Source organism: Aythya marila (assembly GCF_965140915.1).
Source record: "Aythya marila genome assembly, chromosome: 13".
In the NCBI taxonomy this organism is placed as follows: domain Eukaryota; kingdom Metazoa; phylum Chordata; class Aves; order Anseriformes; family Anatidae; genus Aythya; species Aythya marila.
Genome location: NC_139054.1, coordinates 525,157 through 630,910, shown reverse-complemented (window position 1 = coordinate 630,910; position 105,754 = coordinate 525,157). Strand labels below are relative to the sequence as shown.

The window sequence follows — 105,754 nt, the reverse complement described above, 5'->3', positions numbered from 1 at the left end:
CCAGGGCTGGGCACGACGACCCCGCCGGGCCCCTCAGCCCCTGCTCCTGTCCTTAGCCCCTGTGCCAGCGCTGCTGCACGGCAATTAGCGAGCAGGGCTGGCTCAGATCCCCCGGCAGCTTGCTGCAGGGCAGGCCTCCTTCAACCACAAAATTCCTGCTGAGCCCACAGGGGTTTTTTGGTATTTTGTTGGTTTTGTTTTCAAATAAATGCCAAAAGCATTTTTGAATCGTTCAGCTCTTTCGAGTCCAGGTTGCTCACTGGACCATTTCCCCTAAATAGCTGTATCCTGAAACCGTGGATTTTTTGCTGTGAGAGGCGTCGCAGCTCAGGGCAGGGCACGACGGGTGTGCAGGGAGGGATGGGAGCGCTTCCCTCACGGAGCAGAGCCACAACCTCGCCGTGGGATTTCCTACTTCAGCAGCCATTTACTGCCAGGCATCGAGGCAGCGATGCCCAGAGAGGCGCTGGGGAGCCGAGGGCCCTCCACACACCTCACCTGCAGGGGTTGGTCCCCAGGGGCAAGCTCGTGGCCGAGGGGCTCAGCCGCTCGGCAGCAGAATCCCTGCAGCACGGCGGGCGCCTGGTGTGCCCCCCTGCCCTGTGCCACCCCCTGCTCTGCTCTGCCCCTGGCACTGAGCGTGGGGGGGCTCTGCCTCAGCCCCAGGCCCTGCCTGGGCTCAGCACCCCCGGTGGCTTTTCCTCCTGTAAGCCCTGCCTCTGGCTTTCCTCAGCGATTCCTGCTCTGGCCATTTAGGATGAGTAAATTCAGCTCTTGTGTCCGTGATGGGCTTCAGCTGAATAGCAGCGAGCATGCTGACCTGCATTTCAACCTGTGGCCCTAATTAAATGCCGTAAACCAACAGCAACGCTTCTTCAGCAACAACCCTTGACACTTTTTCAGGCTCCTTATTGTTTTGTTATTCTCGGTATCTTTCCTGCAATTATTTTGTGCCATTCCAGCCCACGTTTGAGGCTGCTGGACTCTACAGCCATGCCCCATAGCTTCACAGCTCACCTCTGTCCCCATCGTCTTTGTGTCCCAGTGTGCCAGGAGGTCACTCCGAGAGACCCCTTGTCCCCAGACCGAGCGCCCAGTTTGCACCCCGTGACACCCGGCCGGGCACCGGCTCCGGGGAGCCCGGTCCTGCCTGCCCCATCCGCGCTCAGCACCACAGCGCGGGGCGCAGGAGGGCAGCCCCAGCACATCCTCCTCCCAGCAGGATTTAGTAGAGCTCTGGGTGTTTTGACAGTCAGCCTTTTTCCTATTAATGAAGAAGAAAATCGTTCCCCTAACAGGGAACACCGAGTGCATGCTGATTTGTTCGCTGCTGAGCGCCGCAGCGTGCCGGTGGTGGGTGAGCTCTGCCTGCAGCACACGTTTTCCTCCCCGAGTTGGTGCGTGAGGTTCATGGCATGCAACATGAAGTGCTTCCTTCGCTCCCTCTTAGTTTTCCCCCTCCTCTTTGGCTGGGAAGACTAATCCTAAGAACATAAGCTGGCAGGAGCCCACAGTCCTGACCAAATTAATACAGCACGCAGCGCTGGGAGCACTGCAGAGAACGATTCCTCAGCTCTCCCAGCCTCGCCTGCACCTCAGTGCGGTGCCAGTGTCTGGGGTGCTCGGGGCGCCACCGCCCTTTGGGAAGGCGCTGCTCAAACCCAGATTTAGGAGCGCTCAGCACCCGGCGGGCACACCGGGGATGGGGGCTCCTGACACCCGGGGGCATGAGGGCCAGTGGCAGCTCGGGGGTTGCTGTCCTTCCTAGTGCCTTGTTTCTCTTTGCAGTCTGAAAAATCAGCGTCTGGGGCCGTCATTTTTCCAGGGACGGGTGCCACAAAGCCATGCTGTTTCAGGGAGAGCAGCTGTTGCCTTTTTGTGTTAGCTCTGGGATTAAATGATTACAGATTAGGCTGAGCACTGAAGCACTATCACAACAGTTTTGGTGTCCCAGCCCACAGATGCAGTGTTTTGCTTCCTTAAGGAAAATGTTTTGACCTAATCTGAGCAAGAAAAATATTTTCCAGCATTAAGTAAAAGCCCATAGGCTTTTATATGGAGAAAGCATGTAACAGGACAAAGGTTCCAAGTCTGGGGCCGGGCCTCCGCTAGGACTTCCCAGAGGAAGAATTCGGAGAGGTTAAGGGCACTTCAGTAGACACATCTATATGATAAATTTAGAACTGAAATGTACTGAAATGTACTTAGTGGAGCACTGACAGCTGAAATGTATGCGCCGCGCAGAGACCCATGCAGGCGCAGGAGCCCGCCCACGCACGGCTTCCTGCAAGACCAGAGTCTTAGCTTAGAGCCACATAACTGGCTCTGGTCAAACTTGCTGCACAATTAACCAGCTGAATGCTGTGATTTAGGAGCAGCTTTCTACACAGACGTTTTCTTGGCAACCACCAACAACTTGACATAAATCAAGAGTAAGTCCACCAAAAAATATCCTGCGATTGGACTGAAAAATCAGGAGATGCTTTGAAGCGGTAAAAGCTGTGGCATTCTTTATTTTCCCTGTATTTTCAGAAATGTGTGCAAGAAGTTTTTTCATGGCCTCTGCCCGCCCAGCGTCCCACCGAAGAGGCTGCCACCCACGGGGCTCGGGGGGAGCTGGTGCCTTGGCCCCGCAGCCTTCCCGAGGGGCCGTCACCGCCCAGCGGGTTTGGGTAAGGAGGAGCCCAGCGCTGGTGGCGTTCCTCATGCCCGGACCGCGCGGTCAGCCTGACCCCACCGCAGCCTGCGGGCTGCTTTCCTGCTCGTAAGGAGGATTTCTGTGGGAAGCTCATATGTAAGCACATATTAAAAAAGAAGGAACCAGTCTTTAACTAGACCAGCCGAGTACTTGGCACAGCCACACGTTGCCGCAGCCCTGCTCTCCTGTGGGATCCACCCTGGGTGCCCTCAGCCGTGCGCCCGCAGGGCTGGGGCTGGGTGCTGCGGGGGCATCACCTCCGTGCCCTGGGTGTCCCGAGGGGCTGGAGGAGGGCAGAGCACCAAGATGCTGCTGGCAGCCACTGGGAACAGTGGGCACAAAGCGCTTCCCTGGGCTCCAGGTGAAGACTGGACTTATAATTAGCCTGGCCTGGAGGGAGATGTGAAATCTTAATGAAAGGTGGAGAAACTTAGCCACAGATAAAGAACACTTATAATAATCTAGCTTGTGGCCAGCCCCTGCTGTGCCGGGCACAAGACCCCACTCAGCTTTCACAGCTGGGAGTCCTTTGCTATGAGCATTTGTACAAACAGCCTCAGTCTCTGGGCCGTCCTGGGGCTGTGGTCTGCAGTTGGCTGGTTCAGCAGCCAGCAGGCACTTGTAGCACGGGGTCCTTCTGCTGGTCTCCACCTGGGAGCAGTAACCGTGGTGAGCTCCAGGCATGGAGGTGGACGCTGCTGCTAACGGAGGTGCACCCACGCCTGCTGAAAGGACCGGCCCTGCGCTGCGAGGCAGCTTTAAGAGGGTGAGTGTAGTCCAAAATCCGGATAGAGCTGGAAGGCACGCAGGGAAATCATTGCCAATGCAGCTGTGTCTGTGTGCGCAGGGCTCCGCAGCCCCTGGGGAGGCAAACCACTGTAGAAGTCAGTGTTTAAAACAAGTCATTATCACGTTATGAAATGGAACAATTTTTCTGATTTACAAATTCCCCGCTGCCTGTTCTGATACAAATGCAAGCAAAGTGCTCTAACGCATGGAGCCACTTCAGGGCTGGCTGACATGAGGTGTTTCCAGCTAAGCCTGGTTCCTGCCTCGGCTCCTCCTGCCCCGACCCACCCCGCAGCAGCAGGGCCCTGCTGGCACGCAGCCTGCCGAGCCCACACGTGCTAGGATGTGCCTGTGTGTCTGCAGGGAACCACAGGGACTGTCCAAAGGACAGAATAAAAATGAGGCTAGCAGCTTTATTTGGAGCCCCTGTGCTCTGGATTCAGAGCCAGGGCAGAGTGCTCACCAATTCTACGAGTATCAAAATCAGAAGTTGTCCTTGCCAAACATATTCACTAACTGTATCTTACTTGGGCTTGCTTTCTTTTTAGCGAAGAGTAAGGAGATAAAAAGGAAGATGTTGGCTGAACTCATTCTGGATCTGTACACCATAATTGCTTTTGTCTTCCTCCTGGTAACAGCGCTGTGTTTGGGGGTCTCTGTGTGCCCCAGAGTAAAGGACACGGGCTGCTCCGCTCCGGAGTCCTCCAGGCACACGTCCCAGCACGGGCACTGCCGCCGTGCCAGCAAGGCAGGGTTCTCCTGCTCTGCGGCCACCAGGGAAACTGCATTCCTCACACGGGGTTAGGAACTACCTTGAGGCAACAGCAATTCAGGTGTGATTTGTAGGTCATGATGGAAGTCATGATGGACAGATGTGCAAGGGAAATAAATGTGCAGTGGAAATGGCTGGAACAAAACCAAGCAAAACTGGTTCAGATAATGTAAATCTGCCCTTTTGACAAGATCCAATCCTTTGCAGCCACTCAGAGTAATTCCCTACTGTCCTAGGAGACAAATGCTGTGACAGCCCCAGGAGGCTGGAGCCTATTAGGAGCCAGAGCCCAGGAGATGTGCGGCACGGGCAGGACGGGGTCAGCCACCGCACGTGGTGCCTGAATGTCCCAGGGGACGCTGGTGGCCACGTAAGAACTTGGTGGGGTACACTGGGACTCAAAGATGTTGTCGCGTATCTGCAAGGGCAACACAGCCTGAGAACTGTGTTGGTTTTTTCAGTGTCAATTAAGGATGAACTTGGAAAGTAACACGGTCATTTTCAGCTGTGACTCAGATAAAGGGACGGGACTGGATTCTCAGCAGATGACTACACATGGTACTACTGCACATGGACAAGGTTTTTTCTATGGTAAGTACATTTTGCTTTCAGTTCGTGAGGTATTGGTACATGTACCACTGCTGTGCAATTATACACTAGACATTTCCAGCTATTTGTGAACTGATGAGGTATTATTTTTTTTCTAAGCTCCTCAGTTTGTCTCACAGTGAACAAATCTTGACCTTGTGCAATACTCACATCTGTGCTTTGAATTAAAAAGTGGGCTGATAAGCAGTCTATTTTATTACTTGGAGAGCACAGGTCAATTTTATAATGAAGTTACAGCAGAATGGATTTACAATTGCTCATAAAGATACCGAAAACAACAACGAAAGGAGGAGGACACTGGCCTTTATTAGCTCCTTGCTTCAAGAAACACAATAATCAAATGATATCCAATTTTAAAAGACCCAAAGAGGCATATATGAAAGAATTAGTCAGTAGATGGGTAAATGAATTAACAGTTCAGACATGTAATTAATAGCGAAAATCCGACTGTGAAAAATAGCCTACGAATAACCCAACATACAGCCTCATCCATTTAAAAATGACCCAATTATTCCTGGCTTCTTCAATATCTATTATTTGTCACACTGAATAACATTTTTTTCATGCACATAACTGAAATAAAAGCCAAATACACGCATACAGCAGTTTTCCAACAAACAAGATTCTGCTTTTTATTGTACTTAGAACAACAGATTTTAGGATTACAAAAGAGCCAAACACCAAGCATGAAGGTCTGCCCCATGGCACAGCACGGGCCGAGCGCTCGCACGGGACCCAAGCATGGACTAATAGTCAAAAACTAAATAGTTTGATTTCCCCTTGTGTAGTATAACTGGCTTTGTCTTTATCCTGGGTGCTGGCCGGGCTCCCGTTTTTGGTTCGTTACAAGCAGGGATGTCGGTCAGGCCAGCGCTCTGCTTTCCGAACTGCCTCCCGGCAGCGGGCTGTCACCTGCTTCCAGCCTCGACGGCACCGTGAAACGGCAGGTCTCCATCTTCCTTGTTCTGTGTATTTAAGGCCAGATCGTAGCTCCGATAAAGAACAGCAACAACAAAAAAAGGAACAGTGGCAACAAGCCAACCGATGTCTTTCTCTAGAAGCAGAATTTCACCTCAGATGCTATTAATTTAGGCAAAATACGGCCATTTTTGAACAGTGACTGGAAAAGACCGCAATGTTGCAACCACGGTAAAGTTGCAACCCTTGTAAAATGATGTGTGTATGCTTCAACAAAATTGCAAATCGTGCAGAGGACAAAGGTTGACAATGCAGCAAAAAGGTCCCACAGAGACAGGGCAAAGGCTTTTCGATACCGAGTGTGGCAAGCCAAAAGGTCGGCCCTCACCTTGGAATCACTCGCTTGGAAACAGGCAGGAGAAAAAACCGCATTATTGTACCTGAAATTCTTTCTGCCCAATCTGTAGGCTGCTTGTTCCTTTTCTTTTGGTAATCCTGTGGTGTTTGCTTCATGACTTTACTTAGCTATGGTGAAACAAGCAATTGCAAATACATTACATTATGCTTTGTTACTTTCATTAATATAGCTGTGGGTTGGGAGTCCTCCCCAGGCAAAAAGGCACCAGCAATGAGCTTTTTGGCTTATTACAAAGAAAATAAAATATATCAATATAGAGAACTCTTTTTATTACAGAGACGTTAACAAATAAAAACAGCATTAAATTGCCACAGAACACAAAATACCAGGCACAGAGAGCAGCTTATTATAAATTTGCTGTGGTTTTATGTGTGGTGCAGATATTTGCTTTTTGAATCACAAAGGCAGGTTCCCCTGCCATTTTAAATGGGAATGAACAAAAGTCCCTCCTTGCTTCCTCAAAGCAGTGACTACAGCCCCGGTGAGCGAGAATACAGAGGTGTGGGAAGGTTGCAGTCTGAGCCTTTTCTTCTGGAAACCCATGGCTTGATGGCCAGCTCGTGCCCGAGGCGCTGGCGGCCGCCTCCCAGCTGTGCTGCCCCTGGTGCCAGGCACTCGCCGGGGGCACCGGCCGTGGCCGCGCCGTGCCTCCTGCATCACCAGCTCCTGCACGGCTGGCCAGCAGGCACCAGCACGCGAAGGTGCAGAGAGAAAATTTGCCGGTCCTTGTGGTACAATAAAGTATTTCTGTGCCTCTAAAAAATCTACTTTGAAACATCAGTTAGGAAGCAGCTACCACTTTGTAATTCCAGGATTCTGCCCTAAAGTGCAAGGACACTTTGTGCAGTTGGAGAGGGCAGAAATAAAGGATGCTCTGTTGTCCCTCAAGTGCAAACACTACCCCTGTCTAACCAGGCAGTTAAAGAAAAGCTGCAGATGCAGACACTGACACCAGACCATGCCAGCGCACGCTCCTTTCACGTCATGCAAGGACAGACCCTTGACAACTGGGCAGTACGTAACCAAAAAAAAAGTTGAAATCAAAACCTCCCATTAGTACTGGCACATAGACTCACCTCCTGATGAGTACTTAGTTACCCTCAGTGTGCAATCAGGAAAGAAACCTTCTCACAGAAGAACATTAAATATATATTTTTAGCAATATAAATTGGGGCATGCCTCTCTCTATATATATATAAACATATATATATACATTTAACTTTTGTTGTTTTATTGAAACATCTTGGCAGAGGGATCAGTACCTGGAGCAACAGCTGCCCGTACCTGGGGGCTGCAGAAAGAGCCCTGGGTTAGATGGCTGCAGGGAGCCCAGCTCTTCCCAGCCTCCCTGGCACCACCCCGGGCACCCTGCGGGACGTGGCAGTGACCTGGCTAGCTCTGCACACACTGCAACGAAGTGGGACTCCATTACACCGTGGTAGAGGTGATAAGCGCCCTCACCTGCCTCCCCAGGGCCAATCCACTTGGTGTTTACCTGCTTGTGCACAGTGCAGGATGCTCGTTGCTCTGGCTTAACTTCATTTTTTCTGAAGCCAAGCAGAGGGCTCCTCTTGGCTTCTCTGGGAGCAAGTTAAGGTGGTGCCAAGCTCTTCAGAAGATGTCACACAGCCCCTCCACCCCAGCTCCATTTGCACCCGTTGTCTCATTGAGCTTCCCATACCATAATGCTCCTGCCAGGCCAACAGCAGCATGTTCCTTGTCCCCCACCTGCTGCCTTCGAGGGGAGCCGATGGTCTGAGCAGCGACCAAGCTTACACCAGCACAAGAGCCCCCGGAGTGCCGGGACAACACGGGCTGTGCCCCCCACGGGGCTGCGGGCCCTGGAGGGGGTCTGCTCCCCGGCTGCTCCCCGGGGACCTCAGGGACACCGTGACAGGATTGTGATGATGGTGAGATTCTCTTCGCTTTATTAAAGCAAAAGTAGACAAGAAAACACAAAAGAAAACACAAAGTACAAAGATATATGTCAGGATCTGGACTTTGGTATTTCTTAAGCCTCTTTTTTTTTTTCCAGTTCCTGCAGCAGCTGATAGAAATAAACAAAGAAACAGTGTTAGCCTCCCCCCAGCAAATACACACTTGGGTGCTACTGATCCTGGCTCCCAAACCCTCCAGTGATTCCTCCGAGAGTATCATAAAAAGCTGACTTTTGAAAACAAAAACAAAAAAAAAAAAGTTGCAGAAATTGACTTTGAAATCAAAGAGCTACAGAACATCAGCCTAATGCACAGGAGCTGTGGGGTGTTTGTGGACAAGGCAACCCAACTGCGCACCTACACCATCGGACAGGTGGGACTGCAAGGGAGCACATGCTTCCTTCTTAAAGCACACCTGGCTGGAGAGGCATCATACGCACAGGCTGCAGGCATCTGCCAGATGCAGGCAGATATACACAGGTAGTATCCTCCTTCTAGATCATTTTTCATTCACACTGTGCGTCCACCGGGAAATCAGTGTATGCAAATCCCTATTATATCCAATTTCTTCCCAGCCTCCCAGCAGAAAAGTAACCAGCAGGCTACCTTCACACTCATTAACTACTGAAAACCTCACTGACATGAGCTCCTGCAACGTATCAAGCTCTCCAGAGAAGCCATTTAAACTGACCATAAGCATCCTCCTGTTGATGACAGAGATCAGGGCATTTTCAAGCCAGTTACTCATTGTACTCCTCTGCTAATAGCCAGAAAATGTTCAAGAATGGAGGAATACACCAGCAGGGCATTTAATTGATTCATTTGCAAATATTAATAGACCATACCAACACTTAAGATGCTTGCAGCCACAACCCTCTAAACAGAAGAAGCTATTGGGAATCTGTGCCTGTTGGCTGATGCTCAAGAAAGTCATCTGTGGCTTCTGATGCCACCTGCAAGAAGGGCTCTCGGGAGGAACAGCTCAATCAGAGCCATAGATACCAGGAGAGGAAATCTCAGTACAAATAACTGTAAAGAGAGACCCTCCGTTCAGTATTTTTGTTTTTCCGCACCCCTTCCCTTAAGGAAAACCCCATATAGCACGACTGAGGAATATCAGTAAAATTAAAGGCTTGTTCTTACTGAGAGTCTGCAGAGAACCCAGACGCACCACAAAGGTGTTTGCCGGCAGAGCTGATGGTTATGCTCAGCTCGTGAAAGGTCCAGGAGCAGAATTAGCACTGTCTGCTGCACGGCAGCGTCAGGAGATGTACATGGCATCAACCATCCCAAACCTAACTTTCTTCTCTGTAAAGACGTCTGACAAACACGACTCATTGGCATTGCGCAGGGGGAATAATGTGATTTGTAAGGAGGCTCACCTCTCCAAACTCCCAAACTTAACGTGCCCTTTCTGCATGTTTGTGCTGGGAGACCACAACAGCACGCTGCTCGGGGGCACCAAGTCTCCCAGAGGTGAAATCGCTGCCTGTTAGCAAAACCACAGGCAAAGGCCTCATTTGCTGCTGATCTGTGTCCCTGTGAGGACGCCTGCAGGCAGTCCAGGCCAGCCCTGCCAGAGCCCGCCCCGATTCACCGGCCAGGGCTGGTAACACAGCTTTGGTGGGCTCACCAACGCGGGGAAGGGGAGAACCAAAACACCAAGGGGAGGGAAGGTTTGACTGCTTTGTGAGAAGTGGGGCCTGCCAAAAATGCAAATCTGGATGTGGGCTGGTGGGCCTGCACTTTCTTGCGAATGTGAGGTATAAAATGGAGTCAAGCCAGCATCTATGTCTGAGAAACCAAGCCTCCTTTCCTCAAATATTCCTGACCACTGGGAGCCATCGGCAACTGCAGATCTATTAACCTTTGAATTTGTCTGGTTTTGCACTGAATGCCCAGGTTCTCTAGGGTGTGTTTATCCACCTGCACAGGCCGTGCTGCGTCCCACATTGCATCGGCCCAGGCACGACGCGGAGGCGTGATGGTGCACACAGGAGGTGCCTGCAGTCAGCTACCACAGCAGCAGGAGCCACGCACACCTCTAAGAAGAGAGAAGCTCTCTTAAGCATTTTCTTTATGCTTCCCTGAAGCGCCATGGAAATACCATGCCTGTTGCCGTGACCATCTCCCACGGAATAGGGTTAATTACAGGCCACAGATCCTGCAGAGACAGTCCTGGCTGCTCCCCTCCTGGGACGTGGGTCTGCTGGCGTCAGAAAGAAGAGTTTGGACAAATGGAAAATAAGTAGTGTAGCTGAAACACTTGGGCCTCGAACACCCGGCGTGAACAGAGCTGGTGCAGGGCAGAGGCAGGTGGGACTGGCAGTACCCGGCGGCAGGAGGGCAGAGGCTGAGGTCCAAGAGGCGTCAGGCACTTGTGAAGGAGGGGTAGAGCTGTGCCTGTGGGGCAGCAGCTGTCCGCGACCCGAACGTGACTGCTGAGCGCCCAGGGGTCCACTGGGCACACGGACATCCAGTTTGCCTCAGGAAAAATATCCCAGGTGGAAAGCAGTAGCCACCAGCAGCCCCTGCAGTGGTGTGCCATCGGCAGCCCCTGTATGAGGGCAGGGCACCCTCCGACTCCGAGGCAGGGTCTGTAAATTCAACAGGTTGCTAATTCATCTCTTTCCTCTAACTCCATTTCTCTACTGCAACACTTTAACTCATCTGCTTCCCAGCACCATAACACAAAAAGAATGTCCCAAGGGAGGCCAGTAAAATATCCCGTGCCCAAACATATAGGTTCGACCTGCTTCTCACTTTGTTTTGTTTTACAGGGGGGAAAAAAAGAAAAACAACACAACAAAAAAAAAATAATACATGAAACAAAAACAACCTACTGGTGGCATTTCTCCCAATCTCCCGTGGCCATGGGCCACTAGAAGTCACTGCGGAAAAGCTGAAGGAGAGAGTGCAGACACCGTGCCAGGGACACCAGGCCACACGCCACGTGTCCCAGCAGACCAAGCCAGCCAAACCTAGGCAGAAGCCGTGGCAGGTAGTTCAGTTCAGAGGTACCACAGGAAAAATAGAAATCTAAGGAATCCCAGCAGATAGTTGCTACTGTCTGTCTTCTCAGCACACCGTCTTTAGAGGGGATTCCCCAAGGCACTGCAGTACAGTAGTGCAGAAACAATAGGCAGGAGATGGCTGAAATGGGGGTGGCAGAAGTGGGAGGTCCCCGCTGGAAGATCACTCCGCGTGGAAGTAGATAGGTTTGACTTTTCCAGACAGGATCTTTGGAACCTGCACAGAGATGATCTCGGCCATCATTTCGGGGTAGTCCACGCTCACCATATGTGCCTTAATTAAAAGGTCAAATGTAAACTGATGCAGATCCTTGGCAATCTAGGAAAGAAATAAAATCTGTTAAGCAAAAAGCCCCTGTTCAGTGATTTCTCTGGGAAGGTGCTGAGCACACGGCAGCAGACACAACATACCTGGGCAGGACCTGGTTTGCTCTCTGGATGTCACTGCCCTGCTGGCAGTTACCAGGCAGCAAGTATTAGACATCTAACTACATGGGCAGAGGGCTGGCAAGGACAGAGGACCTAAGTTCTCAGTCACAAATAGTGATTTTTTGATTTTTTATTATAATTAACTCTGAAAGTAGAGTAGATTCATGGAGGGGCACTGTGATTTAGGACTGTTTTGCTAGACTATCATTGGAAAATAATTGTCTACAAAGAGCTCTTCATTGCTAAAAAAAGAAAGGTCAAGGACCCATGCACAAGGGTGACTATTGCAGGGAGTGACAGACACAGCTAACTGTCACCTTTCACTCCCTGAGCACTTAGGTGCCCTCTTTCCTCTGTCGCCTAATCTAGGAGTATATTGTAATACTGTCCTGCAAATGTGTTAACAGTTGCAAAGCAAACCACATCACAAGTGCTTTGACAACCTACGTGCACCTAATCTGCTTCTAGTTTGAAAACTTGCAAGGTGCACCTGTAATAAGTAAGCTTGTCTTAGCATAGATTATTTCACTCCTCTCTTTCTTCACTGAAATATCGCCTGGGTCCCACATGCTGATGCTCTCATTTCCTGTTCAGCAGCTCCAGGGACATGACAGTGGGCAGAATCTGCACTGTCTCCTGCCCACTTGTCTCCTTTTTAACAACAGAAGCACATGGACACAGCCAGGGCTGTGTGTGAAAACACTGAGGGAGAGGAGCAGAACAAAAATAACAACAAAAGAAACTAAAGAAACAATGACAGGTAAGACATCGCGAGCACAGTGTTCATGTCTACGAGAGCTGTACCACCATTTCCCAATGTTCCTGCATCAGCAAGATTCCCTCTTCGCTATGATCCCAAATTCCTATGTCCCAAATAAATCTAGTAACTTTGGACTGTGTACAGGCAGACATCTCACTGTTCTCTCTTACAGGATGCACGGAGTCCAGGACCTTGGTGAGCTGGTAAAATCGCCGAGAGCAGGAGGTAGGGTTCTTCCTCTTGCAAGCGATGATCCGGTCAAGCTCCTTAATGTAATTCATTCGAAGTTCATCAAAGAGCTTCTGGTTCTTCAGGCCATCCACTGGAACTGGATGGAACAAGGAGAGGAAACAGTAAGAGTTGCCCAGAAAGCACAGAGAAAAAGATAAGCAACAGGAAAGCTGAAGAAATGGTTAACACAGGCCTACTGGGAAAGATCTGCCCTCCCTCTGATCAGCCATGGGACCGCTGCTAACCAAGGACCCTTGCTCAGCACTTGTGACAGAAGGGAGGCACAGGACCGAGGTGCAGCACCATTTTCCTACTCAGCAGCCAATGCTGAGCAGTGCCCAGAGGGGCAGCAGATGGGCTGAGGAGCCACCTCGTGCAGGAGCTGCACGGGAGAAATGCTGCAATGTGCAGGGGCAGGATGGGCCGGCAGCAGCGGGTTAGGGCACGGCGTCCTTACACTTGGCAGCTCGCTGCCTCTGCGCAGCTTGAAGCTGCGAGGAAAGATCCAATGACCATCCCTTGGGGAGCACAAGCACATGCGTATGTACACGGAAAAACACCAAACACTTTCAGGGCAATACTGCGTACAGCCGCTGGTGATCTGCTGCAGGACGGATGCGAGTACTTACTAATACTGAAGAAGAGTAGAGCCTTCATACAGAGAAACTCCTGGGGTGTGATCTGAAGCCAGCCAAACTCCTGAGAGAGGTGCCGCATCCTGACACATTGGCTGTACATTCTGGATTTGTGCATCCGGTATCTGGCACAACAAGATGCACAATGCATTGGCAGGAAGATTAAAGAATTGCTTGTGTGATGTGTGGGTGTTGACAAGCTCTGCCTGGCCCAGAAACCCAGCCTCGCCTGGAACATCCCCACTGCAGAGGGGGAATGTTGACAGCAATGAACAAATGTTGAACACGGGAGAGGAAAGTTTTTCAAAATACCTCCATGTGACCTCCTGTGCCTGGAAATGGATGACTATCTTGGATTTGCAAGGTTCGTTTGACCCTCTGCCTTCTTGAAGAATGACTGCATCGATTCACCATATTCGGCTATCCAAAAGGGACACGAAGCCGAGCCCTTAGCTCTCAGGGAGGAGGAGTGCTTTTGCTTACTGCTGTGCTTAGTTATTGTTTTAAAGCTTCTCTGCCTTAGTCTCAGTAAAACCTCCCCAACTCCATGCTGATGGTTCATCAGAGAGAAATCATCAGGAGCTCGCAGTATACATTTCTCTCTGTTTCTGCTCTCTCTAGCTGACCAAGCAAATTGAAAACCGGAACTCAAATCCCTCAGGTCTGTGTGGCCCAGCTCTTCACACCCTGTACCAGCACCTGTGGCTGCCCTGGTGGAAGTCCAGCTGAGGGCAAACTTGAGGGAAAGGGAAGCAGGAATAGGAGAGACTGCAACTCTCATTATTTCTGCAAATTACTGCAGAGCAATTACAGGAAAAAAGCAGGCCCCTCCTATGCTTTTTTGGTCAGCTCTCAAAGCCTGATTACTCAGCTGTACATTTCATAAGCAGACAGTAAAGCAACTTCCTTGCCTTGTTCTCGTTTCTCACCTAGTCTGACTCAGACAAAGCAGAACTTTAGACTGTTGTTATTTTGCACTTACTCATTGAAGACCAAATCTGGAGCAAAATAAAGCATCCTGGAGTTGACATTAGTGAAAGATCTCCAACCCATAGCAAATACCATAAGACCCATCCAAGAATACTGGATTATTGACATCTGGTCATCCACATGCAGATTACGAAATCCTATTAAAAAAAAAAAAAAAGCCAGAGGCATGTTACAAATTAGTATTGTGTTCCTGCAGTTACCAGGACTGTTTTCATGCAGACTCCAACTCTCCCACAGCGACCCTGTAATGACATGGTGGTCCACAGGCTGATCTCAGCTCATCCCAGGACACACAAATGAAGCAGGGTGATACAAGTGAGGTGCATCGAGGCACTCAGACACTGGTGGGAAATCAGGAACATCCAAACCACAAAACTACACCTGAAAAGGGAGAAAGGGAATCCCCCAAACACAAGGAGGAGATAAAGACCACGTTAAAGACACAAACAGAAAAGCATTTTAAAGGAAGCCCATAGCAAGTTGTAATAAATGACACCTTTTCCCCAGAAGTCTCAAAGAACTTCAGAAATTGTAATTGAAGGCTTTGTAAGTCCCAGTGAGATGAGCAAATCTCATTCTCCAACAGGCTAGGCAAAAACAACACAGGAGGGTGGGATTGTGACTTCCTAAAGTCCCACAGAACCTATGCTCAAATAAGAGCCCTAAGCACGTCCCCCTACCAACAGAAACAGCTTAGTGCTGCAATCATGTTCATTTCTAGGTGCTAATTAGAAATCCAGAGCCAACTGGCATCTCATTGTGCCACACACTCTGCAGCTACAGTGGAAATCCCAAAGTTCCTGCTCCAAACCATTTGCAATTTTCATGTGAGACAGAACATCAAAAGTAAATGAAACAAACATCCGACGACAATTTGCTTTGTTCTGCTACCTGAAATAGATCGTCTGATCACGAGCTGGAGCCCCAGACAGCAATACAGCCAACTGTACCAAAGTCTCCAGGCACAGAGGCAGAAGCAAGCCTTCATTAACCAATTACATCCTTTGGGTGAAATTCTGGCACTCAAGGAAATCAACATTTTCTCATTTTGAGAAAATCGCATGTTATTCCAATCAAATATTAAAACAATTCTAACACCGTCAGTGTGTAATTATAACCCACAGTGTATAATTACAATCCACTGAGGCAAGCATCTGTCTCTTGCTTGGGAAGCTGTCAACTGCAAATGAGCACAAGTCGTCTTTCATTGCTGACAGAAATCACTTAGGTTTGTACATTTTCCCTTCAGCTTCCATGTCACCACGAAAAGCTAGCAGCAAGTGGGCAAGGAGTGTCCTACTGACCCTGAGCAGGTGATTGCCATTCTGAGGGCTCGTCGCTGCCTACCGACAATGACAGCTTACAGGCAGCCAGAGCAGAGCCTGTTTGCAGAACACAAGCACAGATGAGGCATGTGGACAACTCAAAGACTTCGCAGAATTAGTCATGGTCATCTCTAGGACATGTCCTGGTTGGAATTTCATTTTTACTTACGGTACTGCATGCTATTAAAAACAAACAACAACCCAACAACCAAAAATAACAAAACAACTTCTTACTTATCTAGTAAATCTGTTCAGAGATGAATTCACTGCCTACTAAATGTAAGAAAACAACTGTTTTCCCCTACTCCATACTTGCTTCTGATATTTTTTCCTGCCTAGACTTTCTGAGAAGACTGGAAAACTTGAGTTACTTGGAAAGGAGCCATCCTGCTGGTCCCCAGAGCTGTAACTCTGCGGTGAGTAAGAAGTGTGATGGTGCAGGGAACACTCCTGCACTGTCACTCCAGTGATGAAAGTAAACATCTCGTTGGTCTGCTATGCACTCAGCTTCTTTCAAAGTCAGTACTTTTTTTTCTCCCTTCTTAACTTGCTCTTTGACGGAAAAGCATCTCGTCTCTCAGAGGAATTAATAGACAAAGGAAGGAGCTTTGCTGGCAGGTGTTTCCGATGCAGTGTGGCGAACATGAGGAGCAGATGCTGAGCTCCTCCGGCCAATGCGGGCTTGCTGTGATGGGCAGCTCATGCTCTTGGTCCTTTTGAACAGACAAGACCATGGCAACACACTTCCCACGAGAAGGGGGCTGCTGCGTGCCGAACCTTCCCGAGCCCCCTGCTCCAGGAGCCATCCGCTGGGAGCAGGGCAGCCCACGGCCATCACCAGGGACTTGTGTTCGCAGGAGCCGGGCTCTGTGACGCTTCAGGGGCCTGAGCCCACGGGACCCCCACTTCTGCTGAGTGCAGCATCAGCAGGACGAAGCATTTGCAACACCAATATCCATGGCAGAACTCGTCACTCAGCTTAACCCACTCGCGATGTTGTAAGCTCGGCGTGCATTTAGCAAGTTGTACAGTACAGGTGCAAACCAATGATCAAAAAAGGCTCTGCAGGTTTCAGTTCTTATTTATAGACTCAGCTTGGGTTTCTCCTAAACATTGAGTACTGGCTTTTCGAAATATTTGTTGAAAGTATTTGTTGCATCTACTCCTTTTGCGATGAGAAGGATTTTGGTGCACTTATTCACTACCTTGTAATTATAATGTTCACTAAAAAAAATATTTGCACCAACTCTATCAGTGTCTAAAGAAAGGTATTTGAACACAACAGTTCTGTTGTTATAGGACTTAGAATTTGCTTCTGCGTGTACAAGAAAACAGGTTGTACAAGCAGCGCAGTAGACTTTTCTAAAAGGAATCACCACTTTCAGTTTCCAGTCTGGAACACCTTGAAATAAAACTTGTTTTCAGAAGCCAGATACCTATGACCTCTTGGAAGCCTACTGCTTTCAGGCGTCTTAGATGACGTGTGGTCAAAATCACTGCAAAAGAAAATAAATACAAATCTACTGCCATAATATATTGCTAAGTTTCCAGTACTGCCATAGTAAAGGACACCTGACTGATGGTAACTTCTGTGGAGAGCAATCATAGCAAAAATAAAATTAAATTTACTGATGTCTTGAGTGAGATGAAAGCGTAACCTTTTTCTTGTGAACAATCTTTAAGCAGCAAAGTTTAGAAATAAAGTCTTTATCTTCTCTGTTGATATAGTGCTGTGTCATAATGATATCTCACTAAGAGATAAGCAGCTGAACACCTCATATGTTACCATAAAGTAACATTTCAATAAAAAATGAATACTTATTTATTATCCTGGAAAATTTGTTGTCCAGAGAATGGAAGAAGACACAATTAATTGCATCTTTATAATTACAGGGTGAATTACATGTAACATAAGGCAGTAGATCTGAAATAGAAAGGCAAGCAAGCAATGGGCCTGGAATACCCAAAAAGCCCTAACTTAAACAGCAATTACTCAGAAATTTGTAAAAGATGCAATAAACAGGAGTATCTACAATGATACCGCCTGTCAGGTGGCATATTTCACCTGATAACATGTGCATCGAGGTGCTAGAGACATGAAGTGCATTCATCTGTCTCATTTGCAGCAGAGTAGCAGCTTGCCCTTTTGCTGGTCTGCTGTGAAGCAGACATTCCCCATACACTTGCAGACCAATTATTTTTTATAGACTGATTTCCTAGCAGCTTCAGGAATGAACTGAAATTTTTTCATTTTCTAACAGTTAAAACGATTTTTAAACTAATGTGTTTGAGTGCTGACCTAAATTAACCATAACATCTTGACTTAATTTTTATATATATAGGGAAAAGAGAAAATAAGAGAAAATACAGATTTTACGAATTTAATCAGACTTTTGAGTTCTGTATTTCAGTAGCTTTCTTGGCAAGCTATGGTTATTTAATCTTTCCTTTCCAGGGGAAGCACAGTCTGAGTCTACCTTGTTCTGCTGCAGACATTCAATTACATTGCGTCCAAAGGGCCATGCATTAAATTTTCTCCACTAGCAGAGGCTGATACGGCTACTGACATTGCAAGCATGATTCAGAAATGCTCCTGCTCAATGCAGTCTTGTCGCTGACACTCAAGGAAATTATTAAAACTTTGTGAAGTAAGTGCAGCAATGCCTTGCCGCTTATTAATCACCCTTGGTACACAGGTGAGGTTCAATGGAAGATGCGAGATTAATACACATCTATCAGCCAGGATCAATCTGTAGACTGCAGTATCAGGCTGACGCTGCCTCTGTTAACAGGTGCAAATTCTCATTCCTCCCGCCAGCAGCAGTCACTGTAAAGCAAAACCTCTGCACCTTTACAGGGATAAGTCCCTCACCTGGCAAGCAGAGCTGCTCAGGCTTAGTTAGGGCCATGCTGGTGCCAGCTGGGCTGCGTTCGGCGGCTCCAGCGGGCAGATGCCGTGTGCCCAGGGCTGCCCACAGGCACAGAGGCAGAGCCAGGAGTGCCCACGGAGCACCAGGGCTGCCTGTGGGGAGGAGCTGCCCTTGGCCTCGGGCTCTGCTCCTCCTGCACCAGCCGCACTGGGCAGCGCGGCTCCAGAAAGCTCTGCAGCCACCCGTGGCACCTCTCCGCCAACAGCACTCATTAGAAGCCTCTGGCCTCCCAGCAGGCCAAGTGCACATCTTTTTGTTTTGGTAAACACAGCAACACCCCGCTGTTTTAAATTGCTTGGGCTCTGTTTCCATTACTTCTCCCCCTGCATTGTTTCCAGCACATCGCTGTCCCCTCGATCTGCCCTGCGTCCAGCTGCCTAGCTGACCGGCAGCCCCAAGAGCTGGAAACACTTCTGCACTGTTAGTCAAAGTGTAACTTAAAGCAATTCTAGCCAGCAAACTGCCCGTGGCTATCCAGCAGGACACTGCAGGTCTGGCAGGCATCAGGGCTGCCCCGAGCAGCAGCACGTGGCAGAAGGCAGCACTGCCAGCAGCGGGTGTGCAGCCACCAGCAGCGGGTGTGCAGCCACCAGCAGCAGGTGTGCAACCTCGCCGCAGCAACAGCTGGGTCACGGCTTGAGCAAAGGGGCTGCATAACCACAGCCCGAAGCACAGAGCAGCAACAATGCTGCAGTTGTTTACTCCTTCCCTTGAAAATATCAAGAGAATGACTAAGTGGTAAATTTGTCGTTGTTACTGCTAAACTCCATGTTGGCATATGTCACACAACTACAGGGAGAAAGCTGGGGAAAACAAACTGGCGTTGCCTCTTGCTCCGGGCACAGTGCAGCTGATGGTGACGCTGTGTTCCCATCAGCAGCAAGCTCTGCAGGCTCCATCCACGCTGGCATCTCTTCACACTTGTCAACAGCTTTTATGGATGGCAGACACAGCTGGGGGGTGCGGTGGACAAGAGAGCAACCCAAACCACAGCACTCCCATTTTGAGCTCTGACAGACCGGCCAAGGAAGCCTGGGCTCCGTAAGCAATGCTGGTGCCCACGGAGGTGGCTGTGGCCACCCTTTGACTTCCCAGAGAGCAGATGAGCACTCACATGAGATGAGTGAACTTTCCCAGATGCTTCAGCCGGGCAGTTTGTGTGGCTGCAGGCAGCTGCTGGGGCCCTCTGTAGCCTTTTTCTTTCCTTCCACAAAATTCAGAGGCCTTTGAGTCACTGACGCCTGCCAAGAGGTCTTGGGAGGACAGGCTGGCGAGCTGGGAGCTGTCTGTGCTGAAGACCCCGATTCTGGTGAGGAACATCAGAATAAAGGAACCGGGGCTGTTCTCAGAGGACACGGCAGGTGATCCTGTCTCAGTACAGAGCTCTCGGTGTGGAGGGAAGATGAGCCTCTAGAAAACATGTAGGGTTGCTGTGTTCCAGAGGCAAGAGACCTTCGAAAGGCAAGTGTGGTTTCCAGAGGAATAAGCCAGTCTAGTGAGACTGTGAAGACAAAAATGGTATCCCAGGCTGTGGCTACACCTGCACCAAAATAAGCAGAATTAAAGGCCAAAAATGTTGCCCAGGAACCAAGAGATGGGCTGGAAACCCACCAGCATGTGAAGGATGGCTGATCCATGTTGAGAGCTCTTGTATTTTATTGCCTTACTCGTGTTGGCTTTGCTCTCAGAAGACTGATAATTGTGCTAAAGGCTTCTCAAACAAAGGGAGATTCCCTTTGGGTTTCCACGTCTTAAAACAGATTGGTTGGGCTGATAAGGCCAGTTTATAACAGGAGCTCTAAAATGGGAGCTTTCTTTTGGAATAAACGTGATCCTAGATTCCCCAACGGTCTCCACAGGTGCCCAAGTGAGGTCCTGACCTCCAGGGTCCCAAGAGGAACCAGACAGTTTCCTCAGAGGAGATATCCAGTTAAATGTAAACTTTTGCTGAGTTGCCTGCATACTGAGACCAAGCTCTGCAGGAACTCAGACCTGATCCTCAGCTACTTTCAGCAGCTTCCCCAGTTCCACTGCTACTTCATGAAGCAGCGCACTTCTGGATCACCTGGAGAAGGTACGCTTTCCTCTAGCTCATGGAAGCTACGGGACGGTGCTAATCTCTTGTTTAGAGAAGCGTTCTCCAGGCTTGGCTGTAACAGCTCTGGAAGTGGAACAAAACTGCTTCAGGAGAACGGAAAGAAAAAAAACCTTGAATTTCTACCAGGATCCCTCACACACAGTGGGAAGAAACCAGCCACCAAAAGGAGACAGACCTCGTGTTGTTTCAATCTGATTTACAGAGAAGTTACAGACAGACACCTTGTGAAAGCGCTCCCCCAGGAAATTTTGTGATTGTGAGATGCAGGCTGCAGACCACCTCCTTTGAAACCCACCTTCAGGCAATGCAAATGGGGGGGCTTTGGGGAACGTGACAGGACAGGACTGGGGTTTGTTCATTTTCATCCTCACCTGGCAATGCCTTTGCCCACTTTACAACGTAGACCAGCTGCCTCTCCCCCAGCTCGTTCAGGCTGGTCAGCAGGTTGGAGAATGAATCAGGCTGGCTGTTGTCATGGCCAGCACACACCACAGCTGGCTCGATGGCTTCCAGGACGTTGAGGAAGATGGGCTGGCACTCAAACCCATCAATGTGTGTCATCACCATCTTGGGAGCTTGCTCCTCCGTGGGGCTGGAGGAACTGGCTGCCTCGGCATCATCTTGTGTCTTCAGGTTACCCAGCTTCTTGAGCTTGCGGGCTGTGGAAATGACACATTTTAGTATGACACGTAAACAAAAAAGCCTTGATGCTTCTTGGCTTACAACAAAATTGAGAATGGTGACCAGCAGCAGTGACACAGGTGGTGCATGCAGCCTAGTGAGTGCCCTAGCATCACAGGCATCATTAAAGGACAAAAGGGAGTATACAATGCTCAAGGAAATACATTTGTTCATTAATATTATATGGAAAAAAACAAGCATCATTTACACCCTCAACCGTCACTGGTCTCACATTAAGTCCCAGTTAGAAATGGAGAGGAAGAACTGGGGAAAAGAGAAGAGGCAAATTGCTTCAAACAACTACTCACATGCAGTTAAAAAGGGAAGGAAACCAAGCAAATAAACTCAGTATGTGGTCACATTCTGGGGAAAAAAGCCAATGTACTTAAGTACTCTAAGTTGGATCGTTCCACCCCACGACCAAGTTCAGGCAGCTGGGACGTGTACACCCCAGCCCCAAGGGCCAGGGCACTCTCCACATAGCGATGGCTTTCACCCTACAAAACCACTTTTACAGACTCACTGCAGGAGTGAGAAGGTCTCTTCTGGGCAGCAAGTTCTCCCTGCAGGGGATTCCTGCAGCACGTACTGCCCTGAGCCAAGCATTCCCAGCTGGACTACTACTCCATGAACACATTAGGGAAAGAGCAACCTAAAGGCAAGCCCGTGTCTCCACAGCTGCTTCCCTGGAGTTTTCCCAGCTAGCCCTCTGCAGAGGAGAAGTCTCAAGTGAGGGCAGCCTTGGTCCGCTGGCCAGCATCAAAAGGAACTTCAGTACAGTGAGCCTGTGGGGCCGGGACTGCCCAACATGGACATGTGCCCTTGTCACCATAACGAAGTCTCTCTGTTGACGCGCAGCTGACTCTTAATTATAAAAGCCAATCTCCCTGCAAGGTATACCAGGAGCTTCAGATGCATGACTTCAAAATTCTTGGAGAGTTAGTGGTTATCTAATTTGGTATCTACATGACTGTGTTCAGCACAACACAGGTTGGCAGGCTGCTGCAGAAAGGAACTGCTTTCATACCTCACTGACTACAAAAAACTCTAATTAATTAGAGCAAAAAAAGCTGATCGCTTAATTCAAGCAGAGAATATAACATCAAACCAATTGTCCTTGGGGTTTTGGCTCCTACATTACATGATACTTATCTCAGATTTCCTTTCAGCCGTAATTAGAAAAATAAGCAGTGAAACATAAAAATGTCAAGTTAAAGAGCAGCTTTGTAAATCAATTCAAAATCCTGATCTTTAGGTAATGCACTTTGGATGATCTACTGTAATTAAGACAGGCTGCTCTGAAAAAAAAAAAAAAAAAAAAAAAAAAGGAGAAGAAAGAAGTAATAAAAATAAAAGAGAGCAACAGGAAAACAAGGCTACAATGCAGTGTGATGTAGTTCTGCATTTACTTGCATGGATCGCAGGCCAGACGGAAAATCAGAGCCTCTCCTCTCTCACTTCTCTAAGCATCTCTGATAGTGCAAAGAACTGACTCCTGATGCTCTCCTTTCGAACTCTGCTCTGACAGCAGATCGCCTGGGAAAGGTATGGCACAGCTGTCCTGAGGGCTGCGTTTGGCTTTTGTTTTGGACAAGCAACATGGAAATGCACCAGCACAATACATTGGCCCCCTGTTCCTAAACCACCTCCTGTTAGCAAAGGATAGAGGAATCAGGACAAACTCCACGTGAGGCAAAACCACATCTTATAGATGTACTTGGCACTGGACTTTTAATGACAGGAGTGCTGGTGGGAAATACAAGCTACCTGGCTTGGAAAAATACATAAATAAATAAAAACAACCTAACCGTATCTTCCAAAGATGAATAATCATGCCAATAAGGACCTGAACAGAAATAAAGCTAAAACTGCAAACCTGTACTGTAGAAAACACATATATCCTGGTTTAAATGTTACAATCTTTTTCTTTTTCTTTTTTTTTTTTTTTTTTTGTGTTGAATTGAATTGAATTAATTCTCTAAAATCAAAAGATATTGAGCGAAATAAGAAAAGAACAAATAACCATGCTGGCTCTGAGACTGCAGTCGTAAACAAAACCACTTTCCATCAGATAGCACTGAAGTTGGATAATAACTATTCTTATCAGAGGAAATTTATGTTTGTGTATTTCAGGAGCAATTTTTCCATGGATCGTTGAAATACTTCTAGATAGAGTGTTACAAGGGGAGAAGCTTCAGGGGTAAAGAGTAACTTCATATAGATTTGAAAATCTATGGCTTATGGTAGGATTTCTCTAGGTTGTTTAACTGCTGTACTCATTGTACCCTGAAATTCAGCTCCTGAAATGGTCTTACTGGAATCCTCACTTACTTTTAATCTAAAAATCTTGGGATCCAGGCAGGTATCTGAACCTCCTAACACACACAGCTTTTATATATATATACACACACTTTTGTCTTAATTTTGTTTCACCTGTTCAACAGCCTGTTTTGCTGGTAGCTACTACACAGTAGCTACTAGAAATAAAAATGGAAAATACAGGAAATAGAGGAATAGAGGGAAAAGCTGTCTCTTTCAATATGTTTCTGAAATATTCTGAAAGCATTACAAACATGTAATATGGGATTCACCTCTCTTAATTTTAGAAATCTACAGTGCTCATTAGCTAGACTCCCTGGATAACGCTGGGCAGAAACAGATACTTAAAATTAATTTCCTCATTAAAAACATCTGTTACACTTTTATTCGAGGATGAGCCAAGCTAGGCAGAAGTCTCTACGCTAAGGTGGGTTGAACCCCAGCACAGGACTGAAAGCACAAAGTTTACCTGCTTTGCTCTTACCAGGGCATATAACAGTCAGGAAGCCTCATCATGCAGGTTATTCACACAATAAGTCACACATGCATTGCATCTGAAATTCTGCTTAATTTTTCACTTTGAATGAATTTTATATATTTGGAAAAAAAAAAAAAAGCCTAGATGATGTAATTATATCACGATAAAATATTCATAATTGCAAAAATGACCAGGGAGTCCATTATACAGCAATTATAGAAGGTAAATACATTTTAAGCAACATAACTTGGCCGACTTTCATCCAGGAGTTTCAAAGAATTGGCCAAGGATCTCTGAGTTGCCAGTACTGATCCTTCACAAGGGACTCTGGGAAGTTCTGAGGAACTGGAAGGAAACACTTTTTCATAAGACAAGACAAAGAAATCTTATCAATTCGGGGCTGAGTATTTCAGCCTGATGTCAGCTTTGGGCAAAATGGCATCAGTCAATATATATATCTTGCCAAAACCAGATCCTGTCAAGATACCAGTATTTCCTTCTTCGGGGGAAAAAGTCTGAGCTGGCTGCATGGGTTCAGTGGCTACAGAATAATGGGATCCCCCATCAGTAAAGGAGGAAAATGTTGACACGAAGGGCATCTTGCCACTGCTTTTAAGCACTGATGCTGCTGAAACTGGGAAACTGTGATCAGATGTTCACCATACAGGGGAAGTGTTGCTAAACTGCAGAAGTCATAGAAATAACAAAAACTAGATAATACTCTCAGGAGTGAGGAAGTAAAAAAAAATTTATCTAGGTGGCTATGAAGAAGACTAAAGGGTTATTAAATCACAGCCAACAAATACTCAATGCAGGGAGCAGAAATTCAATAAAAGTAGTTTCTTTATTCATGCAAGCATACTTGCAATAAAGATACAGCTCCTGGAAATCAAGGACAGACAAGATGAAAAATAAGGAACATCTATCACAGCAGCAAACGTAATTAACCATTGTGACAGCTTGGCAAAAAATGTGTCAGCATCTCCATTGCAGGGAATTAATACATCTGTATCTAATGTTTTTAAAAGATATGAACTGCACTTTAAGTGCAGTAACTTGACCTGAATTAGAACTAAATACAGGCATGACTCGTGTTTTACAGGGTATTGAGAGGTATTAATTACAAGAGTCTTCTAGCCCTGCAATCAGTGAACTGAATTTTACGTGTGTGGGAGTTTTTGCCCAAGACAGGAACAACGCCAAGTGCAGTCCTGAGGCCAAAGGCAGAGGTGTTGGCTGCGCTGCCCAACAGCCTTGCTGAGCCTTGCTGTGAGCTCGGCTGAGGGCAGACGCGCTCCCTTCTCAGAACAGAAACAGCCCGCGGGACCTTGCACACCAAGGCTGAAATGCACTGGCAGCAAACGAACAGGAGGTGCCTTAAAAACAGAGCTCTGCAGCTCTGTGCACGTGGTCCTGGCTGGGTGAGCAGGGGCTGGGGTGGAACAGGATAGAGGTGTGCAGATGCCTGAGTGTGCAGCAGCACGGGCACTGGGTGTTTGGGCTGCAACAAAGCCGCGAAACCACGCAGGTGTCTGGGACTGCAGCACGGAGAGGTAACGGGGGAGACGGAGAGCAGTGCACCAGTCGAAACGAGCAAATGAAACTGGCATTATCACTTTTTTATTTTTTTTTACTTTTAACTTTTTCCCTCTCTTTGGCTTCACAGAGTTGATTGGGAGAGAAGATTCTGTTTAATGGATTTCAGTTTTCAGGTCAGAGTGATCTCAATCAATAATGAAGTGCTTCAAAATATTGCCATTCTGTGCCTAAGCAGACAGTCCTAAATAAGGCATTGAGCGTAACCTCCTCCTACCATTAAAACAGGCAGAGCCGCAGGGATGCTGGTAATGGTCAGCTCCATTATACCCTACGAGTGACTGGTAATTAACAGGCGGTTAAAACCAACCCTTTGGAGCTTGGAAGTGTTTTCAAATGCTGTGGCTTTCTACTGTGGGAGAAATAACTGTGGACAAACTCATAGCATGCATGTTTTTAACAATCGCCTTTAAACCAACATTCAAAACAAATGTAAAACAGACCAGGCAGAACAGGTCAAAGCGACCCGAAAAGCTTAAGGAAAAAAAAAAAAAAAACGAAGGGGGGGGGTGCTCTCAGTCCTAGCATTCGTCTTGTCAGTGTGCCCCACAGAGGAAGGCTGCACTGATGTACATCCCCTCTGACTTCAAGGGGGATTTCTCTGCTCTGAAATCCAGCTGTGCCGCTGCAGCAGCCTGCGAGGGTGCAGGGGAAGCAGCAGCAGTGAAAAGCCACCCCACCAGATGTTGGCATTCACTTTTAGTGCCTGTGAGCAGGAGGGAATGAGAGTGCTGCACGTCTGCACCTGCCCCTCCTGCCAGGAGCTGTGCTGCCATCACTCGATCCGATTTATTGCCCGCTGCTGTAAGAGCAGGCAAGTTCCTGCTCTGCTGGCTGTAAGTACTTGTCGGTACCTGGAGCTGTAAGAGCCCTCTTGGGGAAGAAATAAAACTGGAATCAGTGCTCCTTGCTGAGCAATAAACCACAGCCTGTTCAGCAGCACGTTCTTCAAGATTACATTAGAGCAGCCTAGCAGCTCCGCACGGTACTGCACACCCCAGCAGCTGTGGAAGCATTTAACCCAAAAAGCTGACTTATCCAGCCAGGCGCTCCCCAGCTCTCCGTGCCGTGAATGATGCTGCCAGGGGCTCTCACATGTTCCTAATCCCATGGCACAAGCCGTGCCCATGGCAGGCGGGTGGAACTGGCTGATCTTCAAGGTCCCTCCCAACCCAAGCCCTGCGGTGACTGACTCCCCCAAGCTCTGCTGTCAGAGGCCTTTTATTGGTAGGTCAGCTCCACCAGCCCCATTTTTCAGGGGATTTTCTTTCTCACTCACATCAAATGAACTCAAAGATGAGCCATCCAGTGGTACTCATAAATAATGGTATGCTAAAATTCTGTCTGCTTGTGAGGTAGAAAGGAAGAAAGGCAGGTCCAGCACATTTCAGGCAGCAAAATAGCCCTGCTTGTATGAACGCAAGAATAGTTTGGCTCAACCTAGATTGCAGCTTCTAGGTTTCGAGCAGAAAGCCTCAGATTTTGGATGTAGGCTTTGTGTCAAAAACATGTAGCTTTTGGTAAAGCTACATGTTTTGGAACAAACTATAATAATGATTTTTACTGGTGACAAAGAAGCAACACCTATGTAGAGAAGAAGAATGCTGGGGCTGTATTTTTATAAAGAAAAAAAACGTGCCTTTGTCTAATTCTGCCTTTGAAAAATCATCTTAAAATGGGAGTGAGCTGTTCAAAGAGGCTTCGATACAACTGAGAATCCAGTTTACACAGCTGTCAATGCATTTTTTCACATTAACAAGGTTTTAAATCAAGGAAAAGGATGCTTCCTGAAATGGAAAGACAAGTTCAATGAAATTCACAATTTTGGTATTAGAAGCTTGCATACGTTTCCAGAATCTCATTACGCTCCATCAGCCTCATTTCTTCACACATTTACTGACTATTAATGTGCCAAGTACATCAGTGATCTGCATGATTAGCCTGGATGCCCCACACACGTGGTGAGAAACCAGAAGCTGTTATCCATACAGTACCTCCGAGAGTCATCCCTGCTTCGTAGCATTTTCGCAGGCGGCAAGATGGGCAGTTTTTCCTTCTGAATTTGTCAATGGTGCAGTCATTCCGGCTGGCACACAGGTATTTCTGCTTACCTAGAAACATCAGAGGAAATAGTGATGCGTGGGGGGTACCAATCAGAGCAGATTCACAAGCAGAAATGGGTTCTTGTTTTCTCAGCATCACTCAACATCCACCAGGTTCCCACTGCAGCCAACAGCACTGCTGCAGTTCATGTTTCCACCTTAATTTGGGGATATTTTTCCAAAAATCACCTTTCTTGTTTCACAGTTCAGCAGCCCCCAGTGTGGAGGCTGAAGGCCAGCACACGTAACTCAGAGGTGGCTCCTCCTGGGCTGCTGGGGTTGCTCAGGGCCAGCAGACAGTGAGCGCACCCTGCGCCCCCTGCCCCGCTCACTGCATGCAGAAAGGCTTGCTGCCCTGAAGGCATGAAGTACTGCCTGCAGCAAGCTTCTGGACAGCTGGAACTGCCTTTTGGCCAAGGAAGACAAAAAAAAAAAAAAAAAAAAAAAAAAAAAAGAGAGAGAGAGAAAGAAAAAAATAAAAGAAAAAAAAATAAAAGAAACAAACCACATCAGTGCTGACTTCCCAGGTCAGCCCCCAGCAGAAAAAAATTATGGTGGAAGTTGATATCCTTTGGAAAAAAAAACAACACAGTTGTTCATCTGCTGCTGCAAAAGGAGTTCATTGCCAGATATACAAGCTTTGTATGAGAGATGTCACCATACCTCTTTCTGTGCACATTTCAGAGGCTGTTTTTTAGAGGAGAAAAATTGCTCTGTACTGTGCAGCACAGTAGAGGTAGTCAATAAATAATAATTAAAAAGTAATGAAGCATAACCAAGAAACCTAGGCATGGATAGCTTCATTCTTATATTTTTTGAATGTTGTTCACCTATTGCTTGGCTCTTTGCTGTAACAAAAGCTGTTTTTCCCCCAGAAAGCTTTCAAAACACTGCAGCTCACCCCGCTGAGCTGCTTGGATACTCCTGCGTTGCACATCTTTGTAATCTGCAGAATCTAGTTCCCAGACAGTGGCTTACCCTCTACAGCCACGATTCCCTTCACAGTGCTTTTCGGGGCTGAATTATTTCTTTGGTGCCACTCAGTAATACTAACCAGGCTTGTTGCCTGCTGGTTAGTGAGATCTCATACAGCAGCACAGTTAGGGGTGCTCACAGAGACTTCAGAGGAAATTACTTACTGTGAGCCTAACTGTATCTTAGATTCACCTTTCCATTTGCTTAGAGAGCAGCTTTTAGAGATCCAGATTTCATCTCACTTTCTTTACTGCCTCGTTTGCTACACATGCCAAGAAAGAACTTTCCTTCTTGACTCATAATTTGTTTTCTTATCAAGTCTAAACACGTTCACTGGATCAAGATTTGTCTGATGTTCTTCATACCATGCCAAACTCAAACAGTCTCAGTACATAATAGAGCTGTACACCTTTCTTCAAAACTATACTAAATGAGAAAGCAGTCCACATCGAGTTTCACCATTATTATTCTAACACAACAGTCATAACACTTGTTGGCATCACTTGTTGCTTCACCATTGCTCTCCGAATTCCAAAGAACCCTTTGTTTTCTGCACTCATGGTGATGGAGGAGCCCACAGACAGTCCCCCCCGCTCCTTCCCTGCCCACTGACTTGTGACATTGCCTGTCTGTGTCTTCTGGCTAGCACTACTGACCTCCATCTGCAAGGTTGTACCTGCGGCCTGTAATCACAGCCTTACATAAAAGTCATTATAAGGCTCAGTGTCACAACAAACTCCTTTCACTGGAGTGCACTTAGGGCTATGCCAAAGGTCTGAAACAATACCGCATGTGAACGTCTGAGAACTGTCCCCATTAAAACCTGATTACACCATCCCCGGTGCCTTAGCTGTTAAGACTGCAGACATAATGGGGTGAGTGTGCTTTACCTACAGCATGTGACACCTCGCTAAACACTTTCAATACCATTCTCATCAGCGCCTCTCCTTATTCCCCCCACTTGCTCATTATCAGTGGTAAGGACACTTAGAAAGGCCTCAGAAGCAGAGATTACACAGAATCCCACAAAACACAAGCACCATCCTCCCTTTCAGCAGTTCATTGAGGAGGATGAGTAATACGCAACTTCAGCTGAAAGTGGGTTACTTGGAGTTATTTTTGAGCTATGGGAAACAGGTGCTGAGGCCATCCTCTTCCCACTTGACCTCTTTATGCGCATAGATCAAACAAGAATGGATGCTCTACTTTCTGAGGCGTTGGCATGGAGAGTCTTAAGCTGATTTTTATCTTCTTCCCCCCCAGTTTCACTGAAGGATTCTTGTCTCATGACAACGTCTAACACTAGGATGCCCCAGCGCCTGTCAAAACTCCCACATGTGTGACATGTCCAGGGCTGGGACTTGCAGGGAGCCCCCAGCCCAGCTCACAGCCCCAGCTCGGCCTCTGGCCAGGGGCACCAGGCTGCCCCTGGGAGCATCCGCACAGCCGTCCTGCCCTGCCCATGCATCGGCTCCTGCTCCCTCCCTATCTTGCCTCCCTAGTCTAAACTACAGCATTTTTGGAATGATAATAGCTCAAAATCTTTAAAAAGGTCAAGCCTCTCCTGCTAAGGGCTGCGGCGAGGAAGCACAGCACAGAAACAGCCTGCGCCCCACAAGGACGCCCCAGGGTCAGGCACTGCTCTATCGCAGCCGCCGTGCCCCAGCCCTCCTGCACCCACCCGCAGGGTGTCGTGGCCAGGGCGTCGTGGCCAGGGCCCTGCCTGCTGGCCCCAGGCACTGGAGCAGGACCCGGGATCGGGCTCCAGCCCTCCCAGACTTCAGCTGCTTCCCAGGCGCCCTGCAGCAGCGGCACCGCTCCTCACGCAGACAGATCTGCTGTCCTTGGCGCCTGCCGCTGCTCCCAGATCACAGGAAACCAACACGCACCCACTAAAAGAATCTCTACTACGGTTTTACTACCTGCCGACAGGCTCAGATGCATGCGAGCTTTTAAGTGCGTCAGTAACTTGCCCAATGGTCACGGTACAGTGATTTTGCTGAAATAGCGAGGGCTTACTTCCTGGTTCACAAGATACACGCTTTGGGACAGGGACCAATTTTCTGTTAATTGTACCTACATAGCCTGGCACTGTTTATTTTAAGATGTTAGTCATTAACAAAAAGGGAAACAAATGGCAATGCAAAGACTATTCATGAATCGCTTCTGCTCAGTATGAGAATAAGCTGCTCACTCATCTTGTTCAAATTCCTAGGGACATAAAGATTTCCTTTACATTACTGCAAAATCCTGGTAACTTTTACACCAAGAGAGGATACAGTTTGTGAAGTGAATCCGAGACCCGGGAGCCTCCAGGCTGTATCGCTGCCCCAGCGAAGCCCAGTGTCCCGAGCCAACCCCGGGCAGGCTCTGCCTGTCCTCCCGGACCGCAGGGATAAGCCCCGGCACGCAGGCTCCTCGCCCTCAGCCTGCACGGAGACACGGCCACACCACAGGCTCCTCTGCTGTCTGCACTTGTGTACATGTCGCTCTCCCTTCTCCTCCAGCTGAGACTGTGCAATATTTGACACGGAGATGAGCCGCTGTATAACCTGAGCACAGCACAGATGTATGAAGAAGGTACCATAAAAGCCCCATGAACAACAGAGTGGATTGAACACCATGATTTCGGCTACCTTAAGTAGCTTTGCATATACAAAGACTTTTTTTTCTTAATTTTAGGATCTTTTACATTCTTCATTTAAGAACAAGCTGAAATGTTTGCAATCAACTGTTCTTTATTTAAGATAAATGCACTATCTTTTTGTTTTATTGAGTTTAACACTAGAACAATTTTTTTCTCCTTCTCCTTCCAGAATACACCAGAGATGCTACATTGTATGACTGCAAAGCACAGGCCCTCTCACCTTGCAAACCTGTATATACAGTTCTAAACTTTAACCATACTCTCGTATTACACCCAGTAGCCCTGTTCTTTGCAAAGTCAATCAGGCAGCTTTTCCGTACAAGGGGGATGCTGGCAGCCTGTCAGGCTCAGATATACTTACTGATCTGACGGTGCCTCAGGTGTATGCCTAAAGAAGAGTGCTCCCCTTCCCTGCTGATCCAGATATGCTTGCATACATGTAGGTGAGAAATTAAGTTATAAAGGTGCTCAGTACTCTCCTGCTACATCAAGCAGCCACAAGAATCCATGAGATCAGCCCAGGTACCCAAGGCCAGCTGGTCCCACGAGGTCAGCCCTCTCCAGCTGTAGTTCCCTGCCTTGCACCACAATGCCCTGCTGTACCACTGCCTCCCTTGCAGATCTGGCTCGCTCCTTTTCCAAGTTCATGCCAGGCAGAAAGATGCTCCTGCCATCACCAAGTTCTTCTGTGCTCATCCCTTAAGACTGCAATTAAGTCACAAGCAGAGGAAGTACAAGGACAGCAATTCTCCAGTCTCAACTAAAAATTAAGATTTATGGATAAAGATGTGTTGCTCAGTCCAAGTTAGCTAAAAGCCTGTTGTCACATGAATTTTTGTGCCTAGCGTAGCTTTTTCTTCCAGAAAGCAAAGCAATCTGTACAAACATAAGGACTGAGATTTACAATTGTGAATGTGGCAATCCATTAAATACCTCTTGGATGAGAGGTCCTCATATTTCGTTGCATAAACCAAATTCTAATAGTTGGGGAAAAGGCCAAACTTTCTGAGAATACAAATCCTGCAGGGGATCATGTAATTACAGGGCTTCTGGTGCTTTCCTGTGAAAGCTCTGCTACCAGCTGCTGTCACAAACAGGAACACGGCACAAGCTGAGCCGGCGGATTTGGTACGGGAACCACTCTGGAGTCCCTAGTTGATGCTGCCATTAGAAATAATCAAACATGGCACAGCTGTTAAGTTCTCAGGAACTAATAATAAGTCACTATTAATAAGTGATCTTTGCAAAGTAGTGTTCTTAATAATCACCTATATTTACCAAAAGAAAGAAGAAAACAAAAACAGTCTGTCTCCATTGTGACAGTGCAATCTTCAGCACGGACTCTCCAGCTCTTCTCCCTCAGGGCAGCAGTTCTAGCAGCCTGGGGTAGCCAGGAAGGTATGCTGGCTCTCCGTGGGAGGCTGGCTGCTGGCAGAGCAAGAGGGAAGCTCTCCAGGGAACCAAAAACAGTGGTCTGGAAGAGAAAACATTAGCTAGCCAGAGACAACCATGGAAGTTTCAGGTGTTGGCAAACTAATATGTGCAGGCTGCAGCTGAGGAGACGATCTAGCAAGAAGGTTGGAGCCAGCCAAGGCTAAATGACTATCTTTAAAATCAAACAACTGTTGGACTGTGCAAGGTTAAGAGGTTATATTTAAAGATGCTTAAGTCCAGCAAGAAATGTTGGATTCTTGTTGGATTAAATGATGTTTAATTGTTTGACTCTCTGGCAACAAAACCAAATGGTGACACGCAGCAGTGCTGCTGCTGGTGGCCCTGGGCACCCAAAGAAGCACCACGGCACGGGGCCGAAGGGAACTTGTCTGCAGAAGGCAAGGGGAGAGAAAAGCAATAGACCTGGCAGACAGAGCGGGAGGCAGCCTGTGCCAGGAGCACCTGTGATTTCAAAGGTCTGCTTATTCCACCTTCTTCTCTTTCCACTGACTTTTAAGGCTTCAGTCTTTTGCCTGTGCCAGGTCTTTTGTATGCTGTCAGATCAGCCAGAAGAAGGAGAAGAAAGAATTTTAAAACATAGTAATGGTCTTTGAAAGCAGTTCACTTCAACTTGCAGTCCTTCCTACTTGTATTGGGAAAATTAAAATCTGTATGGGTGGATGTACTTTTTCTTCGCCAAATCTTTGTTTTGTAGAAGAAGGAGGAAGGAAGAGAAGTCCTCCTTCGTAGGCTGTGAAATGCCCCTAGCAGCAGAGGTGCAGCAGAGCGCTCTGGCGCAGTGAGTCCAGCCCCTGTGGGCTCCTCAGCACCTGGACACCGAGGTGGGGTGGCAGAGAGGGAGAGACGAATGCCAGTTCTGATTAAAAAAATGAGGCTGTCAGCCTTGCAAGTGAACAAGTCCACATCAGAGCTGGAGAACCTGTACGATGGGTTTTAGAGCTTGCCTATGTTTAACCTGGGCAGCTTAGGCAATGAAACAGCTGACTTTAGCAGATCAGGAAAATATTCATGTCTTTTCTATGAACTCTTCCAGAATCATTCTGGAAGAACTGGTTGGACTTGAGCAGGAAAATAAAAAATTAAAAAAATCTATCAAACATTTTATCAAAGAAGGAGTCATCTGCTCTACTGAACACTACATGAATCCTCCGTATGTTTCAAAATGGAAGAGGACTTAATGTTAAAACTTTTCATTTTAATTTTTTATCCCTTTCTGATTATTTTTAAGTCAGTGTACATCTATAAAACCTTTTTAAATATCCCAGAATTATTACCAAATAAGTACAATAGTGTACAAAGCAAATAATATGATAAAACAAAAACCTACGTGTCTAGTTATTCCCCATTCCCTTTGAGGTGATCTGTTTGTGCTGCTCTTCAGCTCACAGTACACGCTTCTCCGACCTTTCCAAAGCCGCTGATACCAGCAACAGGGAGGAAACAAAGGCAGAAGAAGGATGTCTGTTCTCACTGGGTAATCTTTGCAATCTGCTGTTGTAAAATGTCTCCAAAGTGCCCTAAGGTTTTCAAAGATATGTTTTATGTGTTCTTATGTTTTAAATAAGAACACACTGAAATATCAGCTTTCAAAATTACTCCTCAACTTTAGGAAGGAAATGTCTGGCTGGAAAATCACCAGTTACATTCAATATGTATAAACAAGTCTGATTTATTGTTTATTCCACAAAATAAAGATGCTATCCATGTACCTCAGGGTAACGTAAGATGAAATCCCACACTCACTAGATCTAATTATTCAATACACAACATGCATTTACATTACATTTTCTTGCTGAAAACTGCTGCGCACAAAACTGTGAAAAGTTCTGCTTCAGCTTCCACCCCATCACTAGGTTAAATCCAGAGAAACTGCCTCCCATCAATTTCTGCATAACACCCCCCTAAATTATTTCTGAACTTGGAAATTGCATGAAGGACACAGCGAAGGAAGCAGGGAAGACAAGCAAACAGAAACAAACCTGCAGATTTGGTGGAAAGCTGCAGCCCCCCAAGGACTAAATCCTGTTGTCTACAAGAGCTGGAAGCCACAGCCTCCTGGCTTTTCAAGCCGCCAGCTCCTTCCTCTTTCCCAGCCACCTGGTTTCTAATTTCTCTCTTGCCATTTACCGAGGTTGCAGCCGTGCTTCCCCCCGCTGCCTGCAGACCAAGCCTGGAGGTGTGGTGCCAGCACCCACGACCACAGCTTTGCTTCCCTTGCGCTGCCCACGTCCCACCAGTGCCAGCCGCCTGCCCTCCCGTTTGCAAAGGGGGCACCTCTCCTTTGCCATCACCAAGAAAAAAATGCCCAGAACTGCGATTTTATTCCATGCAGAAATATCTCCCAGGCATACAAAAGAAAAACAAGCAAATAAAAATCCTTTGGGAAGGAACCGAAGGAAGTCTGTTTGAAACCAGCAAACCTCTGCTCACAGACACGCAGAGGCAGGGCTGCCTGACGCAGCACCGGACCAGGAGGAAATGTTTCAGCACCTGGACGCTCTGCGGAGGAAGCTTTCTGATGGAAAGCCAGCAAACAGCTCTCAACTATGCAGGCGCTATTGGTCTGTCAAACAAAGCCTGTCCCATGAAATACAACGAAGTGGTATCTGGAACTGCAAAAGATTTCATTTACATTTTTATCTGCTCAAAGGAAAACCAGACAGTGCTGCCGAGAGCATTTTCAGCAGGAGGCAGCTCCCTCCCCACTCCTCACTGTGGGCACATTTGCTGCACAGTCTCATCCAGGGACAGGCAAAGGGCTGCTGCGGGCAGGATCACATCTGGCAGAACTGCTACCAGATCCCAGGCAACCAAACACTTCTAACCCCCTGCAGCACCTCGAAGCTTAGAAAGTAGGAAGAGGTGTAAATACTGTTAAAATTCATAATGCAACACAACCAAGAGAGGGAACGACAACACAACGTACGCCTTAAGAACACTGCAAACAGCACAGGCTGCCAGCTCTTTTTCTCCCTCTTTCTCCATCCTCCTCCCCACACCAGGCAACTCACATCCCTCATCTGCAGGACTCCCACTGCACACGATGGAGTCCACCCCGATGTAAGAGGAATGCTCTGGCACTCGTTAGATGACATACTATTTCACCAACAATTTATCTGACAGACAGCCAAGACTCCACTTACTATAAATCAACAATAACTTGCTGACTTAAACAAGCATCTGTTATTTACTCTGGCTGCACAGCCAATTCATTTGGCCTTACACAGAATTGGTGTATAGCAGAAGCAGGCTTATAAATGATTTACTTGGGAAAAGATGCCAAACATTATTTATTAATATTATTTGAGTGTCCTATTACAGCAACAGGATGTTATTGTCCTCTGTAGCACAGCCCTGATTCTTCTCTGAACTAGTGCTGGCAAGTTGAAAGGAGTCACTCCTGTCATGAGTGACGGAAGAAGGAAAATGAGACTCCAGAAACGTACAGGATAATGCTGGAGTCAATCTCGAAGCAGCGCTCAGATGGACTGGTGAGCATCCACCCGCCTGGGCCCTGCTCTCCTCAGGCTGTGACACAGGATGCGGGAGGGAAGGTTCACACCAGGACGAGGCAGAGACAAGCAGCGATGCGCGGCGCTGGCCGGGAGCTGGAGCCACGCTGCTGCCCTCTGCCAGGAGACCGCAGCCTGCAAGGCAGACCCCGGCGGTGTGCGGCCACTGCGTGGTGGACATTGATGTGAGGGGGAACTGAGACTTGGGTTCACCGCTCCAGAAAGCAAGTCAGGGGCGTTCTGAGCCGGACAGTTCCACAGTAAATAGCCTCACTGTGCTGCCAAGGAATCGTGACTCTTAACTGCAGTCAGAAACCAGACATTGCTGACCCACCAGCCCTGGGAAGCAGATGGATGAGGTCCTTCTATGTGCTAATTACCAAGGAAAGAGTGCAAAGACCCTGATGTCTAGAGCAGACATCTGGGTTCACACTTATCTCTGGAGAACCTGGCCCAACAGAGCTGGCCATGAAGGAAAAGTTCCTTCTACAAGGGCTGGGGAGAAGGATCACAGACACCAAGGTCAGAGCACAGGTCTTGATGGACAGATGGCTCTGCTGTACAAGAAGGACTGCTGTTCTGCAGGTACTGAGGTAAGTGACCCTCTGAAAGGGATGCAAGAGAGGAAAAGCATCCGCTAAACATGGACCTGTGGGGCTGAGGTCGCAGGAGCACTGATGGGACCTTAGAGCAACCCTGAGGGTCAAGAAGAAAGGAGAAGCAGGAACTGACTTCTGTGAGGTCTAACCAGGTCACTGTGATAACCAAGAATTGAAAAGGATTGTGTTTTGGCAAACTGTGAAGTGGGTTTACAAACAAAGAAATCAATTTATCTTTGAATGTTCTCCCTTATGTTTAAGTTCCTCCTAAATTTAAGAGATCTTAGAAATCTACCACACTTTGTCACCACTGTTCATCTCTCTGTCCCCTTGCTTAGCAGATTCCCCAAATGAAGCAAGGCTGCTGCCAATGCTTCCAGCACCCATGTGTTAATGACTTCACTGCTGGTAAGAGAAACTCAGGAGCCTTTGGCTCTTAAAGCACTCTGGTGGAGAAACCCAGAACCTGGAGGTGGGAGTGATTGTCCCTCCTCTCCCTGTGAGTTACCTTCAGCCGCCCGTTTGAAGAACACCTTGCAGCTCCCGCACGTGAGGGCTCCGTAGTGGCACCCTGATGCTTCATCGCCGCAGATCAGGCAAGTCTTCTGAGGTGGAAAGTAATAGTCAATGGGCAAGACATGCTCGCGGCCAGTCTCCAACCTGCAGAGTAAAGAGAAAGAGGACAAGGGAAAGGGTCAGCAAATGAGGTCAGGACAAGCTATTGGTGAGCACAGTAGATAGCACTTGGCAGAATACTGATGGCAAACCCCCAGATTTCTGCGCCATGACAACCAAGGACTGATCAGAAAGAAGGCAGAATATTACTACGTCAGGTCTAGCTCTGAACACACAGGAAGACCACTCTGGGATGTCCCTCCTGCCACCATCCCCAAATACCACGTGACAACGTGTGGCAAAGTACAGGCATGGTGACAGCACAGCCCAGCAAGGGCAGATGACAAGAAATGGCTATTGCAGTGTTCACATAATTTTGACTTCAATAATAAGGCTTATACATCAAAGAAGGACTTTGCATGTTCATTAAGCTACTTGATCCAACACCGTTAGGGTCATTGTTGTCACACCACCACAGATGATTTTATCCTTTGGATTTTTAGTTTAAACAAACTCATTTTTACAGACCTATCAGACTTAAATGCTACTCTTCTCTTCTTGCAAAATTCCTACCCATTCCCTCTTTGAATCCCCAGCAATGGCTGGACTGAACTTTTTTTCCAGGATGCCTTCCTCATCTATGTGAGTACTAAACACATTCAGAAGCCCCTGGTGAAAACATTAAGCATTTGCTCTGAAAGTGTCCCAGCAAACTCCTCTTTATACCCATCCCATGACTAAAGGTACTGTGCCTCTACTTCCCTCAGTCACATGCAGCGCATTGGGAATATCATCACTGGGGTCCTGGCCCCACAATGGCCCCATGGCCAGAGCAGAGCACTGCCCAGCTGGCCAATGGATGCCAAAAAAAAACCCACTCAGATTCAAAAAATAAAACATACAGGATTTGACATGTAATCATTATGATTATATGCTGGAAGTGGGTCAGTGTGGATTATTTAGCGTCACGTTTTCCACTGACCAGCTCTGTAGTCTGAAAGATCCATTTGGGATTGTAATTCTGCTTTGTGGGAAACAAGGATGGGGACAGAAAACAGCTTTTAGCAGTGCACAGGGAGGCCTGGAGTCCTCTTTGCCTGTTGCTACTTCCCCTTACCCCCAGGTTTGACATAAGCTGTTCCAGGTTCTGCAGGGGAAGCCCACAGAGCCTCCCGCAGCCCTTGCCCTTCCCAAGCAGATCCCAACAGAAGGCCAGGACTGAGAGGCCTGAGAAAGGGGACAAAAGGCTGCACTCACAGCAACCTGGGGACACCCCGAGTGACCCCCTCCTACCTGGCCACCCATCTGTCACATCTCCCTTATGCACCTGCACGCCCGAAGCCTCTTGCAGACAGCTGGTCCTGAGCCTGCCACCTCCCTTTGGGCACTGCCAGTGCATTGCCACACAGCTGCTCCATCAGATGTAACGGGGAGCTGCTTTTCAAGAGGCACGGTGACAGGAGAGGTGTTTATCGGAATTACAAGTCACAGCATGTCTAGGCAGTGTGGGAAGCAATAATGTTTTAAGTTATTTACTAAAACTGACTTTGTGCAAAAACACCGGGCTAGGCAATTAACTTCTAATCATCAGTAGGTCACGGCAATTTTCTGGTCAAAAATATCTCTGTTTTTGGTTTCTGGTGTAGTTTGAATGCTTGCAAGACAAGATCCCAGAAACTGTGTTAAGAGTGGATGTGACAGTGCTGGGACTTCTTGTAAAAGACTTTTATACTCAGAAAAGTCCCATTTGGATGAACAAACAACAGATGAAACCAAAATCCAGTGAAAGAGAAAACAGCCCTCTGAGAGATGTCAGCCTGAACTCGTATCATGAACCTTCTGAAAATTCTTGCAACTCTTGGAACGAGGGGCTCAGCACCAGCAGAGATCCCGGGGCAGGGGAACGCTGTCCCAGCCAGCAGCCCCCTGTCCCCGAGCTCTGCAGGCAGCTCTCCCCTTCTGTATGTGACTCAGGCCAGGGGACATCCAACATACAGAAAGAGCAGCTGGCCAGAACAAGGAAAGATCCATGTTATTTGTCTGCCCTAATCACCATTTTTTCCACTTGAATTTGCACCTCCTCAGTCATTTGCAGTTGGCTGCACTACTACCCAGTGCTCACCTTGCCTCCAAGGCAGGCTCTGGGAGGCAAAGCTGTCGCACACCTTCCCCTGGGCCAGCCTCACAGGTCATGGTGTTCCCAAACGCGGAGAGATTTTGCAACCTGCACTTACACGCAGCAGTCCCAGACACGTTAACGAAGATACTTGGAGTGGGAGAGCTGAAGGATCAATAACCCTTGAGGAGAACTGTAACAGGGACAACGACACGCTCGCTAAGAGCAGCTGCCTGGTTATAATCTTTTGTTTAGGTATTTTAATTCTGGCAATAAGAGCAGCTTCACTGGTTCAGAATATCCATTCTCTTTTGTTCAGCCTCCAAAGAGACACAAATTAGACTGAGGAGAGAGAGGCTGCAAATGAGAAAAAAGCGTGTCCTCAGGAGCAGGTGAAGATTTTGATTGGTTTAAATTACACCACAAGCTGAAAAATACTTGAGAGCGCAGACAGATCTCAAGGGACCGGTGCTATTATTACACAAACAAATAATTGGGATCTTTAATTTCAAGCAAAAACCTAGCTCTATTAGTATAGTACCAGTGCGGTTTGCCTTTCACATACATAAGGTCCGTGTTTGTTGAAGTATGTCTGTCTTTAATGAACCCCTCATCTAAAAAAGTAAAGTATGAAATGGTACAATTATTTGGTGAGATCAAAACCAAAGCTCTTCTCTGTCTTCTGATCTTGTTGTCATTTCTATGCTTCAAAAATGCTGCTATCTTATATTCCTCATATGAGAGCTATGCAGATTCTACCTAGATTGTAGGTTAATAATTGAACAGCAATTTTATCCTCTGTTCTTAAGGCAAGAAACATTTTGTGTGATTTTTCATCTTTTTAGTAGCAGCAATCAGAATCAGTGACTCATCTCTAGATGCTACTAAACTATCCTTCCCTGACAATCTCACTTTCCAAGGCTTTTCTTGAATTACTGATTAAATAGAGGAGATCACAGAATCATAGAATCACAGGATCATGGAATATCCCAAGCTGGAAGGGACCTACAAGCACCATCGAGTTCAACTCCTGGCTCCACACAGCACCACCCCAAAACTAGACCCTGTGTCTGACAGCATTGTCCAAACGCTCCTGGAACTCCGGCATCTTGGTGCCGTGCCCACTGCCCTGGGCAGCCCGTTCCAGTGCCCGACCACCTCTGGGTGCAGAACCTTTCCCTAGCCCCCAGCCTGACCCTCCCCTGTCCCAGCTCCATGCTGTTCCCTCGGGTCCTGTCGCTGTCCCCAGAGAGCAGAGCTCAGCGCCTGCCCCTCCGCTCCCCTGTGAGGGAGCTGCAGGCCGCCATGAGGCCTCCTCCCTACATACAGTTGGCTACAACATACCAGCCACGGTTTAGGTAAGTCCCGATGCAGCAACCATCTCCTGTCTTGTCTGTCTGCCTGCCCTCCCAGCACAATCCCACCGCCCTGTGCATAGCAAGGTCCCACAACCTGCTTCGTTCCGCCCCGCAGCTACACAAGGATCCTACCCAACTGAGCCTTGGTGCGCAGTTGTAGGTGCCACCACAGAGCAAACGCTGCTAAGAAATAACCAACAGGATGAAACGAAAGCTTTGCTAAGAATGTCTTATTCATCCCACATCTTTTTAGGTTCCAGCAGTTTTAATCTCATTTAATGATCTGTTTTCCATAAGGCTTTCTCTGTTATTTGTACTGTGTATTTCAGATGGGAAATAAGCAAAAGGGACTCTCACAGGAGCAGCTGTTGTGATGAAAGAAGAAGGAACCTAAAAAGACCTTGGAGTATTTTTGAGGCTTAATTATTTCAAGCCGCAAAGTAGGTTAGCAATTAAGGCTTGAGTACCATGGGACTGACACAACACTTTTTTAAATAGCTGGTTCTCCCTGCTAAAAGTTGTGCAAGTACCAATACACCTTCATGCACGCATGTATCTAGTCCATCTATACACGTCCACCTACCCACGAAAGCCGTTCAGCAGAGCATCCAACAGGCACTCAACTTTCTGTGCAAGCACTTGAGTCCTGAAGTGCTTGGCCAGTCACACCCTTACTTGCCGTCTTAGAGGTGGAAATTAGAGGGGACCGACATACATTAAAGGTTAATCCTGGCTGTGAGACAAGCACATCCCCAGCATAACACTGCTGCCTTCAGCGGATTTACACCAGAGAAGCATCTAGCCTCCAGTGCCCATCATGTCTGAAGATTGATGTTGCAACAGCTGCTCTTCGGAGAAGACAACAGGGCTGAACTACGAGCCTGGAGCCTGAAGGAGCAACACAACCTCTAACACCCTCCTGCGCCTGTGTGGTGAGCAGTCACTGCCCACTGACTTGAAAGGATTTGCCTGGGAATGTTCTGGGTTTTAAAAAGATGCCAATTTGCCTTTTCTTCTTCATCTCTGGGGAGAAAAAAATGTAAGATAAAAGATGGGTAAGAGGGTCGGAGCTGTGACAACGGCACCTTTAACGATCTATTTTCAAATCAGTTTCCAAGAGACCTTTTAAGGGAGTTCTCAAAATACGTCTGTAGTGACACCGTACTGAGCCAGCACGATGGCTGCAGTGGAGGATTTATGGGCAGAGTCCCTGCACCTTGCCTCGAGCAGGGTGCCGAGCTGCCAGCAGAGCCTGCAGCTCGGAGCAGGGAGGAAGGGCTGCGAGGCAGGGTGCTCACCGGGTGGAACTCAGCGTGTGACGCTTCCTGCCAGCACCTGCTGGAGGTCACCCACCCCGCACAGCTACAGAAATACTGAGGTATGATGAAAGTAAGTGCTGAGAGCGTGGTGGAGGGCTCTAAAACACACCAATGTAGTTTGCACGATCTGTGGCAAGTGTCACGCTGCCTCAGAAACCCAAAGAAGGGAGATAGCAGCGCGCATGCAGACACAACTTGCAGCAGTGACGTCGGGCTGAGATTTCAGCCCCGTTCAGCACTTGAAGGCCAAGGTCAGAGCTGCTCACAGAGGAACCCAGCATTTTTCAGAGGAGAATCAAAACAACCTCGCTATCTCTCTTACTGTTACAGGGAGAATTTTACTGTCATTTCAGGAGGGTTCTTTAAGGAAATGAACAGGGTCTGTTGAGCTCAAGCCGCATGCAAATATTTCTGTAGAACAGCAGTTATAACTCCGCAAGGCAAGCATTTGCTGGTCAATAGTTAATTTCACCAAACAGCCTCAATTTCAAAACACACCCAGGAAACCAAGGGCAATTGTGGATAAGACAGAAGCCAACCACTTCTCATAACTCCCCCAAAAAGTCTCCACCTCAGCCATACAAGGCACGTCCAACCCAGCAGGAACCGAGGGACAGCTGCCCTTTCCTCCCAGTGCCCAGAGCTTCGGAGTCTTGGGACAGCCCAGAAGAAGCATAAATCATAGTTAAAGTTCACTGTAATACAAATCATAGAATATCCCGAGTTGGAAGGGACACATAAGGATCATGATTGCTCCTTTATTGGTATGGCTTCTGCAGTCCATTCCTACCTGCTCTGACAAGATTAATTAGTTAAGCAATTCACCATGCTAATGTAACACCACGCATATTGGTTATACTCCCTCCGTTTTCCTTCAGTCTGACATAACTGAATAAACACAATTTCCACCCACTTCACTCTTACATTTGACTAAATTTCCCGTGCTAAAATTGCTCTCACAGTTGCAGCTGAACTACCCACCAGACTGAAATGATGAACTACAGCATTGTTTTTCACATGGCTGTGCTTTGACGGTTGGCAAAATCTCATCATTGCATCAGCTCATTCCTTGAACAGCATAGTTTTAACTCTTTGCAACAGGAGGCTTGGGACTTGTTCTGGGATTTAACTGCACTGCGCAGAAACAAGTCTACTAAAGCACGAGGTGCTGGATTTGCAAGCACTGGGACCCAGCTGAGCTGGCCAGTGGAAAACCCCTAACCAGGTCTCGCCTGCCCAGTCCCGGCTGCTGCTGTGCACCCCAGCCAAGCACCACGACCATCCTTCTGCTGTGAATCTCTCAAGCAGAACGCTCTTCAGGCCATGTGCCGTGCCCTCTGGGGAGAGCAGCTGGTGGCTCTGCACCTTTACAGTGCTATACCTGAAAATCAGTCCGGCAAAAATGCTCGTGAGGACACCAAGCTATGAACTGAAGGTGCATTTGCACACAGATTTGTATGACTCAGAATTTTTCCCAGCCATTTCAACTAATGTCATGTCTGACATATCGTGATGTTATCAGTAGTAAATGCTGCTTTTAAAATGGTATCTTCTGTACATGATATTTTCAAACAAAATATTTAAAATAACTGGCTTCCTGTCAATGGAATTACACAGCTCATGCCTGGACAAAGATCTATGAATCACATCTGTGTGCAAGAACAGTGTTTAGCTAAGAACACAATTGTACATTTCAGGCATGAGCCTTATGTCATTTTGCACATTCCCCTCTCACTGCTGCTGGCTCCAGCCAGAGCTGCACTGAATCTTTAATGCATCGCCACCAAGCTGTGCTGATTCTGATAACAAGGCCTGCCCAGAAAGTTTAAAGCATCCCATCTTTAAAAATGCTGTGAGCAGTTTAATCTAAAAACATGCAGCTTTGTACACTGAATTTATTTCCCTTTTTCTAAATAGCCTTGAATATGTTTCTAAACTGACCATGCCTTGTTTTCATGTATAACTACTGGAGGCGGAGAGGCAAGATAGCATCTTTGAGACAGCAGAGCATAGTGCACAGCATGAACAACAGGACACGTCCGGGTAAACACATATGGGAACTTGATCTTCATTTTGATTTAAATAAGCATTAGCAGATGACAACGGGTTTTCCAAACACCCCTGGCAGGGAGAGGGCATGCAGAACCAGCACACCTCCAAGAGAAGGTCCTGTGAGCAACCGCTCCTCGCAGCACCGCGTGGAGCTGGTGGAGACAGCAGTACGCAGGCAGCTTGGTTGAGGCTGCCTCCCGGCTCGGATGGGAAAAATAACTTTGAAAAGGCCAGCTGCACAAATCTATTCACAAATCTCCTGAACCATTATTATTATTTTTAACTTCACATGCCTTATTTACTGATTTGGACTGTTTATTGTTCACACATTGGGTCCTATCCGCCTCTGAAATCCTACCTCTACTGGAATAAGGCCCAGGCAAGCCCACAGCTCTTTTCCATTGTGTTTTCATTTGCACAGAAAACACCTGCCATTTGCTATGTGGGACTGCCTTTGCGCCGTCACACCAAAAAGCCACCTCGACCAACTGAACCATCCCACACCTACTGATGGGTACCGACAGAGTTCACTCTAAACCCAGACAGCTGAGGAAGCTCCTGACGCTAGCTACAACCATTGGCTTTCATCTTTCAGGCATCCCTCAGAAAGAAGCAGAAAATGGAAAATTACATTAAAAAGGTGAAATGAGGCAGGTAAACTCTACCTGAGCTACAAAGCCTGGGTAAAATCCCTCAGCAGCTTTCGTATCGCACGGGTGGCAGCCACCTGCGTTTTGGGCATAGCACTGAGAGCAACACTTCTGCCCCATCCCTATCCAGTGAGCTCAGGGAGCAGGTTAAATAAATCAGCTCATAAAAGGAGAAGATGAAATACTTGATTTCACCAGGCAGAGGAGGGATCTACTAAAACAGACAGGCATAAACCTATTGCATAGTTAAAGATAAGAGCTCACCTGACTACTAACACGAAGGGGACAAAAAGCGAAAAAGGAGCAATGCAAGCAGGCTTCAGCCCTGACTAGGAGCCCTGAGGTCATCAGAGCCGTAACCATATCATCCCGGTGACTACAGAGTCACCTGGAATCTCCAAGGACAAGACCTTCGTTTCTTTGGTGCACAGAGAGCCCTACTTATTTCCCAAGGAAACTGTCTGTCCTGCATAATATTTTTAAGTTAGTTGAACACACACCGTAATCTTCAGTTATCAAATCCACCTCCTCTGCCAACCAACAAAAAGAAAATGCAGCAATACAGAAAATCACAAATAAGGCGATAGTGCCGATCCATATGTTTCATCCTCAGAGAGATGCTGCCCTCTTGCCACAGGAAGTACTGGCTTAAAAGTCCCCTAGGAAGCATCCTGAGTGTTATTTTGCTTGGCAAGGCACTGTGGGCTCATAGTACCACGGACTAACACTCAGCCTTTCTAGGAGGACATTAAGCCTTTCCTCTGCAACACCGAGGTTCAGTGAATTTATCAAACTCAGCAGCAGGTGATGTTCATTCCTTGGCAGAATTAATGTATTAATCTCACAGATTAATACACGTGCAGGAAAAATGGGAGGGGGGGGGCACACACCTTGGGGGCGAGCTGTGCACACGCAATGTGCAGCAAGAAGCATGGTGCATGTTTTGGTGGCACTGTGCATGGTGGCAGAGGGGCCAGCAGCGCTCCCTGCAGCAGAAGGGATGTGTGTGGCAGAGCACCCCCAGCCCCAGCAGAGCCAAGGAGCGCACCGAGCAGGCGGGCAGGCAGCAGCGTGAGGCGTGCACACTTGCAGCTGCAGGGCAAGAAGTGCCAAGCCCCGGGTGCTCACGCTTCTGTGCACTTTTGCTTTCCCTGTGGGGCCCTGTCCAGAAGAACCCTGCTGTGCTGTGACTGGTAAGGATCTCTCCTCTTTGCTGTAGCTGAGCACAGGCCATGCTGCCGCACCAAAAATCTCTCCTGGATGAGTTCCCACAGCACGAGCTGCTCTGGAGAAGAGCTCGCAGCAGCCTGCCGAGCACCCAGCTCGAGGTGCCAGCACCGGGCGGGCCCAGGACGCCGTCTTGGGAGCAGCAAGGCTGACTGATGCGAACCAGCCGCTTGGTCCCCAAGGTATCTCCACAAATCCCACGGCCAATCCACAAAGGCCTATCATGTCTCAAACTGAAAACACCACCTGCTTGACAGAGGCATGATATGACACTCAGCAGCGCTGGCAAGGCTGGAGGACCGCTGTGAGAGCCACAGTCAGGCACCCTGCTCACCTGTGTGCTCAGGCAAGGTGAATGCCCCTCTCCAGCCTGCCGACAGCTCTCCCTGCGGTGCAGGAGCACGGTGCACCCCACTGCCCAGGCTGGCTTTGGAAAGAAGCACGGCAGCGGCAGCCTGAGACCCCCAAGCAGGGCAGGAGCTCCCCCCTCGCCTCCCGGCTGCACCCAGGGGAGCGCAGCGTGCCCACGGCCGCATCCAGCCCACGCACGGCACAGCCCTGGCTACGCAGTGCCCGAGGGGTGGCCGCCAACCCACCAAGCACGGTCCAAGCAGCCCCCCCACTGGGCTTACATGGGCGGTGGGGCTGCGGGAGCGTGTCTGTGCCCTGGAGGAGGGCAGGTACGGGAGCGGGGCTCGCTCCATGCTCCTGCCAAGGCCTTGGACCAACGGGACAAGCCATTAAGGTACCATGGAAAGAGAACCGAGGTGGACTGGCTTAAATCGGGGTTATACAGACCTTCAAATGCGACAAGGAGCCCTCTACTTAAATACCTGATGTATACCTAATCTTTTGGAATGATTTTCCCTAGGAACGCATTCAGCAATCTTCCCTGCGTTCATATTTTCATTTTGCAATGCACTGAATGTGTTCTCTTTAAACAGAGCCGTACTGATGTCTCCACAGAGGACGTGGCAGCTGTTTTCGTTAAAAAGAGCCACCTCCTGTTTAGCAAATATGTATATATAATTTGAAACAATGACACGACTTTTGTTTTCCCATTCTGTAACTCAGAAAATGGTGTATGGCACATTTCTTATTTACTGAAGCTGGGTAAATGTTTTAATTGTGGTATGTGTCAAGTTGTATTCAAATGTGTCTATAAAATTAAAAGAAATGTGAAGATTTTAAATTGTTCCTCCAGTAAGTCAGAACTAAATTTGTCAGAACAGACTGTATTTCAAATTAACTGACTGCTGAAGCCAAGTAAGACTTATTTGTAAACTGTGAACCGCACTGACTCGTCTTTCCCTAAGGTTCTCCAAGATTTAATAGCCAAAACATAGCACAGTCTCATGCTTCATTCTGTACTCAGGTTGGAAGAAAGCCTCCTGGGTTTTCTGTCTTTTTCAGCTCTGAGTAGGTCTCAGCTTTGAATGACCAGCCTTTGAACTGACTTGGCTGAATAAATTGGATTTTCTGTGACCACACAACTACTGTCAGGAGCTGGTTCAACAATGCAGTGAACACCTGATGCTGACTTCTCCTGGGAATCTGGCCTCGTCCAAGACTTTAGCAACAGCTGTGCACCACCTACCATTATATTTTATTGGCCTTCTGTGAGTTGAATAGATTCTAGCAGACACAGGTTTCCTTCCACATTCTTTTGTAATGAGAAAGTAGGAATAAGGCTCCACACCTTGCCCCACTTGCAGCATGAGCTTAGCAGAATTTCTCTTACCCTGCAGCTTAAGGAAAATAAACCGCTCTATCAGCTCTGCAGCTGGAGACAGTACCTGCCACAATTCCTGTGGGAATTGGTGGAAATTTGTATTGATAATCCCATTCCCTGGTTATCACCCTGCAGAATGGCTCCGTGCATGCAGGGGCTGCAGAACCAAGCCCTCCACAGCACGTTCGGACAAGTACAGTTCCCACTGCAGGAAGGCTGCTGAGGGATGTCAGGATTCACTTCCAGGCTTGGATATTGAAAACACGCAGTATTTTCCCCACTTCACTTGGCAGTGAAATTATTGCTAAGGAAACCAGTGCCACAAATTCTGCATTTTCATTTCTCTGCTGGATGAAGCATGAGTTGAAAATGGGCAGATGGCAGATGATGAAGGAATCCAGCATGGAAAAAACTGATCACAAATAGCATTTAAAGCCGAGGCAGCTGACCCGGCAGGCACACCAGGCGAGCAGGACCTGCTAGCATGGGCAGCAAGGCAGCAGGGTAGCATGACTGCCCCTGCTGCTTGTACCCGTGCTCCCTAGGGTGACAGCACCCTCCTCCTGCCCCAGGAAAGCACGGCAGCCTTGGGACAGGAGGGGGAGAAAAAACAGCACATCCCAGCTCGGGGCACTGCCTCCTCCCACTCCCACAGCATCGCCCCTCCAGGAGGTGAGATGTGGGCAGCGGGAGCCCCACGGGGGTCCCTGGGGGTGGCACTCAGCCCACTGCCTGCAGCCCCCTGCCTTACAGTGGGAACATCAGCAGTGGTGCAGCTCACTGGCACAATTGTCTTATTTTTAGGCATGTTTATGCCAAGACCAAACCTTTGCACAGATACAGCTGCAGGGGCATAGAAAGGGTTTAGCTTATTTTGTCTGGAGTGTGGTATGAACTGTATCTGCAGAATTTCTTTCACTCTACTGGCAAAGCACTTGTTTTCTGGAGAAGACTTCACAACTTATGCAACAATACGATCTCCCCATGTCCTCAAAGCAGACCATGCTCTGAGTCATCGCAGAGAGTACACATGCAAATTATAATGAAGGTTTCACATATCTACGGTCTTCCTGGCACTCTCAGCCCTGATCTCAGCCGCCAGCACAGCTATGCAGAGGCAGATCCCTCAGCACCCCGCAGCCCGTGGCTCACTTCTAGCCACATCTTTGTGCTCTGTGGCCTTGCCTGGGCTGCCCAATGTCTATACCCGTCTGCAGCACACAGCTGTAAGCACCGGCAGGCTCCCTGCAAAGATTTCACACCTCAGAGGGGTCAAGCTCGGGGGATGAACATGCACGGCACTCAAGCTCACCCCGACTGCTCGCTCACTGGCCGGCTGCGCCAGCACCAGCAAGACCTGGGAAGCCTCGGCGTGATGCCAGCACGTTTCAGTTAGAGATGTGAGCCACAGAGAGCTGGCTCACAGAGAGCTGGCTCACAGAGAACTGGACCCGCTGCATCTGGGGGCTGAAGGCATTTCCTGGAAAATGCACAGGGCAGCTACTCGGCAACACTGCCCCAGGAGAGCCCCACGGATCCCGTGGGAGCTGCTCCAAGTGACGCCAGGCTGAGCGGGAGGTAAAGCCACCCCACAGGGCTGCGGCCACGCGCACACGCTGAGGGGCAGTGCTGTAGGGCAGCGAGGCTCCTGTACCACCAGGCACAAGCGAAGCACGCTACCTGCTTTGCCTCTGCTGCACTCTCCCAAACAAGCAGACAACAAAAGCAGCCAGGAGTCATTTTCTTTTAAGCCTGCCTGCAAACCAAAGCACAGATGCCAGGTCTAATTTTAGGCTGCCCAGCCTTGAGAGTGTTCTCTCGATTCTCTGTCAGGCCGGCAGCGAAATCGCCCTCCTCCCCCTGTCCCCATGCCCACCTGCCTGCAGTGCCCGGGGCCGCTCCTGGCCACGAGGGGCACCGAGGCTGCCGGGCTGAGGCTGGGGGCTGCCATGGGCTGCTCCAAAAGGAGAGGAAAAGCTGTGCCTGGCCGTGCTTTTCTTGGTCACTGCTAGATCCTGCTGCGGACTCTGGAGCAGCTGAGGAAGCAGCAGTTCTCTTTGCCAGTGGAAGATGGCATCCTCAGAGAAAGGCTTCCCGACCACAGGGGACACATAAAAGCAGAAGCAAAGCAAGTAACTCGAAAACAGCAAACCAAGCTGAAAGGGCTGAGCTCCCTGGGATTGCCTCACATTTTCTGAAGGGCAGGAGCGCAGATAGACAAAGCACACACCCAGCCCAGCTCGGGGATGCAGCACCTGCAGTACCCGCATCCTTGGGCTCCTGACCGGAGCGGCCCTGAGAGCAGCACATCCAGGCACGAGGAGAAGCGGGTGCAGGGGATCTGGCGGCTCACTTCTTGACTTTGTGTCTGGGCAGGGACAAGCACAGGTTTCGCGCCTCCACAACCCAAATCCCATTGATGGACTTCAAATGCAAAACTCCCAACTCCACAATCCCATGGATGGACTGCTGCAGGCACTGGGGCCGTGGATGTAATGCTGCTAATAGAAGAAGAGTGCACATACAAAAAGCGTAATTTGTGTCCACAGCTATAGTGAGACCCATGCCCACAAGTGCACACATACATGGTCAACCCAAGAAAAAACGTGGATCATCTGAAAAACACTTGCATGTGGAATTTTTCCAGTTAGTGCACCTAGCTGCTGCCCAGCTGAAAGCAATTAACCTGATTGGCAGACAAATTACTTTTCTCCTCTTCCCTTTTTAGAAAGAGAAGAGGAGCTGCAGAAAGTCTGTCCAAACCCTCTCCAGCAGCATGTCAGAAATGTGCAAACCCTGATGCTGCACGTCCCAGATACCCAGGGAGGGGGAGGAGGAAAGAACCTTCGCTGGGAAGTTACTGATACAAAAACTTGTTCCTGTGCTCTGTTCTCAGCACATGAGCCAAGGTCAAAGCATTTTTTCTGCCATTTCTAACTAGCAAAGAAGCTAATGCAGCTAAAATATGTAACTCCAGTCAAACTGCCGAAGAGTCAGTGAGAAAAAAACAGAAGACCAGTAAGTATCACCTTTAGGAAAGATGACAAGGAGAAGCCTCCCTCTGAGGTCTTCCCTGGCATCAGAGAACACCAGGGGGAAGAGAAAGTGAAGCACCATGTTTGCCTTCCTTGTCCCACAAGCTGAATGTGCTCCAGTGCATCTGTAAAATGCATTTTGGGAAAGCTGCAGCCTCCCCACCAGCATTTCGAGGGATTGCTCCTGATGGCGCTTATTCCAGGAAAAGCAGGGGGACTGCGGTCTGGCAGCACAGACTGGGGACTTGTATCTGTTTGTATCTTGTATCTGTGTGCTGCTCTCTGCTTTCTATGGAACAGAAAAGCCTCCGAGACCTGCACAGAGCCACGCAGCTCACCCACGTGGCCACCCGAGCCGCCTGCAGCAAGATAGCCTCCAGTTGCCGTCCCAGTGGGACGAGTGCCTGCTGCCCATGGAAAGGGCATTAGCTATAAATACCTGTAGAGCTGGGCTTTATTTTTAAGCTGATTTCTACTACTGTAAAACCACATAATATGTGGTCTGTGTCCAGTCTACACTGCTTCTTCGGATGTGTCAGCATCTGACTTTGTTCTCAGCATTTAAAAAGCCCTCCCAGATGGAGAGCTCAGCAGTTCCAAGCCACAGAGGAGCACGGGTGACCTTGCTCTTTCTGGCTTCTGCTCAAATTGCATGAAACAGAAAAAAAGGCAGAGGCGGGAGCCGAGCACACCCTGGCCTGGAGCGTGGCCGTGGGGCAGTCCCCAGGCAAGACGCTGCTGCCCGCAGCCCCTCGCCTGGCACAGGCTGTCCAGCCCCAGGAGCTGGATGGGGTCAGATCCTCCCGAGGACTCGGTCTGCTAAAGTAAATGGCACTATTTACAGGGCCTAAAGTCCAGTCCACAAGTACATCTCTGCCGGGCAGTTTCTTCAACAACAGACCTGGAAAAACAAACCCTGATCCCCCCAGCCCCGGGAACCCAAACCTGGCAGTGCCAGGACAGGCAGCCATTCATACACCTTGGGGGATTTTTGCTAAAGCCACTGGCCCACTAAGAATCTCCTTGCCCACCCTGTTGATCGAGGAGGAATAATGCCTATTTTGCATGGTTGCCTGGAAGCTAAACGAGATGCTGCTCACAAGTGCTTTGGAAGAAAAGTGCCTTAGGAGCACAAAGTAGCACAAGAACACTGGTAGTATCTTTATTACTGTTAGAATGTGTACTGAACTTCGCTTATGAATCCTTGTGAAGAGGAACCAGGGTGGCATTCATTATTTTTAAAGCAGAGTGAAACACAAAGAGACATTGCAAGAGCTGCCGGCGCTGCCTGCCGCGCACGCCTCATGCAGGCCGGGGAGGCAGCTCCGAGGAGGAGGCTCGCGGCGCTGGGGGGCTCTCCGTGTGGGATTTTCTCCTCGTCTTTGCCCCACACCCTGAGGCCGGGAGGGGCGAGGCTGCAGCAGGCGAGGAGCAGAGCAGGCGCAGCCGCATCGGTGGCAATGGACGAGCCAGCAGCAGGTGCTGCGAGAGGGATATGTATGAGGAACCTCCGTCAGAAGTCTTTGCCATGACAACTGGGTCAGTTTCTTTTATTTTAATGAGCTTACTCATAGCACTGTTATTGTTAAAAAGTAAAGGCCATTCCGGCCCAGACGGTGTGCTGTGACTATCGATACCAAGGCCAACAGCCCTTTTGAGTTAAAACCCCGAAGTGCCCAAACTGTTTTCTTCCACCGCAGGCAAACCAAGCGAGGCTCCTCGGCGTTCCTCAGCTCTCAGAGAGCAGGGCTGGGCTGGACGGGGCCACCCAAACCAAACAGCAGGACTGCTCATTCCTGCGTATGCGTCCACCGACTCGCATCACCCCACAGGCAGAGCTGCTTGGCTCCGTACGTGGGAGGCATTCCTCACCCGCTGCTCACGAACGAAGGTGTTTCATTATTCCTGGGGGGCAGTGGGCTCCACGTACCCCTCGCAGGCTGGCCCGGGGCGCCCACCGAAGGTTCCCACCCAGCTGCCCCCACCAACCAAACTCCCTCCATCTTCTGAGTGCTGCGGCAGACTTCCTGCTCTTAATGAACCCCGCTCTGCTAGGCTGAGAGTAACTGGCTCTGTGTCTCAGCAGCAGAACAGCCTGCTGGGTCTAGCTGTCTTACACAGACACTTGAGGAAGCCTCTGGCAGTGCTGGCATGCAGCGCAACGCAGTGACACAGACTGACAGGCACTACAACTCCTGCCCCCGCCAGAGGATGACAAAAGGATAAAATCGCAGTTTACAATCATTCTTTTCCCTTTGGGTCCCCACGTACAGCATACTGAAACCTACAGATCAGTGGCAGTGGCCCTTTGCAGGTCCCCAGCACCAGCCCAGAGGTTCCTGGGGACCCAAGGGCCGACCGAAGGCTGCTGCTCTGGAGCCCCAGCACAACGCAGCACCAAGCACGGCCCCCTTGGTCTCCCCAGCCCCCTGCCCACACTGCCACCCCCACAGGGGACAGACGAGCTGAGGTTCATCTCACCTCCTTCTCCAGTGCAGATTTCTCATGGCCCTTTTGCCATAACCTGCATCCTAAAATGCCGAGCCTCACCTGAGTGATAAGCAGTGATTGTCTTCTCTTCACCTTCCCGTACTGCACCAGTACAGCCCCGTACCTGTGCTCTGTAAGCCCCACGCCTGGGAACGGCCCCTCCCTTCCCAGTCCTGCTCTCTGTTCAATTTGCACTGGGCTGCAGGAAATCACAGTGATCCTTTGGTGTCACCACCCAGCAGCAGGAACAGACGAGGCTCCTGCCTCGCTCATCAGCAGGACCCCACTGCTGACAGCAGCGCTATCAGCCATGCGGGGATCTGTCAACTTCTTCCAGGAGCTCTTTTTTCTCCGAGAAAGATGTGCACTTTCTTCTGCACAGCACAAACCTGAAGCTCACAAGACAACTTCTTTCATACACTTCAGCTTTTTTAAGCAAATACATTAACAGTTGGACAGAATTTGCTGCCCCTAGATCCCAAAGCCCTTCATAAAGGAAGCCCAGCTACTCTGAAATTGCAGCCTGTGAAATGGGTCTCTGGACTTCCAAGCTGAGGCTTCTGCCCCACTTCTCACTTAGATGGTACCTCAAAACTGAGCGATGGGGCCACTGAAAGAGCATTGTTGTCACCCCTGAGGGTGTTAAGTTTATGATTTCTTTCTCACTCTGAAAAATAAATCAGCTGATCATCATATTACATTCAGCCGAACATCATCTAACCCAGCACTGCTCTCTCTGCAAAAGATCCGAACTACCAGGGACCTACAAGGACACGAATGTGCTTTTGTACATCAGATAACACTTCCTAATGTTCTCCTACTGTTCACATTCAAAGTCAAGTCCTCAATTACACTTTGTACCAACTAATTTAAGCTGTTAGCCAGAGGAAACAAGCTTCAGTGAGGACCTGTACACGTGTACTGGTGGATGATGCGGGATGTGCTGTGGCACCTCCAGCCCCATGCACACCCCAGCCATGAGCTGGGGGCACCGCAGCCATAGGGCACCTGTGGGGCTGCAGAAGAGCAGCGGTGACAGCACATGTGCACCGTGGGGCTCTGCACAGGTTACTGGTTCCTCTAAGCCTGTGATGCTGTGAAGTGGCCAGGTAGGACCCTCCAGGCATCCCCCATCCCGTGCCAGCTCTGCAGGGAGGAGGATCCGACCCGGCTGAAGCAGGCTTAGGACAGACGGTGCCAGCCATCTGCTACCAGCGCCGTGCCGCCGCATTGCTAGGCTGAGCACACTGCAGCCGGCTGCACGCTGGAGGTGCCTCTTGACCCCTGGTAGCAACAAGAAGTCAAAACACCGCAGTTCGGTTTGCAATCCAGTAAGTGTCAAAGCACGGAAAAACAGAGGCAGAGACAGGACGGAATGCCTGCAGTGGCCAGGTATTGAAAGACAACCTGCCCGTCCCTGCTTCTCAGTTGCTTCCCAGGCACAGCTGCTCCAACTCGAATGGGAGGGAGGACATCAGCCTCTCGTGCACATTGCTTCCTGGTTCTCCTGGGGACAAGAAAGTGCTGGAATGGATCTGATACTCATGCAGAAAACTTCACCTTTGCTGAATGCCTATGGAAATGGTGTGTACAAAGGGGTTCATCCAAGGTGAGAGATCGCTTCTGGCTCATGTTCGCATTTCAGCTAATGATAAAGGGAAGGTGCCCCTGCCTTCTGCGTCACGCCACGTCACCAGCTGGATGGGGCACCCAGCCACCAGAAAAAAGGGGCCTCCTCCCAGCTGACAGCAGCTGGTGCGTCTGTCTGGGATGACTCTGCCATGTTTGCTTTGTGCAGGTTTCTGGTACAAAAGTCCTCTCTGCAGAAAACATTCTTCAGGCCAGCAGCAATGCCAAGGGAAAACTTCAGAAAAGCTGAGGAGCAATGGGCGATGCTGCCTGAAGTTCCTTCTCCGTCCTGTTGTCTCAGAGCGGTGGTGCCCCCCAAAACGGAGCTGATGCCCAAGTGGTGAAGATGCTGCTTCTGCTACACCTATGCCATGGCAGAGAACTGGAATTCTACAGCTGCCTACATGTTTGTTTGTTTTTTTTTCAGAAAAAGAAAGTTCACTTTAAATTGAAAAAAAAAAAAATGAACAAAAGGAGGAAAAGACTATGTTGCATAAGCCTTTCATGCAGCTGGGTACATCTGATGTTTCTTGCTTGGCATTGCTTTCTGGCTTATGACGCTGTGCTGTGTTTTTTTTCCATTCACAAAACACTTTTAGGACTGCAAACATCCCAAAAACATAACAGGGAAACGCAGGGGGGACACATTAAAATAGTATAGTTCTAGGTATAGTTCTCAAGGAACGTAGATCATCACTCAACACCCCAAACACTAAAACCCTCCTTTAAAACACTGAGGTGCCTGGGGAGGCTACAAGGCTTATTAGGCTACCAGCTCGCATGGCAAGATGCCTGTGCGGACAAAGGAGGGTTTGGAGGAACTGTGTGAAGGAGGGGCAGAGGCTGCCACGTGGCACGCCTGCCAGCCTGGCACAATCGCACAGATCCGTGCTCCCAAACCGCCCCCAGTGCGGGGCACCCCCGGCTGCAGGCCTGGGGCAGCCCGGCTGCGTGGTCGGGCTCACAGCCCCGCACGAGTGGGAGCAGCCCCCTCGTGGGTACGAAGCTGAACATCTGGGCAAGATGGAACTCCATTTTTCTGCCTATTTCCTGCATTCAGCCGTCAGCCATACGACCACTGCATGGACCTTGGGGATCTCCCCCAGGAGCTCAGAGGAACAAGTGGCTTTTACTAGAAGTAGTAGAGTTTCCCACAGAACAGTTTTCTTTCGATAAATGCCCATTTGATTAAATTTTAAATGTTATCATCCCCAGGATGATAAAATAATAAGGTTACTGCTATTACATTCAACTTTGCAGCTACAAACCCAAGAGGAAAGTATCCATTTGAAACTGAACAGCCTGCTACGGCAGCGCAGCCGACTGCCACCAGCAAGCACACCAAGTACAAACTGAAAGCAAATCAGAGTAACAATTGCCAGTACAGAAATGGCAAATTAGCACAAACATTTGAAAATCACCAGTTAATAAAATTAGAACAATATTCAGTAATGACAATATGAATGATAGAAAAATACAAACCACAGAATTACCACTCTGTATTACAAATTATTTTTAACTCTGTGAAACAAAGCTGCTCTCATCATACCAAAACAAACTGTTCCCATATGGCCACCAAAAAAAATCAATATTTTAGGATATTTTTTTATTTATTGCTGCAAGAAATGGCAACATTTCCCATTTTCCTTCCAGTTCAAGAGCACAGACTGAGACTCATCCATTCCCACCAAACATCGACTCCGAATTCTCATCATCTCCCATTTCCACTACATTTTTTTTTCTTTAACTATCTGATATTTGCTCTCAAAATACTGCATGTCTGTATTTTTCTTCACCTAACAGCACGTGATTCAAAGGTGCCACCCTGACACGGACATAGGGCAAAGTGTTTTTTCCTGCCTGAAACTAGGCACGGCCTTGGAGGGTCATCAGGAAGGGAGGAGACGGGAGTAGTGCATCATCTGGAGGGGCGGCAGATGGCATTCAGCGCTTTGATACAGTGTTTTTGTTTTACTTCTTGCAAGGACTGTCCCATGCCCCATCAGTCCGGAGCCAGGGCTTGAGGCAGAGACTTCCAGGAATTGCCGGCTCGGTGCCACATCCTGGGGACGTCTCAGCAGCCGTGCCGCTGGTGGCCTGGGCAGCCCGGGTGCGGCAGCTGCTGCGGGGCCGCGCTGCCACCTCCCATTCTGCAACGCCGGCTGCCCCTCCAGCAGCGTGGTGACACATCGCCACGCTCTATCTCAGGCCATGCCGAACACGACCACGCTGCTGACACCCTGTCATTGGCGAGAAAACACAGCTCTGTTTGCACAGCGCTGCCCCCGAACCAGCTCCACTGGGGCTGATCCCCGTCCCTGCTGCATGAGAACAAGATGTATGAGCAGACATGCAGCCACTCTCCAGGGGGGCTGGCTTTCAGATATGGCAGCATGCAAAGCCACAGGCTCCTTTGAGTGCCACCAAACATCTCCCATAACCAGTATTATGAAATATATTGCCCTTCTAGTCTCAGCAGAAAGCACAAAGGCTCTGCCAATGTTTAACTAGCTCTCTTTGGCTGTAATGAAGTTCTTCTAACAGGAAAACCAATGGTTTACACTATAGACTAGCTACACACAGTGATGCAAAGCACAGCTAGCATCTGTTACACAGCATCCATGTAACAAAGAAATACCAGTGAATACTGTAAACAGAAGAAAAATACAAAAGCTGTACAAGTAGGAGAGGAGCTGTCATTGGCAAATCATTTACTGCTTCCTGTGCTAAAATTCTTGGTAAATACAGGATGGAGTACACAACATGCCTCTCTAACTAAAACCCATTAATGCTCTTACAACTTATTATGTATTATTTCTTTGGTCAATTTTTCTAAATTCTTCAGCCTCTGTAGTCTATGCCAACTGCTATGTAGAGCTTGTCCTTTCATTGCATCATGCACTTAAGAGAAACTGGAAAAAAATAATCACAGTACATATCAAGAATGAGACTTTGGAACCAATTTCCAGAGGATGTAAGAGCTCAAAAATGCAAGAGATGGGGAGAAGAGGATGGGAAAGCACAGAGGAGGGAAAGCACAGAGAGAATGGAGGGAAGTCTGCCCTTGAACATTTTTGCAGTGAGTGGATGAAAAAGCCAATAGATGCTTTGTATTCCAGGAACAGACCAGCAGGTCCCACACAAATACACCACATGTGCCTGCAGACCGTGCCTTGTTCCCCAGGTGATCCTGGCGAAGGGATGGGGAAGAGCTGGCGAGTGGGTGCGTGAACAGGAGGGAGATGGAGGGCAGAGATGGATGGAGGTGGGGGGGAGAAAGAGGGAGACTACATTACGAAACTTGGTATAAAGAATGGAAATACTAAGGAAAAAACAGAACCAAAACAAATTGAGTGGGAGAAGCAAACTGGATAACAAAGAACACTGGAAACAGTTTATTTTCTTTCATGCTCTGCCATAGATGTAAGTGGCAATTTAATAGCAAAGAAAAGGGCAGTGTCAGCTCCTAGGACAGAACTGTCATAAGCTCCAGCACTGCACCCAGGCCTCTGCAGTGTCAAATACAAACATCGATGAGGATGGGAACTACCAATGCCTTTTTCTTTCCATGGGCTCAGTCTGTGCATTAACACAAGGACTGTGATCTGTCCAGTCTGAGTGGTTTCTGGGAGGTTCTGGGCATCTTCAGAAGGAAACAGAAAGTCTCTCACTGCAGGTTGAGTCTAGCTAACTAGACGTGAAAAAGAATAATCTCATCTATCAAATGAAATGAAAACTAATTCATGGAAAAGACAAAATAAATCAACACCATCAGAAATGAAAGCAAATAAACCAGCTAGGCATGGAGCAAAACAAATGAGCTTTGGTTACACATTATAATTCTTCAAATAGCAGCTCTTGGAAGTAAGAAAATGGAGGTGTAATAGATTTGTTACCAGTACTGGGTGACCCAGCAGACGCTGCTCAGCTCTGCTGCTCTCCCCCTGATAAATTCATTGCACCTACTGTTGTTCTGCAAGAATGCAGCTTGAGCAGAGTGCCTTACATTGCAGCTACTCCAGTTACCCTGCCTCAATATGTCACTTACTTCACAACCCTAACTCAGACCATGACAGATGAGTGTCTTGTCATAACCTGGTAAAAGGCCAATTCGCATTCAAATGAGTCCCTAGTTCTCTAAACAAGAAACAGCACTTGGCTGTTTGTGAACTATTGGCATTTTATTCTGTGCTTAAAATAGCCATCGCAAGTCTGTCAGTAGGGAACTTATGAAAGCAGCCTCTTAATGTTGTAACCTGTGGGAAGCTCAGCTCCAACTCCTCCTGAGCTTCAGATTGAGCCTACCCATGTTTGTCCCGCTTTCTGTTTACAAAGCTTTGAAATCCAGTGCCAATGGCACATCTGAGGCAGCAGCCCTGCCCCTGCTCCAGAAACTACCAGTGACTCAGCCACGCTTCATGTGGCTCTATTTTGCACGGCAAAGTGGAACACTGGTTTGGCAACTCCAGACAAAACTTGGCTGCACCAGAGCTCAGCACAGTTATAAAACCTGCGGATACACGGGCTCCAAAACAGCGGCCTGATCCCATAGCTGCTGAAGGCAGGGAGCCCCGTCTGAGAGCTGCAGGCCTGGGCAGGCAGTGTCACCACCCTGGCCACGCGCTCAGCGCCCAAGAAGGCCTGGGTTTGGGTGGAATTCCCCCCAGGAGGTCACCAGGAGCAAATGTGAACCCACTCAGAAAATGCCTCCATCTCCCAAACTGTCCTTCTGCAGTGGGATCAAGTTTCTTAAGGGTAGAAAGCAACACGTACATCAAAATCTCTCGAGAATTATCAGTCTCAAAGTAAATTACAGACTTTCTCAGTTATGACACTTCTTGAGATGGGACAAGGAAACTCTTTGTGATCCCTTCCTCCCTTCTGCCGTAGCAATTACTGAAGGCAGCTTGGCAAGAACTTAGAAGAATTTAAGATACTTCTCAGTTGTCTCGTAGGAATTTTTTCTCCTCCTGTAAATTTGTTGTGATCTCTGCTGCAACCTAGGCCACTTAGCACTAATTTAATGCACAGTCAATCCTGATGAGTAAGCTAACAGCGATGCAAACTGTCCTGGTACATGACATGAGAACATGGATGAATGTGCTGAGAATTAAGTATGTACCAGCTGTAACCCACGGCATGCTCAAAATTTGGAAGTGATCAGGAAAAATTATGAAATCTGTTTTTTAAAAGAAAACCTAACAAGACATCAACCTTATTACCTAATCAAAAGAGTTGAGAAAGGGGAATTTCACGTTGAAGATGGAGTGCTCTGAAGACAACACTAGTGTGCTCTGTTTGGAGACGGTGCGTCACACCTAAGCAAAAGAACGTGATGTCCAAATTCTCAGGAAAGAGGCAAAGACCTCAGTGGCACCACAGAAGAAGAACCTGAATCCAGTCAAGAGAATTGGTAACAGAAGTGCCCGATGTGTACATCAAAAGAAGAAAAAGCAAGAATTGGAAGGTGAGTTTTTCTTATGCTTTTTCTTCTCCTTTTATCAGGAACCATCAACAAAGCTGTAGCACATCAGTGATTTTCCCAGCTGCCCGAGGTTCACTGTCCATGGGATCTGTACCGGCAGCTGTGGACTGTCTGTACGTTACAAAGCTGGCCGGAGGGATAGGCTTCAGAAACAGCATTCTTCCACGCACGGCTTGTCTTCAAAAGAAATATTTACATAATACTGCCATTCCCCTGAGCAAAAAGGTCATATTAGCAACAGGAGAAGGGAGGGTGAATCCCACTTCTGCGAAAGCTTTTGCATTCTGCCAGCAAAGAGCTGAGGGTCTGCAGCCGAAGCCTGGCAGGCAGCAGGCGCAGCGCAGGCTACTGGCGGCCCGCCGAGCAGCGCGGCACAGCGCAGGGGCACGGCTCTCGGCCTGGGCTCATCTCCTGGGGTTAAGAAGCTGCCCTTGATCTTGTTATCAGAATCTTATCTCCTTCTTCAACAGGCAGACATTTTTACAGGTATTATCTGTAAGTGGTATCATGATTACATGGCTGGCCACAAGAAAGAACGCCTGGCCATTACGCCAGATGATGCATAAACACGGGGCACTTACCCACGCTGATCACAACTCAACCAGAGAATGGAATCTACAAGTTGGTGTAACTAATAAACACATGGATACAAAACAGATAGTAGCAACAGGAAATGCTGTTTAGAAAGCATTGGAAACTACATGGACAGCTAGATTTTCTGAGCCAATCACCCCCTAAATTCATTTATCACCTTTGTTTCCATTACCACAGTAATAGTTCCCTCTTTGTATTCTTTTTAGATTAATCCAAACAGGACTAAAACACTTCCTTGCTTCTGTGTTTTAATCTTAAAATCACTTTGACCCTGTAAGCTTGAATTTATTATATCAATTCTATGTCTCATTCTCAAAGCAGGTTATTTAGTCACCTTATAGACTGCTGGTAATAATTATGCAATAGAGCACAAAGACAAATGGCTACCAGGCTGCAGTGGAACAAAAGCTTGGATTAATTTGTTAATGATACGTAAGCACCACTGGCACCACCAAGTACATTGTGTAAAAAGCTTTACATTAAATCAAGATGTGTTAATTCCTACTTTGCTTACTATGTAATGTTTTAGTGCCTCTAAAAACAGGCAAATCCCTCCCCTTGCACAAGCCAAGGGGGCAGGCAGCAATTACGCATCTAAGCCCACACCACGCTGAGGACCAGTCCCAGAAGCAGCTGCTCAAGCCCAGTCCCGTATTCCCACCATGCCCTGTGGTCACAGGCAATTGACCATGCCAGAAAATGGTGATGAGGACTCCCAGGGAGAGAGCATCTTAGTTTGGTCACACTGGACCTGTCTGCTTCAGAGAAATGCCGGGGAGCCATCGGTCCCTGCCAGCGCCTGCTTTACAGCCTGCGTGTGCTGCAGCCCAGCCCGACACGACAGCAACACGCTGTTTTCCACTAACAGTCGCTCAGGCAATCCAGCCCTCCTCTCTCAAGCCTTTGGAGGCGAACTTGTCAGCTAAAACTCCCCAAACCATATCCCTAGTATTTTATATAAAGGGCAAATATAAACAACCGCCCCCAAATATGCTAAGAAACAAAGAACGTGTTCATGCTTTAGTGTCATACATGGGGGAAGGTGTCTATTTCAGAACTATCTATACCTGATCCAGACTTTGCAAGTCTTCCGAGGAGACTGGGCTGCAGCTGCCACTGCCAGCATTAGGAAGATGTGGAAATCTAAAGTGTAAAACTCCTTAGGCTGGCAAAGCTGTCATGAGTCCAACAGAAGTGCCCTTCACCTACTCCCAACAAAATGCTAAAAGACTCCATTTCATATAGCTAAGAGGTAAAACTTCCTTGTGCAATGCCAAGTAGGGAAGGATTGTAACCAAACGCAGCTTTGGAAGCTAGCAGGGCTATACATGACACAGTTGACTGTCCTTCCATGAGGGAGCTTTGCTATAAAATGTCTTAGCTCCCACAACCCTCTTTCCTTACAATTGCTGCTCTCTGAGATGCTGGTAAATAAACTGCTGCCATTTGAGCTTCAGCTGCAGCAGAGACTGCTCATTGCACCGCTATTGTTGTAAATCCAAGACAAAATTGAAAGCCACAGTGAACAACGATCGATAGGCAGCACACTCTAAAGTTAGTGGAGATCTTGCTAGGATGCTACGCAAACCTGACAGAGAGTAACCTGTACAGCTTTAGCCAGACCACAAACAAGTGTTCCACTTTCCTTATAACATTTTTAAATTGCAGCCAAACACAAATAGGGATATAAACACTGTCACTCTCTCGCTTGCAGCAGCCATGCAATGCTGTATGAGCAATGGAGTCCAAAGGACAAGGTAATGGTGTTTTAGAAACTCTTATACGAGCTCGTACTCCATTGATTTTTGCTGAAGCCTGCTGAGTTCAGGCAGGCCTGCTGGCCTCATGGGACTGCTCCAGGGGAAACGGGGACACGGACACGGCAAACTGAGCTGCGCTGCCGGGAAGAGGTGGGTACGGTATTTCCCACAGGAATAAGGGAGACAGCACTTATCTCTACAGCAAGACCCAGGCAAAATGTACCTGCTACCCAGATCCAACCCACATGATTGCCCGTTGAGCAGCACATAAGCCCAGTCCTGTTTTCCTTAATACAATATTCCTTACCCATGCATAGTGCTGCTGTATGGGCTTCACAGGCAAATAAAACTTCCCAACTCAGTCTGCTGCTCTCTAAAACCTGCATCATCAATCGATAGTGTTTGGATAGCAAAACTTTTTCAACTCTACTCATTGCTGATAACTTTGTACTGGATTGAGCAGAGATTTATCCAGACCCAACAGCAACACACACAGGGCACACACAGCTCCTGTCGCTGATATGGCATTCACAGCTGGACCCATTTTGACCTTTCCTTGCTTTTATCCATTTTTTTCCCCGAGCCATTTCTACACAAAATACCCATTATTGTGTAGCTGATAAATACTGCACTGTCCAAATAAAAACACGAGCATTTCGGAGCAGCAAAACAAGCCCAGAAGCAAAAGTGTGATGTGTTTGTCCTGTGCTAATTTAAAGGGAAAATCTAATTGTCCGTTTTAATCTTTGATCCCACTACACAGTGAGCAGGCAAGTATGAAACTCCAAAGATACAAATCCAAACTGAGGCCATACCAACCACCTGTGGCTGGGGTACATCTGAGCCGGTAGCTCATTGTTTCTGTTTTTTGTTTTGTTTTCTTTTTAAAAATTCAAGAAGAAATCCTTTCGCAGTCCTTTTCTCACTCCCGGTTTCTGCCAGCTGCAGTGATTCTCTCAAACAGTAAAACGCTCTGCTGCAGTGAAGGGTGGCAACGCACGCCCGCTCTTTCGGGTTGCACGTACCTATTTCCCAGAGACCGCTGATCTGATTGCTGAGGCTAATCCACCACGGAAAACTACTTCTGCACGAGCCCTTCTCCTCACACGCCTAAGCGGCTCCTCCTTTTCCGTGCTGCTCTACCTAAACCGCATCTTCTGCCAGTGCCCGGCGCGGAGCAGCGAGGCGCATGCCGCGTTTCTGCAGCCCGCTCGCCGCCCGCTCGGCTCGGGGAGAAGCCGGAGCCGCTCCGGGGCTCGCCCGGCGCTCGGCGGCGCCGCGCTCCCCGCTCCTCGGCGGCGGCGGCGGGCGCGGCGGGGCCGGGTGGCGGGGAGCGCGCTGCGGGGCGGTGCGGGGCTGCCCGCCGGTACTCACCGCGCGTCGCCGTAGCCGCCGTAGCCCTCGGCCCAGGGCCCCAGCTCGCTCTTGATGCAGGCGGCGGGGGCGGCGTAGGGCGGCCGCCCCAGCGGGTACCAGGCGTCGGCGGGGAAGTCGGCGGGCTCGGCGGGCGGCCCGCGGCCGCAGGCGAAGGGCCCGGCGGGCGGCTCGGAGCACGGCCCGTACAGCTGCCCCTCGTCGGCGAAGAAGGACGGCCAGGGCGGCGCGGGGCCCGGCGGGGCCAGCTCGGCGCCGAAGCGGCACGGCGCGCCCCAGGCGGCGCCAGGAGCGGGCTCCGGGGGGCTCTCCAGCTTGATGCGGGCGGGCGGCGGCGGCAGCGCGAAGCAGTCGCGGCCCGGCAGCGCCGGCGGCTCCTCGGGCGCCGGAGAGCCGCGGTACAGGGCCAGCCCGGCGGGCACGTCGACGGCCAAGCCGGGCTCGCCGCCGCCGCCCTTGAAGGCGGCCGGGGCGGGCGGCGGCTCCGGAGGGTCTTTGGCGGCGGGGCGCGGGGCGCGGGGCGGCCCCCCGGGCAGGGCGAACATGCAGTCCTCGCGGGGCAGCAGCTCGCCGGGCGCCTCCAGCGCCTCCACGGCCAGGCCCATGGAGGCGGACACGGCTTTGCAGAGCTCCTTGGCGCTGTCGCCCAGAAAGTCCTCCTTGGGCGCCGGCTCGGCGCGGCCGGCCGCCGGCTCGGCCTCGGGCGGCAGCAGCGGCGGCAGCGCGCCCGCCTCGCCCAGCAGCTCCTTCAGGTCGCCGGCGCACGGGAAGGGCGAGCCCATGGCCGGGCGGGCGGTCGGCAGCGCCTTGGCGGCCCCGCGGGGCTCCGGCAGCGGCATGAAGGCGGGCGAGACGGCCGGCGGCGGCCGGGGGCTCGGCGGGCCGGCGGCGCACGCCGGTGCCTGGTGGCTGGTGCCCGGCTCTTCCCGTGGCGCGGCGGCGCCCGGCGCCTGGAACGCCTCGCAGACGCTCTGGAAGAAGCTCTGGAAAGCCCCGCGGAAGGTCCGGCCCGCCGGCCGCGGGTACACGCGCCCGATCCCCAGCTGCACCTCCATGCCCGCGGCGCTCCGGGCGGCGGCGAGGCGGGGGGGGACGACGGCGACCCCGAGCCCGAGCCCGAGCCCGAGCCCGAGCCCGAGCGGCGGCCCCCGGGCGGCCAGCCGCGGCCCCGGCTAGCGGCGGCTCTGCCCCGCCGCTGCCATCCCCGGCGGAGCGGCGGGCGCGGGGCGGGGAGCGCGGCGGGCGGGATGCTCGGCGCCCGCAACAGGCGGCGAAAGTTGGGGCCGGGCGGAGCGGGCAGGTGCGCGGCCCCGAGCCCCGCCGCCGACTGCCGCGGCTGGCTGCTTTTGCTCTTTTTGATCCGCGGCTCGGGGAGAGCGGGAGCGAGAGGCTGGCTTGCGGAGGAGAGGAGGTGCAGCGAGGGAGACCGCCCCACGCCGCGAATTCGGCCCAGGGTCTCTGCAATGATTAATCCGGTAACTCTCGCCGCGGAGGGACGCGGCGCCCGCCGTGGCCTGCCCGGCCCGGCCCCCCGCTCCCCGGCGGGCGGCGGGGGCGGCGAGCCCGAGCCCCGCGGAGCCGCAGCGCCGCCGCCCGCCTTCGCCGCGGTGTCTGGGCTCGGCGCCTCGCCGCCCCCGGCCCTGGCCCCCGCGGGCGGATCGGGGTCGCCGCCGCCGCAGCCCCCGGGCGAGCGCCCCGCGGCGCGGCACGGCCGGGGCGGAGCGGAGAGGGCGAGGGGGGGCAGCGGCAGCCCCGCCGCCGCTCTCGCCCCCCGCTGCCGCCCGGTCCTGCCCCGCTGCCCCCGGCCCCGGCCGCCCGCGCTCCGACGCTGGAGGATGCCGGGGTTCGGCTGGGCAGGGTGCTGGTTAGAGCGCCTTGCCCAGGCTCGGGTTTTACGGGACGATCGCCGAGGTCCCTTTCGACCTGGGCTTTCCTACGGCTGAGGTTCACCTAGAGGAATCCCCGCGGCTGGGGGGAACTCAGGAAAAGAGGCATTCGCTCTCCTTGGGCACTGGCATGGGGATCAAAACTTATTCCAGGCGGGCTGTACTAAGGTGGTCTTTTCAACTTCAGTACTTGCACACTTTTCACCTAAACAATTATAAAAATAAATACATAAAAAATAAATAAATAAAGCGCAAAGGCCCAGGTCCTTGGTTTCACCAAGAAACGGAATGGCCTGTTGTGCTGCAGTCCGCAAGTAGCAAAGGGTTTGCCCCCACCTTCCTCTGCTCCGCGTTTTGGAACAATCTCCACATCCACCAGCAAGTGACAGCAGGTGCTCCGCTCTCACACAAAGTCTTAAAACAGACCAAAGAGCTAGCAGACATAGTTAGTGTAGGACCTACTGTAAACAAGACTTGAGCTCCCCTTACTGGCACTGTAATAACAATCCTAAAGCAACTTTTTTTCTGGTAGGCACCATTCCCAGGCAACCTTATAATGGAACTATACTCATCTGACATACATTGAAATAAGCCCATTAATTTCAACTTCTTTGGAGACAGAGGGAGAATAGTAATGATTTGTTGCAAATGGAGAAAATGGAGAAGTGGAGACAGTTGGGAGAATGAAGAATCATGTTCAGTCTTTTAAAAGCATTTTTACAAGCCATGGAAGATAGTAGGGAAAAAAAAAAAAAAAAAGAGTTATAGCCAAGCAAAATTTGGCAATGACCTCCATACTGACTGAGTGGTAAGCACACCCTGCCTCCTGTGAGCAAAGTAGATGGAGGAGGCAACCCCTCAGTGTCTGAGGTGATGATGGCATCAGTTCAGGCCCCCCACTGCTCCCCGTGCCTGCAGCAGCAGGGCTGGGCCCAGGCCTCTGCCCAGCTGCCCCTGCTGAAGCCTCTTTACAGCCTTACAGTATGGATGAAACACCGAACAACCAGTATAACCCTTCAAATAACAAAGAAACACAGCCGAAACCTCAAAACATAGAAATAGAGGGAGATGCTGTAAAATATGGGCACAGCGTGTATTTAAACATGTAGATCTCAGCGGTCCCACCTGGATCACTGGAGACGGGCCCAGCTCGAGCTTCACGTGGGCTCGTCAGCCTGCTGGGCTTGAGACGTGGCCCAGAACCTCCAGCCCGGTGACTCATGCATTGCTTGGCTCTGCAACTAACAAAAAACTGCAGCTGAAGGTATGAGGAAAGGTAATGCCACGGGATGGGATCAGAGGTCTTCCAGATGGATGCAAAGGAACCAGTAGACCCAAGGGGAATTTCATATGGCTGAGTGTCAGCTGTGCTACAAGCTGTTTTTCGGGTACCCATGTGGGAAAAAACCCGCATGTAAGATACGTTTTCATGGGTAGGCTTGTGAGAGAAGTGTTTTCCTGCACAAATAAGCCTATATGCATTCTTTCAAAAAGCTGGTATAAAGCTTTAGTTGGATTTTCTGAAAGATTAGTACCAATAGTTCAAAGAACTTTTTTTTTTTTCCTCTTTTATGCAGATGAGTGCATGAACTTACCCTTTGTAACAGCTACACAGTAATAAAGGCCTAGAGTTATTGGAAAGCTGCTCAGCACTTCAGAAATGATGGCAAATAAGCAGGAGTAACAACCATTCTTATGATGGTATCCCCTGTAAAGGATAGGGGAAAAAAAAAAAAAGAAAAAGAAAAAAAAAAAAAGCCACTGTTCTGAAAGATTTGCTGTTGCCACAAATCCATGCAGATACCTGCCAAGTGGATGTGGATTCCAGTGTCTTTGCTCTTTCAGCGTCAAATAGTTTTCAAGCCTCTGGAGTAAAATATACAGACTCTGGAAGACAACGAGGGAAGGATTCACATGATTAGTATCAAGAAATGTATTGAAGAAAGCTGAGGCTCAGAGATGTGGCATAACATTGCTTAAGAAACAGCTGGTTTTGTGTTTTAGACCAAGAGCGGACTTTTCGCATGTGTGATTTCAATAAGCCGTGTGAGAACTGCGTTTGACACCACCGTGCCCACCAAGAAGGAAATAGCTTCAGTCTGTACGCACTGAGAACACCAAGGGCTATGAAGACCTAGGTAGAAGTGAGACTTTTTATACTGAAGTAAGCTTTTCTGTACGGGCTTGGATATATTTGTGCCTTTGCATGTGTTTTCCTGGCTTTCTGCTTTTTGGGTTAGTATTTGCCCTGTTGCTCATGGTGTTCTCCCGGCTTCTTGTGTCTTTGCAAACTCCGCAGATGCATGTATTTTCATCCAGTCTGAGGTTTGCTGCCTGGGTTTGCAAGATGTTAATCACAACAGACGTGCATAAAGGAAGACTGCAAAATGCTTTATGTCCTTCTCAGTTTACAGAGCCAACATCTTAGTTTTGACTTACTGTCTATTTGGTTAAGATTAATTATTTTAGAGGCAGTTTTGTGATTAGACCTTCACATAAATTTGAAGAAGCCGCTCTGTCTGTCTCTCTCTCTTTTCTCTTTCCTCTTTCTTTCACTTTCTTCCTCCCTTTCTTTCTCTCTCTCTCTCTCTCCTCCACCCCCCCTTCCTTCCTTTCTTCCTTTCTTATTTCCTGAAAAGGTATCTTGCGAGCACCTTATTTTCCTGATATTCACATGTTTCTTTTTAGAATTATTAACATCTAATGGGCTTTCTGGGTGTGTACGTGTATGACTGTGAACTGTATTTTTTAAAGGCTTCATGTATTTTAATCATTAGTCTTGTCTGAAAGAGAAACAATTGAACTGCTATTGCATTTACAATGCATAGACAGCATTTTATTTGCAGTTACAATCTTCTTAAAATGTAAGCCTTCAGCATTTCAAAGTTCTTTTACAATTTTCATTAAATCTTTCCATAAAATTACTTTCCGTAGTTTAGCAGTCAGCCACAATATCCGTTTACATCTTAAATTCTGAAAGCTCTATTTTAACATAGTAAAATGGACACAGTTTATGGAAAATCTATATAAATGTATATTTTTTCTGTATGTAAGCTAAGCTTTATTTTTGATTATCAAATAAGTTAAAAAACGAGCAGCAGTATGATCCTATGTATTTTTCAGAAAAGTGCCTGTCTCTTAAGTGAGTCTATATTTTTAAGTAGAAAGAAATTAAAAAAACACGTTATGGATTGTTCACTTGGACCCTTTGTGTGGCTGTCATAGTGCTTGAGGCTAAGGTATTTATTCATTTTCCTGCATTATATTGCTAACACATTATGGTGGGCTGGAAGAGCATTTTGTTTGGCTTTACAGTCTCACAAATACCAAAGTGTTATTTTTAATATACTGGTGGTATTTTGTTCTATGAATTAAATCTGAGTTTAAGAATTATAATTAATTACTTTCTGTGATGCAAAATAACTTAGAATAAGTAATTGGGGTGGACATGTACATCTAAAAGTACTGCAGTTTAAATTGGATAAATATCCTTTGTGAGACATACAGGCACTCAATGGTTTTTATAGAGCAGAGCTGAGACAAGATCTGCAATCTTTCCTTAGTTACTTGTTTTTCTAACCAGCCAATACGTGGTTTAGATAGAAAAATAGCAGAGTGAAAAATATATATATACATTTTTTCTCAAATCAGTTTAATTGTAACTGAAGCATTATTTCTATTGCAAAATAATGACTTGAGAAATCCAACATGATGGGTTTATCTGAACATATGGTAGCATATGTTCATTTAGGTTGTCACAGCTTTGTGCTAAGTGAAGAAGTGGGAAGGAAGGGAGACATTACCAAAGCGTTACCCCCAGTGGCTCTAGTGGGGAGCTAGTAGCATCTTTTCTGTGTGCTGTATATGCAGACATCGCCGAGATGCTTGTCTGTGTGGTCCAACAAAAGCCTGCTGCCTGTCAGCACTGCAGAAGATCTCAGAGGTACACCAGCTACCTTGGCAAGGCTTTCCTCTCAAACTGGGGGCACTTTAAAAATTCACTGTCTCCATTTCGGTTTCTGTTTGGTTATGAGGAGGCACAACTATTAGCCTGTTTTGTTATTCAAAACCTGAGTAATGTCACATGACAATACATGTCATGGAGAGATGTGAACTTTTGCAGTGAGGGAGGGGAGTAAAGACGTAGAAATAAATGAAACATTTCAAAAATAAAGTACGTAAAGTGCATAAAATAACGCTAAGAGAAACATCACCTTTTCCTTTCTTCTATTAGCATTTTCTTGATGTAAACAAAATTCATATTGATTAAAAATATTTTAAACTTGAGAACCTAGATTTATGTCTGAACTTAATATACTCTATAAAAAGTTAAATTAAACATGAAAGCATAATATTATTCTCCATACTTGCTCCCAGAATCATAAAGAAATTTTGGTCATTTGCTTGGAGAAAGTCACTACTCAAGTACCTGAAATTAAAATTTATTGCAAAGTTAAATGATCGTTTCTGAGTATCTTACTAAGGGTCAGAGGGAATTTTTCGTCTTAGGTCATTCAACTAGTCCAGTTCAATAACTCTACTCAAAGCTGAGAAAAACAGGAAAACCCTCCTGCTTCTATGCTGATGCAAACTGACGTTTCAATGGATGGGATCTGCTACTGTGAAAATCAGGAAGGAGACAGGGACTTACGTGCAGTCGATGCCATGCATTACATGTGGGTAATGCTTTTATTATTTAATAAAATAATTTTAATGTAAGTATCTTGTTGCATACTCAGCACTTAATATCATTTTCTTTAAATATTAAAATAACTTTAAAATTCTGCATGTGTATTTTAACTGATTTTAAATGCATCTTGATACAGTACACAAATAAAAGGAATAACCATATTATAATTAAGAGATATTTCATTCACTGTTTTCTAATGTAATTAATGTTGAAAAATCTGAAGAAAATGTTGAACAAGATATACTCAAGTATTTGCAGTATTGTCTTCTTTATCTAAATAGCGAATTAAAACTCTCGATAGTTATTAACCTTCTATTAGTTTGACCTGTACAGCAGAATACAGTTTATTTAGACAGCCAGTGAGTTTTACATGTATTGAAGAGAAAATGCACAACAAGCAAAGTGGATAAACATATGCTTTGCTGTAAAACAAGATGCAGATTCACGTGTCTGTTTGGATGTTTGGGGTGGGAAGAATATTGGTGCTTTGCGTTATGTACACTTGCATGACTTTGATACAAAATAAGCATTTTAATAAAGGAACCCATTTATAAAATCTTAAAGATATTTTCCTCTATACCATTTAAAAAATCAGTTTGCATGTGTTTTATTATTTCAGTTACACAGCTTAGAAGCAGTTTCTCAATTTAAAATATTTTTAAAGTACTCTTCTTGGTTTGAAGTTAAGCACATCTTTAACTTGTCACAGAAAATGGAAAGAAACTGTAATTTCATTTACTTCATGTTAGAAACTTTCATCGTTACTGTACCTCTGGATTTGTTAAACTTGCCCAGTAGAGACGAAACATATAATTAGAATCTTCAACTGCAAGCTAGTATTCCTTCTCCAGTGCTGAAATTTAAAAGGATTTCCCCTAACAAAGTATGTATCAATGACGTTAGATTAACAGAAAGATTGCCCAAACAGGATACATAAAAATTTTACATAAAAAACTTTGGAACTTTAAAACCAGTTCTCTTAGCTGGATTGTGTGTCTATGGCTGTTCTGGTAATTATACAAGCTTGTTTACAAACAAAAATATATAATACTTACTTTCTAATGACCCTCATAGAAGACCAAATCATTTACATTTTAGTTTATCATAAAGGATGTTAAAATATATATTTACCACTCAGATATGTAGAAAAGCAATGAGGGATTTCAATTAACATTTGACCTAGTAAGCTTCCATTTTTCCTTCCCAAGCCCCTCTAGCTTTTTAACAATTTTTGGTGATTGTTTATCTTTCCTAAAGATGCTATCTCTTGTCAGTCATCAGGTTACAAGTTCTGTCCATACAGTGGTACCTCTTCATTTTTCTTCATCTGTGAATGACCCTTCTTACTAGGAATTGGCTGGTGAAAGGAGTGAGAGCACACCCTGGAAGAACAAAGTGTGAATCTTTTTTTTTTTTTTTTTTGGAGGGGGGACATGGGGGTGGGATGGGGGTGGGGATGTTTACCATCCCTTCCCATCTTGTCCTTCCCAATTAAAGGGAAAAGGCACTGTCTAGACTCTGGCACTGCCAAAGCAACAGACATGACTTGCAGGAATACGTTATTCATTCACTTTTCTGGAAAAAGGCAGGGTTTCCTTCTCAGTGGCTTCAAAGCAAATATATGTACAGGTTCCTTCACTTCTGGTGCTGGTTATGCATAACACAGGTGGAAGGGATTAAATATGTTTTTTAAATCCTTGCTTTTATGCACGTTTTCTACCCATTTATTTCCCAGTGTGCCTGTGGTTCATAGCACCATGGCCTCAGACTACGGAACCTCAAGGTGCATTCACAAGTCTGAATTACTCTAATACTCAGTTGGCTGATCTCTCCCCTCCTCCTGAGAACACATTAGGGTCCAGACCCCTCATCCTCCACCTTTCTGCCTCACCACTCTCTCCAAACAAGGGCCTCCTTCCCTCCTCCTCCTTTTCTTCCTCCTCCTCCCAGCACTGTACATACCATGAAAAAGAAGGAAGCAAACAATTTATCTCTTTCCATTCTCATGATTTTATTTAGTGCTACAGACCTTGAGAAGACAGTTACAATTAAAAAATATATTAAAACCCAAGGCATGGCAATATTTAAACCAATATTGTGCAATGCTGCTCTTTAGAATCCCAGACATGTTTACATCTTAATGACTGAACTCTGCTTCCCATCCCATGGAAGGTGCTTTAAAAATAAAATGTAGGATATTATACAGAAAAACGTGTTACTGACAGTGAGATGCAGTTCTTCATAGTATTGATAATGCAGCTATAGGTCAATATCAGACACGGCAGTTTAGTTTCTATTTAATACATCTGGGAGGCCTGGAAATAAAGCCACTCTTAGGCAAGCTGTATACTGGCATGTCCTTTAACAAAATAACCCCCATTAACCTTTCTTTTTCATTAACTGCTTCATCATTGCAAAATTCTGTTTTATCCACTCCAACAGTTACATTATTATTATTCTTTTGTTATATTTTCTGCTGCTTGTTTCTGTGTTATTGATTCCAGAAGAGCTTTTGGCTTTGTTTTCAGTAAGAATACCTACAAGCCCACAGTTAAAACCTTGACCCTTCCAGCCTTTATTAGCATTTATCATTTTGGATTTTTACCCCCCCCCCCCAAAAAAAAAAGTCAGTATCTGAAATCCCCCCCCCTTTTTTTTTTTTCCCACACTATCTAAAATGCTTTAATTGTTCTGTAATTCATCACATCCTTCAAGAGAAACCTCTGCAAGACCTCGTTCACCATCTGAGGGAGTAGGCAGGAGAGTGTAGGAGACACCAGTAGCGATGTGGGCAGAGACAGAGTCTTGCCCCTCAGTGACAAAAGCCAGTTGGACCCAATTACTCCCTACTTCTGTTTGTTATGACAGGGAAAATGTCTGTGCAGAGACTTAATTTTATGCATCTGGAGCATACACTTTCTCTTGACAGAGGAGGTAATTCTTCAAGGAGACTTTCCCTGGCAAGCAGCTGAATGTTATCAGGTAATAAGATATGTATATATATATATATGAAAGAGATAAATATGGTCTCTGGAGACATTATACAATTGCTTGTTCCTAGAAAGATCAAGAAGGCACTGAGTTTTCAGGATGGAAGGAAGAGCACAGCAGAGGGGTTGTCTTGCATCAGCTTGACACGCATGCCAGGTGTCGCATTGGAAATGATTCCCACCCAAAGATTACAGATACGGGGGTAAGGTAGAGTTTGCAGCTGATATGTGCTATATGATATTTGTGATATCATATGTGATATATGATATTCACAGCTTTGCAAATCTAAAATGGATTCTCATCCTTGCGCAGTATTAGCTGGCTGAGTTAACTGCCTTACAGTTAAAATTAAACACTGTGACAAAGAAATGCCAGTAATACCAGCCTATAAAAGATGGTATGTACTAGAGAGCTGGGATGGGCCTTCATTGATTGAAGGGGGTTCCCAGTATTTATAGTCGCATACAGAGCTAACTGCATACTGCAGATGTTTCATTAATAAGATTTTTTGGGATGCCTTTTCTAATTCTATTAAATGTGAATCTTTATCTTATCAACCTGTCCTTTTTGTATGACTTCAACATATTAGAGTATGACTTGGCAACAAATTCTTAGTACCTGACTGTGTGAGGGTTTAGGTTCTGAGTATCTCAAACTGCAGGAACTTACTCCAAGGAATAATTTTGCATGATTGCAGGGCTATTCAGTGTAAACAGGAATATTAGAATCTGGCTCGAAGTGTTTCATGCTCTGTAAGTATTTCATGCTCTGTAAGTAAAATAGAGAGAGAGCTATAAATTCTCTCCAGTCTGTGCTGAAGGATAACAAACAGTAAATTGAAGATGGTTGTATATTTTTGAATGTAAATACCACAGGGAATTAAACAGTTTCTTCTGACAATGATCACAGACAGTGAGATTTCTTCTGTGCAATTTTCAATTTCTTTCTACTATCAAGTTACACATTTCTACTAAACTGTCATCAGAGAGCTGATTGTGCCTGTCTACAGCATACAAAATGCTTTTAAGCCCTTTGCTTTTAAACTAACTGCACAAAAATTTGTTCAAAAACTTGTTCAAAACTTACCTGTGAAAATTCTCTTTAAGCACTGAAATCATCATTCTTTTTTGAATATTTTAGATATTGTCATCAAGATTTCAGAAACCAAAAACAGCAATAGCCATGTCATTTCAAATCATTTAGGCCCTGGTATAGCAAGTAGTATTTATATGCTCTTATCTTCAGGCAAAAGAATGGTTATGTTCAAACCTATGCAGCTGTAGGAGGTCTGAAGAAGTGCTTGCAAACAGCTCATCTTACCCTGCACCCACCTCTCTCCCTCCATCCTAGCAGTTTAACAACTGAGATTCAATTCTCTCTAACTTTTGCTTTATATAATTGATAACAATCCAGTTTTAGAGCTGGTGGACCAGGTGCAGATTTGACAGGAGACTAAAGTGTCCAGCTAAAAGCAATGGAGAAAATAGTTACCATACTGTGGTGCAGGCTTCCCATATGCCTTCCCACACACTCCTCCAGGGCTAGTCCTCCCTGACAACAAGCTAGTTCATTCCTATTGCCCCATTGTGTGCCTTGCCTCTCACTAACATTGTCAGCTACAGCTAGAGCTATTGGAAAAACTTTTATTATAAAAGAGCAATCTTTTTTTTTTTTTTTTTGGTCTTAAAATGTATTATTATTATTTTTTTTTTTGTATTAACATTTACAATTTATTAATACTCTAAAACACTGTACTTCCAGAAAGAATTTCAAATTATAGTCAGCCCATCAGTCCTATTTGCTGAGATACCATCATGGGGAGGAAGTGGATGGAAATTCCCAGCTTCTTTCACAAAATTACCTTCGCTGTCCTCTGTATGCCCCTGGACACCAGTGATGTCAGATATCTGTCTTTTGCCATTGCTTTTTTTGCCTTCTCTGATGGACAGCAGGCAGGCACTCAGTGGATGATGGGAATTGTCCCTGCCATGGAGACAGCTGTTGGGAGCAGCCAATGTGTCCAGAATTTGTAGTTTATATCTGGCATGTGGTAGGGTCCCTGAAAGCTTGGGGAGCGTGGAAGGATGGGCGTAGGTTGTAGCTGCAGATCACAGGATAGCCTGCCCCATCTCTGGGATCTCCAGCAGCCCACTTTCTCCCAGAATGCCCTCTTTCAACCAAGTCAGCGAAGAGATCTGTATTGAATTGTATGTGCAGGATTGGTGCTGTCACATCTCACTTCAGAAGCCCTCCATTAAGAGTTCAGATGCTCAGCAGGGTGCAGAGAGTTTTCAGATGTCAGGTAACCTCTGACTTATTTTGGGGAGACATACACTACCGTCAGATAAAAATCAAAATATTTGGAGTGTATTCCTAAAATGTGAAGGAAAAATCAGTGGGAATAGAGGAGTTAATCCACATCCAAGAAGATTCACATCTGCAGCCTGCAGAAATTTCATCGCTTTGAATCAAATAAGCAGAAAACTGTCAGACATCTCTGCTTTTCCCATTCCCACAGTTTCCCCATTTGTGAGCAACAGAATGCTTTACAACCTTTTTCAATTAAGCCTCGCTGCAGATCTGAAAAGAGGGAAGCAGTGCTGCCACCAACTATTCCAACTTTCTATAAAGGGAAGTGTGAGGTGTATGCAGCAGTGAGACCTCGTAGATATCGGATGGTGAATCAGTGACGGGGCTGGGAATAGCACGCACAACTTTTCCTTCTTTCTTGTACTCTGACTCCAAGCTTTTTCCATGTATTGCTTATTGTGAATCAGTCATGGCTAGAAAAGTTATTATCTATCTGGATATTTGAGATTTCTTCTCCCTCAGTAAGTCACAGAGACAGCTTGTTCAATAAACACAGTAGGATTCTTCCAACCAACAGCACTGCCAGGTCAGATAAGTATAAAAAACTCCAGCTCTCTTTTCTCCCATATTCCCCAACCTTCACCAATAACGAAGGAAAGCAGAATTCAAAAGCCTGCCTTTCTCTAGCTGTGTTGACCTCTCTGCTTTCCAGAAGGCAGAAGAGAAACCTGGGCTTCCCAGTGGAGGAGGCAAACAAAACACCCTGAGAGAAGAGCATTGAAAAGAGCCTGTTCCCTGGCACTCCTCCTACTTTGGGCATCGTGCAATATTCCAGAGATGCCCTATTCTCAACTTGAATTTGATATATTTTTGAATTTTATTTTCTTATTCTCTCAACAACAGGTTTTGAGGTCATTTGTATCTATCTGTCTGTGAATATCTCTTTTAAAGGGTGAATTGTAAGATATTTATAAAGCACCTTCACCATAGTCTTAGCTTTGATCTGTGGCTGTTACTGAAAGTTTTGCCTTTCAGTTTACAGAAAGTCAAATTAAATGCACGAGAAAAAAAAAAAAAAAAAAAAAAGGAAAAAGATGGTAGACTTGATCCTGCATTACTGAAACCAAAAGGCATTTTGCCTGACTTCTTCAAGAACAGAAGAAGATGATCCACCAGCGAGTGGAGGGGTGGGGGAGTGACAACAGGATACTGGAGAGACCTGATCCAGCAAAACACTTCAGCATGTTTTCATCTTAAAATATATGAATAATCCCACTGAAATCTAGGAAATACTCATGCGCTTAATGTTTTTACTTAAGTGCTTTGCTGGATCAGTACCAAAATAATTATTTATGAAGTGCTGTCAAATACATCAGACACCAAGAAAATACTTTTTTCTGATAACATCCTTTGGCTCAGAAAATCCAGTGTGACTACTCAGAAAAGCAGTGAATAATATTTTTCAGAAAGAAAGGGGACATTCCATTAAACATTTTCTCCCTAGAGACTCAAGATTAACAGCTGTTTCTTTGGTGTTTTTTATTAAAATAAAAAATAAAAAATCAACACCAGGTGATCTGTAAGAGCACAAACCTACAGCCATTGAGAGCTCAAATGTTACCATAGTGCAATGGAGCCTGCCAGGAGCAGAGTCAATCTTTTTTCTTTTTTTTTTTTTTTTTCCCATTAATCTTTCTCAAACTAAGGCTGATGGCACACAATTCAACGGTTTTGCTGCTTCTCAGCTGAGGCAAGTTGTAAGCATAAATCACTAGCCAGTTGCTTGCAGTATTATCTTCATTGCACTGTTTCTTTTGTGCTATGCCCAGTGATTAACCTATTTATGATTTAGCTTCAGAAGACTTGCCTTATTAATGTCCTGTAAATGTTGAAATAATGAAGTTCTTGCCAACCACAGCAGCCTGTATAGGAAAATTAAGAATCATTCTTACGATGTGTTTAAAATAATGCCAAATATTCAAAGAGAGTCTAGAACACAAAGTGCATCTCTGCTTGGTGCAGTTGCAGCTTTATTTGCCAAAGGTGTTTTGAACCACAGTGTGAGTGCTTGCATGCTTTGTACTTGAACTTGTTACTGTTTTTAGCCAATTATGACTGGGAAGCAAATAATTCAGCAGTAATGAAGACCTTGTAATCTGAGGGAAAGAAACATGCCATTAGGTGAGAGATCTCCCATGTACTCTTCTGCATGCTGTTGCTGAGGGAACCACCCTGGGAACTGATGGGTTGCCAGCCCCCAGCGAGCTGCCGCAGCAGAAAGCCCTGCAGAGCTCCCACCAGTCAGTCCTCTCAGATGATAACAAGTTGTTGTAAGACTGTTCACAGAGTCACAGAGTCATCTAGGTTGGAAGAGACCTCCAAGATCTCCCAGATGCTATCAAAACGTCTTTAAGCTGCAGGTGAGGAGAGCTGATTTTTTGATTCTTTTTCTGACGCAGACCATGCCGCGCCCTGGCACAACGGGCAGGGATGGTCAGATGTGTCCTTGGGTTTGTCCAGGCCTAGCTGCTGGGCACTGCTTACGTGCACTTTCTGCGACACTGCCCTGGCTCTGTGGAGTAAGGAAGCAGCATGTTTGTGCAATAAATTAAAATAAACCAAAACTAGAATAGTGTATGCCCAGGGGAAAGAATACAGATAAAAAGTATTTGGCAAGGGAAACCTCATTTACATGTCCCAGTAAAGCAAGCTGTACACACCAAAATTGTAGTAGCACACAGGTGTGGAGGGTTGACACTCCCTCTTTTTCCTTTCCTTTCCTTTCCTTTCCTTTCCTTTCCTTTCCTTTCCTTTCCTTTCCTTTCCTTTCCTTTCCTTTCCTTTCCTTTCCTTTCCTTTCCTTTCCTTTCCTTTCCTTTCCTTTCCTTTCCTTTCCTTTCCTTTCCTTTCCTTTCCTTTCCTTTCCTTTCCTTTCCTTTCCTTTCCTTTCCTTTCCTTTCCTTCCCTTCCCTTCCCTTCCCTTCCCTTCCCTTCCCTTCCCTTCCCTTCCCTTCCCTTCCCTTCCCTTCCCTTCCCTTCCCTTCCCTTCCCTTCCCTTCCCTTCCCTTCCCTTCCCTTCCCTTCCCTTCCCTTCCCTTCCCTTCCCTTCCCTTCCCTTCCCTTCCCTTCCCTTCCCTTCCCTTCCCTTCCCTTCCCTTCCCTTCCCTTCCACACAGCATGGGCACATCTGGGTAACAGCTGTGTCAAGTGTTTCTCACGCCACAACACCTATTTTGAAGGGACATCCCACTAAGGGTGATGGCACATATAGTGTCCTGATGTACAAAAGGGAATGTCTCTGGATCATTCTGTGCACTGATGCCTTAGAAATCACTTGCTGTAGGTAACAACCTCCTTCAAGTTCTTATTGGCCTCAAGTCTTAATTTTTATAAATTTTCCATAACATGAGAAATATCAAAATGCAGCAGAGTAATGTGCTTCTAATGGATTGGGGGTCCACATCTGGAAGATTGCCATCGATTTTTTCCAATACTGCAAAGCAAATAGTGCAATCTCCTGCACTGGTATCCTGAAATGACACCACACAGAAATCAAGAAATTTCAGTAAGGCAAAGATCAGTGAGTTCAAGTGCAGTTATAGACTGATTGCCATAAAAAGATATAATAGAGTTTGTCCTGCTAATAATAATATGCAATTGATTTTAAATCACCATGTGGGTAGTACAGTATCTCTGAAGTGTCTCTACTGAATAAAAATAAATACTATGGTGAAGGAATCTGAGGCAACTAGGACAAATGTAGTACAATATATTACCCTTAAAAGAGGTGAGAACAATTTAAGAAAAATGCAGAAAGGCTGAATGGGTTTATGCTCACCAAGTGTTCTTCTGCAGTACATAAGCAGTCTGCTGGTGAAAAAGGTTTTCAGTGATTTACCTCCCACCGCCCTTCAATTATTATTGAAAAGTTTTGCCTTATGGTACAAAAAATTGTTAGTGAAATCATTACAAGGCAGTAAATCTTGGCATAAGGAGGCAACAGACTTCTAGCCTACTTACTTCCTGAGCAGTATTGCTAAAATACTGCTCCCATGGGGAGAGATATTGTGTGTATTTCTTAGGTTTTGTCTTTCCTGCTCTGACTCCAGCCTTACCAGCTTGCACACATCAGTGCACATGCACACTCGCACAGACACACTCGGAGGCTCTTTCAGCCTCTGTGAATGCCTAGAACCCAGAAAATGAAGGAGGTGTATGCATGTATATGTGTTACAGGAGAAAAATGGATCAGACAAAGAACTTTGTTTCCGGGTTTCTGTGTACTAGGAAGTCTCATAGTGCCCATACAGAATACGTCTAAATTTTGGAACTCGATAGCAATTTCCATCTCTTGGTTTTGGGTGCCCAGTTTAGCAATGTCTTGACCCCTATGCAATGCTTGACTGCCAGCATCCTTTTGCCCTGGAAAGGCAGCTTGGGTGCAAGAAGCAGCATGAAGCCCTGTCACATCTCGGACAGGTTCCTGCTCTGGAAAGCAAGATAACTATAATACCAGGCACTGATGGGCACAGAACCACAGATACAGCAGGAACTATAAGATTAGCAGGACTGTGCAATCAATATTTGCTCTGATACATGATTAGGAAATACCTTGCTAAGCTTTAAAATGTTGTGAAATCTCAGGCCATGGTTTAACAGTGAAAATCAACCTTTTCAAATTCAAGTCTCCACAGCTAGGTTTGTATTTGAATGGCCAATGTCTTGTCCCATGTTGAGAACTGGGATAAAGAAAGCTGTTAATGGTTACAACCTTCCTCTTATGCATTGGTAGGCTGAACAGAGAACAGAAATGCTGCAAAGCCGAGTGTTGGTCTTTGACTGGCTCACCAATAACCAATGTTTATTGACTTTTAAGTATTACATAATTGTACTAGAACTATATTGTCAAAAGCTTCCTTTTTAGAGCTGATTATAGTTCATCGTGTTATGTTCTTGGTACTTTCATAAACTGTTGTTGAAAGTTCATTTGAGGAGCTTTTTTGTGCTTGTAAATTATCGGCAGATGTCTCATTTTTCTGAAACATCAAGAAACTGGCAGCTTTGCTAATAAAAGAGAAAGAACATTGTTGTTGTTGTTACTGTAGCTCCCTATTAAACAAGAAAAGTCCTCAGTGCCTGCCGTATTTGTAATCTGTTATTTTTCAACCCCCACCACCCCACCCATTCTGAAGAATTTGGCTTTTTTGATATACAAGCCCTATTTTGAAAGCATAGACTACAAATGCCATCTTCATACAGTCAAGGTTTGAAACCCTGACATCCCTACCGTGGAGTGAGCCTCCTTTCTCCAGACTCCACCAGCATAGTGTCCATCTCTCTTCAGAAAGCCTTGCTCATTATCAGATCTATTCCATAATCGCCATATTTGTGACCAGCCATATTTGTGACCAGCCAGCATCTGTTTTGCAACTCCCCTGCCCAGTAGATGCAGCACGTTTCTTCCTTTTCACTTCCCAAAGGGAGGCCAGATGGTATTTTTTCCTGTTCCTTTGCATCTGGAAGCCAAACACCAGATGTCATTTCTGGTGTCTGTTCGCATCTCCTTCTTGCTCCAGAGGCTGAACCTAGGATCATTTTGGCTGAAGTGATGGTTTTTGGTAAGCCATGTCCTTGCAGCCCTGTCAGTTCCTGCAAGGCTACACTTCATTTATTTTGATGACTTCTACTGTTTGTGTTTTGTTTCCATCTAGATACATTTGCAAACTTTCAAAAATAAAGTGATACAGCGTCATGTTCCAACCTGCACAGAGTCAGCCTGAAATACTAGCTTTCTTCTCTTGTTTGCGCCAAACAGGCAACTGTCACCGAGCCACAGAGAATATAAAACTGTTGTTAAATGATTTTCCTTGCAGCAGGTCAGCCCAGGCATATAACAAAGCTGGTCCAGCATATCAACACACACTCGACGTTTCTTTCAAGCTGGTACATTCTGTGATCCCTTGAAGCACATACTCCACAGTGTCCATCAGTTTTGCTGAAAGCAGAGGCTTTTGGCTGTGTTACAGATGTGAAGCCAGCTACATGGATTTAGAAGAGCTGCCTTGCTAGAGGATGAATGCTTTTCATAAATCTGCAGCAGAAAGCTAGGCAAAACTACCATGCGGTAGAAAAAAGTTTAAAAGCAAGCTGGATTTCCCTTGTGTCTGAATCTATGTCGGTTGTCTGACAAGCTTGTTTATACTATTTTCTGGGGTGTCAAGAGATTCAACCAATTATTTAGTGTTTCCTTTCTCTTTACTAGTGCTGCTCACACCAATTCATCAGGGCATTTGTTTTTCTGCTCTGTTAGAAAAAATTCCTATATGGTGTTAACAAAATAAAATAAAGTGGAAACAAATTCAGTAGTCTATTTTAAATTGATTACTGCTATTCAAGTCCTGCCTCACAACTCATCTTGAGTACCTAAAATCTGTACTGCCTGCTGAACATTTTATGAACTGAGTTGCTCTTCACCTGATAGAAAAGAAAAAAAAAAATGTTTTCAGCCTTTTCAGTCTGGAAGAAACAAGTTCAGAAAAGTGGATGTCCTAAAGACTTCAGTAAAGCAAAACAGCTGATTTTCCCCCTTGATTTCCATGACTTTACCACAGGAAAAGGCAAAAGCAAAAGGCTCTGCAATTTTTGGCAGATGAAAAACAAAGAGATAAACTAGCAGGCTGCTCTCCCTTTTTTATTTTAGTGGCTAGTCCTTGCTTTCCCTTTTTTGATCTTCCTACAGTACTGTAATAGGACTGTAATCCCTCAATGGCCTCAATGCCTTCAGGGCATTGCGCTTTTTTAAGACAAGACAGCTCTGCATAGTTATCCCCGTGCAAGCAGTCCAGCTGCTGTCCTTGTACTCTGCACTATGCTCACATTTGTCAGATGCTTTTGTCTCACAGGCACAGAAGTGTAATCTTCCTGCTGTGTATCCAGTGGAGCTCATAAGATTCTGCAGACCAAAAACTTAGCTGTCATAAAACTGGACTCTAGCATAATGAGAAAACTGATCTGAACAGAGAAGAACAATGCTGGCTTGTGTATAAATAACCCTGTTAGACCTGGAAATAAACACATGTTGGATATCAGTGAGCAAGTCAAACAACAAGGAAATTTGAATTGGCTGTTTTCAATCTCCAGTGTAACTAGTATGCAAAGAGACAACAAAGAACAGGAACGGAAGTCTAAGAATGACATTTCTGAGTGTCTTTCAGCCTCCACAATCTTCTGGTCTCTGAGATTTGTGTAAAGACCAAACCATATGTACTTTCTGGTAGAATGTAGCCAGTCTTCAGGTATTAGAGACCTGATTCAAAGAAGCCGGAATCAGAGTGTACAGTAATGATATAGATAAGATTTATCTTACCTATGATGAAATCAGATCTATCTTGAAGTCTTATCTGTGATCTTCTCATGGAAATACTTTAAGAGCTCAGAAAAACAAGTGTCTGAAAGGAACCAGTTATTTGTTTTCATCAGCCAAAGAGCAAATATTTACAGTCCCATTGAAAACTCCTGGTGTGTCTCAAAGGTATTAATTAAGTGGACCAATGTAGTACTTGCAATTCATTATTATTATTTTTTTTTTTTCTGCAGAGAAAGTCTCTTTTCAACCAACTGTTGCTATTTGAACAAGCAATAGATGTCTGCTATTGTTTCAGACCTTAGGAATGATGCTGTAAATCCATATTAGCTGCCTACTGCCTATGGGACAGGTTTTCTCCATACTGCCTTATCTAGCTAAGTGCAACAAAGTGCCGGATGCGGCCTGATGATCATTGACTGCTTTTTGTCTTTAGCATGTCAAGTAATTTGGCAAAGTGAAATGCAATCCCTTACCTAATGCCATCTTCTTCTCTGACACACAATAACTTCTTGCATGCACCCAGTTTTAGGGAATGCTTCCAGACATTTTTAAGGGAACCATATTGATTTTGGAGGAAATTATAAATTTTGAGAGGATCAGCAGCTGCAGAGACCCCAGTATAATAGTAAATAATAATAATAATAATCAACTTGATGAGAGAATCACAAACACTCACCAGAATAAAGAGACCTTCCACATCAGCTCTGCCCTTCCTTAGACTGGTTAGGATATTGCTATCTCAAGGGACCTGTCTTTTCAAGTAGGCCTGTATAAGGCCTTTGTCATAAAGGACAAAATTCCCTACATAAAGTTCCCCAGTCCCTCTGAGAGAGCCATCCCCTCTGCCTCCATCAGTGACTTTTCCCCTGGAACAAAACTCTGGTAACAGTCAAGGTGGAAGACACAAGCACGTTTTACATCAAAGCATCACATCCTGGCCAACTCCCACTTGCTCCGCAGAACCAGAGGGCCCAAGGATGGGCATGAGTTTTCACCAAAACTAGAGTCACTGTTGCATTTATGTCCATGTGCTTGGGTATCTAATTTAATACCTTGCTGTTTTGAACTTCAGATATTTTACATACTTCGGTGTCACACTGACTGGACCTTCCAACATGGCAGACTGCTCATGCAGTACTGAGCTGCCTGACTTCATTCTCCCTTGACAAAAACAGCCCTGTTACTTTCTTTACAGTTGCAAAAGATCCTGGTGGGGCTACTGATATTTGCTTCTTGTCACGGAACACTTGAAGGATGAATAAGGTCAAAAATTTTGCTCTCTGTGATTTGTTCCTGCATATGTTGCTCATTTGGCCAATAGATTGCTTACTGCTCTCTGGCTGTGATTTCTATTTCAAATGGTGTGGTGGCTTATGAGGATAATTAAACTTTTATCCTCATTAGAAGAATGAGGAAGAATACTAATTATGAACTCAACTTTTTTACTATAAAATCCTTTAGTCAGGCTACCAGCCAACAGATAGAAACGTAGATTCACAGAATCATAGACTCATAGAATATCCCGAGTTGGAAGGGACCTACAAGCACCATCGAGTCCAACTCCTGGCTCCACACAGCACCACCCAAAAATCAGACCCTGTGTCTGAGGGCATTGTCCAAGCATTTCTTGGACTCCAGCAGCTTGGTGCTGTGACCACATTCCTGGGAAGCCTGATCACCCTCTCCGTGAAGGATCTTTCCCTAGCCACAGCCTGACCCTCCCCTGTCTCAGCTGCATGCCGTCCCCTCAGGTCCTGTTATTGTCCCCAGAGAGCAGATAGCTTGTGAGGGAGCTGCAGGCTGCCAGGAGGCCTCCCCTCAGCCTCCTCTTCTCCAGGCTCTTCTCCAGGTTGATAGATATCTTGTAGATGTAGACAGGTAAATAGATAAGCAGATAAAAAGACTGACAGGCAGATACATTGACAGATAAGATTGTAGCAGCTGGTTTCTTCCTGCCCTTTCCTGTAAAGCACTCTGAGACACAGATGGAAAAATATTAGTGTAGAGGCTATATGTATTTCAGCAGATGGGTCCTGGATTTGTGGCATGAAGCTCCAGCTAGACATGCTGAAGCTGAGGTTTATCAGTTTCTCCAAGTTGCTAGACTCTGATTGAGATATTGTAAAGCATAGTTAGGCATCTGATGCTAAGCATGTAACATATTGGAAACAGTGGCCTGTTTTCCTTTAGACTTTCAGAACTATGCTGTTCTAAAGATGAAGCTTCCTATGAAACAAACAAGACTTCCTTTAACTTTTGCAGAATTTAAACAAAATGGATCCTGATATGTCTCAGTTTACTTTCAGTCTAATGAAGTTTTTGGGATATAGCTGGAAAAAATAAATTATTTTACTTTGATTTTTTAAGTACAAGTGGTTTAGAGTAAATTTTAAAGGGAAATAAAAGCAGGTTAGATTCAGGTTTTTTGTTGTTGTTGTTCCCCGGATAGTTAAGTCCATTAATTTAACCAAGTTTTGTTTGTTTGTTTGTTTGTTTGTTTTCTGACTGACAGTATTATTCAAAGTCTATAAAGATGATTTTGTGTGAATGTTGTTTAAATATATATTATAATTACCTGGAATACAACTCTAGTGTAGAAAGCAATGATCATTATAGGATAACCATGTAGGAAAGGTTTTTTTTTAAGTCCTCATAAATTGCCCACATGCGTAGGTTGTTGACAACAGGAAACGAGTGGGCAACACTGAGCTGCGTGTCTGGTGGCTGCTAGAACTTCATGTGCAGAACCTGGTCATGTCTCCTTTGCAGCTTGTCACATCTAGCTCTGGTCGTCCCACGGAGCTGGCCATGCCTGACACAGGACTCCACCCTTTTGTCTCAGTGCTGATAGGCATTCCCAACATGGTGTGTTAATACTTAACATCTCATGCCTTCACCTTCATTTTAATTCAGCCTTTTAGTGAGATCTTATACCTAGAATTTACATGTGGTTTAAAGTGACAGTGTAGTTCACTACCACTATATATGTTTGTTTATACTGTCTTTTCAACATCCTACCACTTTTATGTCTGCTACTGATAAGTCTGGAGAATGTTACATGGTGCTCCCTGTTCAGTCTATCTCACTGTCATCCTCCTGGTGCGTGGGTGCAGTTCAAGAGTCAGTGTGCAGCCATGGTGTAGAAATAAGGGACAAATCTATTTTTAACAGATTGCGTTCAATAAAAACTCTGTCGAACAAATACACTTGGGTTCCTTGAGAGTGAAGTGCTGAAAAGTCATCTTTGAATCAATCTCACAAAGTATTCTGGAGGAAAGATCTGCTCTTGCCACAACTCTATGCGAAAGGCAAAGGTGCTAACTAAACGTAGTCATAACTAAGGAGTTATGTATAAGGCAAGGTTGCCTTTTAAGCTACCCAGGGTAGAGAGAATTTCCAAAGTAAACCAAAATGGTCTCTGATTCTCTCCTGGACTTTGTGATACATATAATGTTTTGACATAATTACAAATCATCTGTGAGAAGTCTAAAGCCTGGTGGACTTTCCTCTCAGAAGCACTGCCATTGCATGATCCAGCAATGTACTTTGGCTGAACAACACTTTGACATCAATCTCCTGTATGCTGGTAAGCGTGCATGCTCAGGCCAATACTCTTTAAGCCAATATAATCAACTTGTATTGCTGGACAAATGAAATGTTGAGTATGATGTAGGTGAGAAAAGGAAAAGGACGTTTTTATTTCCTCCAACATCTGATCTCAATAGAGAATAAAGTACATGGTTTAGGCTAAACAGGATCTGAGTGACTTCTTGTTTCATAAAAATTCCAGGAAGGGTTTGCATAAACTAGCTGAGAATTTCCTTGCTCTGTCAGACAGACAATTTCTGGAGAGAGTTCAAACAGTGAAAGAGGATTATCAGGTTGTTAATGGTAATTCAGAAGAAACTATCTTATATAATACAACAAAATGAGATTTCTGATGTCTTAAAAAATCAGTTTAGCCTAAAATTACAAGGTGAAGTCTTTTCAGAGATTAGTGAACTTCAAGGCTCTAGAAATAAAAGTTCAAGTATTGTTAATAGCATCATGTAGCTTTGATACTTAACAAATAATAATTAAAATCACTTACAGACAGGTATGTATTTTTAAGATATTCAGAAAAAATAATTGAATTTTTTTTTATGGTTAGACATAAAAAGATTGAAACAACCATCATTTTAATCAAAATTAACAAGAGTTATGGGAATTTTTAGCTTGTTATAAATACTGATTTCACTAATAATTTCATGACTAAAATAGCAAAAAAAAAAAAAAAAAAGTATTTTTCAAAATCTGAGGGTTTTCCCTACATTCCTTAATTTTTATTTATTTATTTATTTATTTTTTAAAAAAGAAACCAACACTTTTTCTTTTCAGGAAAGATTTCAGTTTCAAGGAAATCAATCATTGCTGTTGCTTCAGCAATGGGTGCAATTGATTATTTTAGAGTTGCTTCTTAACTTTTCATTTAATTATTTGTTGCATATATTATACCTCATTCATAACCTACATAGGGGTGTACAGCCTATTAGAGATCCTCCCCCTTCTAGGCACTACAAGCATGTAATTTAATGAAACCAGCAGGACATGGAGAGCTTTTTCTATACATTTCAAATCCCCAGTGGGCTAGCAAGTAAAAAAACATCATGGTTCTTTATTCTCTCCTAGGACCCTCTCCTACTTTTTTCTAACATGAAATGTTTCCTTTTGGGAAGCTCTCTGAGAATCACATGCCCTGCAACCTCCACTATATTCCCTGGTAGCCAGTACATGGCACAGTGTAATAGAAGGAATCCCAACAATAAAGAGAGAAGGTGGGTAAATTAGCCAGCACATTGCACTGCACTGATGATGCTTTGCAGCTTCCAGTCCATGAGTAGCAGGTTGAGAACTTGCCTGAGAATCCATAGACTCTGTTTCTGAAGAGAAGAATTTTATGTCTCTCTGTAGCCAGACAGCTAGTAATGTGCTTGCAGTACCCTATGATATCTTAATTCTGACTCCATAATTCCAATTTACATTTCTGTTACGTGAAATGATTTTACTGGGGGGAAAGAAGAAAAAAAAAAAAAAAAAAAAAGCCTTGAAGCATGTTTTTATGCTTCTTCCCAAAGAAATTTTCATTTATTTTTACATTTATCTTGAAAAGTTCTATAGACAATTGTTGGCTCTTGGGAAGACAGGTTTCCATAACTTCTTCTACCCTTTTCCCCTTACTGATTTTAAAGGTGCTGGATTTGGCTGTTGGAGAGTACAAAGCAAAACCTTCCCTGTAATTAATACTCCCTCTGGCTTGTACAGTGTATCTCTCTCTAGATTTAGTCCTTTCCTTAAAGCTAGACTACACTTACTCTTTTTTACAAGGCAAAAGGGACCACGCAGAACTTCCATTCTTGTAAAAGAAGAAATCATGACAGCCCAAAAATACAAGGTAGCTTCAGGACACATGCAACCCACTGGTTGAAAGCTGGTTTACAAGTTACAAGTTTACTGAGGCTAAATTCAGTTTTGTGAGTGGCTACTTTCTGAACATTTACACTTGACAATGAATTGCTGCCAAATGTCCAGACAATTCTTGCCTGAGCTAACACTTGAATCTGCAAAGCTATGGCAGGTTTCATCAGTTGGAAACATGGAAAGAAAGCATCCACATGCAGGCCAGATCTTGGATTCACTCTGAATAAATTGACACAATTGTGTTCCACATTCTTGCCAAATTCTGTGGCTGTGATTCGTCCTCAGCCTTAAGCTTCTTATGGCTCTTCCAGTGACCCAGCATGACTCCAATATTTGTCCCATGTCAGTGTATCCAAAGACAGCTTTCACTGTCTCGTTCACCTGAACTTCTCTTCAGTGACTATGAGGACCACTATGTTGACGTCTTAATTTTTTTTTTTGTTTGTTTGTCTTAAGGCATAATTAAGCTCATTCAAAACTGTTCAGTTTAAATTCAGAGTTTCAAGGCACTGGTGGCACATTGTCCTTGGGAGTCCATTTGGTAACTACCCAAGAACCCTAAGAACTAATGCTGTCCATCGTGGAAGCAAGCACTCTGATACCATCATTCTTTGGAAGCCTCTCTGACCTACAGAGGAATGATATTCAGAAACTGAAAAAAATTAGTTTCTGTATTATTCCCATACCTTTCTTGTTTCCTAACCATTCATGTTTCTCCCCTTTAATCTGAAAGATCTATTTTATATCTTTCTCAGCTGTGGCTTAATCTGCAGCCTTCTGTAAATTTCCTTATCAAGTGTATCTCTTAGGACCTTTCACATGCAGAGCACCATGAAAATAAACCCTAAATGGCCTGCAAAACTTCCTTGTAAGGTCGGCAAGTATTATGATCCTTCATCTATCCATGGTGAAGTTCTCTATTTTCTCCAGGCTCATGAAAAGGTCAGTGTCAGGGTCAAGGTTAAAACTCAGAAATCCTTAGCTCCTGTTCCTGGGATCTGGCCTTGCTCCTCTTGCAGGAAACCTCCGAATTCAGTTCACAACTGACAGATTGCATGATCCATCCCTGCACACATCAGAAACAAAGAGGGGACTTTAACCCTTCCCTGTTTTCACTGCACCGAGAAGTTTGCAGTACAGTAATGCAGAGTACAGACTATTCCTGCCTGAGAAGTTGGGAGTTTCCCTTGAATGTCAGAGGAAGCTTTTCAGCTTAGTATGAAATGTCCTTGTTTAATTTTACATGCTCTGGAGTGGGCATCTCTTATTTGCACTAAGGGACGGTATAATTACCCTCCCTATAAACAAAGAATTTAATACACTGAGGGGAATTTACTTAACTTGGGCCATGGCAGATTTATAGTTTTTAAATGGAATGCTAGAAGGCTGTTGGCACTTAGGGAATCCTGGTTTGTTATTTCATAATCACATATTTATGGTTCCCACAGCATATTGTTTTTGTCTTGCAGTTCATTCACTGCAGGTCTATTAAGCTGTCACTGCTTAGCTTCGAGGCACTGTACTGTAATTCTATCCATTGCTGTGATTGTACTTTCATTCTTCTGGGACTGTTTTGATGGAGATCAATATCAGTGCCTTGGGGAATATATACAGAGCATGTTCTGCCCTATGAAGCAGGCACAGAAAAGTAAAGATTGTGAATGGGTTATTGTCTGAGCAACACACTCCTTACGAGAAGGCTTAATTATCAGAGAGCCCGGGTATTAGCTCTTGGAGCATACTTGCTGATGAACTGGATCCCATGTGTCAGAACCCACCCACACAGTTACTTACTATTCCTGTTGGCAATATTAACAGAGATACAAAGGTTAAAGTAGGTCATCAATATTAACTCCCCTTGGGGCAGAAGGGAAGGAAACTTTTGCGTATTTCTTTTCCAGGCCAGGATTTTGCAGTTTGTTCTTGTCCTGAACTTTCTTCACTCAGCTTCATAACAGTATCTGCCTGCTTGTTCCTGTGAAGAGAAAAGTAATCTGGAGCCCCTTGCTGAGCTGTGTGCTGCATGTGAAAACACCTGAGAGAGGAGTGACAAGCTTTGCTGAATAAAGGGTTATGGGTGTGTAATGATGAAACAGAAAAACTTGAACCCCGGAGTGCTTCCAGTGTCAGCTCTCCACATGGGCAGAGGTGAGGGTGTATGTGTTGATGGCACCATCTCCTGACAGAGGAGTGCAGATGAGGTCACAGGGAATTATGTTGGAGCGACCACATGGCTCTGATATTGTCATGGGGCTTCCTTCACGTCCGAGCAGGAGTTGCTGGTAAGGAGCAGCTGATTGTTTGTCTTTTGGCATCTGTATCTGGACCTGAGCCTGCAGTTTCCAAACTGAACCCTGAATGTGTTGCAGGGCCCTTGCAAAGAGTGATCAGCCCCTCACACCTGCTGACAGCTGGCCTCACAGGCAGAAACTTCACAGACTTTCTTACCCAACACTGCCAGCACATGTGCAGACCCACTCCTTTACCTTCTCCCTCCAGCTTTTCTTAGGTCTTTCTGTCCAAACTTTCATGCGTCAGTTATTTATTTATTTATTTTTTTCTGCTGCTAGTTTACCCCTTCTCTCCCTGATACCCTTCTCACTCTTCTCTCCATTTCCACCAGGGTCTTGGGTGTCTGTGAAGCTTTGCCAGAACACCCAATCCCAGAAGACAGGATTTTCAGATTGTGCCACCAGCCCATGTTCGAGGCAATCATTTTTGTCTGTTCTTGCCCTCTGTGTTCTGCCATTCCCAATCACTACAGCAAGCCCAGTCCAATAACTGAGCACCAGCGTGTCTCTGGCAGTTCCCACTGTAATTCTCTCCTCACGAGCTCATCACTCGTCAGATCCTATCTGCCATATGGAAGAGAGTTCCCCCTCCCTCCCCTTCTGCTGGAGTGTCTCTGCTGTCTTCCAAGTCCCTTCTGTAAAGGCTCAAACTTCTCCAGTCCACCCTCTAAGTGCTGTCTGGCTCTGCTGCTGTCCAAATTTCATGTCTTATTCCTCCATTCTTGCAACATGCATGCCCTCAGCTTTATGCACTTTGCCAACAAGTTCATCTCCTTCCTGTAGCTTTTCTCTTGCTTGTTCATACCTCAAATCTCTTCTCCATTCTAGTGAGGCAGGCTCCCTCTATGTCAAGTTCTTCCTCAGATCAGATGTATACACTTGTATCTATCTACACATGTACACTAGAGATACTTAAATTTATCAGTAGTCATTAAATACATTAACTCTTTTTCTTAGAACTGGACCCCATTGGTGTGGTCTTAAAATGCTCATTTAGAAACTGTAAGAGTCTGATGTGTGTATACCCTATGAATCACATGTTCTCTTATTCATACTGTTAGAGAGATTATATTCTTAAAAAATCAAATAGGAATTTTAAACAGCTATCTTCTTTTTCCCCCTCCTAAATGTCTACAGTGTGTAGTCATGGCAGATTTTCTCTGCATACAGCACCACTTTTGGGGGGGGGATCTGAAGTCTGGAGGAAGTTCAGACTTCAAGCTCTTTGACCAGTATGAACACATTTCACTATTTGATTTGTGCCTTCTCCAAAATCAGTACAATCCATTGTTGTTAAACATTCAAGCAATCAGTTGTACTCTAATTCAGCCTGAGCCTTAGGGCAAATTGATGATAGGATTGATAGACAGTTGCCCAGAGGAAGTCTATGGGTTACAGTCTGCCACTGGACTATGATGAACCAGATGCAACCTGGCAGGCAATTTCCCTCAGTGGCAGCTGTGCTATGGCTCATGATTTCATGATTGGTTATGTGTGGAATGCTGCTCTTATCACAGGCAACGAGCATAGCTAGCTCAATAAACACTCACTTGATGAAGACTCTAAATGCCATGAGAATTTTCTGTACAACTACTTTTGAAAACTTAAATCTTGAGACTTGGTCTTGGTGCATTGCCATACCAATGACAATCCATTATGTCTCCCTTCTGGGATGACTTTTTAGAATAAATAACACCTGGTTGTCACAAGACATTTTCAATTGATCTTTTGTGAAATTGAAGGGAATGGAGAAAGTCTTCATACATATTAATTTTTTCTAACTTTGTTGTGGCTCCCGGGAGCTCCTGTCGCTCCAGGGGTGAACTACATACCAAAAGACTCTCCAACATATCGCCAAACATGAAGTTCTTATCACAATGACAGTTACACCACTCTGCCCCAGAATCTTTCAGTTTTCGCACTGCAACATGTTCCCTAACCCAGACTTCCTGGTCTGACTCCACTTGTATTATTTAATTTGTTTCTCGCTATCTCTGGGCGATAACACACAGTATAATTAGTCCCATTTCTGGCACCACAGGTTGCCACAACAGCTAGAAGCAATATCACAGAGAGGATCTGACTGAGCATCTAGGCTAGAGCATGCTCCAAGTAATGTAACGACCAGGCTCCGATAGGTCTCTACTAAATTATGCACATAGTAAGTTGTCAGGGCTTATCCTTTGGCCTTGTTTGGGCAATTTTACTTTGGAGCAGTACAGAAGGGACATCTTGCTCTGTCAGTCAACCTAATAGTATTGCAAAGGCCACTTGCCAGGTCAGTGCTCTGCACTGTTCTGAGGCTGGTAGTTTCCTGGGTCACTGAAGGGATCAGCTTGGAGGCCAAGAGAAGAACATAGATAAAGAAGGCTGAAAGAGGAATGGCAAGGACCGATGGTTGCAAGATCTGAATGCCTTGAAGATGAAGGGAGTTTGGCTTCTGAAAGTTACCAATTTAAGGATTTGAAAAGCTGAGGAAAGCTGGAACCTGAGGTAGACTCTGAGAAAGGGGTACAGGGGTGGACTTGCAGAATTCAGCATGTACAAAAGATGCGCTGATGAAACAAGGCTGGTTGTTGTGGTAGAGCCTTACTGGCCTCCGGCTATAAATGGTGTCCCCAAGACAAAAGGGACCCACAAGACAAAAAGTTATATTAAAAAATATATCCTGAATCAGTTACATGTAACCTAGAAAGGATCATCAGGATAGTGTGAATTTAAGAAAGTGTCTGATCTTCTTCTAGAGCATTGTGGACTAAGAGCACAACCTTTCTGCAAATCAGATCAGCTTTGGGATGAACTTTCATCCTTGAGATGCAGATAGAATTTGAGAGGGTTTTTTGTTTGTTTGTTTGTTTGTTTTGTGGGTGTGGGGGAGAAAGTGAGCAGCAGGAATAATCTCCTATCAGATAAGTCATTTAAATTGTTACCAAAATCTGAGTCTTGGGATTGGGAGTGATCATGTCCCTTAATTGTGGAAGGTGTCCTCAGGGGTTTGGATCATGGATCACTACAATGTTCTTGAATAAAAGCAGCTGACACCAGGCTGAGACGGGAAAGCTGACAACAATCTGGAGCTCCAGCTACTGTGCAGCTGAGACATCAGGAAGCCCAAGCCCTTCCTGTGACTAGTCCTAATGCCTCCCAGAGGGAGCAGCTGCCTGGTGGCAGCAGTTGATACAGACACAGACTCCACAGCAGCAAAGCCTGTAAGATTAGAATTTCCTCAAAAAGCCTGAAATTAATTCAGGTTAGATCTGGGAATGTTCTTGGACACTTCTGAAGGGATCGACGGGGACTATGTACTGAATTCAACCTGACTGTGGAAAGGTCTGCTTGAAACATACAGAAGGACAATTCCTCTGTAATAAGAAACCTGGCCATCTTATATATAGGCTAGGGATCTGAACACTCTCCCAGGAAAGGGGAACATTAGCATTCTAGGAGTATGATATAAATTTACATTTTTTTCTCATTCTCTTCTGGCAGAAAGTGACCCTCCCTGTACTGTGGTCAGCAACAGAGCTCAAGGCCAGACTGACGTGTCTGCAGAGTGAGGAGGTCACTGAGCTGATTCTGTAAGGACCCCTGCCAAAACCCGATAAACCAGATACAAATCATGCATGCAACAGAGTGTTTTCATTTACTTTCCTGCTCATCATTCTTGCTGTTGGTCTCATCTGCTCATTCCTGGCCACAGAAGAACATGAGTTTACTTGGCTTCTTCTTTGCAAGTCTCAGAAGAAACTTCCCACAGACAAATTAAAACAAGCACTTGTCTTTGAAACCATTATTTTTCATAATGAGCCCCTAAGGCAGCTTTATTACACAAGTATTTGCATAACCTCTCATCAACTTAACCAATGCTTATCACCTCAGTTCAATGTGTACTGAGCTGAAATACATATCCCAAACAGTATCGCACTTCTAACTCACAAACACACACACACACACACACACACACGTTTTCACCAACAAAGCATTCTGACTTTTGCCTGAGAAACATAATCTTGGTCCATATTTTAATGAGTACATTTGCAGGCTGGTGTGTTTTTGTTTTTTAATTAATTTATTTATTTTTCTTTAGTTGTTTTTCTTCTTGTTGTAATTCTTCAGTTTATTTTGTTTTGTTTTGTTTTGTTTTAAGAAGAAATTATTCAAGTTGCTAAATGCCAGGTATTTTTTCCTTATCCCTACTAGCCTAAAACCATGCTATATATTAAATGTTCTACTCCCCATAAGATGGATATTTCACACAAGTAGCTGCTTCTTTCCCTGTAATGTTTCTTGGATATCAGGGGAAAAACAAACAAACAAAAGAAATTATTAACCTGGCAAGTCTCTGGAAGGCAGAGCCACAACTGTGCATCTGACTGTCACCTGGGCAAGACACACATAGCCTGCTAGAATCCATTAAAAATATATCCTGAATCAGTTACACATAACCTTCATAATATCATCAGGACAGTGTGAATTTAAGAAATTGTCTGTCTTTCTTATGGAACTTTGTGGAGAGGGAGACATGTAAGATGATTCCTCATGGTTTGCAAATTACATTGCTAGAACACAACAATGGTTCTATTTCTGTGCTTTCCCATTGTAAAGCACCAACAGTAAATTTTATCAAAATGCAGATGAGAAAAAGGGAAGATTGAAAACATTTGCAGTGATAAAAGCTTGTCCCAGGCTGTGCAGTTATGTTGATGTAAATGGGTATGTTTCAGATATCTGTTTGGGTAGGTGACATGAATTTCACACCATAGGCTAATACCAGTCCTGGGCTGCTGACTTTTCTTGGTAATTAGCTCCATCAGACTAAAGATATTTGGCTTTCAGGTGAAGAAACACTTTTATTTAGACAGATAACAGAGCCCATTGAAAGCTACACTTTTTCATGAGAAACGTTTGTATTGCAGTGAACAGAGTGTGCTGCAAGTTTTAATATACTGCAGCAGCAATTCATAAACAGTCACTTGCTCTCAGGTTCAGATTTAGATACATCTTATCTGGTTCCTGCCCATGGAAGTTTCCTAATACACAACTTTTTTTCCAAGTGACTTCAAGCTGACATACTGACAGCAGGTCCTTGAAAGAGTCAGTAACTGCCTGCATGCTTTTGAAGTATGCATTTTGGTTAAAGAGAAAGCAAAGGTATTTGATTTGTAGTTCTTCACTTCTTAGTTTCTTGGGCTGGGTCAATCTGGTTTGCCCAGGACCAGGCTCACACATCTCTAAATGAATTTTTGGGTCAAGAAAAACATCTTTTTGTAGTCAGAAGGATGCTGACAGAGGTGGATCTTTTCTTTTTACTAGACTGTAGTATCTCTATTAGATATCTAATCCATGCCAGTTTTTTGATTGGGATTGACATAAGTGACCCACGCCCACAGATGGAGTCAGAATCAGAGCTAGGGGAGAACTCAGGCAGGCCAAGTTTCCCAAATGCTGCTATATAAGGTACATTTCATACTTACGATGTGTGAAAAGTTGCTTTGAGTTTTTTAGTTGTCATCCATCAGACAGCATGGAGATTCTCTCTTATTATTCCAGCTCATTTCTTTGTCTGGCTTAGAGTTTCTTTTTGGAGAGAGCACAGGAACTGGTCTATGTATATGCATGTAAAAGATAACAATCCATTCTGATATTTACAGAAGGTTTAAAACTATTTCTTTGTGCTTCAAAAATGAATAGATTAAATTGAAATTGTGCTCAAGAATACAATTAAATAGAGGAAATAGCGAATATTGTGTTTGTACAAAGGGATGATAATGAATAACTGGGAGTGCTTAGCAATTACTGCTGTGATTTTTTGGTATGTTGAGGTTTTATCCACTCTGAAAGTTTTTTCTGTGAGGCTTGGACTTTCTGGAGTGACTTTTCTTTGCCAGCAAATCAGTATTACTGGTGCTGCACGCTGTCCCTGGCCCTAAGCTTACTGAGATCAGATCTTCTCTGTCTCTCATCATTGGGTGGGGAGTTTTCCTGAGGTATTTCTAGTACCAAGGCGAAGCATTTCCTATTAAATGGTGCAACAGTTCTGGGCTCTTTTAAAACAAGCTTGACCTCATCCCAACCCTCCCTTCAGTGCCTAGTCTTTGTTGGCATGTGCTGGGTTGGCTGCAGTTCTGGCAGGGTTTTGCCCTGTCAGGTCTCATTTAAAGATGAATGTGCTTCATCACCTTTCCAGCTCCAATCACCGTTGCTTCTGCCATGGCCTTTTGCATAAGCAGCCCTTCATCAAACACGAAGGGTACCCCAGGAGTGCTCCCATGTCCTCTTGTTCACTGTTCCTTCCTTTTAGTCAGCTTAAGCAGAATGAGTTTGTAAAACCTGCGCTGAGGAGTGATCTGTTACTGTGATCAGTTTGCAAGTTCCTGCAGCACTGTTACCCAGATTCTCCCTATGAACAGCAGTCCTCACGTGACACAAGTATATGCCAAAAATGAGCCAGTAGTTACCAAAGAACAGACATAAGAAAAGTGTCTGGGATACAGTGCTTCTCATTAGCAAGAAATGTTCTCCAAACCATCCTTCCTGAATAGTACAGCTTCTTTCTTTCCTTCCATGCTTACATATGGGCTTATAGTTGAGCAGACTTTTGGGACTGCTTCTACATGTGTGGAACTTGCTGGACTTTTATCTGCTAACAATGCTGTTGTGAATCTTTCTCTCTTTTTTTTTTTTTTTTCTTTCTTTTTTTTTTCCCTTTTTTTTTTTCACAATTGCAGTTCTAGATATAGAACAGTAGCAATTTTGATGTTCAGCAGTCATGGTGCATTTGGAAACAGGGTATATATACTGAAGTCTTTGTTGTTACAGCAGAGGATTGATAACTAACATGCTGCAGTCGGTGAGTACTTCTGCAAGAGACAGGTCTATAGCTGTAGTTCTTATAGTGACTTCCCCTGTACGCAATATCTATTTTCTTAATACATTTTTTTTTTAAATTGCTTTATCATACAAGAGACTTTTCAGGACTTTTTAATGAGAATAGTTATTATTTGTATGGCACAAGCATAAGTTTTGTTTGAAACTTAGATTCCTCTGAAAACATCACAGAAAGTAAAAGTGTGTTGTGAAAAGCTTCAGATAATATAAGGAACTCTTAGTGGGAAAAAAAATTGTAATCCTAGATATCATATGCATTTTTCTGTCCAGAAAAGTTCTGATGTTCAGTCACATTGGAAGGCAAGAAGCTCCAAAAGAAGTGTGTACAAATATTTTGTCACAGCCTTCTGCAACCTTGATGGTGGGGCTGGCAGCTGGATGGGACAGGGCTGCACAGATTTGTCTCAGCCTAACTAACAACACATAGATGTTTCAGAAAGGCAAGCGTCCTGGAAGCACCAGTAACACTATAGACTTTAGATGTGATGAAGCATTTGGGGAAGAACAGCTGTCAGGCATTCGCAAACGGCTAATTTCTTTTTAACAGTAATGGTAAACAAAGGGTATTTCTGATGCTGGTAGTGAGCTACCTGGATGGCTGGGCAAAATGCTGGCAAGTGAACTAGAGCAGCAGAAATACCTTCTTTATGGCTACCCTGCATATGTGCATACCCCAGACCTAAAGTGACCATCAGCAATAAGACAACTGACCACTTCCAAACATTTCATCCCAGATTACCAACTGCGAGTTATTTACTGGGACAATCAGCTCTGACACTGCTGAACACTACCCACTCTGGAGTGGGCTAAATGACCGTCAGATATTTATTGGATTTTGCAGGGATTCGTCATATGATTCTCCTCTAAGGGCTCAGATCAAGAGGAGATTTAGAGTACATCTTCCAAATCTTGAAGTATCCAATGCATGATTCATGTTTGGCAGAGCTGATACACATGGGTTTACGGATGGAGGCAACAGCATTTCCTTTGTGACATTGTGTTGTGGTATTGTTGGAGATGAGGAGAAGAAAGGAAGGGTTATAATCTTCCTGCCAGCTTTCCTCTATGCTGGGCAGAGAGTTGTACAAGTGTTAAGTGTGTGACCACCTTCAGCTCACAGTTCTTTATGGGCTAAAAGACAAAGAAATAAAGCAAAACATACCTATGTCAGGAAACGCATGTGTCTTGTCATTAAAAGGGCTATTGAGGAGAACAAATAAGATGTGAAAACAGCCATGATGTGTACTTCATATTTTAAGAAATTTATCAACAGCACCTCATTAGCTAGTTTCCTAGCTGGCCAGCTTCTTGCCTGTGTTCTGCTTCAGGTGCTCGTTTGGTCAGCAGAGAATTCTGGCAACTAGTTCCAAAACTAACAGAGAGAAAGGGCTGGTAGTTTGGAAACCCTCTTGCTTATGAAAGCCCTTGACATCTGAGCTAGATCACAGCACAGAAAGTAAGCTGGAGGGGGAAGCTGCTCTCCTGGGGAAAGTTGCTAAATAACCATGGTTCCTTCTGGGTATTTTTTTGGCCTTTTGAGTTTTATATTTTTTAAGTCTATCTGTGCTTCAGTCTAAACTCCTACATAGATTTCATTTGATTTTCATGCTGAAATACAAAACAAATTAATTCCATGTTTGCTTATTTCACAAATTGCTGACTTAGGAAGGCCGGGTGATACTTTCTCTTCCTCACAAAGAGCCTGTTTTCCTAAGGAAACTAAACTCAGGCAGTCATGCTGTTTGTGTGTACATCCATACAGGTATGGAGACCTTTTCAGTGACTTTCATTTTTTTTTTTTGATAGAGAAAGATTGTTCTTAGATGGCCCATAAAGTTAAATCCTGAACAGCCTTGTGAAAAAAAGCTCATTTGTCGGGCTCAGAGAACCTACTAATGACTCATTGGAGGTGAAAAGCTGTGGAGGGCAAGAGGATGGATACCAGGCCTCTAGTTCTGATTCTGGGAGAATTACTCTGCTGGTTTCATAGGATGTGGAATCAAGATACCAAATGCAAACTTAATCTTTTCAATAGATATTCCAGTGAAGTCTACTTTAAATATTTTAAATGCTGGAGTTTTTTTTATAAATACTAATATTTTAAGTTCTTACACACGTCCAAAGGCAGTCATACTAAGTGGGGCTAGTTCTAGAGCAGACTAAGAATTAAGGCAGCATAGACTCATGTCCATAAATCTTGTTAATCCTTAATAAATAATTCACTCAGAATGTCACAGACCTTCATTTAGTGGTATTTAAAAGGAAAATGATGCACATAATCTATCCAATCACTTTGTGTAAGTAAAGTTAATGGTAAAAAACAACATTTGTATTTTGACTTTAGCATGCAGATAAGAAAATTATTCATTTAAGGGGAATCATATCTTTATGATTTATTGTGACTGTGTGACTGTAACATTGTCACTCTAAGATAGCTGTTCACTAATGTTTTGGATTGCCCGCTGTGAATTTATGTCACATAAATCACATAAGAACAGTAGGAAGGCTGTTTCTGCAAGGGGCATTTACAAATTCCACCAGCAGGTTAGGTGCAATGCATGTAGACAGATCTCACTGGAGAGGCTGAAACTGTAAATAGAGCAATTCTGACCTGTTATGCAGATTCTGCTCCAGCGTTATGAATTACTTGTCTACTGTAAAATCTCTCTCTTCAGCACATAAATATCTTTAGTAGGCAGCACTATCAGCAGCATTAGCTGCCAGTTTTAAATCTTCACCTGACCGAACATCATCTGAGGCCTCCATTTCCCACTTCCATAAGAGGAAAGAAATGAGCAAGTAATAGAGGTCTATTTCACAGCAGAGAAATTAAGAAAGGTTCCTGAATTTATATAGCTAAAAGTCTCATTAAATCGAATTTATTTTAAATAGCTGTTAACTTATTTCAATCTAACTGGTACTTTTTTATCATGCATGTTTCTCGGGACCTTTCTGAACTGATGAAATATTCATCCCAAATCGTCTGTGTTGGGATATGAAACCAACACCTACACTCAGATCCTGTTGTTCTGCACAGACTCATCAGAATTCACAGCCTATAGTAGCCAAGGATCAGGCTCACAACTCTGAATTCTCTTTTCCAGTTTTAAAAAAATATGTGTTCCATTGCATACACTTAGTTTCCTCTTCCAACTCTTGGGTTTGGGCTTGATACCTAAACAGAAATTGTTATCCAAATTTATAGAATTTTAGTCTGGAAGTTCTATGACAACCCAAGTCAATCTATTACCTCCCTTTGATATAAATTTAGGAAAGAATGTAATTTTAACAAGGAGGAACCTAAGCTCCATCCCTGGTTTTACCACTGGTCTGGGAAAATCTGCTTTCTGTTGTTCTTTAATCACCAGCTTGTAAGCCTTCATGCATCTGAATGCAAACAGTATAAATACTATCCACAGGTACAGTGTCTTGAAGAGTGGCAGTGTAAAGAGGCTGATCTGTGTTAGACTCTTAAGACTCTCTTGGAATACTAACAGTTACAGTATACATGCTCAACACAGATACAGTACTCGTATTGCAATCTGCCATGCTCTTCACTATATTGTGAAGGCAGGAAAAATCAAGCCAGAGTCCATTTGTCATTTGCCGTTCTAGAAAAGAAAGGGTGTTAACTGTCAAGTGTGAGCTCAGGCTACTGCCCTGACTATGTGTAGTAAGGAGGATTGTCGAGAACTCAAGGTTATATCCAAAGTAAAAATTCTTATTGTCTGTTACATTGCTAAGTTATTCAGATTTTCCTGTTTTTCCTGTAAAATCTGAGAGAAGAAGCAGCAGGAATATCAAAGGTAAGTTCCTCTGAAGGCACCATATGGCCCTCCAACACATGAGGTGCAGCAAGGTTACTTTATGATCCCTCCAATCTTGAGAGAGAATTCACAAAGCAGAAGCCTTGTCTAAATAAAGACAACCTTGGCAAAGCACATCGTTCCAGCTAGTGATTTCTGTCAAGGCAGCCTGTGGTCACTGCAAGGCCATACAGCAGGAACAGAGAGCTAAGAAGCAAAGAAGACTTTTTTTGTTGTTTTTGAAATAAATGTGGCTTGACCAGGCAGCTCAGCACCACACAGACATTCACTGACTGTGCCCCTTTGCGCCCCTACCCCAACCCAGTGGGATGAAGGAGAGAACTGGAAAAAAGTAAAACTCTTGGGCTGAGATAAAGACATTTTAACAGGGCAGAAAAGGAAGGGGAAATCATAATAATTACAATTATATTGCTATCATCATCATTATTGTTGTTATTTTATATATACAAAACAAGTGCTGCATAATGCAATTGCTCATGACCTGCTGATGGATGCCCAGCCAGTCCTCAGGCAGCGGCTGACCCTGGCCAACCCCAGTTTGAATGTTGTGCATGATGCTGTTTGGTGTGAGACACCCCTTCGGCCAGCTTGGGTCACCTGTCCTGGTTCTGCCCCCTCCCAGTTCCTGGTGCACCCCCAGACTCCTCTCTGGCAGGGCAGCAGAAGCTGAAAAGTCCTTGGCTTAGTGCAAGCACTGCTCTGCAACAACTAAAACATCAGCGTTATCAACATTGTTTTTCTCCTAAATCCAAAACACGGCATCATACCAGCCACTATGAAGGAAATTAACTCTATTTCAGCTGAAACCAGGACAATAAACAGGAGAGAAAATGCAATCCAGCGGTGAGAAACATAAGTAACTACCACAGGGGATGTCTTCTTACTGGGTCTGAAGGACTGTTTATTTCCAGAAACAGTCCTTCCTGGAGTAGAGGTTTTCACCCTATGGCCTTTGCATCCTTTCTGAATCTCTGGTCTAATACTGAACAGCTGATGTAAACAGAAGAAGGAAAGCAAACACAACTATCTACTACATCATTACTACACAGAGCAGCCTGTGTATGTTAACTCTCTTAAAGGATGTAATTGCCCTTTAAAATTTTGTGCCTTCACAGCTTCAGAAAATGTTGGATTTCAGCTTTGTGAAACCCAGAGATGGCACAGAGAGTGAGCACTCTGCTTTAGTCAGACCTTTGCCACAGATGCGGTTTGGTATCACAGGCTATCTGCATCATGATAAGCGTACTGTAAAGGATAATAAACTTACGCGTTTGGCTTGACACACAAGCCTACTTTCTGATCCAGCCATGTGTCTGCACACAGCATTTAAACTCATTTACTTCTCTAGGTCAGTACTTTGGAAAGCAGAACCCTGTGCAACAGTTTCAGTGCTGTTTAATACAGTCACCAGGTCAATATAATCCTTAGATCAAATACAATTCTAGTTCAAGTCAGCCATAAGTTCTGTCTGTGGAACTTTTTATAGTTCCTTCTGAAAATGGGATTGCCATGAGACTCTTCTGAGAGGCCCTCAGCAGAAGCTGGTAATAAAAGAGTTAAAGACTGACCAGCTGCTTCTGCATTTCAGCAGGGGTTGGTTAGGACAGTGACAGGAGTAGACAGAAAGTTTATCACACTGGTACTTGGATGTTCTTTCTTCTCCAGAAACATGATTTATGCTACCGACATAAAGGGAAGAAAGGTATAAGTGGGGTGATAGGATTTCTTTTCCGTAAGAAATCAATTGAATCCAACTTTAAGAGCAAGTTCCCTTGATGAGGGTGTAACGTACTACAGAATTCTGTTAGCTTTGCAGCATTTCAGAAACTATCTGTTATACAACAGTTTTGTTAATCTTAGAGTTTGTGACATACCCATGATTTCTTGTAGAGGCCACATGTGACAAACTAAAAATAGGAATAACATACTTGACAATACAGTGCAGATCAAAAAGCCTTTCTGCTCTCTCCCTAGTGTATCTTTTTTGTTGTTGTTGTTTGTTTTGTTTTGTATTACATAGATGCTAAGAACACCGAACCCTCAATGGTTTTAGATTCCCACATCCGTGCCTGACCAGGAATTACTGTTAAAATTGTGACCAAAAAAAGCAAGATCATGTACTTTGTGCTGCCTTATCAAGACTTGGAATACAGTACTGGGGAGCACTGGGAGATATCTGCAGTTACAGATGGAAACAGAAGTATTCTCATCCTTTGGTCAGAGGGGTTTTGTGGCTGCCATTCTTAGATGAGAAGTACTACTGTATTCAGGGAAATGATGTTAAAGGAATCCAGTTTCTAAATTTGTATTGAATTCTCACTTAAAATTCTGAAAGGAACAGCAAAAAAATATACAGTCCAAACTCAGGAATGAATAAAAATAAATAAAGAAGCAAATACCATCATTTTCTGGGTTGCAGTCCCTGCAAAGTGGCTACTAAATTCAACAGAATCACTAAAATCACTATAGTTTGGTTGGTATTTTGGAACACCTGCAATAAATATCTTGCAAAGAAGGGTGATTCATCCAAATACTTAGAGGAAGGGAGGCATGTATAGGTTCTGAAGCTGCCGACCAACATAAACAGGCTGTAAATTTAGTAGGTAATATTAGAGAAAAACACTGAGACGAAGGAAAAAATACAGCCATAGTCTGAAAAGTGGATAAAAGCTTGAATGGGAAAAATCCAGAAATTCAAACAAGGAAATAATCTCTTAAGCATAATCATATACAATAAATCATGCTGAGAAGATCGTGTATGACATTAGTTGCAGGCAAGCATTTTGATGAGGCTCTAATGGAAAACAGAGTTCTGGTTACCTCTGAACATAATGCAATTTTCAGATCTCTATCCTCACCAAGTGCCAGGTATTCATTTGACTTGAATTCTGAAGAAGTCCAGATGAAAAGTTTTTTGCTCTGAACCCTCTTTAACAAAACACAACCTTCGGGCTGCTCTGAAGTTAGGTCCATCATCTGATGAAAGCTGACATAACCCAGTAATCACTCCCAAATGTTAAAATGTTGTGAACTGAAGACTCCTGTTCAAGAGTTTAATGAACATGAAGCACGAAGGAAGTTACACAGCACTGGAAAGGGATGAGTGATGTTCCACTTCAGCTGGCAAGATTGCTGGTACCATATACAAACACTTCTATGTTAAAAAAATCTCTTACCAACTAGGTAGCATGTTACAGATTTTTTTTCTTTTCTTTTTTCTGCACATGTTCCCTGGTGACCAATTCCATCTATTGAGAGGAGCTTGCATCCCAACAACATTTATTTCTTGTCTTTCCAGCAACTAATTTATGTGGTGAATGAGAGCATTTGCATGAAAATAATCAGATGTATCTTTGTAAGCCCCCGAGTGAGCTATAACTCTGAATGGCAGAACATACCCACTATTAATAATTAATCTCAAATATCCTTGAGATCAAATGACAAAAACGTATACCTGGGAGCCTGGAATATTCATTGAATCATAGAATTATAGAGGAATCATTGCAACAGTATATTCTCCCTGCTGCATAGCAAGAAAATAATGATATGTTTTTGATAATGGCATCAAAAACATATGAGTGTCTGAATGAAATAGGAGCTAATGTTTTACTAGAAACAAGGGATAACAAAAGCCATTCAGCAACCAGAGATTCCAAGAATGTTGTTGATTTGGGAAA

The 105,754-nt window shown here is 45.8% G+C and overlaps 1 protein-coding gene across 1 annotated transcript; it reads right to left on the bottom strand.

The window, feature by feature from the left end:
- Positions 1-5,474: 5,474 nt before the first annotated feature.
- AR (androgen receptor) lies at positions 5,475-65,569 on the bottom strand. Its single transcript, XM_082771216.1, has 8 exons — positions 64,372-65,569; positions 37,444-37,595; positions 27,640-27,756; positions 20,943-21,230; positions 14,211-14,355; positions 13,223-13,353; positions 12,533-12,690; positions 5,475-11,492 (listed from the first exon to the last, which is right to left on the bottom strand). The coding sequence occupies exons 1-8, from the start codon at positions 65,424-65,426 to the stop codon at positions 11,337-11,339; spliced, it is 2,202 nt and encodes a 733-aa protein (XP_082627342.1). The 5' UTR covers positions 65,427-65,569; the 3' UTR covers positions 5,475-11,336.
- Between the last annotated feature and the right edge of the window lie 40,185 nt (positions 65,570-105,754).

Bases quoted from the DNA above. Each gene is read 5' to 3' on its own strand.
- AR (XM_082771216.1), bottom strand. From the start codon at position 65,426: ATGGAGGTGCAGCTGGGGATCGGGCGCGTGTACCCGCGGCCGGCGGGC. The intron at 37,596-64,371 runs GTGAGTACCGGC...TTTACTCTGCAG, and splicing joins GGCGGCTACGGCGACGCGCG to GTTGGAGACTGGCCGCGAGC. The intron at 27,757-37,443 runs GTAACTCACAGG...TGATGTTTCTAG, and splicing joins CTTCAAACGGGCGGCTGAAG to GTAAGCAGAAATACCTGTGT.